The sequence below is a fragment of the Musca vetustissima genome, unplaced genomic scaffold, assembly GCF_032173495.1.
Source record: "Musca vetustissima isolate MV318-11 ecotype Yass unplaced genomic scaffold, APGP_CSIRO_Mvet_v1 utg41630, whole genome shotgun sequence".
Lineage (NCBI taxonomy): Eukaryota > Metazoa > Arthropoda > Insecta > Diptera > Muscidae > Musca > Musca vetustissima.
In genome coordinates, this window is record NW_026875431.1 from 64,813 (window position 1) to 180,191 (window position 115,379).

The window sequence follows — 115,379 nt, forward strand, 5'->3', positions numbered from 1 at the left end:
ATTTACTTTATACAAAATCATCAATTTGCTATAAAATTATTGTTTATAAAAGTTCCTCAAATTGTTATAAATATATTATTTATAAAAGTTCCTCAATTTGCTATAAAAATATTTTTTTATAAAAAATCCTCAATTTGCTATAAAAATATTTTTTATAAAAAATCCTCAATTTGCTATAAATTTTTTTTTTATAAAAAAATTTGTTATTTTTTTATAAAAATCATCAATTTGCTATAAAAATATTTTTTTAAAAAAATCCTCAATTTGCTATAAAAATATTGTTTATAAAAAATTCAAGCTTTGCTAAAAAAAATTTGTTATAAAAAATACTTTTATAAAAAATATACATTTATAAAATCTCCACGAATTGCATAAAAAATATTCTTTATAAAAAAACCCTCAATTTGCTATAAAAATATTCAATTATAAAAAATCCTTAATTTGCTATAAAAATATTCTTTATAGAAAATTCCACGCCTTCCTATAAAAAATACACTTTATAAAAAACTCATCGAATTGCTATAAAAATATTCATTTACAAAAAACCCACAATTTGCTATAAAAATATTCTTTATAAAAAATCCTCAGTTTGCCATAAAAATATTGCTTTTAAAAAATCCACGCCGTCCTATAAAAATATTTTTATAAAAAATCCTCAATTTGTAATAAAATTATTTGTTATAAAAATTCATCAGTTTATTATAAAATGATTTTTATAAAAAAAAAATCCTCAATTTTCTGTAAAAATATTGTTTATAAAAACTTCTAAATTAGCTATAAAAAGTCCTCAATTTGTCATAAATTTATTTTTTATAAAAGACCCTTCGTTTGCTATAAAAATATTAATTATAAAATATCCTTCGTTTGCTATAAAATTATAGATTATAAAATATCCTCCGTTTGCTATAAAAATGTTGATTATAAAATATCCTTCGTTTGCTATAAAAATGTTATTTATAAAAAATCCATGCCTTTCCATAAAATTATTCTTTAAAAAATATCCACGCCTTGCTATAAAAATGTTCCTTATAAAAAGTCCACGCCTTGCTATAAAAACAATGTTTAAAAAAATTATCAATTTGCAATAAAAATATTCTTTATAAAAAATCCACGACTTGCCATAAAAATATTATTTATAAAAAATGCTCAGTTGGATATACTTTTTTTTTATAAAAAATCCTCAATTTGCTATAAACAAATTTTTATAAACAAATCCATGACTTGCCATAAAAATATTCTTTATAAAAAATTCATCAATTTGCTAAAAAAAAAATTGTTTGAAAGTTTTTTTCAATTTGCTATAATTTTTTTAAAAATTCTCGATTTTTTTTTTTTTTTGTATAAAAACCTCGATTTGCTATAAAAATATTTTTTATAAAGAAGTTATCAATTTGCTACAAAAATATACTTTTATAAAAAATCCTCGATTTGCTATAAAAATATTCTTTATAAAAAATACTCCATTTGCTATAAAAATATACTTTTACAAAAACTATTGTTTATGAAAAGTCCTCTGTTTGCTATAAAAATATTTTTTTATAAAAAATCCACGACTTGCCATTAAAATATTCTTCATCAAAAATGCATAAATTTGCTATAAAAATATTGTTTAAAACATTTTTGTTTTCATTTTTTTCTCGATTTGCTATAATTTTTTTATCAAAAATTCTAGATTTGCTATAAAAATAATTTTTATAAAAAACTCGATTTGCTATAAAAATATTCTTTTACAAACAAGTTATCAATTTGCTATAAAAATATTCTTTTATAAAAAATCCTCGATTTGCTATAAAAATATTGTTTATAAAAAATGCTCGATTTGCTATAAAAATATACTTTTCAAAAATCCTCAATTTGCTATAAAAGTATTGTTTATGAAAAGTCCTCTGTTTGCTATAAAAATATTGATTATAAAAGATACATGTCTTAATAAAAATATGCATGCCTTATAAAAAATCTACGCCTTGCTATAAAAATATTTTATTTAAAAAAAATCCTCGACTTGCTATAAAAATATTTTTTTATAAAAAATATACAATTTGCTATAAAATATTTTTTTCTAACAAATCCACGATTTGCTATAAAAATATTATTTTATAAAAAAATCCTCAGTTAACTATAAAAATAATCTTTACAATTTTTTCATAAATTTGCTATAATATTTTGCTTTATAAAAAAATCAATTTTTATACTTTTTTTTTATAAAAAATCCAAGTCTTTGCTATAAAGAAAGGGGTATAAAAAAAAAAAAATTTCTATAAAGATATTTTCATGGCAATTCGTTTTTGCTATAATTTTATATATATTTAAATGTGAAAATTTTTTTCGTTTTTCTTTGTTTATATTTTGCTTTCACAATTTCTCTTATTTTTCACTACTTTTTTATTTTTGGCAATTGTCCAAAAAAAGAAAATCCCCAACCAAGGTGACTTAGGCCAAATCACCCTATGAACGGTGCCAGTCAACTTGTAAACAATGATTTTACACAAAATGCACAAAAATAAAGTAGTTACTTGTTGTTGTAAAAGATAACAAGAACAAACAGCAACAACAACGAAAAAAAGAAAAGACAACAAAGAACCTTTTTTGTCTGAAGAAGGCACCGCACACTCACACACACACACAGTCCAGTAGTAAAGGGCCAGGCCAGACAGCTCGTCAATCCGCCAGCTGATGGAAATGTAGGCAAGAACGTGACACTACTCGGTGAACAGCGGACAGATGTAAACGGAAGACCGAGGAGGAGTAGAATGAGACCGGTGGGTTCGGTATGTCTGCCGGTCGGGTTGGTCGAAGTCGGTTGTTTGGTCACGAAACCACCAATTTTTTTCTTCTTCTTGGATTTTGAACTTTTTTTTGTGGTGGTCAAAGTAATTTTTGTAATTCAAATTTAATTCTTTTACACACACGCACAACACTCATTGACTTTTTAATGCATGTAGGTATGTATGTATGTACATATGTGTGGCTAAATGGACTTTCTTATATTTTTAATTTTTATTATATACGGATTTCACTGAAATATATGCCACCAAAGAAATACGTTATTCGTATTAGTATGAATAATTCACAAAGGCCATAAAATTCTGAATATATTTTTTTTTATTTGAAAATCAAGAATATTGAATTTTATTTACAAAATTTTTTATGAAATTTATTTTTTTTTATAGAAAAAAAATATTTTTTTTTTAATTTTTTAAACACTTTATTAAATATTTGTTATATTTTTTAATAGACGCCCGCGTTTTTTATTTTATAAATAAACACACATTTTTTTTAAATTTAAATGATTTTTTTTAATATTTTTTTCACCTCAACGTTTCGTTGTCCGTTCTTCCGTACGATTTACGCGTTGTGTGTGTCGGCGAAAGACTGATTTGAAGACAATGACTGTGGGTTCTCTTATAAAAATTCGTTTGTTTTGTTTTATCGAATTCGCCGCAGTGTTTTGTTTTGCCGATTCGCTTGGTTTGTTTACAACACAGAAGTGCAGTGTATGGGGGCGAATTCAAAGAGAAGTATTCTCTCACATTAATGGTGGAGGAGGAGGGCGGTGTTTTGGCTAGGGGTTCCGTGTGGAGCATTGTTTAGCCGTACGATAATTATGTTGTGGTTTGTTCAAATTCATTTCATTGGTGTTCGTGATTTCCCAATAAGGGGCACAGTGTTACGATAATAAAACGTTATTAAAAAAATTATAAATAAAAAAAATATTTTTTTCTAAAAAAAACTAAAAATTATTTATTATAAAAAATATTTTTTTATATAAAAAATAAAAATATATTTTTATAAAAGAACAAAAATATATTTTTTTATAAAAGACATAATTACTATTTTTTATAAAGAATATTATATAGCATGGCGTGGATTTTTTATAAAGAATATTTTTATAGCGGAAGGCGTAGATTTTTTATAAAGAATATTTTTATAGCGGAAGGCGTAGATTTTTTATAAAGAATATTTTTATAGCGGAAGGTGTAGATTTTTTATAAAGAACATTTTTATAGCGGAAGGCGAAGATTTTTTATATAGAATATTTTTATAGCGGAAGGCGTAGATTTTTTATAAAGAATATTTTTATAGCGGAAGGCGTAGATTTTTTATAAAGAATATTTTTATAGCGGAAGGCGTCGATTTTTTATAAAGAATATTTTTATAGCGGAAGGCGTAGATTTTTTATAAAGAATATTTTTATAGCGGAAGGCGTAGATTTTTTACATAGAATATTTTTATAGCGGAAGGCGTAGATTTTTTATAAAGAATATTTTTATAGCGGAAGGCGTAGATTTTTTATAAAGAATATTTTTATAGCGGAAGGCGTAGATTTTTTATATAGAATATTTTTATAGCGGAAGGCGTAGATTTTTTATAAAGAATATTTTTATAGCGGAAGGTGTAGATTTTTTATAAAGAATATTTTTATAGCGGAAGGCGTAGATTTTTTATAAAGAATATTTTTATAGCGGAAGGCGTCGATTTTTTATAAAGAATATTTTTATAGCGGAAGGCGTCGATTTTTTATAAAGAATATTTTTATAGCGGAAGGCGTCGATTTTTTATAAAGAATATTTTTATAGCGGAAGGCGTAGATTTTTTATAAAGAATATTTTTATAGCGGAAGGCGTAGATTTTTTATATAGAATATTTTTATAGCGGAAGGCGTAGATTTTTTATATAGAATATTTTCATAGCAAGGTGTGGATTTTTTTATTAAAGAATATTTTTATAGCAAGGTGTGGTTTTTTTATTAAAGAATATTTTTATAGCAAGGTGTGGATTTTTTTTATTAAAGAACATTTTTATAGCAAGACATGAATTAGGGCGTGAATTTAATAAATAATAATTTTTTAAGGCGTGGATTTAAAAATAATAATTTTTTAAGGCGTGGATTTAAAAAATAATAATTTTTTTAAGGCGTAGATTTAAAAAATAATAATTTTTTTAAGTCGTGTATTTAAAAAATAATAATTTTTTTAAAGCGTGGATTAAAAAAATATATTTTTTTAAAACATAATTGTTTTAAGTCATAAATTAAAAGAAATAATTTTTTTAAGGCGTGGATTAAAAAAATATTTTTTTAAGGCATGAATTAAAAGAAATAATTTTTTTAAGGCGTGGATTTTTTAAAAACAATTTTTAAGGCGTGGATTAAAAAAATAATTTTTTAAGGCGTGTATTAAAAAAAATAATTTTTTAAGGCGTGTATTAAAAAAAATAATTTTTTAAGGCGTTGATTTTTTAAAGAATATTTTTAGAGACTATTACAAGGAGTGGATTTTTTAATGAATAATTTTTGGAGACTGTTACAAGGTGTGGGTTTTTTAAAGAATATTTTTTTCGAAACTATTACACGGCGTGGATTTTTTAAAACATATTTTTTGGGTCATATACAAGGCTCGTATTTTTTAAAACATATTTTAGGGGCATACACAAGGCGTGGATTTTTATACCCTTCACCACACTATGGTACAGGGTATTATGTATTTTGGCTTATGTTTGTAACAGGCAAAAATAATCGAGATAGACCCATGGTTCCTTTATAGAATATGCCTAGAATCACTTTCTGAGTCGATTTATGCATGTCCGTCCGTCCATCTGTCCATGTTAAATTGTAAACAAAGTACAGGTCGCATTTATGACCCGAATTGTATGAAATTTGGCACAGCTCATTTGTTTGGCCCAAGGACGTACCCTATTGAAATTGGGAAAATCGGTTCAAATTTAGATATAGCTCCCATACATATTTTCGTCCGATTTGAGGTAAATGGTGTACCAAAGTCCTTATATATGTTTCGATTTGCACGAAATTTGGCACAGCGTAATGAATAAGGTCTAGAATGATGTATATTAAGTTTCGTGAAAATCGGTTCAGATTTAGATATAGCTCCCATATATATTTTCGTCCGATTTGAGGTAAATGGTGTACCAAAGTCCTTATATATCTCGCGATTTGCATGAAATTTGGCATAGCGTACTGAATTAAGTCTAGAATGATGTGTGCAAAGTTTCGTGAAAATCGGTCCAGATTTAGATATAGCTCTCATATATATTTCGTCCGTGAAAATCGGTTCAATGAAATGAAATTTAGCATAGGTTCCAGAAAGGCATATGTGATGCATGTTCGTTCAATTTCATGCCAGTGTTCATTCGAAAAGGCGGAGTCTGTCGGGAGACATATGTAGAATATATCCAAAGTGGTGAAGGGTATTATATAGTCGGCACAGTTCGACTTTACTACTTTCCTTACTGGCTTGACTTGCCAAACCCCCTTTGCCTTTCTCATATCAAATAATAACGTTGGGCGCCAATTATGGTGTTACCACGGCGTTGAGTTTTTGAAAAAAAAAATTGTTGATGGGTCCAAGGATTTTTTAAAAAATATCCATAGCAGGATGGTGCTGCAACCGCCTCAATTTCTATTGGGCACGAATTGATAACTCGATAATTGGACATTACAGATGGTTTTGAAAATGTAGTGGGTGTATTTTCTAATTTAAAAATATAATATTTTTTTCAAATTCAAAGTTCAAAATCTATAATTTTGAAATACGCAAAAATTAGCAATACAAAAATTGAAATAAATTACACATTGTTTCGAGTAAAATAAAAACCGGCATCATTTACAAATAATAATAATAATTTTAAATACAACAATTCAACATAGTATTTAAATCAAGCTGTCAAATGGCCAATAAATATTTTCAAAATGTTGAATTTACTCCGGAAAGCTGGCAAAACAAGTCTCATTTATAGCCTATATATGGTGTATTCCAGGTAATTGCCTTGCCTGGGAAATAAAATTATGACTGGAATTGAAAAAAAAAACAAATGTAAACCTAGGTTAGAGGGTCAGCGAACTTGAGAGGGAGAACCTGGCTCTGGAGAATATCGTAAAGGTTAAAAAAAAATCTGAAATATTTGTTGAACTCTTTCAAGGACGGACACCTTATCGGGCGAAATGCAACGGTATCTCTATCGGAATATTGTAACATCTGAATCTGAGGAGTCCAATAAAGTTGAAAGGAGTCACGTTCCTTTCTATGGAAGGCTACACATTTAAGCAATCATATCAGACACTTGTCCTAAAAGATGTGATCCCGCTAATCACTGCCATGCTTTGTGGTTGCAACTTCAAATGAACCTGGGGAATCACTTAATCACTCCGAACCAGTTTCATTCAATTTTTTTGAAAGCTAATTTATTTAAAAAAAAAATATATATCTGTCAAGCGCAGTCATATAAAATTAATTAGTGGAATTATTGATTAATTTCAAAAGAATTGTTTTACCGCCACGGGCCGTTTAGTTGTACACGTGATTATTATCCATTGTTTTTGAATTGAAAATTAGTATTGGAAATCGAAACAGCATTGTGACAATACGAATCAATTTTAAGGCAATGGAAGTTATAACTTAATTGCTCTGACGAAGTAATCGGGTGAAATGAAATGGGTTATATGTTTTTGTTATATAAAGGAGTAATTAAAAAAATCGCATCGTTTGAAAAAATGTATTTTTAGTGTTTAAGAAAAAATTATAATTAAAAAATATATTTTTTATAAATTCTAAACATAATTCAGTACGCTATGCCAAAATTCGTGCAAATCGGTCGAAACTATATATGGAAGCTATGGCTAAATCTGAACCGATTTTCATGAAACTTTGCACACATCATTCTGGACTCAATTCAATACGTTATGCCAAATTTCATGCAAATCGCGAGATATATAAGGACTTTGGAATACCATTTTCCTTAAATCGGACGAAGATATATATGGGAGCTATATCTAAATCTGAACCGATTTTCACGAAACTTTGTACACATCATTCTAGACTTAATTCAGTACGCTATGCCAAATTTCGTGCAAATCGAAACATATATAAGGACTTTGGTACACCATTTACCTCAAATCGGACGAAAATATATATGGGAGCTATATCTAAATCTGAACCCATTTTCATGAAACTTTGCACACATCATTCTAGACTTAATTAAGTACGCTATGCCAAATTTCATGCAAATCGCGAGATATATAGGGACATTGGTGCACCATTTACCTAAAATCGGACGAAAATATATATATGGGAGCTATATATAAATCTGAACCGATTTTCCCCAATTTCAATAGGGTTCGTCCTTGGGCCAAACAAATGAACTGTACCAAATTTCATCCAAATCGGATTATAAATGCGACCTGTACTTTGTTTACAATTTAACACCAACAGACGGGCAGGCGGACGTACATGCATAAATCGACATAGAAAGTGATTCTATATATATTCTCAAAAGGAACCATGTGTCGATCTCGTTTCCTTTTGTCTGTTACAAGCATATGCACAAAGACATAATACCCTTTACCACAGCTTGGTGAAGGGTATAATATTCCACGCCCTGTGTGGATTGTTAAAAAATATTTTTTCTAAAAATCCAAGCCTAGGCTGGATCCTTCAAAAATATTTTTAGCAAGTCCATATAGAGTAAGAAAAAATTTACACATCAAAGCAATTAATAATTCCCGCAACGTCTGGCAAATTTCCTGCACTTTGATCCCGCTTCGTAACTGGCAACCGATAGCTAAAATAAATAATTTTCTAATTTTATTACTTATTAATAATTCAACTATTTAATACGCCAAGCATTTATCATTTTATTTCTGATTTTTTTAAGATTAAAAATGCAGATTTACGTTTAAAAGCCATGTCATCGATTAAACGAAACAAATTGCACCCGCATTGCATACGAGAGTATGAGTACTCGTCGTTGCTGTGCGTTTGTTTGGTTCGATCGATCGCTCGCTCCGTCGTTCTCTAAGGGGATTGAGGACAACATTTCGATGACTAATTCACTGTCAGCTTATAATTATCTCTTCAAAAGCAGCGGATCACTTTCAAAAGTACAATTTGTTGTCACATCACGCTTTCGAGGCTTATTTGTTAATTTTTTTTCTCACAATCCCATCGATAGATGTTTCATTATGTGGCTGACTTAAATGTTCGATCGAATATAAATTATCTAGAAATTGTACTGAAATTATTATTCAATACAGAGATTATTATAATGGGTTTAATGGGAAAGAATGACTTGGATTTTTCAGATTTCTTAAAAAAAATTTTAAGTCACCATAGAGGCGTGGATTAAAAAAAAATATTTTTGAAGGATCTACCTTCCTTCCTTAGCTGGCTTGTGACAAACTTTCGTTCCATAAGCCGAGCTTAAAAAAGATTTCTAGGTGCGTCGGTCTTTTGCGCAGTTTTTCCAATTTGAAAGATCACTTTCGGCTTTTATATGCCTTTTGGGCTGGGGCATCTTCATCCATTCTCACACCATGGCCTAGCCAACATAATCGCTGCATCTCAATACATCTAACAATGTCGATGTCCGAGAATAGCTGGTACAATTCATGGTTCATTCGACGCCGATATTCACCGTCGACGCAGATCGACCCGTAGATCTTTAGGAGAATTTTTCTCTCAAACACTCCGAGAGCTGCCTCATCAGCTTGCTCAAGTACCCATGCTTCAGATCCATATAACAGCACGGGTAGTATCAGCGTCTTGTAAAGTGTGAGTTTTGTCTGGCGGGAGGTGGCCTTATTTCTAAAATGCTTACTTAGACCATAATAGCACCATAATAGTGGCCATCACTATCCTTCTCCGAATTTCCGAATTTCTGGTATATAAAATCTTAAACTACCTCGAAGATGTAGTTCTCAAGTTCCACAGTTGGTCCGAGTCTATGGGACGTCTCGCAATGTTCGATCCATTATATCGATGTCATCGGCGAAGGCGAGTAACATGAGTTGTTTAGTGTACAGAGTGTCATTTCTGTTCACCTTTGCGCTTCGTATGACCTTTTCCAGCAGGATGTTAAAAAGATCACAAGACAAACTGTCACCTTGTCTGAATCCTCGTTCGGTATTGAAGGGCTCCGATAGGTTCTTTCCGACTTTAACTGCTGACCACTTAAAGTTATTCTGCATAGCCGGTTTTAAACACATCTGAACGGATAGGGCTGTCGAATCCGGCTTTATAGTCGACGAATTGGTGGTATGTGTCGATGTGTTTTTTGTGGGTCTTTTATAGGATTTGGCGCAGATTCACTGGATGGGAAGTAGATTTTTCCTCTATAGTTGGCACATATCGTCTTGTCTCCTTTTTTGTGCACAGGACACAGGATGCTGAGGTTCCAATCATTGGGTATGCATCCATCTAGGCAAATTGTACTAATCAGCTGGTAAATGCTCCTAACCAGCATCTGACCACCAGTCTTGAATAGTTCGGCTGGTAACCCATCGGCACCTGCTGATTTATTGTTCTTGAGCCGATTAATTGATATTCTGACCTCATCTTGACTAGGTGGTATACACTCTATACCATCATCTCTTATTGGTTCTGGGGTATCTTCTTCACCACCACTATTTGATACCAGAAGTTTTTCAAAATGCTCCTTCCAGATCCTCAACACGCTGTCTGTATCTGTCACCAGGTTTCCTTCTTCATCTCTATGGGAGGATGTGCCTGCACCAAAGCCTTCGGTTTGGTGTTTTACTTGTTGGTAAAATTTCCGGACTTCATTCTGACTCCTGTACATTTCGATTTGCTCCCGCTCAAGTTTTTCTTGTTATTTTTAAATTTTTCTGAAAACACGTTTCTCCTCTCTCCTTTTCTCCCGATAGTTCTCCATCGCATTACGTGTTGCTACTGTCCGCAGGATTGCCATATACGCTGCGTTTTTTCACATCAGTAGCATTACGACACTCCTGATCGTACCATGGGTTTCTTGCTGGTGGTTTTTGGTACCCAAGTGTTGCTTTTGCTGCAGTTTGTAGGGAGTGGCCAATTCTTTGGCATTGTGCTTCTATATTATTATCGAAACAAGAAGTGCTTTCGTCAAGCAGATGGGTAAGTTGAGCGGAGTTGGCCTTGGCTACCTGTTGTGTGTTGTAGCTTTTCGACGTCGAGTTTCCGTGTTGTGTTAGATCGCACCTTTGCTGCAACATTAAGACGAGTGCGAACCTTGGCTGCTACAAGGTAGTGGCCCAAATCGATATTCGCGCCTCGGGTCGATCAAACGTCTAATACACTGGACGAATGCCTTCCGTCTATCACAACATGATCAATTTGATTTCTCATTGCTTGATCAGGAGAAATCCAAGTGGCCTTGTGTATATCGAGATGCTTGAATCTGATGCTGTTAACTACCATGTTTTTTGCTGCGGCGAAGTCAGTCCCTTTCCATCGCATTTCCTGTAAGGCAATAATATCGGCTTTGTACTTCTCGAAAAGGCGAAAACTGTTCCTCTTCTGCATAACGTGCGCACATTCCAAGTGCAGATTCGCAGATCGTGGTCTTTTATACGTTTGCGGGGGTCGTCAACATTAGGTGGGTTTGGTTTTCTTTTCTTTGCTTTCCGCAGCCAAATTCATGTCTCATTTCATGGCAGCTATTATAAATGGCGCAATCATCTGATTTACTTACGACAGTCCCTTTCCATCGCATTTCCTGTAAGGCTATAATATCGGCTTTGTACTTCTTGAGTATATCCGCCAAAGCAGAACTGCGCCAGTTCTGTACAACGTGCGCACATTCCAAGTGCAGATTCGCAGATCGTGGTCCTTTACACGTTCGAGGGGTTCGTCAACCTTTGGGGGGGTTTGGTTTTCTTTTTCTTAGCTTTTTCACAGTAGGATGAGTTTTCCGAGTGTGGGCATCTAAACCAACGCCTCAATCCATTTTTTATAGTTCTTATGGGTGAACTCGCCGTACATATCAGCTCACTATTTCGACGGGTGATGAAAATAGCTACCCCAGGTGACACCGCGGAGGGGACAGTATCCACAATTGAGATGAAAGAGGGATCAAGATAAGCCTGGACTTCGCCATTTTAAAGCAAATCAAAGCCGCTGCTTGGTATCTATCATCCCCAACACCACTAAAATGAAAATGCATGCCTTGTTCAAAGTCGATTTTTTTTTAATTCCACGCCTTGTTAAAACTCGTAAAAATATTTTTTTTTAATTCCACGCCTTTTTAAAACTCGTAAAAATATTTTTTTTTAATTTCACGCCTTTTTAAAACTCGTAAAAATATTTTTTTTAATTCCACGCCTTGTTAAAACTCGTAAAAATATTTTTTAAAAAATCCACGCCTTGTTAAAATTTCAAAAATTATTTTTTAAAAAATCCACGCCTTGTTAAAATTTCAAAAATTATTTTTTAAAAAATCCACGCCTTGTTAAAATTTCAAAAATTATTTTTTAAAAAATCCACGCCTTGTTAAAATTTCAAAAATTATTTTTTAAAAAATCCACGCCTTGTTAAAATTTAAAAAATTATTTTTTAAAAAATCCACGCCTTGTTAAAATTTCAAAAATTATTTTTTAAAAAATCCACGCCTTGTTAAAATTTCAAAAATTATTTTTTAAAAAATCCACGCCTTGTTAAAATTTCAAAAATTATTTTTTAAAAAATCCACGCCTTGTTAAAATTTCAAAAATTATTTTTTAAAAAATCCACGCCTTCGGCTGTGGCTTCTTGAAAAAATTATTTTTTAAAAAATCCACGCCTTGTTAAAATTTCAAAAATTATTTTTTAAAAAATCCACGCCTTGTTAAAATTTCAAAAATTATTTTTTAAAAAATCCACGCCTTGTTAAAATTTCAAAAATTATTTTTTAAAAAATCCACGCCTTGTTAAAATTTCAAAAATTATTTTTTAAAAAATCCACGCCTTGTTAAAATTTCAAAAATTATTTTTTAAAAAATCCACGCCTTGTTAAAATTTCAAAAATTATTTTTTAAAAAATCCACGCCTTGTTAAAATTTCAAAAATTATTTTTTAAAAAATCCACGCCTTGTTAAAATTTCAAAAATTATTTTTTAAAAAATCCACGCCTTGTTAAAATTTCAAAAATTATTTTTTAAAAAATCCACGCCTTGTTAAAATTTCAAAAATTATTTTTTAAAAAATCCACGCCTTGTTAAAATTTCAAAAATTATTTTTTAAAAAATCCACGCCTTTTAAAATTTCAAAAATTATTTTTTAAAAAATCCACGCCTTGTTAAAATTTCAAAAATTATTTTTTAAAAAATCCACGCCTTGTTAAAATTTCAAAAATTATTTTTTAAAAAATCCACGCCTTGTTAAAATTTCAAAAATTATTTTTTAAAAAATTATTTTTTAAAAAATCCACGCCTTGTTAAAATTTCAAAAATTATTTTTTAAAAAATCCACGCCTTGTTAAAATTTCAAAAATTATTTTTTAAAAAATCCACGCCTTGTTAAAATTTCAAAAATTATTTTTTAAAAAATCCACGCCTTGTTAAAATTTCAAAAATTATTTTTTAAAAAATCCACGCCTTGTTAAAATTTCAAAAATTATTTTTTAAAAAATCCACGCCTTGTTAAAATTTCAAAAATTATTTTTTAAAAAATCCACGCCTTGTTAAAATTTCAAAAATTATTTTTTAAAAAATCCACGCCTTGTTAAAATTTCAAAAATTATTTTTTAAAAAAATCCACGCCTTGTTAAAATTTCAAAAATTATTTTTTAAAAAATCCACGCCTTGTTAAAATTTCAAAAATTATTTTTTAAAAAATCCACGCCTTGTTAAAATTTCAAAAATTATTTTTTAAAAAATCCACGCCTTGTTAAAATTTCAAAAATTATTTTTTAAAAAATCCACGCCTTGTTAAAATTTCAAAAATTATTTTTTAAAAAATCCACGCCTTGTTAAAATTTCAAAAATTATTTTTTAAAAAATCCACGCCTTGTTAAAATTTCAAAAATTATTTTTTAAAAAATCCACGCCTTGTTAAAATTTCAAAAATTATTTTTTAAAAAATCCACGCCTTGTTAAAATTTCAAAAATTATTTTTTAAAAAATCCACGCCTTGTTAAAATTTCAAAAATTATTTTTTAAAAAATCCACGCCTTGTTAAAATTTCAAAAATTATTTTTTAAAAAATCCACGCCTTGTTAAAATTTCAAAAATTATTTTTTAAAAAATCCACGCCTTGTTAAAATTTCAAAAATTATTTTTTAAAAAATCCACGCCTTGTTAAAATTTCAAAAATTATTTTTTAAAAAATCCACGCCTTGTTAAAATTTCAAAAATTATTTTTTAAAAAATCCACGCCTTGTTAAAATTTCAAAAATTATTTTTTAAAAAATCCACGCCTTGTTAAAATTTCAAAAATTATTTTTTAAAAAATCCACGCCTTGTTAAAATTTCAAAAATTATTTTTTAAAAAATCCACGCCTAGTGAGATGACCCAAAAATATGTTTTTTTTTTAAATCCACGCCTTGTTAAAATTCTTTTAGGGTCGTTAAAATTAAAAAAAATATTTTTCTTTTAATTGAATCCAAAGTTCAAAATCAAATTTTAATAAAAATACGCAAAAATGCATGTAATAAATTTTTAATTACATTCTTTAGAATATAATATTAAAAAATACCGATATAAAAAACCGGTAATTACCTCCACTTAAATGACCAAACATCACCTCATTAAATTGCCATTAATTTATAATGGGCTTAAAATTATTACATTATTTAAAAAAAAATATTCTCTATTTAAATTTGTTTTGTACTAAATTTTAAAAATATTTTTCGGCTTTAATGGAAATTCTAATTCTATATATATATATATATATACTAGCATATGCCCACAACTTCGTTTGCGAATGTAGGAAATATTTAAACATGTATTAACACATATCATTTTATTTTCACAGCAAACTGCATATGTCAAAAAAATAGACCACACATTAATATCGACCATAAATTAAATTTGAGTACCATTTAGTACCCAATTTCATGATTTCAACTCTAAAGGTTCACACAAATTCAAATTTTCCATTTAGCACACATCTTCCACCATTCAAAACAAAACTTCCTACATACCTCAATCCTACACCCCCACAATGATAACAAATTCAAAGCCAGTGGCACCAGTGGACCATCTTCATGAGGAGACGAAGATCCTTCCCTTACGTCAGCATAACAATATGCTTTCGTTGCAGTACCTGCTCGGGTGTTTCAGGGACAATCATCCTAACCATCATATGGTGGATAGGACTCCCCCACCCAGGCTAGAGAGAGGTCCAACGATACAAAAGGAAGCCTCTAGATCAAGTTGCCTATCGAGCAGGTCTGAATGGCATTCATACAGCGCTGAACGGATACAAAGTGAATGCCGTCCTCGGAGCTCACCCCCCACCCATAGCAGCTGAAGAACATCGGCTGCCCAGATAAACCAGAGTAGTTTTGGCCCAGTTACGTTCTGGATGGTGCAGTCGGCTCAATTCATATTGGGAACGGATTAATGACTGCACAGCATGTGGTACGGGCCCTCATACCACACTGCACTTATTCAATTGCCCAGCCAAATCTACTCACCTTACTCCGGAATATCTGTGGTTACAGCCAGTGGAAGTAGCTGCATTTCTAAATCTGGAGACAGAACTGGAGGAAATTTAAACAGAAAAATATACAATTCTTATAAACTGCTACAACAACAACCAAATTCAAATTTCAGGATTCAAACTCTATTGGTTCACCCACAATTTAAATTGTACCAAATTTAGTACACAGTAGTAATTTCCCAAAACCTCCTTCCTACCCCTAACCTACACTGCCACAGTGATCCTAAATCCAAGTTTCAGGATTCTAACTCTATCGGTTCACCCACAATTCAAAATTTACCAAATTTAATACACAGTAGTACGAATTTCAACAATTTTCTACATACCACAAACCAACACCCCGACAGTCATCCTAAATACAAGTTTAAGGATTCCAACTCTATTAGTGCACCCGCAATTCAAATTGTACCAATTTTAGTACATAGTTGTACCAATTTCAAAAACTTCCTACATTCCCCAATCCTACACTGCCACAGTGATCCTAAATCCAAGTTTCAAGGTTCCAACTTTATCGGTTGACCCACAATTCAAATTGTACCAAATTTAGTACACAGTAGTACGAATTTCCAAAATTTTCTACATACCCCAAACCAACACCCCGACAGTCATCCTAAATACAAGTTTCAGGATTCCAACTCTATTAGTGCACCCGCAATTCAAGTTGTACCAAATTTAGTACATAGTTCTACCAATTTCAAAAACTTCCTACATACCCCAAACCAACACCCCGCAGTGATCATAAATCCATGTTTCAGGATTCCAACTCTATCGTTTCAACCAAAATTCAAATTGTACCAAATTTAGTACACATAAGTAAAATGTTTTAAAACATCCTACATATGACTCTAAATTTCATCATTCTAGCTTTATTGGTTCCCCCAAAAATTCAAATTGTACCAAATTTAGTACCATTTAGTACCCATGAATATAAATTTCTTCAACTGAATCCTGACGCAAAGCCAGACAGTGATCATGACTCCAAAATTTCATTGTTTCCGCTCTATCGGTTCATTCAAATCCAAATCGTATCAATTATAGTACGATTTAGTACACATTTTCGTACACATCAGTAACAAATTTGCAAAACTACTTACATATTCCATACATATCCCTAAACTCCGACGGAAATGTTATTTTCAAATTTCAGTACTCCAGCTCGATTTGTATATCCAAAAAAAATGTTTGCACCAAATATAGTACCATATAGTACTTTTCGTACACACACGAGCACACGCTTTCAAAACCATCTCCTTAAAATGGGACCTACTTCTCAATCTTAATTCACACCCCAAATTTCAAGTTTTTATCGCTATCCGTTCACATGCTACGAATTTGTAACAAATTTAGTACATTTTCGTACTTTTCGGATAGTTATAGTGCGAAATTCCAAAAACCCTTTGGCACATCTATCCTACACTCCATCAACGACCACCAATCAAAATTTCGGAGTTCTAGCTTATCATCACATCTAGTACTTTATCACATTTAGTACTTTTCGTACGAATTTCCAAAACCCCAGCTTTATCTGTCACGTTTGGACCAAGAGAGACCTTACCCCAAATTTTCAAGATTCTGGGCGTTGATGAATCACTAAGTCAGTCAGTCAATCACTTTACTCTTTTATTAGTATAGACATCTTAAATTGCCTTTTAAATCTAAATTTTTTTGGTAACAGACTGGGAATTATTTTTTCCTCATGAGAATCCAAATTCTGCTTTGTTTAACCATTCTTGAATAAATTCATTCTCCCAGAAGACATGATTTCCGTCCCTCCCAATGCAGTCCAGATGCTATCACCAAAGTGTATGAGTGGACGTCAACCGTTATATTGTATAATACGATTAGTTAAATAATAAAAATAATGGCATTCATTGCGAATTCATTTATAAGTCATAAATTAGATTTTTTTGTTACGAGCAGTCAATCCTCTTCTAACACCATTAGGCACACATGCGCCGACTGCCTATATCTTTGATATTTGCTTCTGATCTAAAACAGATTGTGTCTACCTGACCAAAGTCGCGTACGCTTTCAAAATTCAAGGAATACAAATTCATTGATGAAAACAAAAATATTATTCCGTTTTTTTCTTTCTGCCAAATTAATTTTGCAATTTATATGCTAAGCGGCTATACTGTCGATCTGTAACGTCATGCCGATGCAACACGTGTAAACGCAGCGCATAAACTACAGACACTGATTTACAAAATACACAAAAAAATATATTTTTTCTAATTCACGCCTTGTGTGGATGCTTAAAAAATTCTATTTATTAAAAAAATCCATGCCTTGTGTGGCGCGTGTTCACCCATATGAACTATAAAAAATGGTTTGAGGCGTCCGGCCCACACTCTCCCACACTCGGAAAAAGCAACGAAAAAAAAAACCAAACACCCTAATGTTAACGACCCCACAAACGTATAAAGGACCACGATCTGCGAATCTGCACTTGGAATATCGCACGTTGTACAGAACAGGCGCAGTGTTCGCTTTAACGGATGTACTCAAGAAGTACAAAGCCGATATTATTGCCTTACAGGAAGTGCGATGAAAAGGGACTGGCGTCAGTAAATCAGAAGATTACGCCCTGTATTATAGCTGCCATAAAACGAGACATGAATTTGGCTGCGGATTTATGATTAACAGGAGAATAAATTACCTCGTCTCCAGATTCACTCCAGTAGATGTGCGAATTGCTATAATCCATATAAAAGCAAAGTTCTTCTACATCAGTCTCATTTGCACCCATGCTCCGACCGAACAGGCCAAAGACATATTTTACGAGCGCCTAGAAGCAGCATATGACCGTTGCCCTGGCCATGACATTAAAATTCAGCTAGGAGATTTTAATGCAAAAATCGGAAGAGAAAATATTTTTGGCCCCACCGTCAGAAAATTCAGCCTTCTTGAAGAAACATCCCAGAACGGCATGAGGTTGATTAACTTCGCGGCAGCAAAAAATATGATAGTTAGCAGCACCAGTTTCAAGCATCTCGATATACACAAGGTCACCTGGATTTCTCCTGATCAAGCAACGAGAAATCAAATCGATCATGTTGTGATAGACGGAAAGCATTCGTCCAATATTTTAAATGATCGATCAATACGAGGAGCGAATATCGATTCGGACCATTACCTTGTGACAGCCAAGGTGCTCACCCGTCTTAATGTAGCAGCAAAGTTGCGATCTAATGCAAAACGGAAATTTGACGTCGAACAGCTGCAAACTGCTTGACAAAATTATCCCTTGTCCCGATAATAATATAGAAGCACAGTGGCAGAGAATTGCCCACTCCCTACAAACTGCAGCAAAAGCAACACTTGGGTACCAAAAACCACCATCAAGAAACCCATGGTACGATCAGGAGTGTCGTAATGCTACTGATGTGAAAAACGCAGGGTATAGGGCAACCCTGCAGACAGTACCAACACGACAGTACCAACGAACATTGAGAACGGTAACAGTAAACTTTGAACAAATTGAGAGTCTGCCAGTAAACGGCGAGAAGACCAAGCTGATGGTATCAACGCGCAAGACGTCCAGTAGACTCGGACCAACTGTGGAACTTGAGAACTACATCTTCGAGGTAGTCAAAGATCATATATACCTTGGTGCCGTCATAAATAAAACGAATGACATCAGTTTTGAAATTTTGGGAAGGATAGTGTTGACCAACAGATGCTACTATGGTCTGAGTAAGCAACTCAAAAGCAATGCCACCTCCCGCCAGACCAAACTCACACTCTACAAGACTACCGTGCTATTATATGGATCTAAAGCATGGGTACTTACGCAAGCAGATGAGGCAGCTCTTGGAGTTTTTGAGAGAAAAATTCTCCGAAAGATCTATGGGCCGATGTGCGTTGACGGTGAATATCGCCGTCGAATGAGCCATGAGCTGCACCAGCTATTGCAGGACATCGGCATTGTTAGACGTATTGAGCTGCAGCGACTACGTTGGCTAGGTCATATAAAAGCGAAACGGCAGAAGAGAAAGGCCACGAATTAGATGGAAGAATTAAGTGGAAGACAATATTGCGGAATATGATCTTTCAAACTGGAAAAACTGCGCAAAAGACCGACGCTCCTGGAAATCTTTCTGAGCTCGGCTTATGGAACGAAAGTTCTGTCACAAGCCAGTTAAGTAAGTAAGTGATTTTCAACTTAATAATAATCCAAAATATAAAATTTCACCCAATTCGCTTTGGAAAACATGCTCAAACACCTCCATTATACCGAAATTGGGGGGTACCGTTATATGTGGGAACAACAAATACTGGACCGATATTGATAATTTTTCATCTGTTGATTTTCTACCTAATAATAAAACAATATATAAAGTTACAGCCAATTTCAATGAAAAACCGGACCACAATGCCTAAAATACTGAATAATTGGGGTACCAATATATGGGGCCTAGCCTCAAATTTCCGATAATATTCCTAACATTTAGTAGGATGATTTTCCACTTAATAATAAGCGAAAATATAAAATTACAGCCAATTCAGTAGAAAAACGTGTTATACCAAAACGTCGACCAATATTGATAATTTTTGGTGGAATGATTTTGTAAGCTACCGATAATATTACCGCCAATTCAATTGGAAAACTTGCCCACAGTCCTTAAAATACCGAATAAGGAGGAGTAGACCTACATGGGCCTATCCTAAAATTTTTCATTAAAATTCATAATTATGAGCAGTGTAATTTATATCTAATACGAATTCAAAATATATCAAATTACAACCAATACGGTTGACAAAAATGTCCAAACTCCCTCATTATACGGAAATTTGGAAGGTACCATTAAATGGGCCATCCTAATAAGTGCCCCAATATTGATTGAGTTTTGGTAGGCATATTTTGCACCCAATGAGAATCCAAAATACTAAATTTCAACCACTTCATTAGAAAAGCGTGTAAAAAATTCCGAAAATTGGGGCGTACGTTTATGTGGATGGTCCAGGCTTATAGCATGTATAGGCCTACAATATAAGAATTATTATTATTTATTTATTTTTTTATATTTTGCCTATTATGACGAATATATTTAATATCACACTCCTATAGTCCGATTATTATTTTCATTCAATAGAGCTCTTCACTTTCATCTGTAATAAAAAGCTATTTCTTCCTCCAATCATTTGATGGTTTCAAGTGTGTGTGTGTGTGTGTGCAATATCACTCACCTGTATTAAACAATTTTCAATTCCATTTCAGAATCATCTGGGAAATTTAATTGCAGCAAAATCTTCTTGTAAACAATTCACTTATTTCTTTTCAGGACACTCACAACAACAAACAATAACAAGGATATGTGCCGGCGTTCGATTAACAGCTGATTTTGGCATAATACCCAGTGTTAAATAGAAGCGGTTTTGCCGACAGAACATTTTTCAGTTTGTGATCTGAAAATTAAAGGACAAATAAATAGAAAATTTTAAATAATTCATACACCTCTTGCCCTGACTTACCTTTATTACTGAATAGTAGATCTGCTGCTCTAGGGGGAATATCCGTAAAAAAACGTTTTGGGGGTTTCCATAATTTTTTCCATGCTAATGCTTCTGCTAAAACAATAACAATGATATGTGCCGGCGTTCAGTTAACAGCTTAATTTGCTGTCAGGATACTTCTCAATATGTGATCTGAAAATTAAAGGACAATTAAATAGAAAATTAAAAAAATAGGTCAAAATAGGGCAAGAGCCTTTATCTTTCTTACTCAATAGTAGATGTGCTGCCCAGGGAGGAATATCATTTTAAAAAACGTTTTGTTGGGTTTCCATATTTTTTTGCATGCTAATGGTTCAGCTATGCCTTAAAAAATTTTGTTTTCTGAATGATTTGTTGGTGGTTGGTGCTCCATAATTTATTTTAATATCCTCCATGTTATAGATTTATATGTCAGCCCTTTTATTGGGTTCGCATAGTGTGTCAAATCTCTGTCCATGTTTCTACGTACCTGTCAGACAATACACGCGAGCCATTTTCGGTATATTCAGTCTCCTAGCCCAATGTACAACCAGTTTGGTATTACGTTTTCTTCTGGCAGGAGTTAACATTGATATTGCAACCTTATATTAATCCTGATCGGTTTTTGGTTACAAAATATATTATACATACCTTTAGATTTTAGGGATAGACCGACCAAAATTGTAATATAATTTAGCATTTCAATATAAATCCCTGCTTCTTCATAGGCCGCATACAAAAAGAACCACGCATCATTTTCAGTATGTTCAAGATCCTAGTCCAATTTTCAAAACTGTGTGTCTGTATTTTTGTTCCACCTGGTAGGAATTTATAGCACCATAAGAAATTCCTGATCGTTTCTAATGTGTTTTGAATGTGTGCTGAAGGTTACAAAAATCACAGCCTTTGTTTTAATTTTGGGTTATTCAACTGGCGGCTATAGCGGCGCGGGCATTTCTCACCTATATTAAACATAATAATAATAATAATTGAATAATAATAATTAATTGAATGTAAAATAATAAATAACCTGTAAATTGTCATCTTTAATTTTATTTTGTTTTACATTTCCATAGACATTGTGTTGCTCCAGTTTATTGTGAATGCTTCTTCTTTCTTTTATATTGAAGGTTACCATTTTCACTTCATTATTTAATTTTATTATCGATCATTTTCCTTCATTAAGATAATTATTAATTGAATATTTAATAATAATAAGTTTTATTTCAAAACTAAATCGGGTTATCTTGAATTTTTCAAACAAATAAACTGCTTTTTATTGCCAATGCAGTGTTATTGTGAATGATCAGCATTTCTATTTGTTTTGATTTGTAGAGGAAAACGCCAAATATTTATTAATAACAAATTATAGAAAATATTTAATCAATTAAAATGAAAATAACACGTAATAAAAAATCGCATAAAACGCTTATGTTCTATACCACACACTTTCAATATCATGAACCCTATCAGGTATTAATCGATGCCACATTTTGTCAGGCTGCCCTAAAGGTAAGGAACGAAACCATCACCACGATATGAAATTTCTCGAAATTTATAAATTAAATCTTATTTACTTCCAATAGAATAAAGTGATTATTGAAGAACAATTGAAAAAATATTTCCAATCCCAAGTGAAATTGCTGACGACACAGTGTATCATATTAGAGGCGGAATCATTGGGACCACCTCTCACGGGAGCCACACAAATTGTCAAACAATTCTTTGTACACAAATGTGGTCATGAGGGTAAGCCAGTGACGGCCGCGGAGTGCATTAAGCAGATGGTGAGTATGGAAAGAATTTTGAGGAGCAGTTCAAGGGGATATCTCGAATGGAAACAAGTTAATTTTAAGAAGTAGATTGTTTATCGATTTTATACTGCTTATCAAAGGATGGTGGCCTTTGGGTCCAGATTTCAATGATAAAGTGGTTGAGATTGGAGAAAGATTGTCATGTAATTCTGAATCGGGTTTAATATATACATGGCCAATATGATGGCATCATTATGGAACCTCAAGGCCCACATAATATTTAATTTTTCGTAGATGTTTTAAATTGATTTGCAATCAGTCCTTAAACACGACTTAAGCCAACGACTGTCTCATGCGACCCTTGAAACTATTCTCCTTTTTTAAACCCCATCTAATAAACTCTATCCTTTTCATTTGCAGACCAAAGATTCCCGCTACATTGTTGCCTCACAGGATCGCAATTTGCAAGCCTCGCTACGCAAAGTACCCGGTCGTTGTCTGCTCTATTTACACAAAGCCGCCCCCGTACTGGAAGCACCATCAGATGCTTCGAAAAAATGGGTAGACAAAAAGGCAAGAAATCTTCTGCCAGCCGAAGCGGAAAAGAAAATCGAATATCTGAAAAAGAAAGAAGGTCTAATAACCCACAAATCCGATGAGAAGGCACCGCGTAAACACAAAGGACCCAAAAATCCCAATCCCTTATCGTGTAAAAAGAGTAAAAAGGAGAAACAGCAACAACAACAAAGGCAACAATTTAATAATAAAAAACAACAACAGGACCAACAACCAAAGGAACATAAGATAGCGGAGACAAGTAAAACGCCAATGAAACCCAAGAGGAAAAGAGTTAAGTTGCCAGCTCATGTTAAGGAAGTTTTGAAAAATAAAAATTCAAGTTGATGATAATTGAAAGAACGTGAAATGATTTTTTTTAATTTGATAAGGGAAATGAGAGAAATTAAGAAATCAGTGGGATATTTAAGGAACATGATGCGTGGATTTAAAAAAAATATATTTTTTGAAGTTTAAACAAGAAGTGGATTTAAGAAAAAATAATATTTGCATTTTTAACAAGATGTGGATTTAAAAAAAATATATTTTTTGAAGATCCTACAAGGCCTGGATTTAAAAAAAATATTTGTTAAAGTTTTTACTAGGCGTGAATTAAAAAAAATGTTTTTTGTGAAGTTTTTACAAGGCATGGATTTAAAAAAATATTTTTTGAAGTTTTTACAAGGCGTGGATTTAAACAAATATTTTTTGAAACTCCAAAATTGTGAGGATTTAAAAAAATAATTTATCTTTTTTTAATTGTTTCTTATATTTTGAAGTGTATAAATTTTTTTTTTATTAATTAATTACATTAACTTTTTTCTTTTTTTATTATTTATTTATTTTTCTAAATCCCAATTTCTATTCCCTATGCTTCACCATCTCGTACCTTTTGCATACGCTGTGGTGTTATAAACCAATTCATAACCATTGTCAGCAGCGAATATCGTGTTACATAGCACATTAGATTAACGGGAAAGCGACCACACCATGATAGCTGCAGCTTATTGGCCAAGGCAGTGGCATAGAGGTAGGCACACCGTTCCGCAGTCATACGATATCTTTCATTTGTCTCACGACCAAATTTCTCATCCGGCAAGGCAGTAAAGGCTTCCTTGAGAAAATCCGTAGTAACTGGTCCGGGATTAAATATCGTAACATCGATGCTGCGATGTTCCATTGCCAATGTGTGATAATAGGCATTTAGGGCATGTTTGGCAGCACAATAGCTGGCCGAAAAGGGAACAATTGCCATACCGGCCACACTGGAGGTACACGCAATATGACCTCGATATTCGGTGGCCGTATCCAAAAAGTAACGCACCACTAAACGTGACAGATGCAGCGTGGCAAAGACATCCAATTCGAAGAGGTCACGATCCACTTGTATGGCAATATCTTCCCAATGGGCTCGTTGTGATCGGCCAGCATTATTCACCAGCAGATTTATTTTCTCAAAATGTTCCAAAATTTTATCCAATTGCTGTTTATGTTCCGTGACTTTCAAAATATCCATTGGTAATACCAAGATGTCATGGTCTTTTAACACTGCTTTGCCCACCTGGAGGCATTCTTCTTTAAGGCTTTCCAAACGATCAGCACGACGTGCCGACAACACCAGCTTAACACCATGTTTTGCCAAGACGATGGCCAAAGCGCGACCAATACCACTGGATGCTCCCGTTATCCATATCACTTGACCTTTTAGCTTAGATATTGATGTACCGAAATATAAACTCCACCAGAGACGCACATTACAATCCAATATTAGCCACAGAAGAATATAAATTAAATAATAACAAATAATGGCCAATAGAATAATTTCAGCGAATAACATGTCGTCTGTCGGGTAGGTGCGGTACGTATTGTTGTCCGACTTGTTACTTGGCCAAAATGCAACAAGTATCTGAATTGAAAGTCTGGATCGGTAATGATTGCAAATTTAAAACTTGTTTTAAATTTCTCTTCTTAACCCATTGTGGGGGATTTTTTAAATAATCAAAAAAAATTTAAAAATATATTTTTTTGAAATTCCAACAAGGCGTGGATTTTTTAAAAAATATTTTTTGAAGATCCTACAAGGCGTGGATTTTAAAAAATATCTATTTTTTTAAACAACACAATGGGTTAAAAGTGTAATGCAATAATGTAAAAAAAGTGTATCCACAAAAGAGAATTTCACGCTATGTTGAACTGGGGGATTCAATACTCTTTGGAGACATTGCTTTAGAGCAGCAAATCCATAGACAAGAAAGAGATGGAAAGATAAGATGTGAGTAATTAAAGGCTGGTTGTAAGAAATAACCCAAATAAACACCCATATGCCATACCCCAATACCTATACCTAGATTAATGGTATGTTGTGGTCACCAGGTCACAATTCCTCCACATTCCATTTCAAAAAAAAAAAAAAAACAAATGCTTTTCCATTTCTTCTCCTCCTCATATAAATAATATATTTCCAATATTTTCACAAATCTTCGAAATTTGTTCATTTGATGCATGCTCGGCCGCCAGAATGGCATTACCCACAGCTATTGTTTCTTTCACAGATTTCGCCTTAATCCATATGCGTCCATTTAAACCCACAGCAATTTCAAAGGGTATCTCTTTGGTGAGGGCAGCCAGCAGCGGACAATTTTCTCTTAAAATCATACGGGCCAAATTTAAACTACAATTGAATACAAAACCATCGGACAATACACCCAGCTTGCCTTTTTTACCCGATGAGTTGACACACACCAGCTCGGGTTCGAAGTCTTTACTGGCCACCACCAGACGGGCATATACCAAATCGCCTGTGTTCACATCGGGACGATTTTTCTTTGTGGCCTGTTCAAAGGCCAAATATGGGAGGGCAGCCTGTTCCGAAGAACCAATATCGACACGGAATATATCACCCGCCTTAGAGGTAACAACACCAATTACATATTCTCCCCGTACGGGAACATAACGACGTTGATAACTATCCACCCAAAAGGTATTGGGTTCCTTGTGTTGTAATATACCAACTTTACATGCGACAACATGCTCATCTTGCCGCCTTAAACCGGGTCCGAGGATAACTACAGAAAGAAAATGATGTAGTGAGAGAGGGACAGTTTTTTTGCATGACTTTACCTTTCTTGGATTTGCCCATTTCTTCGGCAGCTGGGATACGATCTCCGGGCATTACAATTTCAGTCATATTTATATATTTTTTATTAATTATTTGCCTCCAAAATAAAAACGAATACGAAAACCTCAACCCACCATGTGTGTCAAAAACAAAACAAACGATGAACGAATTGCCAACTGATATTATTAACAAAAGGCATATTAGTGTTGCCAAAGGCAATAGCGTAGTGAACACAAAGCAGGAGTTGGCGTTTATCTTCTTTACTTCTAAAGAAATATTTGTTTAAGGGTTTTTTGAGCTAACCACAAGCCGTGGATTTTTCAAAAAAATATTTTTTAAGTTTACTACATGCCGTGGGTTTAAAAAAAATTTAAGGTTACCACATGCCGCGGTTTTAAAGAAAAAAATTAAGGTTACCACATGCCGTGGATTTAAAAAAAAATTTAAGGTTACCACAAGTCGTGGATTAAAAAAATATATTTTTTGAGTTTACCACAAGGCGTCGATTTTTTAAAGAACTTTTTTAAGGTTACCACAAGGCGTGAATTTTTTTAAAGAACTTTTTTGAGGTTACCACAAAGCGTGGATTTAAAAAAAAATATTGTTAAGGTTACCACAATGAAATTTCTAAATTCAATCAAAATTACCAATAATTCGATTATCTGTTATTACTTTATATTTTCAGAATATAAATTATTTCCATTAAATATTTCAAATTCATATATAAAAATACAATATTTTTTTGTATACAAAACTATTTCATCTTAAAAAATATAATCTCTCATTTGTTCTTATTTTTTGATTAAATTTGCTGCACTCCGTTTGGTTCAGAGTTTACCATCTCTAATTTTGTGTAGAGTTTTTCCGGACATGGCATAGCGTACCAACAACCTCAATAGGCTATATTGTGACACATAGGCCAATAAGTTAACGGGGAATAGACCACACCAACACATTTCCACTTTATTGGCCAAGGCAGTGGCAAATAGGAATCCCGTACGTTCAGCTGTCAAACGTTTCTGATCCTTGGTGTCTTGACCAACTTTCTCGTTTTGCTGGGAGGTAAAGGCTTCCTTCAGGAAATCTGTTGCTACGGGACCTGGATTGAATAGTGTCACATCCAATGAGGGGTGTTCCAAAGCTAAACAACCAAAATAGGCATTGATGGAATGTTTGGCTGCACAATAACTGGCCGAAAAGGGTACCACCGTTAATCCGGCAACACTGGATGTACAAGCCAAATGACCATGACCACCTGCCTGTTCGACAAAGTAACGCACAACCAAACGTGACAAATGCAACACCGAAAAAACATCCAATTCGTACAGCTCACGATCCACTTCAATTTCGATATCCTCCCAATTGGCACGCTGTGAACGTCCGGCATTGTTTACCAGGATATTCAATTTTCCAAAATGATTGAGGACATCGTTAAGGCACTTTTTGTGATTTTCCAATTTTAACATGTCCATGGGCAACACCAAAACATCTTTGTCGGCCAACAGACCTTTGGCCTCGATCAGGCATTCTTCTTTCACTTTCTCTAGCAATTCAGTGCGGCGAGCTGATAACGCCAATCGTACACCGTGGCGAGCTAAATTGATAGCCAATGCTTTGCCAATACCACTGGAGGCGCCGGTTATCCACACAACCTGGCCACGCAGTGTCGAAATGGAAACACCAAAATGAATTTTCCACCACAGGCGAACATTACAGTCGAGCAGAATCCATAGGAAAACGTAAATTACGTAGTAAAGTATAACCGATAAACCGAACAGTTCAAGAAGACTCATATTGATTGATTGTTTGCGGTTTTCTTGCGATTATCGCCGTTCGTTCGCTCTGCTCAAGTTCGTTGTTACTATTGCCGGCCAATGAATGCTGCTGTTACACTACTGGTTGAATGCTTGCTTGTTCTTGGCCACCCATCAGCACTGTTTTCTTTTCTTGTTGTTTAAAATCTTATCTATTGTTGTTGCGTTAAATATTTGTATATGTACACAGACATATGTATGCAAATTAAAAGTAATGCAAAACAAAAACATGCATATTATATGATTTATCAGATTATTATTGTTATTGTGTCTCCCCTTCGTCTCTCACTCTCTTATCAGAAAAGTAAATATTGACAATTAGCAAACAAATCAGTGCATGCTGCGTTGCCAACTATCATGGAGGAAAAATCGCTAGAACCGTCAGAGCAAAAAGCGCTTAAAATAATAAAATCACAACACACACACACACAAATTAACTGAAATTAGTGAACAAAATTTATAAAACTATGTTTACATTAAAAAAAATCGAATCTTTTATGATAAATGACTTTAAACGGCATTTACATTATAACTATTTAACGGGTTAACCTACTTTATGAGGATTTAGTTGGTATATATTCAAAGGAATTGACAATTTAAATCCACTGTATTAACGAAATCCAGTAAAATGTAAACATACTATTAGCATAACAATCGATTCTTATTAAAAATTGCCAAAAGTTATTGAATGAATTTTTGCGAACATGGTATCAATCAGAAGGACGACGTTATGGTAAGAATGGAAGGTCAAAAGTGGAAGGACGATTTGGCAAGGTCATAATAAGGACTTTTTAGGGGTTGGAATGAAACCAATGGCAATGGTGGAGATAATTAATTTTAAGTGGGCCTGATATTGCAATGACCAGTAATGACTCCTGTTATTACTCTAATTTCAGATTTGCTCAGGTTCAACAGTGTGTTTGACAGAGTCGGCCAGATGGATCTTGACACATTGAACCTAGGTTCGTTGTGCCAGAGTCCATTGGCTCATTCGTCGAAAAGGTGACATATGGGTGGTTTGATTGAGCAATCGATTGCTATTTCTGTAGATTGAGATCCTCGTCTAGCTATTCGTCTGCTTTTTCGTTACCCATGATGTCACGGTGTTCTGGTACCCAACACAACCGAAAGCTATAAGTGAGTGTTTCCAAAACTGCTCTACACTCGAGGTCGTCCTAAGATTTGATGTTACAGGATTTGATGATTATTGATTTTTATCAGTTCCGCTGCCTTCTAAATAGCGAAGATTTCAACTTGGAATACCTACAAGTTGCTATCCATCTTGTAGGTAAGCTCAAGGTCTAACCCTTGACAGTAGACGACTGCCCCCGTATCTTTTTCCATCTTGGATCCGTCTGCATAAAAAGCCAGACCGTCCATTGCTTAGTTTGTCATACCTAGTTCGTTCAGGATACATCCATGTCCGTAGGTACAATTTCGTTCAGGATACATCCATGCCCGTAGATAAAATTTCGCCATAGATTTTGTTCATGCGGTTTTAGGGCACAGTTTTGGATGCCTGAAACTTAATGCTGAGACACAGAGGCCTCAAGTTCGTCATTGCGTTCAGAACTGCAAGGAGCCGCGAGAAGCGGCTCCAGTTATTAGAATCGAGTCGACTCCTTGTACCTTGTCTAGTTTTCTGGATGTCGACTAGTGGCATAAGCAGTGCCACCAAACAAGAGAACCATAGGAAATAATGGACCTTACCCCTGTGTTATACAACCAGCGTATAGTCGGTGGTTTAAGCCCTCAGCTTTTCGCGATGGAGTTCTTGCATGCATAGATGCATGGTATAGGAACGCCCGTTCCTCGTCATTCCTATTCCATCGATTACTTCCCAGAGTATGTTAGCGGACAGGATTCCTTATGCCAGCGGAGAAGGACGTCTGTAAGATTATTCACGGCTCCATTAAGCTCAGCAGTTTCTAAGTTTGTAGCAAGAGTCAGCTGGGAACTCGTTAGACTCGTGTATTTCTTGCAGTTTGTTCTTATCGGGTTTCCATAAGGCATATGGATAGTCCTCCCCAGATGGGTCAACAGCTACTCTGGCAACCATCCCTCCTTCCTCGTTAAAAGGAGTTAAACTGACAACAGTCCAACTCGAGGTAGTGAGGTTGGGATTCTACAGCGCCAACATTTTCAGCAAGAGCTCCTTGTCCACGGAAGAAACCCAGGCCGAGAGGATCGGTCTAGTTGGGATCCCAGATAAGAAGACTTCTGCAAGGTTGGAACTTTCCAGAGTGCGCCAAAGCCGTCAACAGTTCTTACGAGGAAATCTCTCGATTTTCTGTTCAAGCAGTTTATTACTATCGCAATATTGAATACAGAGCTATGAAAATTTCCACATAGTACATTACTATTACTCCAAGGATGTTTGGTATTAAAAATGGTATTTAAAACGGCCCACTTTTTTCCAAAGATATATATTTTTTAGCGATTTTTGTATATGATTGGAATTTGTTATATCAATTGACAATATAGATGTGAATTTTAAGCGCTTCGATTTAATTTTTAAATAATTTTTAGCCGATAAAAAACAAATGGAATTTATTATTTTTATTTATAGGCTTTAAATTTCTATCGTTCGTTTTTTTATTTAATAATTATTAAACTTGCAAAAATAAGTAATTAACCAACATAAAACACCACACACGATGACCACAAAGAATTGGCAATTCAATTAAATTGGCAATTGATGTATGAGTAATCGATAACCAGCAAATCGCCCCCATCAGTTTGACAACCATATACTTTCTCCCGCATGCTCTCTATCTCTCTGGTATTGGCTCTCATGTTTTTTTTTGTTTTCACAACTCTCTATGGAATTTCTCCATCATATTTTTGCCGGTTGAGTTTTGTTCCCTCTTGTCACCTTGTGACAAGGTCATTAACAAAAACAAACCCCCTTCAGAGAAACAGTGGATGCCAACAACAAAAACAACAGGAAGACAATTCCAATGGAAGCAGATGTTAGAAAACAAATAATATGTGTGTATGTATGTATATTAAAGGCACAGCAAAAAGTGCTCCACTAAACAAATGGATGGAGAGTGCACGTACTTTTTATGTACATACATACACACACATATATTTACTGATGATGGTAGGGAAAGACAACACAAATTGTGAATAGACAGGCTTAGTAGCTAGCTGGCTGTAATAAGGCAGGAGTATTTTAGCTATAATCAAAATATAAAAACTGTTTAAGGGGGTTGCGTTTGACATTTGTGAGAGCCGAAGGAGGGGGGTCCAACGATGATGATGAATTTTATGAGAACGAAAGTCAACGCAGCGCCAATGGCGACGCTGTCGCTGCTGCAAAATCTATTTTGTACGAGTGCACGTAAATTCTCAATATCAGTCGCTAAAGAGTCGTTGTTGGGTAAACGACAGCTACAGTTGGGATTTATTGTTAATTCAGTGCAGCAAACAAAAAGATACAAGTAAGTTAAAGAAAAAAAGAAATATTTTTTTTATAAAAAATCATAATTTTTTAAAACAAAAAAGTGCATAAAAGTGAAATGTGAAACAAATGTTATTATGAAAACAAAAATCATGTTTTGTTGTGTGCGGTGAAAAGGAAGGAAATTGTGCCAATGGTGGTTTATTTTTTTCCTGGGATTAGATAACCGTGTAAGGAACAGAAAAATCCCTACTTTTTTTAGAATAGAATTTAATTAAAAAAGTATGAATTCAGAGGGGTGCAGTGAAGAAGAGCTGAAGGGAAAGTTTTTGAAATGGAATGTGTGTTAAAAAGTTCCAATTTACTAGACCGCTTATCCATATGACCTTTAACTAAACGTTAGAGGTCATTCATTTGATACAACACTAATAGCGGCGGCTCCCAATCACACATACTTGTGTACTTTCACACATGTATATATGCTTTTTTTTGCAAAAGCAAACACAAACACACACCACCGTTCCCCTGCTTAGTAATTGGGAATAATTTAAAATTTTACTTTAATGTTTTAATTGATCATTTTTGTCGCAGCTTTTTGTATTCTAGAAACATACTCCAAATGGGATTCCGATAAGAATTTTCTTTAAATTCAATGGGAAATTATATTCCTTCTTCCCCACTCTCTCTCTTTCTCATTCTCATTCTCTCCCATGTTGATGTGTGGGGGATCATTTAATTTCGTGTTTTTTTTGTTCTGTAATTCTTGTCGCGTTGCATTCCGGCACTAAGAAGAAGAAGAAGAAATTGCATCACAATTGAAAGCAAATGTTGGCAAAAGTAACAATGTTGGAGTGTTGCCAGATTTGGTGTTGGGGTTATTGTTTTGGGATTCTTGTTGTTCTTTGTTTTTTTACACATGTTTTTTTTTTCTTCAGATAAATGTGCTTAGATTTGTTTGTTTTGTCTTGAGCTAGGTTATTAAGGGCGGATACATACTTACAAACAGATACAGGAAGGTATATATGCATGAACATTTATATTGTGTGGGGAGAGGGAGGGGAACATTTTGGGAAAAATTATTTTTAAAATTTTTTTTTTTGATTATAAAGGAAAGTTTGTTATCGTAATTTAGATTCCATATTACAAAGGAAATATTTTTATTGTTAGTAGATTTTTGCAGTATGGGAACATAACAAATGTAGTAATCGTTGATAGTTCAGGCATATAAATCCTTTGTATCCGGATTTTGGAATTTATACCTGCCGAAGTATGGTTTTTAAAGTAACGAAAATTCCCCAGATTTTTTTGGTTGAAAAAATGTTTTTTGCGGTGGCTTTTCATGCTACCCATATGTTCAGAATTTCAGATTATTTTCTGAGGTGGCAAAAAAAAGTCTCAGTTGTAAAAATTTAGGCATTTTAGTAAAAAATTAAGTAATTTTCGTAACATATTTTTATAATCACGAACTGGATGACCTAATTATAACACTTTATGGTAATTTGTTGGAGGAACATGTATACTTGTCTACTTGGTACCAATTCAAAATTTCGCAGATTATCCTGAGAGGTAGCCATAAAAGGCAAAATTATTAATAGTAAACAAGGAGGTATTTTTGTAAAAAAAATTAAGGAATTTTCGAGTCTTATGCCTTTTTAGGGCGAAGGATCATTCATGTAGATGTTTATTTATTAATTTCTCTTTCGAGATGAGCTACATGATCGGAATTGCAATGAAAAGGAAAGCCAGAGAGATACTACATTCCCACCATTATGCGACGCATTTCGCCGTTGGTTAAGCGGCTCATCAGACATATTGGACAATGTGGTTTACAAATGTCTTTACTTGATAAGTTGTATTTATGTCGACTATTGTTGAGAAATTGCATCTACGAATTAAATTCAAACCTGTCAAGTTTCGGACATTTAGCATCACATCAGAACAATCCTTTTCAGAGCAGATTTTTCTTGTAGTGACGGACTTTTTCCATACAGACTACAATATTTTTCTTCAATGGTATACAACTGCATATTGTGCAACCTTAGGAAGAAAGGGAGATGGCTTTTCGTTACATATGTTTGTAATCACGAACACGATGACCTGTTAATAGCACTTTATGGCCTCCTCTCAGAAAAAAAATCTTAAAAAAAACCTGCCAAGTTATGGGACTTCAAAATTTGGGCAAAAATCTGCACATGTAGATTTTCGTAATATTGGAGCCTTCCATAAAAATTTGCATTTTTTTCCATAGTACAGGAAATAAATAGATCCTTGGATTATCGGAAGAAATCTGAAGAAAAAAAAACAAATTTATGGAATGGGGGTAAAATTCCTTGATGAATTCTGGATACAGGTCTTTAACTTGACCATTTGGTTTTTGTCGCTGTTGGGGTTCTTGAAATCCAAATCATCGTAGACGCCATCCTTGAAGAATTCAGAGGCAGCAACGTCTATATCTTGTTGGCAAGGTAATGACATCGTAGATGAGATTCAAGGCTTCCTTGAAGGATTAAATGTTCGGGACGAAATAACCCTAATCATCATCGACAGCGGTTGCTGGTGTACGAGAGCAGTTCGAAAAGTTCTTAGCCTGGCATAAACTGAAAAATGTTAAGTGTTTTGGAATCGTCCATCTCTGTTATGAACACATGTTAAATTTTGTATCGATCTGGCAACACCTTCATATATAAACATAAAAAAAACGCATCCACAATTTTTTACAATGGAAATATTAGAAACGCGTGCTTTCATTATAAAAAAAATACGGATGCGTCTTTTAAGGGAACTCCTTGATACAACATTGGAAGAGGCCAATGTCATTGGGTCTTGTAACTGTTCTTGAAGTCCGAATCGTAAATGCCATTGTTGAAAAATGTATGAGGGAGCAACATCCCAACAGCCCGAAAGCAAAGGCATCCTTGCAGAGGCTCAAGGCTTCCTTGTTGAATTAAATGTTCGAGGTGCGAAATCACCCTCCGGCATTCGACAGCGGTGTCATTCAACCCCAATTTATCCTTGATGACCTTCTTACAGTGATAGTAGAATTGCTCATCGAATGGATCAAATCGTAGGCATCATTCTTGAAAAATTCATAGGCAGTAACGTCCATACCGATTTTAACCTTGCCGGTGTAATCGCCACAAGGCAATGACATCGTTGATGAGGTTTATGGCTTGCTTTTTGGATTGAATGTTGAAGGCGAAATCACCCTCCGTCACCCGACAGCGATGACATTCAAACCGAACTTATTTTGTAATAGCTTATTTAGACCAAACCTTTATTTATGTTTATAAAGGTCAAAACAAAAATAAATGACATATTTTTCAAAACCAAGAGCCGATTTTTATACAATTAGCTCCAGTTGGCTAGATAATAAATTCTTACATGGCCAATTTGTGGCCAACATGAAAGCTACTGCCGTTGATGACATTGAAGTCAGGAACAGTCAAAATGATGCCATTGTTTCCGGCCAATCTTGATAAAAATTTTACGATGTGTAAAGTTAGGATGTAATTGGATATTCCGTACTCTTTATAAGAGATTAAAAAAAATCAAAATGAGAACCTTTGTTGGCTACGTAGGAACAGATATACCTACTGACATAAAATTTTCAATTCCCATGGTATTTGGAATATGTCCATCTGAATGACAAATCCACATTCCAACAACGCCATCTATCGGCCAAGAAAAAAATGTTTTCATAAACTTTTGACATTACAAAGGACAAATTATGATGTGTATACAAGATGAGAGGCAGGCCAAAAGGCTTTTTCACCTACTTACCCAGTCACCCACAATAATGAAAACACGAGAAAGAAAAGTAGAGCAGAAAACCCGGCTATGCGCAGTTAAAAAAAAAAACAAGCCTAAAATACACACAACACCCCCACTCAATACATACATATACACATACACACACACAAGAGGAAAACAAAAGCCTTTGGACTCGATTTCCATTGACTTCATTCATAATTTTCACAGCAGACGTAATAGGTTGGTTGAGTTTATATAATCGTATAACAAGGTTTCTTTTTGGTGGACAAGCCCCCCAATAAAAAAAAAAACACGAAAAAGGTTTACTATTTTTCCTATATTTTAATAATAGACCAAAAGTCCACTTGCTTATCTCCAACAATAAAACATTTTCGATAGTAACGAAATACAGAACTAATTTCATTTTCAATTTGTTTTTGTTTTTTTTCCAGATACACCATGCCAATCAAGACCATTCATGCCCGTCAAATTTTCGATTCTCGCGGTAACCCAACCGTCGAAGTCGATTTGACCACCGAATTGGGTCTTTTCCGCGCCGCCGTGCCTTCCGGTGCCTCCACTGGTGTCCACGAAGCCTTGGAATTGCGTGACAATGACAAGAAGAACTATCACGGCAAGAGTGTGTTGCAAGCCGTTGGCCATGTCAATAACACCTTGGGTCCCGAACTCATCAAGGCCAATTTGGAAGTCACCGACCAAGAGGCCATCGATAACTTCATGTTGAAATTGGACGGTACTGAGAACAAGTCCAAGTTCGGTGCCAACGCTATTTTGGGTATCTCTTTGGCTGTCTGCAAGGCTGGTGCCGCCAAGAAGGGTGTCCCCCTCTACAAGCACATTGCCGATTTGGCCGGCAACAAGGACATCATCTTGCCCGTGCCCGCCTTCAATGTCATCAACGGCGGTAGCCATGCTGGCAACAAATTGGCCATGCAAGAATTCATGATCTTGCCAACTGGCGCTGCCAGCTTCACTGATGCCATGAAAATCGGCTCCGAAGTCTACCACCACTTGAAGAAGGTCATCAAGGACAAGTTCGGTTTGGATGCCACCGCTGTCGGTGATGAGGGTGGTTTCGCTCCCAACATTCAATCCAACAAGGAAGCCTTGAACCTCATCAACGATGCCATTGCCTTGGGCGGTTACACCGGCAAGGTTGAAATCGGCATGGACGTTGCTGCCTCCGAGTTCTTCAAGGATGGCGTCTACGATTTGGACTTCAAGAACCCCAACAGCGACAAGGCCCAATGGTTGGCCCCCGCCAAGTTGACCGACTTGTACCAAGAATTCATCAAGGAGTTCCCCATTGTCTCCATTGAGGATCCCTTCGATCAGGATCACTGGGATGCCTGGAGCAACATCACCGCCAACACCAGCATTCAAATCGTCGGTGATGACTTGACCGTGACCAACCCCAAGCGTATCCAAACTGCCGTCGAAAAGAAGGCCTGCAACTGCTTGTTGTTGAAGGTCAACCAGATCGGTACCGTCACCGAATCCATCAAGGCCCATTTGTTGGCCAAGCAAAACGGCTGGGGCACCATGGTCTCTCATCGTTCCGGTGAAACCGAGGATTCCTTCATTGCTGATTTGGTTGTTGGTTTGTCCACTGGTCAAATTAAGACTGGTGCTCCTTGCCGCTCGGAACGTTTGGCCAAGTACAATCAAATTCTCCGCATCGAAGAGGAATTGGGAGCTGCTGCCAAATTCGCTGGCAAATCTTTCAGAAAACCCCAATAAATTTGTGAGGAGTAGTTAGTACAACAACAACACATTTCATTGTAACTCACTCACGCAACAATTCCAACAACAACAAGAAGAACACATTTGCGCAACATTACATACATATATAGAGGACCTTAGTTGATCTTGGGTTTGAATATTTTGTTTTTTTTCTTTTGTTGGGTGCAAAAAAATGATGCGAACGATCAACACCCTCACCACTCAGCACAATGATATTAAATGGAAGTGGCTAGGCATCACACCCACCCAACCACTCACATATAATTTTAATTTTTTCAAAATTATATTTATTATTGTAATTATTGTAACACTCGTATATATAACTCGTATAACACTACCAAGTAACAAAAAAAGTTGATTCTATGTAGTTCGTTGTTGTCAAAAAATACAGAGTTTATTAAAAATTTGGAAAACTACATAACAAAAACAAAGAAGACATAAAATTTGTTAATTTTTAATTAGTAGTATATAAGTAAATTGTGTAATCACATCAAGGTGATTATATTTAATAAAACCATCTAAAAAAACTTAGAACAAAACGTGGATTTTTTAAAAAATATTTATATCACAGGGCGTGAATTTAAAAAAAAAAAAAAACTTGGGTCATAACAAAAGGCGTTGGGATGGTTGATACCAAGCAACGCCTCTGATTGGCTTTAACATGGCGGGTCTTGGTCACTCTTTTATCTCAATTGTGGACACTGACCTCCCCGTGGTGTCACCTGGGGTAGCTATTTTCATCACCCGTTGAAATAGTGAGCTAATATGTGCCGCGAGTTCACCCATAAAATCTATAAAAAAAAATGGGTAGAGGCGTCGGGTTAGTTGCCCATACTCGGAAAACCCCTCTTACTATGAAAAAGCAACGAAAAATAAAACCAAACCCCCCAATGTTGACGACCCCCGCAAACGTATAAAGAACCACGATCGGCGAATCTGTACTTGGAATGTGCGCACGTTGTACAGAACAGGCGCAGTTTTCGCCTTGGCGGATATACTCGAGAAGTACAAAGCCAATATTATTGCCTTACAGGAAATGCGATGGAAAGGGACTGGCGTAAGTAAATAAAATGATTACGCCCTGTATTATAGCTGCCATGAAATGAGACATGAATTTGGCTGCGGATTTATGGTTAACAGGAGAATAAAAGACCTCGTCTCCAGATTCACTCCTCCAGTAGATGAGCGAATTGCTATAATCCGTATAAAAGCGAAGTTCTCTACATCCGTCTTATTTGCGGCGATGCTCCGACGGAAGACAAATATGAACAGACCAAAGACATTTTTTACGAGCGCCTAGAAACTGCATATGATCGCTGACCTGGCCATGATATTAAAATTCTGCTAAGAGATTTTAAGGCCAAAATTGGAAGGGGAAATATTTTTTGGTCCCACTGTCGGAAAATTTAGCCTCCACGAAGAAGCACCCGACAACGGAACGTGGTTGATTAACTTCGCGACAGCAAAAAACATGGTATTTAGCAACACCAAATTCAAGCAACTCGATATACACAAGGCCACATGGATTTCTCCTGATCAAGCAACGAGAAATCAAATTGATCATGTTGTGATAGACGGAAGGCATTCAGCCAGTGTTTTAGACGTCCGATCGATCCGGGGAGCGAATATCGATTCGGACCATTACCTTGTGGCAGCCAAGGTACGCACCCGTCTTAAAGTAGCAGCAAAGGTGCGATCTAATGTAACACGGAAATTCGACGTCGAAAAGCTGCAAACACAACAGATAGCCGAGGTCTACTTCGCTCAACTTACCCAACTGCTTGACGAAACCACTTCTTGTCCCGATAATAATTTAGAAGCACAGTGGCAGAGAATTACCCACTCCCTAGAAACTGCAGCAAAAGCAACACTTGGGTACCAAAGACCACCATCAAGAAATCGGTGGTACGATCAGGAGTGTCGTAATGCTACTGATGTGAAAAACGCAGCGTATAGAGCAACCCTGCAGACAGTATCAATACGTTATGCGATGGAGAACTATCGGGAGAAAAGGAGAGATGAGAAACGTATTTTCAGAAAAAAGAACAAGAAAAACGTGAGCGTGAGCAAATCAATATGTACAGCAGTCAGAATGAAGTCTGGAAATTGTACCAACGAGTAAAGCACCAAACCGATGGTTTTGGTGCAGGCACATCCTCCTGTAGAGATGTAGAAGGAAACCTGGCGACAGATGCAGGCAGCGTGCTGAGGATCTGAGAGGAGCATTTTGAAAAAAATCTGGTATCAAATAGTAGCGGTGAAGAGGATACCCCAGAACCAATAATAGATGACGGTATAGAGTGTATACCACCTAGCCAAGACGAGGTCAGAATAGCAATCAATCGGCTGAAGAATAATAAAGCAGCAGGTGCCGATGGTTTACAAGCCGAACAAGCTGATTAGTACAATTTGGCATCCTGTGTCCCGTGCACAAAAAAGGAGACAAGACGATATGTGCCAACTACAGAGGAATAAGTCTCCTTCCCATCGCATATAAAGTGCTATCCAGCGTACTGTGTGAACGACTGAAGCCAATGGTCAATGACATTATTGGACCATACCAATGCGGCTTCAGACCTGGCAAGTCCACCATTGACCAGATTTTTACTCTGCCCCAAATCCTGGAAAAACCCACGTCGACTATAAAGCTGCATTCGACAGCCCGTTCAGAGGTGTATAAAGCCATGTCTGTGTTTGGCATTCCTGCAAAATTAATATGGATATGCAGGATAACTTTAACTGGCACAAGGTCAACAGTTAAAGTCGGAAAGGACCTATCGGAACCCTCCAATAACGAACGAGGATTCAGAAGAGGTGACCTTTTGTCGTGTGATCTTTTTAACATCCTCCTGGAAAAGGTCATACGAGAGGCAAAAGTGAACAGAAATAGTTAAAGATTTTATATACCTTGGTACCGCCATAAACAAAACGAAAGACATCAGGCCACCTCCCGCCAGACCAAACTCACACTCTACAAGACGCTGATACTATCCGTGCTGTTATATGGATCTGATGCATGGGTACGAGCGCAAGCAGATGAAGCAGCTCTTGGAGTGTTTGAGAGAAAAATTCTCCGAAAGATCTATGGGACGATCTGCGTTGACGGTGAATATTGCCGTCGGATGAACCATGAGTTGTACCAGCTATTCTCGGACATTGACATTGTTAGACGTATTGAGCTGCACCGACTACGTTGGCTAGGTCATGTTGTGAGAATGGATGAAGATGCCCCAGCCCAGAAGGCATATAAAAGCGAACCAGCTGATGGTTCACGCAGAAGGGGAAGTCCAAGAATACGATGAAAAGATAAAGTCGAAGGCAACATTGCGGAATATGGTCTCTCAAATTGGAAAAACTGTGCAAAAGACCGACGCGCCTGGAAATCTTTTTTAAGTTCGGCTTATGGAACGAAAGTTCTGTCACAAGCCAGCTAAGTAAGTAACACAAATATTTTTGGGTAGTCTTACAAGGCGTGGATTTAAAAAAATATATATTTTTTGAAGTAATAATAATTTATATCTGTCGAAATTCCCGATCTCATTTGAAATAAATATTTAGCTTATTCGACATCATCAGTTGGAGGAAATATTACACAAATGGTCATAGTAGATGTTAGTGATGTGTACAAACGGAAATTATCCGATTGTCGAAGAAGATAACTGACACTAATTATCTAGAATTTGTATACGCATTTTTAAAAAGCAATTTGGAATTTTAGATTATTGCCGACAACTGCAATGGATAGGGAAAGTGAAATTCATTTTAGTACAATCAAAGTTTTCAAAGGCATCTGTTCTAGAAGAGAATCGGAAAAAGTCGGCACAAGCAAACAAAAAATTCAAAATGTTTTTCGAATTATTACAAGGTTTATTTGATATGATTATGAGTCTATTTGGTGGTAAGTTATTGTAAAAAATATTGGATCAGTAGAAAATTAAAAAAATATATATATTTTTTATTTTTATTTTGCCAGGTGGTGGCGATGGCGGTGATGATTCCGAAGAGTCATAATACACATCGAAATTTCCCGATCTTAATACACATGACTGATTTCAATGGCAATCCACGTTCGCATTAGATTTCAGCTAATATTTGACAATATGGAACAAATCATTGAAATGTTATTTAATTTGTTACAAATATTTTCAAGAATTTTTATGGGTATTGCTGCTGGAGGAGGACCACCAAGTAAGTTGTAAAATAAATACATATGAATATCCTATACCACTTTGTGAGGAATGAAATTTTAAGGCGGAATTTTTTAAAAAAAATTTGGAGATTTATAAAGTATTGGATTTTTGAAAGAATAATTTTGAGGTTATTAAGGTCTATAAGAAGCGTCGATTTTTTAAAGAATATTTTTCGAGGTCTTGGATGTTTTAAAGAATATTTTTCTAGCTCTTCTAAGGGCGTGGATTTTTTTAAAGAATATTTTATGGAGGTCTATAAAAGGTGTGAATTTTTTAAAAGAATATTTTTTGGATGTCTATAAAAAGCGTGGATTTTTTAAGAGAATATTTTTTGGAGGTCTGTAGGAGGCGTGAATTTTATAAAGAATATTTTTTGAAGGTCTATAAAAGGCGTGAATTTTTTTAAAATAATATTTTTTGGAGGTCTATAGGAGGCGTGAATTTTATAAAGAATATTTTTGGAGGTATATAAACTTACCCACTGCTGCATTTCTCAATTCAATAATATGAATTGAAAATAAATTTCAGACGTTTCCACCAATACTCAGGAATTCCAGTTGATATGGACTCCACTTAATGCAGGGACCGAAGCACCAATTTCCATTTTTCGTTCAATTTTTAATTATTAATTTGTTAAAAAATAAAAACTAAAACAATTTCACTTTGTGGTATAATTAATTTTTTTCGATTTTTTTCATTGATTCTTCAAAAAATATAAACAATTCTATAAAAAAAAATATTTCCAAGAATACAGCAGCACCATTGTTTTTTTCACTCACTTCCAATGCCGAGTGAGAGAGACACATTTGTAATTACTTTGCGCTAACATAGGAAACGGGAAATAAAAACAAACTTGCAAACTTGTGCATGCAACAGAAGAAGACAAATAGATTTCATGCTTATTCACATACACACACAAATGACTGGCGAAAAATCTCATTGAAATGCATTTCACACAACAATTGTAATTGGAAAGAAACACATTTTTTTAATTTGACAAACACTTCTATTAAAACTTCAATTTAATTAATATCTATGGGCACACTTGGACGTTAATTGGTATTTTATTCATTTAACAGATTATTTGATTTCACATAAAATGATTTTTACACCAACCGTTTGCGAAATTTCCGTCCGTCCATTTTAAAACGCGTTCGATAATTAAACTCCAATTGTCTTTTTGTTCTCTATGATCTTTACCCCCCATCAAAACCAAGAGAATCTCTTGGAGAGATGCATACGGTGACATTTTGAAAAGGAGCTCCAATTGAAGAGAACCTGTCAAATGGTTGCCATTTTCAATGTGATGACAACCGCCATATTTTCTTCCACTCTCTCACTCTAATTGAAACACAAAGATTCCTCTTTCCCTGGCAATTGAATAGGATTTTGCGTATAACCAATAAGAAATGGAAGTAATGTGGAAGGCAAAGGTACTTCTTCTTAAGAGATTCACGCATTCGCACATTTCCTTATGAGAAAAAGGGTACATTTGCCTCCCAAATTATTCCTCCTTTTTTCTTATTGTTTATATCGTAAAATCCTATTCAAATGTTAGGGAAATTAAAGAAAGTTCCCTTTAATTCTTCGTTTTCAATTAGTATGAGAGAGACAAAGAAAATATGGCGGTTGTCATCACATTGAAAACGGCAACCATTTGACATGCTCTCTTAAAATGGAGTTCCTTTTCAAAATGTCGGCATTTGCATCTCTCAAAGGGATACTCTTTGTTTTGATAGCGAGAACGATCATAGAGAACAAAAAGACAATTGGTGATTAGTTATCGAACGCGTTTTAAAATGGACGGACGGAAATTTCGCGAACGGATGGTGAAATAATAAATTTATGAGACATCAAATAATCTATTAATTGAATAAAATATCGATTAAGGTGCGTGTGTGTCTATACATTATAATTAAATTGAAGTTTTAATAGATGTGTTTGTCAAATTAAAAAAAAATATATAAATAAAATACAAAAATGTTCTTCCTTCCAATTAGAATTGCTGTGTTTGCATTGATATGCATTTCAATGAGTTTTTTTTGCCAAAGTCATTTGTGTGTGTGAATATGCTTGTAGGTTGTTTGTCTTTTTCTGTTGCATGCACAAGTTTGCATGTTTGTTTTGGATTCCCGTTTCCTACGTTAGAGCAAAATAATGTGTTTTTCTCTCACTCTTTATTGAAAGTGAATAAAAAACAATGGTGGATATATTGCTCGTAAGGAATTTCGTTATATATATTTTTTTGAATCAAAGAAAAAACATCTTAAATTATCAATGAAATTGATTTAGTTTTTATTTTGGAACAAATTAATAATTAAAAATTGTGCGAAGAATGGAAATTGATATAACTGCCTCATATTTTGAAGTGACTTTGGTAAGTTTTGTTACAAAAAATACAATTGTGCATTTGCAAGATTTGATTTGGTTTGAAAATTAGATTTTATTTGAAGTTCTAAAAGAAGAGGGGAAATCATAAAATATTGTTTTGATATTTTAACCCATTTTTTTTAATTAAAGTGGAAACGTAAAAGCTTCAATAATTTTTTTGAGGCCAATATCATGGAAAGTTTGCAACTAATAAAAGAGATATGACTGGGTCTTTGGAAAAGTACTAAATGTGATACCATTTGTACTAAATGTGGTACCACTTGTACTAAATACGGTACCATTTGTACTAAATGTGATACCATTTGTACGAAATGTGTACGAAATGTGGTACCATTTGTATTTGGCGAACCGGTGCAGCTAGAACTCTTAAATTGAGGGTCATTGATGGAGCGTAGAAAAGATGTAGCAAAGGGTTTTGTTGGACATTCGAACTATAAGTATCCGAAAAGTACTAAAATGTACTAAATTTGGTACAATTTCGTAGCATGTGAATGGATAGAGCTAAAAAACTTGGAATGCGAATCAAGGTTGAGATGTAGGGTCAATATAACCATGTAGTTTCGAAAGCGTGTACTCATGTATATGAAAAGTACTAAACTGTACTAAATTTGGTATGATTTGAATTTATAGAAAAGAAATAAGAAAATCGTGAAATTTGAAGTTAATATTACTGTCGGAGTGTAGGATAGCGATATGTAGGTAGTTTTTGAAATATGTACTTATGTGTACGAAAAGAACCAAATGGTACTATATTTTGTACACATTGGATGAACCGATAGAGCTGGAATTCTGAAATCTGAAGTTAGTGTTGCTGTTAAGGTGTTGGATTGGAATATGTAGGAAGTTTTGGAAATTTGTACTAATGTGTACTAAATAGTACCAAATGTGTATTTGAGTGAACCGATAGAGCTAGAACACTGACATTTGGAAATAAGGTTGTTATTGGAGTTTCGGATTGATGTATGGATGTAGTTTGGGCATTTATATTTAAGGGTACTAAATCGTACTAACGTTGGTACATTTTGAATTTTAAGTGAACCGATAGTGCTGAGATCCTGAAATTTTGAGATGAAATCATTGTTGGATTTTAGGATTGGGATATGTAGTAAGTTTTGGAAATATGTACTAATGTGTACCAAATAGTACCAAATGTGTATTTGGGTGAACCAATAGAGCTAAATCACTGAAATTTGGAAAAAAAGGTTACTGTTGTAGTGTAGAATTGGTGTATGCATGTAGTTTTGGAATCCCGTACTTGTAGGTACTAAATGATACGAAATTTGGTACAATTTAAATTTTGAGTGAACCGTTAGTGCTGAGATTCTGAAATTTTGAGTTAGGATTATTGCTGGGGTGTAAGAATGGGATATGTAGTAAGTTAAAGAAGTTTGCACTAATGTGTACTAAATAGTACTAAATGTGAATTTGAGTGAACCGATAGAGCTAGAACACTGAAATTTGGAAATAAGATTACTGTTGGAATGTAGGATTGGTGTATGTATGTAGTTTTAGAAATTCCGTACTTATGGGTACTAAATAGTACTAACTTTGGTACAGTTTGAATTTTGGGTGAACCTATAATGCTGAGATCTTGAAATTTTGAGTTTGAGTCATTGTTGGGGTGTAGGATTGGGATATGTAGGAAGTTTTGGAAATTTGTATGAATGTAGTTTTGGAAATTCATAATAACTTTGGTACAATTTAAATTTTGTGTGAATGCTGAGATCTTGAAATTTTGAGTTAGGATCATGGTTAGGATGTTTAGGAGTAGAATTGGAATGTTTAGGAAGTTTCGGAAATTTGTACTAATGTGTACTAAATCGTACCAAAAGTGTATTTGGGTGAACCAATTGAGGCTGGAACACTGTAATTTGCAAAGCAGCTTACTGTTGTAGTGTACGATTGGTGTATTAGAACCGATTGGAGTACAAAATTGCACTAGCTTTGGTACAATTAAAATTTTGGATGAACCTATAGTGCTGGGATCCTGAAATCTTGAGTTAGGATCATTGTTGGGGTGTAGGATTGGGCTATGTAAGAATGTTTTTGAATTTAGGATCGCAATTAGAGGTGTAGGATTGGTATTGAGCTATGTAAAAATTTCGGAAAATAAAAATAGAATGTTCTTAATGGTATATTATTGAGGGATGGATCGGACTGAAATCATGAAATTACGAAATATGGTTTCTATTGGGCAAATTTTTAAGAGGCGAACCCTCGGCTTCAGCTTTGTTAAAAAATTACAATATTATTGTCTATATATTTTTTTACAAATTCCTAAGCATGTTTGTATTTTTGAAAAAAAAATTTTCAACCGAGGAGTTTTTTTTAATATTTTTACAAATTCTAACACGCGTAGATTATTAAAAAAAATTTACTTCCTAACCAATAGAGGATTTTATTTAAATACCTTCTAAACAAGATTGAATTTTTATATATTTTTCATAATCAAGTGAGGAAACACTTCGCATTTTGTGATTTTTTTAATTATTTTTTAGTAAAAAAATGTTTTTTACTTCCTTATAAGTGGCATAGGATTTTTTTTTTGAAAATGGTCATAAATTGTATATTTTTTTAATATTGCAGCATCTGGCGATGAACCCGATTCAGATGAAGTTGAAATTATAAATACATAATTTTATATCCCCTATACATACACATTTTCAATAAAATAAAATTCCACAATCATACGTAATTTTTAATTTAATTCATTACAAATAATTTTTTTTTTATTTTATTCAAAAATATAGTATATGTTTTTGTATATATATATAACATTGTAATAATATGTTTTTATGTTGTTGCTGTTTTATTATTTTTTAATATATAAATATTTAGCATTTTTTTCATCAAAATTTTTTTTCAATATAATAGTAATAAGAAAAAAAAGAAAACAAACAGATTTCTTGTTGTTGTTTTATATTACAGAAATATTAGAGCAATAATAATAATGGAAATATTTTTGCTGGAATTTGAATATATTTCTTTTTTATAGAGAGATAATTTTAAAGAAATATAATGGATATTAAAAATAAATATTTAATTCTATAAAATAAATTTCCAACACACAAAATAGAGATATGTGTTTTTTGTTTCAAAATAGTTTATGTTTCTTTTTCAATTCCTGTTGTTTCCATGCGGGTAATTCATCAAATTCATAGAAGGACATATTGAACAGGGATACGAAGTCATCGTGGGTTAAGTGGACCTGAAACGAAAAAAAATGGAAAATAAAATTGAAATTAAATGCATATAATTTTTTAAAGAATATTTTTGAAAAGGACTAGATGAAGTGTCGATTTTTTAAAGAATATTTTTGAAAAGGACTAAAAGAGGCGTGGATTTTTTAAAGATTATTTTTGAAAAGGACTAAAAGAGGCGAGGATTTTTTAAAAAATATTTTTGAAAAGGACGTGGATTTTTTAAAGAATATTTTTGAAAAGGACGTGGATTTTTTAAAGAATATTTTTGAAAAGGACGTGGATTTTTTAAAGAATATTTTTGAAAAGGACGTGGATTTTTTAAAGAATATTTTTGAAAAGGACGTGGATTTTTTAAAGAATATTTTTGAAAAGGACGTGGATTTTTTAAAGAATATTTTTGAAAAGGACGTGGATTTTTTAAAGAATATTTTTGAAAAGGACGTGGATTTTTTAAAGAATATTATTGAAAAGGACTAAAAGAGGCGTGGATTTTTTAAAGAATATTTTTGAAAAGGACTAAAAGAGGCGTGGATTTTTTAAAGAATATTTTTGAAAAGGACTAAAAGAGGCGTGGATTTTTTAAAGAATATTTTTGAAAAGGACGTGGATTTTTTAAAGAATATTTTTGAAAAGGACGTGGATTTTTTAAAGAATATTTTTGAAAAGGACTAAAAGAGGCGTGGATTTTTTAAAGAATATTTTTGAAAAGGACTAAAAGAGGCGTGGATTTTTTAAAGAATATTTTTGAAAAGGACTAAAAGAGGCGTGGATTTTTTAAAGATTATTTTTGAAAAGGACGTGGATTTTTAAAAGAATATTTTTGAAAATGTCGTGGATTTTTTAAAGAATACTTTTGAAAAGGACGTGGATTTTTTAAAGAATATATTTGAAAAGGACTTGGATTTTTTAAAGCATATTTTTGAAAAGGACGTGGATTTTTTAAATAATATTTACAATTTACCTCGTCTATAGAAGACACTCTTTAGTGTAGCCTATAAAGGCTCCCTTTGACTTTAAATACCTTCTTTATAGAAAAGACCCCCCTCCAACCCGTCAAACTCCTTTCAGTTCGCCTATAAATACTCCCTTCAGTCCGTCTATAGAGACTGCCTTCAGTTCGCCTATAGAGACTCATTTCAATTGTCCATAGAGACTGCTTTTAGTTCGTCTATAGAGTCTCACTTCATAGAGACTCCCTTCTGCAGCTGTTCGTCTATAATCACCTTTAGCTTGTCTTTAGAAGACCCCCAACAGGGTCGTCTATAGAAGACTCTTAAGCTCAATAGGTACTTACTTCAGCTCGTCTATAAACTAAGCTGAACCCACCTTCCCTACCTTCCAGGATATTTCATTTAGAAAAAATTGGTCAACTCACCTCTCTCTTCAGGGGATTGACCTCCTCGGGTAGTAAATCGATTTCCTGTTGCAGCATAACAATTGGATATTTTTGATGACGATCGAAATCTTTTTGGTTATTCAAAATCGAAGGTGGCAATTTGCCATTTTCACCATTCGCAGGCAAAGCGGCACTGCCATTTGTAAGGACCGAGGAACCTGACGACACCATTTGACGTTTCTGTTCATAGTTGATGTAATTCTGAAATAAAAATAAACGAATATGAAATATTTCAAATAAAAAATTAAATATAAATACTTACATTCCACATCCCGGTATTCCATGAATCAAAGAACCCCTTGAAAACATTCGGCTCATCGCATTGATGTATCACCCCAATGGCGGTGGTGGGTCGGCGGGCAATTGGCACCGTTTCCAAATAGTTTTGAGCCATGCTCATATATTTCGCCTTCTCGTGGCAGCTTAGATATTTTCCCAACCACACATAGGTTATAATACCAGCATCCAGGATATACATACACTCGGGCGATAGATCTCCCTGGTCATAACCCAAAATCTCTTCGGAAAAGAATTTATTGCGTAAATTCCAAACGGCAAACAGTTGAGCCTGGAAGCGAGGTTTTGTGTTGGGCGGTGAGCATGACCCGAGATATGTCGAACCACCACAGCTGCTACCATTCGAATTGATGGGTGATGCAGTACCAATACTGGAACTACCATTACTACTGCTGGAATTTGCCGAATGATTCATGCCGCTCATAATAAGACTTTGGTTCATTAGATTTGTCACCGAACGCCAAAATTCTTTGGGTTCTTTACCCTCCAATACCAAGGAACTTTCACCCAATAGAGCACCGATATTCTTTGCCAATTCACGGGCATCACCGGTCGACGATTGTCCGCACCACACCCAGACATGTTGGGATTTCACGACAAAACATTCTTTGGCGGACATTGAGGTTAGGGGGAAAACTTCAACAGCTTTGGCATTGTAGGTAGCATCTCCGAATACTTTGAGGACCAAAGATTCTGAATCGTGACCATTGGAAATTATGTGATTGTTGTTGTTGTTGTGTGGTAGACTCCTCTCACTGAGCAGTATAATTAATTTACCCTCGAACATCTGTAGAAAATGTGGGGTCTCATCGTATTCGCTCATTTGCACAAACATGGTTTTCTGACTGGCGGTATCGAACAGATTTTTGGCAAATTTCTCCGCTTTATTTGTAATGTCCGCTGAGGCCTCGGATCCATTCCATTGATAGATGATTTGTTTTATGCCAACACTTTCACTGTCATTCGGATTCATTGACCAGCTCTGAAAATTGAGGGGAAAACATTAAAGAGAAAATCGTCTACAGAGAATCCTTTCAGATCGTTTAGTGAGACTCTTCGTCAGAGACCACCGTTAGCCTATAGAGACGACCTGAAGCTAGTCTATTTCCATTAGCTTGCCTATAGAGTATCCTTTCAGGACGCCTATTGATACCACTTTCTGGTCGCCTATTGATACCACTTTCTGGTCGCCTATAGAGGGTTCTTATCTAAAAACAACGGACTTCCTATAGGTTCGACTTTCAGCTCCCCTATATAGACTACTTCAGAGAATGCCTTCCGTCTATAAAGATGACCTCCATTACCTGATCTTCAGTTCGCCTATAGATATTATCTTTAGCTCGCCTATAGATACGATCTTCAGCTCGCCCATAGATACGATCTTCAGTTCGCCTAAAGAAGCGATCTTCAGCTAACCTGTGGAGACGATCATCAGTTCTCTTATGGAGACGATCACCAGTTCGCTTATGGAGATGATCTTCAGCTCGCCTATGAAGACGATCTTCAGTTCGCCTATAGAGACGATCTTCAGCTCGCTTATAAAAACGATTATCAGTCCCCAACATAGCCGATCTTCAGATATTGTATAGAGATGATCTAAATCAAGACTATGGAGACGATCTTCAGTTCGCCTAAAGAAACGATCTTCATCTCTCATACGGAGAGGATTTTCAGCTCGCCTATGGATACGATTATCAGTTCCCTTACATAGCGGATCTTCACGTAGCCTATAGAGATGATCTACATCATGACTACGGAGACGATCTTCAGCTCGCCCATGGAGACGATCTTCTGTTCGCCTAAAGAAACGATCTTCAGCTCACAGGTGACCTATGGAGACGATCATCAGCTACCTTATGGAGACGATCTTGAGCTCGTCTATGTTGACCTTCAGTTCGCCTATGAAGACGATCTTCAGAATACCTACGGAGCCGATCTTCAAGTAGCATAGATCAAGTAGATCATCATGACTTCGGAGATCTTCAGCTCACCTAAAGAAACGATCGTCAGCTCACCTATAAAGACGATAGTCAGCTCGCCTATGAAGACGATCTTCAGCTTACCAATGGAGTCGATCGTCATCCCGCCCATGGAGACGATCTTTAGATCGCTTATAGAAATTATCATCTGCTCGCCTATGGAGTCGATAGTCAGCTCGCCCATGAAGACGATCTTCAGATCGCCTATAGAAATGATCGTCAGCTCGCCAATGGAGATCGTCTCCAAGCACGCCTATGGAGATGATCATGGAGACGATATTCAGCTCGCCTATAGAGAAGATCTTCAGTTCGTCTAAGAGAAGATCTTTAGTTCGTCTTTATTTCGTCTATGGGGACGATCATCAGTTTGCCTATGGAGACGATCATCAGCTCGCCTATGGAGACTATCTTCAAATCACCTATGGATACGATCTCCAGTTCACCTATAGAAACGAACTTCAGCTACCCTAGATCGTTATAGGTACTGCCTTCAGCTCGCCTATAGACACTGAATGACGTTCGTCTCTTTTGGTTCCCTCCCGTTTTTCAATAGAGATTCTCTTCCGCTCATATATAGAAATTCCATATCGCTCGACAATAAAGATACCCTTCAGGTCGTCTATAGAGTCTCCCACCCGCTCATTTATAAAGACTTCTTACCGCTCTTCTATAAAATCTCTCTTCCCTTCATCTCTTCTGTCTATGAAAATTCCCTCCCGCCTGTCTAAAATACTGCTGATCCTCACTTTAATATCATGGAACAGTAGGTCCCCATAGTTTCAATACTCACCACCACCGTGTACTGGACAACATAGGAATTCAGTGTGGTAAAATAGACCGCCTTCGTCGTTGGCATTTCAATGACCTGATCTTTGGTAATGCGAAAGATTTTACGTTCTCCGGAACCATCATCGATTAATTGGGTTTCGGCAGCCATTTTGGGTCTCTGACACAGAGTCATTGAATCGAATTTACCCAAAATTGTGGAAGTGGGTTTCAGTGGCATATCATTACAATCACCATGCCAAGAGGGAAAGAGGCGCATAAATTCCGCCGGTTCATGGCCCTCAATGACACGAATAACCGGTGTGCTGTATGGATATTTTTTCTGTAAATGAAAAGCCACAATGAATTACTCCATTCGAAATAAAAATGTTTGGTTGGATAGCGCCTTACCTTCTTAACAAATGCCCTGCCATTACCCATGGCATTGGTTTTATCCTGCTGCGAAGCCTGGCTGCCCACCCACAACCAAATACCCTGAGCAAAACCGTCCAAAACATAGGCCGTTGTGGAATCACTAAAATCTTCACGTGTCGGTATCACCACATCCAGCTGATCCAAGTGAAGGCGATTATTGCGATAGCAACATTTGTAGATTTTCAATTTATTGCAGACGGGTTTCTCGGGTATCGGAGAGTTCTGACACACCGATCTCTGTGAGAGAGGCAGAAAGGTGTTCCATTCATTTTTCCTCTTCTCCGGCATAGATTGTTCGTAACCATCATCGACAATGGTCAGTTGGGTGCTGTCCTTTTGCCATTTACTTGCCAAATCGATGGCATTACGACGTTCGACATTGGACGACGAGCGGCCGATCCAGACATATAAATGATTTGCCGTTGAGAGCAGCATAACATAGTCGGCCCCGAAATGTTCCCACGATATTGTTGGCATTTCAACACAACGCAGCCATTTACGGCCATAGACCTGATACAAACGATTTGGTTCGGCGGAATTTAAATGTTGACCGCATTTTATGCTGTTAAATTGGGGAAAAAAGACAGAATTTATTTTGTATCACTGAAACAAGTTTGTTCTGTCGTTTTTTTACTTACGTAATACCCTTTTTGAAATAGGACAAAAATCTGGCACTCTCATTGCCCTGCGTTTCGCGATATTCGACTGCAACATTATTGAAATAAGAGTCCAGCTCTTGTATTTTATGCGCCACATTGGAACGTTTTTGTTCGGAAACTTTTTCGCCCAGCCAAAAGTGTATAAAACGTTCTAAGCTAACAGAAGGTTTCACTTCGCGAGTCTGAAAAGAAAGGGTAAAAATATTTTAGAAATTTTTGCAGATCTCAAAAGGAACTGAGCTGTGGAACCTAACGAAGCAGAAACCCGTAAAACGAGCAGATAAAACATAGGAAATGGTCCTTAAGAACAAACTTCGATAGCATAACCAGAATGGAATAGAATCACCATTTACAGACGACCTTCAGTTCGCCTTATAGACGATCTACAGTCCGCCTACAGATACGATCTTCAGCTCGCCCATACAGATTTGTAGCTCGCCAATAGAGACGATCTTCAGCTCTCCTGTAGAGACGATCAACAGCTCGAATATAGAGACGCACATGGAGAAGATCTTCACCTCGCCTATAGAGACAATCTACAATAGAGACGATCTTCAGTTCGCCTATAGAGACGAACCTCAGCTAGACTATAGAGACGACCTTCAACTCTCCCATAGAGACGATCTACAGCTTGTCCATAGTGATTATGTTCATATCGCTTATAGAGATGACCTTTAGTTCGAGACGATCTACAGCTCGTCCATAGAGGCAACCTTCAGTTCACCTATTAAGAGGATCTTCAGCTCGTCTATAGTGAAGATCAGCATCATGTCTATAGACAAGAGCTACAGCTCGCCTATAGAGAAGATCTTCAGCTCGCCTATGGAGAGTAGGTGAAGGGAGGATGCCATCTATCGTTGATTAGAAACAATTCCTCCCTGACTTTTGTAGAGTTACGAAGTCACGTCGCAAATAAATTAGGTAATTTACACGCCTATAGAGACGATCTACAGCTCGCCTATAGAGACAACCTTCAGCGCGCCTATAGCTCTTCAGCTTACTTGTAAGAACAATCTTCAGCTCGCTTATAGAGAAGATCTTCAGCTCGCCTATAGATACAACCTTCAAAAATAGAGACTAAGTGAAGGTGAGGCTGCCATCTATCGTTGACTAGAAACAAACCCTCCATGGCTTGTGTAAAGTTAGACAATCTGGTTCCTAAGGCGGTTCGCATCGCCAATAAATTTGGTTATTTACTTAGTTCCGTAGTTCATTTTAGTTCAATTGTTCATTGGAATACACCAATAAATTCGAACAAGGAAAGGAACAATCTCGATAATCTACTGTATCTAAAATGGAACTAGGAGGGACTACAGCAAAAGAAACTGATTAACGACAGTTTTGGACTTGGTACCGATCATTCTTTTTGCAGAATAGGTCCTAGTTCGTTTCAGAGTTATCCAATGCTACATTTTTGTGCATTGGTTGGAGTCTTTTGACTTGTCATTTTCCTCTAGGTGGCGCCAATTCTTGCCATTCCGATAGTGCATTACCCTCATGTGTTCATGCCGAGATTCCAATAGATTCGAACCCGGGATAAAAGGTGAATGACGAGAACGACGGAGAAAATGGAACCAGATAAACGAAAATACCATATCTAGTACCGATCGTTCCTTTGGTGGAATAGTTCATTTGAACAAGTTCTTTCCGGAACGACCCAACGATGATTTTGTGCATTCGCTAGAGTCCCTGCTCATTTCTGTGTTGCCATTTTCCTCTAGGCGGCGACATATCCTGCCATTTCGACAGGGTGTCAAGCTCATGTGTTGATGCCGATGTTGATGTGCTGATAATGTGTAACGCTCTTGTGTTCGCTGTAACGCTGTGTGTAACGCTCTTGTGTTCATTCGGAGTTTCTTTATTAGAATTTCAAGAGGTTTCGGATACATTTAATACGGAGTGGGGTGTACGACTCTTTCATAAAATCGAAAACCACTTTGAAAGTATTTTTCTTCTCCGCTGGGCTTCGAACGCGGGATCAAACGGATCTAGTTGAACGAGAGGAAAAGCTAAAAGGAACGACTGGAGCAAAACTAACAAGATAAACGAAAAAACCGAATCTAGTACCGATCGTTCCTTTTGAGGAATAGTTTCTTTGAACAAGTTTTTTTCTGGAACGACCAAACGCTCGATGTTTGTGCAATGATTGGTGTCTTGTTTAGCCTTGCCATTTTTCTCTAGATGGCGTTATTTCCTGCCATTCGGACAGGGTGTCACGCTCATGTGTTGATGGCGATGTTGGATATACGAATTTCAGGTTGTTTCGGATATATTTCATATATAGCGGGATGTAAACTCTTAAACAATTCGAAAACCATTTGGAAGTATTTTTCTTCTCCGCTGGGCTTCGAACCCGGGATCAAAGGGAACTAGTTAAACAAGAGCAAAAGCCGAATGGAACGACTGGAGCAAAACTAACTAAACCGAATCTAGCGCCAATCGTTCCTTTTGATGAATAGTTTCATTGAACCAGTTCTTTCTGAAACGACCCAGCACTACATTTTTGATCAGTGGTTGGTATCTTTGTTTGATTAGTCTTGTCATTTTCCTTTGGGTGGCACTATCTCCAGACATTCCATTTTTGTGTTACTATCAAAGGTTCATGCCGATGTTGGTTATTGGAGTTTTCAGATACATTGGAACTGGAGCGGGATGCAAGTCTCTTTTGAACTAGATAGTTCCTGTGAACCAGTTCGTTCCCGAACGAACGAGCGCTAGATTTTTTTGCAGTGGTTGGTATCCTTGCTTATTTCTGTGTCATCGTTTTCCTCTAGGTGGCGCCATCGCCTGCCATTCAGATAGTGTGTCATGCGCATATGTTGATGCCGATGTTCAGGTGGTTTTGGATATATTTCATCTGGAGCGAAATGTAAGCCTCTTTAAAAAATGTTCAGATACTTTGGAAGCAGTTTCCGTCTCCGCTGGGATTTGAACCCAGAATCAATGGCACAAAAGATGAGCAAGGACAACATTTGAAAGGAACTACTGGAAGAAAATGAACTAGACTAACGAAAGAACTGTATCTAAACCGTATATAGGAAGGAAGGCATCGACCTTCCTTTTGCGGAATTTTTTCTTTAAACTAATTCTTTCCGGAACAAACCTAGATTTTTGTGCATTGGTTGGGTTCTTTGCTTATTTAGTTCTGCCATGTTCCTAGAGGTTGCCATGTTCTCATAGGTGGCGCCATCTCTTGCAATTCCGATAGTATGTTACGCTGATGCGTTGATACCGATTTTGGTTGGTATTTTGGGGGATTTTTGGGCTGGAGTTTTAACCTAATCCGCTACAATTAGGTATTTTGGGTTCTAAAGGTGTAGAAAATATTTTTACTAAAAATGAACAATATTCACCCACTTTATAGGGTAGCCTCCATCTAACGGTAACCCTCAGTTTTCAGTATTTTGGGCACGTTTTTAAACCGAATTGGCTGTAATTTAGAATTTTGGATTCGAATTGGGTAGAAAATCTTCCTACGAAAAATTATCAATATTGGTCCCTTTTTTACGATGGTCCCTATATAAGTGTACCCCTCAAATGTTCGATATTTTGGGGAGTTTTGGCCCATTTTTCAATCGAATTGACTGTAATTTGGTATTTTCGAATCTCATTGGGTAGAAAATCTCCTTACCAATAATTATTAATTTCGGTTCACTTTTTGTTATAGCCGCCATAGAACGGTACACCCCGACGTTCGGCATTTCGGGTGTCTGGGCAGGTTTTTAATTAGGTAAGAAACTCTTCTATCAAAAATTAGGAATATTCGGGTATCTCCCATATAACGGCACCTCCCACAATTTGGTATTTCGGGAAATTTGGGTACGTTCGGAACTTAACCTTTTTTCTCTAAATTCTTAATACTTACAATTGTATCCTGATTGACAAATGATCCGACCGGTGCTGCAGCATAAATAATATAAGCACAATCATCGACAAATGTTCCATACTGAGCTTTCGGTTCCGCTTCCAAACGATCTTCATCAATTTTCCAGACATGAAAGCAGATTGCATTCTTTGGTATTCGACGAAAAGATGCATCTACTTTGACATCGGCAATGGTATTGGGACGGACCTCCTGCAAGAAAACAAAAATTAATTTTTACAAAATAATAACAAATATTTGTAGTTGTTGCTGTTGTTGTCTTTAATTATTTGATTGAGGTTATGGTACATTTCCATTAATAGCTGTCACTTCATTACCAATCTTTTTTTTTTCTGAACCAGAGGATGGATGTAAAGAGGCGTAACCATATGATGAACGTTAGCGGTGAAACGAACGTTACAAACTGTTATGCTTCAAAAATAATTGCGGACAATTAATTGTTGTTGTAATTGTGTTCTTGGGAGTAATTTAACGGAATATTCTTAGAGTTGGTTGCGAAGTGGAAAAAAATGGAAAAACAAAGAGGGTTCGTAATGATAAAAAAATAGTTAAAAAATCTGAGCCTCTTGATAGGACCTTAAAAATATTTTTAAAAAATCTACGCCTCTTGGTAGTGTTGAAATTATTGAATGTCCGTGTCATGGACTTCCAACACACAACATACATGCGTAGACTAATTGCGATGTGTTCGCCTAGTGTGACCTACATACAAGCGATGTAAATAGTCGTAGCATTAAGATTTCATGTTTAGTGTAAGTTGTAAATAGTTTCACTCTTAATAAAGCCGCCAGCCAGAGCACATCCACTAGGAGCAGAGCAAAATAATAATATAACAGGTAGGACCTTAAAAAATCTACGCCTCTTGGTAGGACCTAAAAAGTATTTTAAAAAGTCTTCGCCTCTTGCTAGGAACTTGAAAATATTTTTAAAAAAAATCTGCGCTTCTTGGTAGGACTTTTTGGTGGGACCTTGAACAATATTTGTAAAAAATCTACACCTCTTTTCAAATCATTTAATTTTTCTGCGGATTTTTCACTTTACAACCAATTCCAATTAGCCAAAGATGAACGCCGACAGGCCATCATAATTATATATTTATAATTTGACGTTTTTTATTATTTCAAAATAAAGAAATTATGATTGAGTTGAAAGTGGTGGTATCAGATGAAACAGCTTGTCATCTAAACAGGATCACATGGATGTCTGAACCACTTCATCATTGTCAAATGGGCGTTTTAAATATTCTTTAACAAATCCACGCCTCAGTTGGCCCTTGAAAAATATTCTTTAATAAATCCACGCCTCAGTTGGCCCTTGAAAAATATTCTTTAATAAATCCACGCCTCAGTTGGCCCTTGAAAAATATTCTTTAATAAATCCACGCCTCAGTTGGCCCTTGAAAAATATTCTTTAATAAATCCACGCCTCAGTTGGCCCTTGAAAAATATTCTTTAATAAATCCACGCCTCAGTTGGCCCTTGAAAAATATTCTTTAATAAATCCACGCCTCAGTTGGCCCTTGAAAAATATTCTTTAATAAATCCACGCCTCAGTTGGCCCTTGAAAAATATTCTTTAATAAATCCACGCCTCAGTTGGCCCTTGAAAAATATTCTTTAATAAATCCACGCCTCAGTTGGCCCTTGAAAAATATTCTTTAATAAATCCACGCCTCAGTTGGCCCTTGAAAAATATTCTTTAATAAATCCACGCCTCAGTTGGCCCTTGAAAAATATTCTTTAATAAATCCACGCCTCAGTTGGCCCTTGAAAAATATTCTTTAATAAATCCACGCCTCAGTTGGCCCTTGAAAAATATTCTTTAATAAATCCACGCCTCAGTTGGCCCTTGAAAAATATTCTTTAATAAATCCACGCCTCAGTTGGCCCTTGAAAAATATTCTTTAATAAATCCACGCCTCAGTTGGCCCTTGAAAAATATTCTTTAATAAATCCACGCCTCAGTTGGCCCTTGCCTCAGTTGGCCCTTGAAAAATATTCTTTAATAAATCCACGCCTCAGTTGGCCCTTGAAAAATATTCTTTAATAAATCCACGCCTCAGTTGGCCCTTGAAAAATATTCTTTAATAAATCCACGCCTCAGTTGGCCCTTGAAAAATATTCTTTAATAAATCCACGCCTCAGTTGGCCCTTGAAAAATATTCTTTAATAAATCCACGCCTCAGTTGGCCCTTGAAAAATATTCTTTAATAAATCCACGCCTCAGTTGGCCCTTGAAAAATATTCTTTAATAAATCCACGCCTCAGTTGGCCCTTGAAAAATATTCTTTAATAAATCCACGCCTCAGTTGGCCCTTGAAAAATATTCTTTAATAAATCCACGCCTCAGTTGGCCCTTGAAAAATATTCTTTAATAAATCCACGCCTCAGTTGGCCCTTGAAAAATATTCTTTAATAAATCCACGCCTCAGTTGGCCCTTGAAAAATATTCTTTAATAAATCCACGCCTCAGTTGGCCCTTGAAAAATATTCTTTAATAAATCCACGCCTCAGTTGGCCCTTGAAAAATATTCTTTAATAAATCCACGCCTCAGTTGGCCCTTGAAAAATATTCTTTAATAAATCCACGCCTCAGTTGGCCCTTGAAAAATATTCTTTAATAAATCCACGCCTCAGTTGGCCCTTGAAAAATATTCTTTAATAAATCCACGCCTCAGTTGGCCCTTGAAAAATATTCTTTAATAAATCCACGCCTCAGTTGGCCCTTGAAAAATATTCTTTAATAAATCCACGCCTCAGTTGGCCCTTGAAAAATATTCTTTAATAAATCCACGCCTCAGTTGGCCCTTGAAAAATATTCTTTAATAAATCCACGCCTCAGTTGGCCCTTGAAAAATATTCTTTAATAAATCCACGCCTCAGTTGGCCCTTGAAAAATATTCTTTAATAAATCCACGCCTCAGTTGGCCCTTGAAAAATATTCTTTAATAAATCCACGCCTCAGTTGGCCCTTGAAAAATATTCTTTAATAAATCCACGCCTCAGTTGGCCCTTGAAAAATATTCTTTAATAAATCCACGCCTCAGTTGGCCCTTGAAAAATATTCTTTAATAAATCCACGCCTCAGTTGGCCCTTGAAAAATATTCTTTAATAAATCCACGCCTCAGTTGGCCCTTGAAAAATATTCTTTAATAAATCCACGCCTCAGTTGGCCCTTGAAAAATATTCTTTAATAAATCCACGCCTCAGTTGGCCCTTGAAAAATATTCTTTAATAAATCCACGCCTCAGTTGGCCCTTGAAAAATATTCTTTAATAAATCCACGCCTCAGTTGGCCCTTGAAAAATATTCTTTAATAAATCCACGCCTCAGTTGGCCCTTGAAAAATATTCTTTAATAAATCCACGCCTCAGTTGGCCCTTGAAAAATATTCTTTAATAAATCCACGCCTCAGTTGGCCCTTGAAAAATATTCTTTAATAAATCCACGCCTCAGTTGGCCCTTGAAAAATATTCTTTAATAAATCCACGCCTCAGTTGGCCCTTGAAAAATATTCTTTAATAAATCCACGCCTCAGTTGGCCCTTGAAAAATATTCTTTAATAAATCCACGCCTCAGTTGGCCCTTGAAAAATATTCTTTAATAAATCCACGCCTCAGTTGGCCCTTGAAAAATATTCTTTAATAAATCCACGCCTCAGTTGGCCCTTGAAAAATATTCTTTAATAAATCCACGCCTCAGTTGGCCCTTGAAAAATATTCTTTAATAAATCCACGCCTCAGTTGGCCCTTGAAAAATATTCTTTAATAAATCCACGCCTCAGTTGGCCCTTGAAAAATATTCTTTAATAAATCCACGCCTCAGTTGGCCCTTGAAAAATATTCTTTAATAAATCCACGCCTCAGTTGGCCCTTGAAAAATATTCTTTAATAAATCCACGCCTCAGTTGGCCCTTGAAAAATATTCTTTAATAAATCCACGCCTCAGTTGGCCCTTGAAAAATATTCTTTAATAAATCCACGCCTCAGTTGGCCCTTGAAAAATATTCTTTAATAAATCCACGCCTCAGTTGGCCCTTGAAAAATATTCTTTAATAAATCCACGCCTCAGTTGGCCCTTGAAAAATATTCTTTAATAAATCCACGCCTCAGTTGGCCCTTGAAAAATATTCTTTAATAAATCCACGCCTCAGTTGGCCCTTGAAAAATATTCTTTAATAAATCCACGCCTCAGTTGGCCCTTGAAAAATATTCTTTAATAAATCCACGCCTCAGTTGGCCCTTGAAAAATATTCTTTAATAAATCCACGCCTCAGTTGGCCCTTGAAAAATATTCTTTAATAAATCCACGCCTCAGTTGGCCCTTGAAAAATATTCTTTAATAACGCCCCGCCTCAGTTGGCCCTTGAAAAATATTCTTTAATAAATCCACGCCTCAGTTGGCCCTTGAAAAATATTCTTTAATAAATCCACGCCTCAGTTGGCCCTTGAAAAATATTCTTTAACAAATCCACGCCTCATTTTTGAAACACACGCTAATAAACATGTTAACCAAGAGGCAAATGACTCTCTCATAATGGATAAGAAGACGAAGAAGTAGAAGAAGACGAACGCCAACAAAACAATGCCTAAACACCATTAGCGGAATCCCCCGTTACAATGGACCACTTATATATTGGCCACACCGGCCTAGGTGGGATAAGCGGAACACAGGCTGATTTAATGTTCGTATGGTGACATTCACTTCGTCTGCAGTGGCCGATTTTCAAAACAAAAAAAAAATCCTCTCTCCAAAGAAAAAGGAAAACTGAAACCAGTCACAAGGCAGACTCAATGACTGACAGACAAGACAGTCTCTTGACTTTGATCGGGATCATCTGGCCAACTGCTGTTTGCTGGTATAAATCGGCCATAAAGACATTATGAGAACTGGTGGCGGTGCAGCTGCTGCCTGTTTGCCTCAATGTTGGTATGTGGATCAAAACATTGTCGTCGATAATGGCCAACAACTACAACGAACAACTAATTTGAGCCCATTGGAGCGACAATGACGACGACATTGAAAACTAAACAGAAAACTTGGCCACTCATCGAACGGTATTGGTTGAGTAAATAATTGATTGAAGCGATGCTACCGAAGACCGACTAGTTGGCAGCGGGAGAAAAAATTGTCACCATTCGGAAAAAATATAGAAACTTAAATTGGTGCACTTGTTGAACGAGTGCAATTACTGGCAAATTAAATAAATAAATACATGTTGTATACATATGTATGTGTGTGAAACTTGCAGGATAGCTAGCAATAATTGTCCTCCAGTTGGGGCATTTTGAAAAAATATGTAGAAATACTTTCTTCTTTAATGATTGAATTTTTAATAACGAGGAAAAAATTTGATTTTTTTTCTTTAAAAAATTCACGCCTTTTATGAACCTCGAAAAAATATTCTTTAAAAAATCCACGCCGCTTATAGCCCTTGAATAAATTTTGTTTAAAAATGCACGCCTGTTCTGTGCCTTGAAAAAATATTCCTTATATCCTTGAAAAAATATTCCTTATATCCTTGAAAAAATATTCTTTAAAAAATCCGCGCCTCTTATAGCCCTTGAAAAAATATTCTTTAAAGAATCCACGCCTCTTATAGCCCTTGAAAAAATATTCTTTAAAAAATCCACGCCTCTTATAGCCCTTGAAAAAATATTCTTTAAAAAATCCACGCCTCTTATAGCGCTTGAAAAAATATTCTTTAAAAAATCCACGCCTCTTATAGCGCTTGAAAAAATATTCTTTAAAAAATCCACGCCTCTTATAGCCCTTGAAAAAATATTCTTTAAAAAATCCACGCCTCTTATAGCCCTTGAAAAAATATTCTTTAAAAAATCCACGCCTCTTATAGCCCTTGAAAAAATATTCTTTAAAAAATCCACGCCTCTTATAGCCCTTGAAAAAATATTCTTTAAAAAATCCACGCCTCTTATAGCCCTTGAAAAAATATTCTTTAAAAAATCCACGCCTCTTATAGCCCTTGAAAAAATATTCTTTAAAAAATCCACGCCTCTTATAGCCCTTGAAAAAATATTCTTTAAAAAATCCACGCCTCTTATAGCCCTTGAAAAAATATTCTTTAAAAAATCCACGCCTCTTATAGCCCTTGAAAAAATATTCTTTAAAAAATCCACGCCTCTTATAGCCCTTGGAATTTTTTTTAATCCACGCCTCTTACAGCTTTGGAAAAATATTTTTTTTTAAATTCACGTCTGTTCTGCACCTTGAAAAATATTTTTTTTCTAATCCACCCTCTTACAGCTCTGGAATTTTTTTTTTAATCTACGTCTGTTCTGCACCTTGAAAATTTTTTTTAAATCCACGTCTGTTCTGCACCTTGAAAAATATTATTTAAAAAATCCACGACTGTTCTGAATCTTGAAAAATATTATTTAAAAAATCCACGCCTTTTGTGGATATTCTTCAGAAAAATCACGCGTGTGTAGGTCCCCACATAAAGGTCCTCCAATGTTCGATATTAAACCGATGTTTCACATCGAAGTGATTCGGATTTTGATACCCAGATTATTCAATATTATTTGGTATAGATATTTGCGAATATTTACCATTTCCTTTGATGAAATCTCCATGCTGCTAATTTTTCCAATTGAGTGGTCGAATGCAGTTGGTGAGAGGTCGTGTTTATATTAAGGTAGCGGATAGTTTTTTATAACACTTATTCATATATTTTCTCAAATATTTTTTTTAATTTTTGGTTTAATTTCACTAAATGTCGCAATAAAATTTTGTAAATTTGTTTTTTTTTCAGCTAATGAAATTTTGAATAAAATAAAGAGGATTGCCATATTTATTACAAATAAATGGGAACACTTTTTATTATTTTTCTTTGCGATAATAAAGTAGTCCTGATTTACATTATGCAATTACAATTGTGGCAATTCTCGATATTTAGGAAAGAGACAACAGGATTGAGACAATTAAAATTGCATAATGTAAACCAGGACATTTTTTCACGAATATACAGGGTGTCCTTTGTAAATAACATTTATGATCCTGCCTCGAAATAAGATGGTTTGGTATAATACCTATTGATCCTATGTCGATCGACGTATCCACCACACAAGCAGAATCAATTTAGATATAAGTATGGTTTCGTCCTTTAGGTCCCTGAAATTGTATTCAAGCTACAGATCGAAGTGATGGATACAAACCAGCAGGTCCTGAACTTTAACTCCAGCGGAAGAGGATAATTATTTCAAAAATTTATTTTCGTATATTGGTTAAAAGAGGCTTACATACCCCTGAAGATGAGATGCACACAAAGCCCCTAATATAACTATCCTCTGCACCAACTACAGCACATGAAGACAACTAAAACATAGAAATTACAAGAGCTTGCGCCACCCAGAGGAAAATGACAACACAAACTAAGCAAGGATACAAACCACTGTGCAATAATTTAGGGAAGTATTTATTTCTATGCAACGATAGATGTCCTGTCATACCATGATTAGATGTCAGCTCCATCACATAGAATAGGCTATAGCTTACACACTCTATTAGATAAAATGCATCTAAAGCCAATTGACATTCTAATACCTAAACTCGGTTTCAACACATGAAAATTAAAAGACGTAGATATTGCAGGACATTGCGCCACCCAGTGGAAAATGGCAACACTGACATAATCAAGGACCCCAACCAATGTACAATAAATTAAGAAAGCATTTATTTCTAAGCAACGATAGATGGCACCCCTATGGCACCTAGGACAGGCTACAGCAAACCAAGCGTTCGCTCCACAAACGGAACTGGGTCATTCATTTAGTTCCATTACATTTAGTTCAATCGTTCATTGCGACACATCAATTAATTCAGCATATCGAGCCATATTCGATATGTTCGGGAAGATCTAGATGAACGATTGGATCAAAAAACAAAAACCACTAGATGAAAGATAGCAAATATAAACTAGATGAACCGAAAGAACCGTTAGTTTCATTGACGAAATACTTTTATCTGTACTAGTTCGTTCGTGAACTCATCACCTAAGATGATGAACTTCGTTAACACCGAAATGAGATCGTTGTCGTCGAAAATATTTTTAAAAAGTATAAACTGATTTTGAGTGACGTTAAGTTATTAAGACATCAAGATTGTGCCAGAGGAGACTCTGTGAAGCTCACAACTATTTGATTATACGAATCAGTAATCAGCACAATGAAAAAAATTTGTGAATGAGGTACCAGCGGATAGGAATCCACTTAGTTGATATTTCCACTAAATTCGTATTTGGAATACAGTTAAGGATTCTTTTTCCTGAAGAGGTTCGATCTTCGTTTTACTCCGCAAAATGTACTAATAACCTTAGTATTTAGTTCATTAGTCCTTTTAAGTTCAATCGTCAACTGATATACATCACATACAACGGCCCATGTTCGGGAAAATGTAGAACGATCCAAAAAAAGAACTAGGTGAACGAGGGCAAAAAATGAACGATTGGAGCAAAAGGAACTAGATGAACTAACGAAATAACCGTATCTAGTGCAGAATAGTTCCTTTGAACCACGCTGTTTCGGTAACGACCCAACTCTAGATGTGATGAAGTGATCATTTAAGATGGGAATTTCGTGAACTCAAAAAACATTGAAATCTTTAAAAATGGGACGAACGAAATTTGAATAACCATAAATTGTTAATATATCAAGTGAAGAAATATTTTGGGCTTGCGAAATTGTGACTTCTCTTTTGACTAACACAGCGACTAGTTGATCATACTCATAAGTGAACATGTGCAATGAACCGGATTGTTGTTAGGGATATGTTACAATAGATGCAATTTGGATCAATTATTTCACTTCCAGACTAATCGGCTTCTGAAGATGGAAATTATATTTTACCACAGTTTTTGAATCTGAGTCCTTGTACCGGGATCTAGCGTATTGCAACATTGTGAGCTTTTGTCGAGGAGGACCAAACAGGAGTCGAGAGCTATTGATTTGCTACACCACACTGTCGTACCGTGTATTTTGTCTTTGTACAATTTGGTACAGTTCATTTATTAGGCCCAAGGACGAATCCTTTTCCAACATCCGAATCAAAGTCCAATATTTGTCCGATTGAGACGAAATTTTGCACATCGTTCTAAATTGATTATACAATGTCGTGTATAAACATTTGTTGAAATCCATTGATATTTAGATATAGCTCCCATATATACATTTTCATCCGATTTCAGTTAAATGGTCCGTTTGTCTGATTGACATGAAATTTTGCATACCCAACGAATTGAGACAATAATGAAATGTGCGACAAAATTTGGCATAGCCTACCATATTGAGGCTAGAATGATGTGCGCTAAATTTTATTGGAATCGATTTAGATTTATATATAGCTCCCGTATTTTTTCTATTGATTCCAGATAATTGTCTGAGTAAGACGAAATTTTTTACTGGTTACCGGATTGAGGTTAGAATGAAGTGTGCTGAGTTTTGTTGAAATCAGTTGAGATTTATATATAGTTCCCATATATATTTTCGTCCGATTTCAAGTAAATGGTGCCCCCAATTCAAAAAGTTTGTCTGGTTAACACGAAAATCGGCATATCCTACTGAATTGAGGCTTTAATTACTTGTGTTAAATTTTATAGGAATCGGTTCAGATTTATATGTAGCCGCCATATATATTTTAATCCGATTTCATCTAAATGGTGCACCAAACTCCCGAATTTTCTCTGATTGTCACGAAATTCGATATAGCTCTCATTCTCATCCGATTTGAGGAAAATGATGAACCAAGTACCCACCGTTTATCCGACTGTCACGAAATTTGGTATAGCTAACCAAATTGAGGCTATAATGACGTGTGCTGAATTTTATTGGAATCGCTCCAGGTTGATATATAGCTCCCATATATATTTTCATCCGATTTTACCTAAATGATGCACCAAATACCCACTGCTTATCCGATTGTCACGAAATTTGTGATATCGTATCTAATTGATGCTAGAATGACATGTATTAAGTTTGGTTGAAATCGATCCATATTTAGATATAGCTCCCATATATATTTTCGCCCGATTTCAGGAAAATTGTGCACTAAATAAGCATCGCTTGCCCGATTGACACAAAATGTTGCATAGCCCATCGAATTGAGCCAATAATGAAGTATGTTTAGTTTTGTTGAAATTGGTCCATATTTAGATATTGCTCCCATACATATTTTCACCCGATTTCAAGTAAATGGTGCACCAAACTCCCAATTTTTGTCCAATTGGGACGAAATTTGGCAAAGCGTATCGAATTGAGGCTAGAATGATGTGTGTTAAGTTTCATTAAAATCGGTCTATATTTCGATATAGCTCCAATATATATTTTTATCCGATTTCAGGTAAATGGTGCACCAAACTCCCAAATATTGTCTGATTGCGACGAAATTTGTTACAGCCGAGCAAATTGGGTCCAGAATGACGTGTGTTAAGTTTTTTTTTTAAATCGGTTCAAATGTCGATATAGCTCCCATATATATTTTCGGCCGGTCGAAATGTACACAGAATACTCAATATTTGTCCGATTGAAAGGATTGCCGAATGGTATGTATATGGATCAATTTTTAATAACTTCCATTCCCTTTTTGAGGACACCCTGTAAATTTGGAATTTAAATTTAATTTTTTTTCAAAATTTTAATTTGTTTTTTTTAATTATTATTTTTTTTGCAAGATCCTACAACTACCACAATTCTCTGTGACATATATTTTCTCAAAAATTTTCTTTGCTAATTAAAGAAACACACACACACTCATCGACAACGAACTAACAGACTTTCCACAAAACGTTTAATTTTGTTTCACTTCTAATCTCGTTTGTTATTTATGTATTTTTTTTTTTTCAAAATAGACTTTTCACTGCAACACGTTAGTTTTTCCCGTCTACTTCTTCGTCTTCTTTAACTATTTTTCATTACAAATTTCCCGACGACGAACGTCATTCATGTCGGAAAGCAAAACTTCAACTGTCTCTCCGATGAAAATTTTGAAAAAATTAACTTTATTTTCAATTGTGGTATTGTTGTTGTTGTCTGATATGTTGATTAAAACGCGTTTTATTGTTGTTACCACCACTATGAACAACAACAACAGCAGCAGCAGCTCTAGAAGAGCAGCAATCAAATAAAACAGTCAACCAGCCAAGTTAGTAGCCAACTATTAGCTGATGTTGTTGTTGTTGCTACTCTGTTGCCACCACTCTTTGGCTATGAATAAAGTTTTAGTGTTTGTTTGTTGGCTGATTGCGTTTGTTGTTGTTGGGAGTTTTGCTATTATCATGAATGGTGTTGTTGTTATTATTTTTATTGTTGTTGTTGGTTGTTGTCTCTTTCACATTTAAAACTCTTCTTCCCAGCAGCAGCAGCAGCCGCCGCATGAACGGTTTTTTTTTATCAGTTTTGTTGCGGAGTTTGTCGGGTCTATTGTCTAGTGGCAACAGTGTTGCCTGTTGCAGAGGATTTTTAATGGCTTTGGCGTTTTTTTATAGGGGATCTCTATAAATTAGCTCATATATGTAAAATCTATACATGGGAAGCCTAGAGACGCCCTTCATCAGTCCTTAAAAAGGCTTGTAGATGGCCTACTAAATATACAGGGCCAAAAAACGGTCATTTATCTATTAAAAATCCATATCTACAGCGGGCTCCTCTATTTATAGCAAGCCATCTATATATTGAAGATCCACAAAAGGTCTTAAATACAATCTTCTATAAGTATGAGACCTTTTATATATAAAAGGCTTTTATTCGAGAGGGGCCTTCCACATACAGAAGGTCAATATACGACACTTTTGCAGATGGAATATAGACGACATTCTATCTATAGGGGGTATATGTGCAGCATTCTATCTATTGATGGTCTATAAAGGGTCCTCAATAGCACAATCTCTATCATTAGAAGATCTACTGAAGGTCTACCATTGACATCTATACTACATAGAGATGTCGCACATACGTCCTTCTATTTAGAGAAATTCTATAGGCCTACAGGGCCCTCCACCATAAGGTGCAGAGTATATTAAATGTGTCATTGCGTTTCTCAGGAGACCAAACGTAAATTATATACTATGTCGACTTAGCCACGATCATTTGCTTGTCCATCCGACTGTTTTTTGAAATCCCGATAGAGATATTAATATATTTAACATGGTAAAGCCCAGGCATATCTTGGTCCCTCTTTCATTCTATTGTTGGCACTGACCTCCCCGAGGTGTCACCTGGGGTAGCGACTTTCATCACCCGTTGAAATAGTGAGTTGATATGTGCCCATGCTCCGACGGAAGACCAAGATGAACCGACCAAAGAAATGTTTTACGAGCGACTAGAAATAGCACATGGCCGCTACCCTGGCCATGATAATAAAATTATATTGTCATGCTGAATTTCCCGATGGCCTCACCATCGGGAAATTCAGCCTCCATGAAGAATCATCAGACAACGACATGAGGTTGATTGACTTCGCGGCAGCAAAAAAACACGGTAGTTAGCAGCACCAGATTCAAACATCTCGAATTTCACCCAATCAAACAACGAGAAATCAAATTGATCATGTTGTGATAGACGGAAGGCATTCATCCAGTGTTACAGACGTTGGATCGATACGAGGAGTGAATATCGATTCGGAATGCGAACTCTGGATGCTACAAGGCCAAGGTTCGCACTCGTCTTAATGTAACAGCAAAGGTGCGATCAAACACAACAGGTTGCAGAAGCCTACTCCGCTCAACTTACCCACCTGCTTGACGAAAGCGAGATTGAAGTCCGTAAATTCTACCAACGGATAAAACACCAAACCGAAGGCTTTGGTGCAGGAACATCCTCCTGTAGAGATGAAGAAGGAAACTTGGTGACAGATACAGACAGCGTGCTGAGGATCTGGAAGGAGCGGTGAAGAGGATACCCCAGAACCAATAAGAGATGACGGTATAGATTGAATAACACCTAGGCAAGATATGGTCAGAATAGCAATTAATTAAGAATAGTAAAGTAGCAGGTGCCGAACTATTCAAGACCGGTGGTCATATGCTGGCCAGAAGCATGCAGCAGCTGATTTGTACAATTTTAAGGAATGTATTTCCAATGATTGGAACCTTATCATCTTGTGAGTCGTGTACAAAAAAGGAGACAATACGATATGTGCCAGCTTGACATCGCATATAAAGTGCTATCCAGGATGCTGTGTGAACGACTGAAGCCAATGGCATAATTGGGCAATACCAATGCGGCTTCAGGCCTGGCAAATCCATCATTGACCTGGAAAAGACGTACGAAAAACAAATCATCACATTATACCCATTCGTCGACTATAAAACCGCATTCGATAGCCCTATCCGTTCAAAGGTGTTTTTAACCATGTCTACTTTTGGAATTCCTGCAAAATTATTACGGCTATGCAGGATAACTTTAACTGTCACAAGGTCAGCAGTTAAAGTCGGAAAGGACCTCTCGGACCTGTTATATGGAAGCAAGGGTACCTACGCAAGCAGATGAGGCAGAGAAAAATTCTCCGATCTATGGACCGATGTGCGTTGACGGTGAATGTCGCCGCCGAATGAACCATGGGTTGTACCAGCTATTCTCGGACATCGACATAGTCAGATGTATGGAGCTGCAGGGACTGCGTTGGCTAGACAATGTTGTAAGAATGCATGAAGATGCCCCAGCTCAAAAGGCATATAAAAGCAAACTAGCTGATGGTTCACGCAGAAGGGGAAGGCCACGAATTAGATGGAAAGATCAAGTAGAAGATAACATTGCTGAACATGGTCTTTCAAATTGGAAAAACTGCGCAAAAGGCCGACGTGCCTGGAAATCTTTTTTATGTTCGGTATATGGAACAAATGTTCTGTCACAATCCAGCTAAGCAAGTAAGTAGGTTGTAATTTTGTAGTTTGGGTTATCATTGGGCTACAAATATTCGTACCAAAAATTATAAAAAAAATTGGTCCATGTTTCATGAAGAAGCTCATTTTGGCTTTCCGGGTTCCTGAAGGGCGATCAATTTTAAATTTGTCAATATGACCTCCAATGAATATGACCTATGGTGATTCCGTCATTTGTTTGTTTGGTTTTTGGAGTGTTTTATCCGGCATATCGGATTTCTGGCGAAATCGATGAAGTTCCATCCGATTTTCTGCAAATAATGCACCAAAATCGGCCCAGATTTCCATATAGCTCTTATACATAATCTGTTGGTATAAATCGGTGTGTATATTTGCTAGCAAACACAAACTGCTACATCGTATCATATAGTAGGCCCCGTCCGACTATGGCCATTTCTTTACAGATTATATTTTATGTTTTTTTCTCTCATACAACCATTTGACAACACTGTCTCTAACGGATAAACCAAACCAAACACCTCGGTTTAACTCTCTCAGCAACACGACAACCAACCAACATTTGCTTAATAATATTTTTTGTGGTTTTTTTGTTGCTGTTGTTGTTTTTGTTTTTTAGTTGCAACATGAATGTTCAAAAGACAAACTTCAAAACAGACACAAAAAAATTTATCAAATGCTTATTTGTTTAAATGCGAACAGTGGGAGACGTCGGACTTTTTATTTGGCCCTAATGTAGGTAAAGTAATTAAATTCGGGGGTTTTTTGCTTTCGTCTCATGTTGAGCGAACGATGATGTTCATCGCTATTAAAATGAAAGGCGCGCAATTAACTCAAACCTACTTCTAATTTATAATTTTATGATTTTAACATGCGAAGGCCTGTCTTTAAAGTAATGAAAGAAAAATGTTTTAAAGCTACTAAAAAAAATTCGTATCAAAGTTGAAGTAAAATTTAAAATAATAAAAATACATTTTATTATAAGGCGTGGATTTTTTAAAAACATATTTTTTAGGAACTATTATAAGGAGTGGATTTTTTAAAAAATAACAAGTGAAAAAGCGGTAAGTTCGGCCGGGCCGAACTTTGTATGCCCTCCACCATAGGTGTACTGAAATTTGGGAAACATACCAAATAGTGGACTTATACCGACAATTCTACAAACCGATTTATGTAAACCATTATGTGCACCAAATACAAATTTCAGTAATTTTTAATCAGAAAGCTCCAAAAGTGGACCGATATTAATAAGGAATGGTACAGTGGAAGATGTGTAAAAAATCCTCAAACTACTGCCATTTAAGGTGCAACGCTTAAAACGTTACATAGCTAGGAATTAGCCAATATTTCGGATTATCATTATATGAGGGGATATGCCTAAATAATGACCGATATAGCTCAATTTGGAACCGAATATTTTAGTTATGTATCTTCAATTCTATAATTATATCAGGAAACTTGACACACATCATTCTAGACCTAATTCATTATGGTATGCCAAATTTCGTGCAAATCGAACTTTAGTACACCATTTACATTAAATCGGACGAAAATACATATGGGAGCTATATCTAAATCTGGACCGATTTTAACGAAACTTGGCAGACATCATTCTAAGCTCAATTCAGTATGTTATGCCAAATTTCGTACATATCGAAAGATATATGTGGACTTTAGCGAACAGTTACATTAAATCGGACGAAAATATATATGGGAGCTATATCTAAATCTGAACCGATTATTACGAAACTTAGCACAAATCATTCTAGGCTGAATACAGTACGCTGTGTCAAATTTCGTGCAAATCGAAAGATATTTAGGAACTTTGGTGCACCATTTACCTTAAATCGGACGAAAATATATATTTAGATATACCTCTAAATCTGAACCGATTTTTCCTAATCTCAATAGGGTTCGTCCTTGGGCCAAATAAGTGACCTGTGCCAACTTTCATCCAAATCGGATCATAAATGCGATCTGTACTTTGTTTACAATTAAAATGGGCAGACAGACAGACGGACGGATATGCATAAATCGACTCAGAAAGGGGCGAATATTAATAATTTTTGGGAGGGAGGTTTACTACCACATACGACTACAAAATATCAAATTGCAGCAAATATAGTTGAAATAGGAGTTCAAGAACCCCAAAATACCGAATATTGGGGGGGGTACCCTTATTGGGGGCTAAGCGAAAAAATTGACCTATATTTATAATTTAAGGTATGGAGATTTGCTAACCAATAAGAACTCGAAATACTCAATTAATGCCAATTCGGTCGAAAAATACGTTCAGAACCCCCAAAATACCGAAAATTTGGGGGTACTGTTATATGGGGACTACCAGAAAAAGTGGACCTATATTTATAATTTTTAGTGGGGTGATTTGGTACCCAATAATAACCCAATGTACAATATTTCAGCGAATTCAGTTTTAAAACGCGCCCAAGAACCCCAAAATACCAAAACTTGGGGGTAATATTATATGGGGTCTATGCGAAAAAATGGACCTATATTTATAATTTTTAGTGGAGTAATTTGGTACCCAATAAGAACTCATAGTACCAAATTTCAGCGAATTCGGTCGAAAAATGCGATAAAAAAACCCCAAAATACAGAAAATTGGGGGGTACCCTTATATGGGGGCTAACCGAAAAAACTGACCCATATTTATAATTTTTAGTGGGGAGATTTGCTAACCAATAAGAACTCATAGTACCAAATTTCAGCGAATTCGGTCGAAAAATGCGATAAAAACTTCCAAAATATCGAGAATTTGGGGGTACCGTTATATGGGGTCTATGTTAAAAAAAGGACCTATATTTATAATTTTTAGTGGGAAGATTTGCAAACCAATAAGAACTAGAAGTACTAAATTTCAACGAATTCGGTAGAAAAATGCGATAAAACCCCCCAAAATTGGAGATACCCTTATATGGGGGCTAAACGAAAAAATTGGCCCATATTTACGATTTTTAGTGGGGAGATTTGCTACCCAATAAGAACTAATAGTAACAAATTTCAGCGAATTCAGTTGATAAACGCGCTCAAGAATCTCTGGGGGATACCCTTATATGGGAGCTATGCCTAAACGTGGACCGATATATCTTCGAACTTGACCTGCCTGCAGACAAAAGACTACTATATGCAAAATTTTGGCGATCTATCTCAATTCGTTTAGACCTAGAGTGATTACAACAGGCAGATGTCAAAGCATATATATATATATATATACTTTATAGGGTCGGAAATAATCATTTCGATGCGTTACAAACGGAAAACAAAACTAATATAAAAAAACAAAACTAGTATAAAAATATTTTGGTTTATCATTGCCCACTGTCAATTTTCATCAAATGTATTATTATTGATGCACAGCAACAATGACTTCGCGGGATGAACTTAGCTTTTGCCCCAGTAATATTGGCGGTGGAGTTAACCCACCATTCATCATTTCATGGCTTTTGTTTTGTGAATCAAAACTTATTGAAGAAGAAACGATGAAACGGTGTTGTAATTAAACTCCATACAAACGAATAGAAAAAGAAGAAGAAGAAAAACCTTCCACTTGCTGATCACGTTTTTCCATGTAATATTTCTTAAAAAAAAAAAAAACAAATACAAATACGATCACGTTAAATCAACAAAGAAGCATGGATTTTGTTTCATTCAAAGCTGCTCCTCTTCTTTTTTTTCATGATTCAAAAATTTTGAAATTTGTTACCATTTCAAATCATGTTTCATTCCAAGTGATGCGCCATGCCATGCAATGGCGATGATGATTGCAATTTGACATTTGATTGACGTTTAGTGATTTTAATTAAATGATTTATGGATTGATCACACTCACACTTGCCGCAATTAAGTGCGTGTGTGTGTGAGTCGGTGTGTGTGCGTTCCTTTGGTAAGGATTTTAAATTGGAAGTTAATTGTCGATCATTTGTGTTGACCATAAAAAGCTAAAATACAAATTTCTTTTAACCAATCGCGTTCGTATTAATGTTATGGACATGCGCTGGGGGAATTTAAGAGATTATCTTCACTAAAATACCTCCATGGAGATAAGCTGTGGCCATATGGGCAATTGGGTAAAGTGAGTTGTGGAGAATGATACGGGGGACTTTTTTGTTGATTTTGTGGTGAAGTGTGGTCTGGTCATTATCTACACTATAGTGGTTGGTCTTGGACCTCATTTACTCCATGGTAAACAATTTCTATATTAAACGATCGCACCAAGTGACCTGTAGCATTAGCAGATTACACAGCTACTGTTCATAAATACGTTTTGAACAGACAATCCGATCTGTGTAACAGCCTTTGGTCGGAAAAGGCCAAAGGCCTTTTCGTTTATGTTTTTCGATGCATAGCTCATAAAAACCATGAATTATTGTTGGTATATAAAATATATTTTTTAAAACATTTCAATGTTTGTAAGGCATGCAATCTTGATTATTGTTAACTTGGTTGTTTGGAGTTGTTGCATTTTTATACCCTACACCAGGGAGATGGATGTTATTCATATTCATTAAAAATCCTCACCTCTTACAGGCCTAAACAATATTCTTCAAAAAATCCTCACCATTTATAGGCCTTGAAAAAATATTCTTTAAAAATCTCCACCTTTTACAGCCCTTGAAAATATATTCTTAAAAAGACTCGCCTCTTATAGCCCTTGAAAAAATATTCTTTAAAAAATCCACACCTATTCTAGTCCCTAAAAAGATATTCTTTAAAAAATCCACGACTCTTATAGCCCTTGAAAAATATTCTTTAAAAAATCCACGCCTCTTATACCTTTGAAAAATATACTTTAAAAATGCCACGCCTCCTATAGCCCTTGGAAAAACAATCTTTAAAAAATCCACGCCTCTTAGAGGCCTTGAAAAAATATTCTTTAAAAAATCCACTGCCTCTTAGAGGCCTTGAAAAAAATATTCTTTAAAAAATCGACTGCCTCTTACAGGCCTTCAAAAAATATTCTTTAAAAAATTCCCTTCCTCTTAGAGGCCTTGAAAAAATATTCTTTAAAAAATCCACGCCTCTTTCATAACTTTCGCTCCATAACCCGAGCTTAAAAACGATTTCCAGGCGCGTCGGTCCTTTGCGCAGTTTTTCCAATTTGAAAGACGATGTTCGGCAATGTTATCTTCCACTTGATCTTTCCATCTTATTCGTGACCTTTCCCTTCTGCGTAAACCATCAACTGGTTCGCTCTTATATGCCTTTTGGGCTGCGGCATATTCATCCATTCTCACAACATGACCTAGCCAACGTATTCGCTGCAGCTCAATACGTCTGACAATGCCGATGTCCGAGAATAGCTGGTGCAGCTCATAGTTCATTCGACGGTGATATTCACCGTCAACGCACATCGGCCTATAGATCTTTCTGAGAATTTTTCTCTCAAACACTCCAAGAGCTGCCTCATCTGCTTGCGTAGGTACCCATGCTTCAGATCCATATAACAACACGGGTAGTATCAGCGTCTTGTTATACCCCTCACCACATTGTGGTACATGTTGTTATGTCTTTGTGCATATGTTTGTAACAGGCAAAAGGAAACGAGATAGACACATGGTTCCTTTTGAGAATATGCATAGAATCACTTTCTGAGTCGATTTACGCATGTCCGTCTGTCCGTCCGTCCATGTATTTTTGTGAACAAAGTACAGGTCGCATTTAGGATCCGATTTGGATGAAATTTGGCATAGGTCACTTATTTGGTCCAAGGACGAACCCTATTGAAATTGGGAAAATCGGTTCAGATTTAGATATAGCTCCCATATATATATTTTCATCCGATTTAATGTAAATGGTGCACCAAAGTCCCTATATATCTCTCGATTTGCACGAAATTTGGCACAGCGTAATAAATTAGGTCTAGAATGATGTGTTTTAAGTTTCCTGAAATCGGTTCAGATTTAGATATAACTTCTAAATCTGATCAAATTAAAAATTAAGTATCGGTTGCAGAATGACATGTTTATGGATCCATTTTTACTGGTCCTTTAAAAATGCGACGTCTGTTAGGATTCATCTGTTGAATATACCCAAAGTGGTGAAGGGTATCATACAGTCGGCCCCGTCCGATTTTCCTTACTGGTTTTATTTATTTTTATACCATAGTATGAAGGGTATATTAGTTTTGTTTTTTCGTTTGTAACGCATCGAAATAGTCATTTCCGACCCTATATAGTATATATATATTCTTGATCAGCGTAAAATTCTATGACGATTTGAGAATGTCCGTCTGTCCGCCTGTCTGTTGTAAACACTCTAGCTTCTAGAGATAGATCACCATAAATTTGCATAGAGTTGTCTTTTGTCTGCAGGCAGGTCAAGTTCGAAGATGAGCTACATCGATCCACGTTTAGGCATAACTTCCATATAAGGGTACCCCCCAATTTTCGGTATTTTAAGGTTCTTGAGCACGTTTTTCAACCGAATTCGTAGAAATTTGGTACTTTGATTTCTTATTGCGTAGCAAATCTTCCTACTGAAAATTATAAATATTGGTCAATTTTTTCGGATAGCCCCCCTATAAGGGTACCCCCAAATTTTCGGTATTTTAAAGTTCTTGGGCGCGTTTTATAACTGAATTCGCTGAAATTTTGTACATTGGTTTCTTATTGGGTACCAAATTACTCCACTAAAAATTATAAATATAGGTCCACTTTTTCTGGTAGTCCCCATATAACGGTACCCACAAATTTTCGGTATTTTGGGAGTTCTGATCTTATTTGACGGCCGAATTCATTGAAATTAGGTACAATGAGTTCTTATTGGGTAGCAAATCTCCCTACTAAAAAATATAAATATGGGTCCATTTTTTCGGATAGTCCCCATATAAAGGTACCCCCAATTTTCGGTATTTTGAGGTCCTTGAACTCGTTTTTCAACCAAATTCATTGTAATTTGGTTTTCTGTAGTCGTATATGGTATAGGGATACGTAGTCTAGAGCAAAAGTCGACTTTTAGACTTTTCGATTTTTGCCTCTGACCAAAAAGTCGATTTTAAGACTTTTCGATTTTTGCCTTTGACTAAAAAGTCGAATTTTCGATCTTCGATTTTGTCAAAACTATTTAAAATCAACTATTAAATCAATCAAATCAACTATTTATGAAGAAAATCGAAAGTCGATCTTAAAAAGTTGACTTTACGATTTCCTCATAGATCAAAAGTCGACTTCAAATTTTAGACTTTTCAATACAAAAAGTCGATTAATCGATTAGTCGAAAGTGGATTTACTTATCCCTAATATGGTAACATGCCTCACTCCCAAAAATTATTAATATTCCTCCCCTTTTTAGGGGTAGTCCCCATATAACCCCCTTTTTATATTGAAATTGTTATCAGATTTGTTCCATGTGTTGGGGTTGTCCAAATATACCTGTATCCCACGATACTATGTGTAATATTCTTTACTCGAAATTCTCAGTTTTTATTCTACAACGTATGGAGTTCTAAGACGATTTAGCCACATTTTGTAATCATTCCGCCATCTAAGGATATCGTGATAAAAAACAACTCGAAACTGAGGTTATGAAATATATCAGACAGCATTTAGGCATCTCTCCCATACAATGATACCTCCTGAAGGAAAGAATTGAGATAGGAAACTAAAATATTGGATTCGAAATTGAGCTATTTCGGTCATTAATTAGGCATAGTCCCTCATATAATGATAACCCCAAATATTCGCTAATTCCTAGCTATGTAATCAATTTTGGTCCACCTTTAAGTCATAGCCTCATATAGCTCAGTAGCTTGAGGATTTTATGCACATGATTCACTCTACCATGCGTAATCAATATCGGTCCACGTTTTGGAGTTTTCAAATTTTATGAAGAATACCGACTGAAATCCTTGAAATTTGTATTTGGTGTACATAATTGCTTACATTAATCGGTTTGTAGAACTGTCGGTATAAGTCCACTTTTTGGCACGTTCCCTATTTTTTAATTTAAATACCTTTCAATATACCTATGGTGGAGGGTATCCAAAGTTCGGACCGGCCGAACTTAAAGCTTTTTCACTTGTTACTTTTGGTATTTTGATTATGAGTTTTGCATAATTTTTTTGTTTGCATACCTTCAGTTGGTGGAGATATGAATATTGTTGCGAATTTATTATGGTCCATTATGATATACCATGCAGCCGTCCGTCATCTATCCCCATAAAGTGAGTAAAGGTGAGTGGTCTAGGAGCTTTTGGCTTACAAATTTACAGTGCATTTCATTGGTGTTACTGCATTTTTCTCGGTTAATTATAATTTTTTTTCAAAAAAAAAAACTCATGTTATGGTAATCAGTTAGAAATATTTTTAAAAAATAAATATCTTCACCACACATACATACACACGTGTGTATGTTTTGCCATTAGTTTCACTGATTTCCATTGATGAGTTTTTATGGTAAAAATATTTGAAGTTTTTTATTTCTTGTGCGCGATACCAATCTAACTACACTGCGGGATTAAGACCCAGGTTCAGCTTAGTTGATGTCTTCATCATCTAAAAGTTGATATTTCAGTAATGAAAGGAAAAAATATTATCATCAACCAAATTTACTACGATAATTAGTAAAGAAAAAACTCCGGAACAAAATATAGTTGACGTGGTATGCGTGTCTTAACAATTTCCTCCATTAGCCAACACAGATGTCGAATATGACGGAATTTCAGGTGAAAACAAATTTTTATATAATTTGTTGTACAGGGGAAGCGTTAATAATTTGAGCAATTTATTTTGATTTAAAGAAAAATTGAAATATTATGAAATTTTACAGACGTCTTTAAGAAAGAAATTTAAATGAAGACTTGCCGTGAAAAAATATTCTTTAAAAAATCCACGTCTTGAAAAAAAAAATTCTCTAAAAAATCCACGTCTTGAAAAAATATTCTTTAAAAAATCCACGTCTTGAAAAAATATTCTTTAAAAAATCCACGTCTTGAAAAAATATTCTTTAAAAAATCCACGTCTTGAAAAAATATTCTTTAAAAAATCCACGTCTCTTGAAAAAATATTCTTTAAAAAATCCACGTCTGTTGAAAAAATATTCTTTAAAAAATCCACGTCTTGAAAAAATATTCTTTAAAAAATCCACGTCTTGAAAAAATATTCTTTAAAAAATCCACGTCTTAAAAAAATATTCTTTAAAAAATCCACGTCTTGAAAAAATATTCTTTAAAAAATCCACGTCTTGAAAAAATATTCTTTAAAAAATCCACGCCTCTCATAGGTCTTGAAAAAATATTATTTAAAAAATCCACGCCTCTCATAGGTCTTGAAAAAATATTCCTTACAAAATCCACTTCTTGAAAAAATATTCTTTAATAAATCCACGTCTCTTATATTCTTTAAAACATCCACGTAGACACTTGAAAAAATATTCTTTAAAAAATCCACGCCTCTCATAGGTCTTGAAAAAATATTCTTTAAAAAATCCACGCCTCTCATAGGTCTTGAAAAAATATTCCTTACAAAATCCACTTCTTGAAAAAATATTCTTTAAAAAATCCACGTCTTGAAAAAATATTCTTTAAAAAATCCACGTCTTGAAAAAATATTCTTTAAAAAATCCACGCCTCTCATAGGTCTTGAAAAAATATTCTTTAAAAAATCCACGCCTCTCATAGGTCTTGAAAAAATATTCTTTAAAAAATCCACGCCTCTCATAGGTCTTGAAAAAATATTCTTTAAAAAATCCACGCCTCTCATAGGTCTTGAAAAAATATTCTTTAAAAAATCCACGCCTCTCATAGGTCTTGAAAAAATATTCTTTAAAAAATCCACGCCTCTCATAGGTCTTGAAAAAATATTCTTTAAAAAATCCACGCCTCTCATAGGTCTTGAAAAAATATTCTTTAAAAAATCCACGCCTCTCATAGGTCTTGAAAAAATATTCTTTAAAAAATCCACGCCTCTCATAGGTCTTGAAAAAATATTCTTTAAAAAATCCACGCCTCTCATAGGTCTTGAAAAAATATTCTTTAAAAAATCCACGCCTCTCATAGGTCTTGAAAAAATATTCTTTAAAAAATCCACGCCTCTCATAGGTCTTGAAAAAATATTCTTTAAAAAATCCACGCCTCTCATAGGTCTTGAAAAAATATTCTTTAAAAAATCCACGCCTCTCATAGGTCTTGAAAAAATATTCTTTAAAAAATCCACGCCTCTCATAGGTCTTGAAAAAATATTCTTTAAAAAATCCACGCCTCTCATAGGTCTTGAAAAAATATTCTTTAAAAAATCCACGCCTCTCATAGGTCTTGAAAAAATATTCTTTAAAAAATCCACGCCTCTCATAGGTCTTGAAAAAATATTCTTTAAAAAATCCACGCCTCTCATAGGTCTTGAAAAAATATTCTTTAAAAAATCCACGCCTCTCATAGGCCTTGAAAAAATATTCTTTAAAAAGTCCACGCCTCTTATAGGCCTTGAAAAAATATTCTTTAAAAAGTCCACGCCTCTTATAGGCCTTGAAAAAATATTCTTTAAAAAGTCCACGCCTCTTATAGGCCTTGAAAAAATATTCTTTAAAAAGTCCACGCCTCTTATAGGCCTTGAAAAAATATTCATTAAAAAGTCCACGCCTCTTATAGGCCTTGAAAAAATATTCTTTAAAAAGTCCACGCCTCTTATAGGCCTTGAAAAAATATTCTTTAAAAAGTCCACGCCTCTTATAGGCCTTGAAAAAATATTCTTTAAAAAGTCCACGCCTCTTATAGGCCTTGAAAAAATATTATTTAAAAAGCCCACGCCTCTTATAGGCCTTGAAAAAATATTCTTTAAAAAGTCCACGCCTCTTATAGGCCTTGAAAAAATATTCTTTAAAAAGCCCACGCCTCTTATAGGCCTTGAAAAAATATTCTTTAAAAAGTCCACGCCTCTTATAGGCCTTGAAAAAATATTCTTTAAAAAGTCCACGCCTCTTATAGGCCTTGAAAAAATATTCTTTAAAAAGTCCACGCCTCTTATAGGCCTTGAAAAAATATTCTTTAAAAAGTCCACGCCTCTTAAAGGCCTTGAAAAAATATTCTTTAAAAAGTCCACGCCTCTTATAGGCCTTAAAAAAATATTCTTTAAAAAGTCCACGCCTCTTATAGGCCTTGAAAAAATATTCTTTAAAAAATCCACACCTCTTATAAGTCTCGAAAAAATATTCTTTAAAAAATCCACACCTCTTATAAGCCTCGAAAAAATGTTTTTTAAAAAATCCACACCTCTTATAAACCTTATATAATATTCTTTAAAAAATCCTCACCTCTTATAGGCCTTGAAAAAATATTCTTTTAAAAATCCCCACCTCTTATATGCCTTAAAAATATTTTTAAAAACAATCCACGACTTGATAACCTCTTTTGTTTAAAAATTCTTTAAAAATTCGTACAGCCCTTGAAAAAAATAGTTTTTTTTAAATCCACGCCTGTTATAACCCTGAAAACAATATTCTTTAAAAAATCCACTTTTGTAGAGCCCCTTGAAAAAATCGGCTGTGTTTTTCCATAATTTCTAAAACTAAGCCAAACCACATTACCACAATAATTGTGATTAAATAGATCTTGAGTGACTTATCTCAAGACCAGAAGCACAACAATCACAGAAATAGCACAGAATATAACCCAATGCCTCATTTAAACACTTTCAAGTCTACAAACAGATCTAACCACAAACTGATTGAAAGTCTGTCAGACAATAGATTGGAATATTCCTTTCATTAAAGACTAGCTAAATAAACCAACCATCAATTGTCTGTCTGTAGTCTTAAGTGATCACCTTTGTCTTCATTAATTTTCATCTTGGCCTTGATTTAAAAGATTTCAAACTTCGTTTTCAAACTTCAGAAAAAAAGACAGACTCCATGTTAACAGCAAAATTACACATTTTCACTATTTTGTGGTTTGCAAAGAAAGAAAACCCCCATATAGACAAACTGACACCTCGGCAGACAGATAGACATAAAGACCTCACATGTGGTCGAACACATGTACTCACATATGTACATGTGTTTATTTTTATAACTCACATACCTCTCCATGAAAGAAAATCATTCATTTCCATGCTTTCATCGACGGTTTTGGTTAATTTTCACATTTTTCTATACCAACACCAAAGACCATCAATGATGGTGCTGAGATGCTCCTGAGATGCTGTGCTCTGTTGCTATGATTTTTTGTGAGGTGTCATCGATGTTATTATGGTGGCCTATTCAGATTACCTGGAGAGACCCCTCGATAATGAAATGGAGGCAGACACATTCATAAAATCAAATGCAGCAATCAATTACCACCATCACCTTTGTATGCAACACTAAAGTAAATGCCACAAATGCTTGCCACATGTTTTTCGATATGTTTGTTGGTTGAGAGCGAGCGTGTGGTTTATTGGGTCCACAGATTCATAGAAATTATGAAAAAGAAAATTAAATGCTATTGGGTTTCAGTTTCAGGGAAAAAAATTAAAAATTGATATAAAAAGCACGATGATAAAATAATCAATACATGTATTAATATATGTCTCCCTCCATATCTCATAAACACTTCGTCCCCTTTAAAAATAATTCCATTTTTTGGATTTTTTAAACCTTAATTTTTTTATTTAAATTCCCATATGTAACCAATCGCACCACCCTTTAGTTGTTAAATCATACCATAATCATTAATGAATCCTGTAACCTCTTGTTAATATATGTCTCCCACCTTGCCGCACAATCACTCCCTCATTTAAGCATCGTTCACATCCATCCCACCCATTGCTGTGAGATCGTTTTTTTTCCATTCATTGTTTAATATTTTTTTGGGAAAATATTGCCATGTTTTTTATGAATGGCCAACAACAACAACAAATTGTCTAATTTAAATGTCAAACATTTTTGTTGGCGGTTTTACATAAAATGTTGAACATAAATAAATTTTTTTCAATTACAATGAATGAATGGATTTAAATTCAAATACTTTGCTGGCTGTTGTTTTTGTTGTTGTTTGCTTATCACTGGGGTCATTCACTCAATATGATATTTAAATATTTGATTTTTTTTAAAATATTTTCTCAAAGACCAACACAAGGAGTGGATTTTAAAAAAATATTTTTTTCAAGGGCAATAAGAGGTGGGGATTTTTTAACGAATATTTTTTGAAGACCTATAAGGGGCGTGGGTTTTTTAAAGAATATTTTTCAAGAGGACTATAAGAGGCGTGGATTTTTTAAAGAATATTTTGAAGAGGCTTATAAGAGGCTTGGTTTTTCTAATGAATAGTTTGAAGAGGCGTATAAGAGGCGTGAATTGTTTAAAGAATATTTTTCAAGAGGACTATAAGAGGCGTGGATTTTTTAAAGAATATTTTTCAATAGCCAACTGAGGCGTGGATTTATTAAAGAATATTTTTCAATAGCCAACTGAGGCGTGGATTTATTAAAGAATATTTTTCAATAGCCAACTGAGGCGTGGATTTATTAAAGAATATTTTTCAAGAGGACTATAAGAGGCGTGGATTTTATGCATGTCCGTCCGTCTGTCTATGTTAAATCTTAAACAAAGTACAGGCCGCATTTTTGATTCGAATTGGATGAAATTTGGTACTGCTCATTTATTTAGCCACAGGACGAACCCTATTGAAATTGGGAAAAATCGGTTCAGATTTATATATAGCTCCCATATATATTTTCGTCCGATTTTATGTAAATGGTGCACCATAGTCCCTATATATCCTTCGATTTACACGAAATTTGGCACAGCGTACGGAATTAAGTCTAGAAAGATGTGTGTAAAATTTTGTGAAAATCGGTTCAGATTTATATATAGCTCCCATATATATTTTCGTCCGATTTTATGTAAATGGTGCACCAAAGTCCCTATATATATTACATAATTTTGTCCTATTTTAAGAAGCAACTCTATATCTGACCAAAATGTAGTATAGGTTGCAGAATGACATTTTTCATTTCATGTTAATGGTCCTTCAAAAATGCGACGTCTGTTAGGATTCCATCTGTTTAATATACCCAGGGTGGTGAAGGGTATCATATAATCGGCCCCGTCCGACTTTACTATTTTCTACACCTTTCATGTGTAGATCCTTCACCGATTTTTTATAAATATTTTTTTTTTTGAAAAATCTACACAGCTGTGGTGTCTAATTGAGAAGGGATACTTGGGCTCTCACATAGCGTGGATTTTTTTAAAGAATATTTTTAAAAGTTCTTAAAGAGTTTGAATTTTCAGATATTTTGGAATTTTCAACAGATTCTTAACGAGTGTATATTAAATTTGCATATTCGTTCAATAGACATCGAAATATTCACCGGAGACGCCATGCGGTAGACATATTCTTAGTCGGATTAAAATTCCATTTGATTTAGCCCTGTCCGCCTGATCAATACTGCTTCGCAGTAGGCCTCTATATAACGCATCCCCCCATTATTCATTATTAGTTGGACTTTGGTAACTTTTTTGAACTGAATCAGACTCCAAATTGATACTTTGGGTTCTAGTTTAAGGGGACCCCCCCATTCTCGGTGTCAAAATTTTTTTTTGATTTCAAGTTTTTTTTTGATTTCAATTTCAAGTGAAAATCTCAAGAACTCTTGAAGATATAGCCGATTTATTGTGTCAGCATCAAGTCACGGCTAAAGGTCTTCTCAAACTTTGAACGCGTTTTTCTCAAAACGAATGGCGGGCACGATAACTCAAAAACTAATAATCCAATCGGTTTCAAATTTTGACACGTTTCTCTGGGAGTGTGTAGCTCTCGTATGAACTAGGATAAAGCCAATCGGTGAAGATCTTCCTTATTTTTTAACTTAGTTTGTGGTAAAAAATATGCGATTTTCCAAAAAAAAAAATCAAAGTTCCGCCATTTTGTTAATTGTTGTGCGAAGTCAATAATCCTAGTTCATACGAGAGCCAGACATGCCCCCTTTCTAACACAGTTGGAATTTTCGGATTCCGATGTTCCAGTGAGGAGTTATCATGCCCGCCATCGAAAATATGGACTTTTCTTTGAACCCAAAAAAACAACAACAAATTTTGGTAAATTATTTTTCTTTCTTTTTAAATCTTCAAATATATATGTGCCAAGTTACAAACCTTAACAAGCATTGGTATTCATTTACCAGCACATTTAAAATCTTAAAAATAAAAAATCGAGAATGGGGGGGTTCCCTTAACGGAAAACTTTATTTTTGTTCGATCTATAGTCGCTCTATAGGCCATTATTACATGTACTTTTTTGAACTGAATCAGACTCCAAATTGATACTTTGGGTTCTAGTTTAAGGGGACCCCCCATTCTCGGTGTCAAAATTTTTTTTTGATTTCAAGTTTTTTTTTGATTTCAATTTCAAGTGAAAATCTCAAGAATTCTTGAAGATATAGCCGATTTATTGTGTCAGCATCAAGTCACGGCTAAAGGTCTTCTCAAACTTTGAACGCGTTTTTCTCAAAACGAATGGCGGGCACGATAACTCAAAAACTAATAATCCAATCGGTTTCAAATTTTGACACGTTTCTCTGGGAGTGTGTAGCTCTCGTATGAACTAGGATAAAGCCAATCGGTAAAGATCTTCCTTATTTTTTAACTTAGTTTGTGGTAAAAAATATGCGATTTTCCAAAAAAAATTCAAAGTTCCGCCATTTTGTTAATTGTTGTGCGAAGTCAATAATCCTAGTTCATACGAGAGCCAGACATGTCCCCTTTCTAACACAGTTGGAATTTTCGGATTCCGATGTTCCAGTGAGGAGTTATCATGCCCGCCATCGAAAATATGGACTTTTCTTTGAACCCAAAAAAACAACAACAAATTTTGGTAAATTATTTTTCTTTCTTTTTAAATCTTCAAATATATATGTGCCAAGTTACAAACCTTAACAAGCATTGGTATTCATTTACCAGCACATTTAAAATCTTAAAAATAAAAAATCTAGAATGGGGGGGTTCCCTTAACGGAAAACTTTATTTTTGTTCGATCTATAGTCGCTCTATAGGCCATTATTACATGTACGGTGAAGGGGATCTGACCAAATACTTAGAACGGCTGTTTGGATCAGTATTCCGAGGTTCAAATCAACCAAAACCTAAAGTGACCATATTTTTATTTTATGGCGTAAATATGCACCACGGGAAACAAGATTTGCAAAATATACCAGGTTTAGAAAGTGGAGATGTTGATCTCCAATCGATCAAGAGGGCGAAATATTGCCTGGACTTGGAATATAAATTCGCAGAAACTTTGACTTCAGTGGCAGTTGTGTGGGGTATCATATGGTCGGCCCCATTTTTAGGATCCAAAAGAAAATGAAGCTGTGTATTTTTTTTCAAGGAATACAACAATCATATATTCCGACATCACCTATGCTGTTGTTGTCAAAAAAATTACATTTCAATATTAAGTTAATATTTGTTTTCAAATAAAAATTAATTTTTGCAACACTTCCTCTTTATTGAAATTTACCCAACTCACAATTTCCCTGTAATTTAACACCCATATCGGCAATATCATCATCCTCTTTATCTTCTACTCCTCCTCAATTTACCAAAACAAATACCAATTTCACATTCAATCAATTCGAACATGTTTTCGTTTCGTAGAAATTTATCAATTTGTTTATGAAGGTGTTTTGAATTTTATGATCCGAACGAGATAGTAGTACCCTGCCGCTGAAATGTTGCCACTGGCATTACGAAGTCAGGCAAGCAATCAACTGAAACCAAACAGAAATTAATTAGAATGAAGGTTGATATGGGGGGGGATTCTTTGCCAATAGTCGATGTCAGGTATAAGTGGGTGGGTTGGTAGATGACTAGTTGCTTGGTTTGACTGATTGGCTGTGTTTAAACTTCGTCTTTCATGTTTAGCCTCTGATGGTGGCATCCAAAAAACGCTTCAAGTCAAATTTATTTATCTGCATATCTTCCGAACATAACTCAATTTTTTTTTCGATATGCGTAGCATATGAAATATGTTTGTAAGTCGTTAATGAGTTTTAGTAATTTTATGATAATGATGATGACGATGTACATCATCATCGTCATTATCTTGGAAATGTTCCCAAAAAAAGAAATTTATATCGGAATACACTATGCAAGTTCTAGTGTCTTTTCACAGTAGTTACACGATGTAATTATGGTTGACGTTTTGATTGCAGCTCACTCTCGTATCTCCCACGGCTATTGCTACCTGAAGTCAAGCGACAAACCCAAAAAAAAAACGCTTCCATGCAGCAGCATGAAGTAGCTTCAAATTTAAAATAGATTAATTGTTCAATGTCAGACGTGATTAAGTTTTCATTTCTTTTGTTTTCTTTCTTTGTGCTTTTTTCGTTCACTCTAATTTTCTTTTCCATACCGGAAGAAGTCTCATTTCTTATTCTTTGTTTTTTTTTTCTTGAAATACTATAATTTTCGATGGTCATTATGAAATGAATAAATATTCGGTATTTTGTTTTTCATGTGAAGAATAGAAAGTAGCAGCAGAATCTCAAGATAAATGGTGGTGGGTTTTAAAAACGGAAGAGAATACCAGGGCAATTTAAAAGCAGTAAGGAAAGTTCAAAAGTCGGACGGGCCGACTATGCTCTTCACCACTTTGGGTAGATACAAAAGATGCTAAATTTGACATGTTTGTGCTAATCGGGCTAAATTTGACTCTTTGGTGCTCAATTTACATAAAATCGGACGAAACTATATCTAAATCTGAATCGATTCCAACAAAACTCGGCATATATCAAATCTGTCAGAAACAGTGACGTAAATGACATACATTTCCGACGTATAATACATACGTCAGAAACGTCGGAAACCTACCCAAATCCATTAGGTTTTTGACAAAATAGCAATTTCCATTAATCAATCTGGATATTACGCATGCTTAACTCAAATTAATATAAAATTTCAAAATTTTCTTCTCAAAAAAATTTAGTCATTTTTACCAGTTCTAGCAAGGTATAGTGAGATATATGTAAAATAATATGTATTCTTGAAAATAACTGTATATGCTGATAATATTGAAATAAATGACGTTTACTACATTTATTACATTTTATACAGGTATATGACGTTTTCGACGTTTACACCTTTTTGACAGTCGAAAACCAAAAAATTCGTCACACGGACCATCCCTGATCAATCTAGATCTAATTCAGTACTCTGTGCAAAATTGTGTCTCAATCCGACCAATATTGGCAGTATGGTGCTCCATTTACATAAAATCGGACGAAACTATATATGGGAGCTATATCGAAATCTGAACCGATTTCAACCAAACTTGGCATATATCAATCTAGACCTAATTCAGTACTCTGTGCATAATTTTGTCTCAATCCAACAAATATTGGGAGTATGGTGCTCCATTTACATAAAATCGGACGAAACTATATATGGAAGCTATATCGAAATCTGAACCGATGTCAACCAAACTTGGCATATATCAATCTTGAACCAATACAGTACTCTGTGCAAAATTTTGTCTCAATCCGACCAATATTGGGAGTTTGGTGCACCATTTACATAAAATCGGACGAAACTATATATAGGAGCTATATATAAATCTGAACCGACTTACACAAAACTTGGCATATATCAATCTAGACCTAATTCAGTACTCTGTGCAAAATTTTATTTCAATCTTAGCAGTTTTGGAAGTTTGGTGCACCATTTACATAAAATCGGACGAAACTATATCTGGGAGCTATATCTAAATCTGAACCGATTTTCTCCAATTTCAATAGGGTTCGTCATTGCGTCAAATAAGTGACCTATGCCAAATTTCATCCAAATCGGATCATAAATGCGACCTGTACTTTGTTCACAATAATACATGGACGGACGGACAGACGGACATGCATAAATCGACTCAGAATGTGATTCTATGCATATTCTCAAGATGAACCATGGGTCTATCTCGATTCCTTTTGCCTGTTACAAACATATGCACAAAAACATAATACCTCGTACAACAGGGTGGTGAAGGGTATAAAAATCTACAAACTTTTTATATATTTATATCGAAATTGTTCTGCATATTTTTGTCTCACCTTCCGCGAACCTGTAAATTTCAATTACCACCACTTCGGTGGGGGAATGGAAATAACTACCCCAAAAAACAAATTTGGGAGGTACCCTTATGTGGGGGGCTACGCTAAAAAGTGTATTAATATTATCAAAGCTTGTGCAAAATTTCAAAGCTATATCTTAAATATTACGACCTCATGATTTCAACAAACACATATGTATATGGCTAGAAATTCATCGAGTTTTTTTTTTCGAATATAGAATTATATTCTGATGATGAATACACACACATAATGGGTTTCCAATGAATATTTCGAACTTTTGCAAATGCAATGACAAATTTAATATTCAGCCCTTCTTATGGTGCAGGGTATACAAATCCAAGTTTCAAAAAAAAAATATTTTTGTTCCATAAAAAAAATATTTCAAAATATAGGTTTAGTTTTTAAGTTCTGCTCCTTTTGAAATGAACCTAATTTAATTGTTACCCAAATATTAATGAATTCGAAAAAGAACGCCCATTCCATGAAAGGAAATACCAACCACCACCAACAGCTACCGGTTGGGAGTATCTAACTAACGATCATCAACATCCATCCAGACAAGCTACTGTTGCGTGTTTTTCTTTAATTTTTGTTGTTGGTGGCATTGCGAGGCAACCCAATGACCCCAATTAACTTTCAAATCTTTCTCAAGTGAGCGCACAAAGAATATTTGAATGAAGTGACTACCTGACCGCATCATCATTATCATCGTCTACTGTGGCTTCTTCCCATGTCTATTTTGTAACCACTTCCTCTTATGGGTGTTTCTTCTATCATGATTTTCTTTACTTCGTTCTTTGGCATGTAAATTCTAACAAAAATATTTTATTTATTTTTTCAAGTAGCCAAAGACGTGGATTTTTTAAAGAATATTTTTTCAGAGGGCCTATAAAAGGCGTGGATTTTTTAAAGAATATTTTTTCAAGGGTTTATAAAAGGCGTGGATTTTTTAAAGAATATTTTTTCAAGGGTCTATAAAAGGCGTGGATTTTTTAAAGAATATTTTTTCAAGGGTCTATAAAAGGCGTGGATTTTTTAAAGAATATTTTTTCAAGGGTCTATAAAAGGCGTGGATTTTTTAAAGAATATTTTTTAAGGGTCTATAAAAGGCGTGGATTTTTTAAAGAATATTTTTTAAGGGTCTATAAAAGGCGTGGATTTTTTAAAGAATATTTTTTAAGGGTCTATAAAAGGCGTGGATTTTTTAAAGAATATTTTTTCAAGGGTTTATAAAAGGCTTGGATTTTTTAAAGAATATTTTTTTCAAGGGTTTATAAAAGGCGTGGATTTTTAAAATAATATTTATTCAGAGGGTCTATAAAAGGCGTGGATTTTTTAAAGAATATTTTTTAAGGGTCTATAAAAGGCGTGGATTTTTTAAAGAATATTTTTTCAAGGGCCTATAAAAGGCGTGAATTTTTTAAAGAATATTTTTTCAAGGGTCTATAAAAGGCGTGGATTTTTTAAAGAATATTTTTTCAAGGGTCTATAAAAGGCGTGGATTTTTTAAAGAATATTTTTTCAAGGGTCTATAAAAGGCGTGGATTTTTTAAAGAATATTTTTTCAAGGGTCTATAAAAGGCGTGGATTTTTTAAAGAATATTTTTTCAAGGGTCTATAAAAGGCGTGGATTTTTTAAAGAATATTTTTTCAATGGTCTATAAAAGGCGTGGATTTTTTAAAGAATATTTTTTCAAGGGTCTATAAAAGGCGTGGATTTTTTAAAGAATATTTTTTCAGAGGGCCTATAAAAGGCGTGGATTTTTTAAAGAATATTTTTTCAGAGGGCCTATAAAAGGCGTGGATTTTTTAAAGAATATTTTTTCAAGGGTCTATAAAAGGCGTGGATTTTTTAAATAATATTTTTTCAGAGGGTCTATAAAAGGCGTGGATTTTTTAAATAATATTTTTTCAGAGGGTCTATAAAAGGCGTGGATTTTTTAAAGAATACTTTTTCAAGGGTCTATAAAAGGCGTGGATTTTTTAAAGAATACTTTTTCAAGGGTCTATAAAAGGCGTGGATTTTTTAAAGAATACTTTTTCAAAGGTCTATAAAAGGCGTGGATTTTTTAAAGAATACTTTTTCAAGGGTCTATAAAAGGCGTGGATTTTTTAAAGAATATTTTTTCAAGGGTCTATAAAAGGCGTGGATTTTTTAAAGAATATTTTTTCAGAGGGCCTATAAAAGGCGTGGATTTTTTAAAGAATATTTTTTCAGAGGGCCTATAAAAGGCGTGGATTTTTTAAAGAATATTTTTTCAAGGGTCTATAAAAGGCGTGGATTTTTTAAATAATATTTTTTCAGAGGGTCTATAAAAGGCGTGGATTTTTTAAATAATATTTTTTCAGAGGGTCTATATAAGGCGTGGATTTTTTAAAGAATACTTTTTCAAGGGCTGCATAAGGCGTGGATTTTTTAAAGAATACTTTTTCAAGGGCTGCATAAGGCGTGGATTTTTTAAAGAATACTTTTTCAAGGGCTGCATAAGGCGTGGATTTTTTAAAGAATACTTTTTCAAGGGTCTATAAAAGGCGTGGATTTTTTAAAGAATATTTTTTCAAGGGTCTATAAAAGGCGTGGATTTTTTTGAAAATTTTGTTTTTACAATTTCTAAATATTTGTTAGAACTAAGAAAGAAATAAAAAATAAATATTCCATTTTAAACTGTAAGTGATCGGAATCTCCTCCATTCCTTTATCCCATTCCCATATTTAAATTTCAGAGCTTAAGCATAGAGAGAAAGTAAATGGTAAATAGGAAATAAAATTTCCCAAACATTTTAATATTCAGATTTTTCTACATTTTGTTATTAAAATTTCCCACAAATTTTCTCAACAGGTAGTAGAGTTAGCATAATTTCCATTTTTTAATGGAAATTAAATGTTTAAGTTTTCTTAATAGTTCATGGTCCACTAACAGCTACCCTTGTTCCAAAAAACACCAAAAATTAAATATTAACTAAGTAAAAGCAGAGCATCCCATCAACACGTGATTACGATAAAACCCACCACCACCGACAGCAACCACTGAGTTGATGGTAATTATGGGCAATTTCAACACCTTCAAGTTCATTTACTCGTAACGCTTGCCGCTTATTTTCGAAATTTTATTTATATGGAAATAATTGGCCAACGATTAAAAAAAATGATGCCCACTTCTAGCTCACTGACAAACTTCCACCAACAACAACTGTTGTAAAAATTAACGAAAAATAATAATTTAGGTTTACGATTCATTGTTTTCAAAATGAACGACCTGAAGTTAATGATGATGGTGGTGGTGGGGTTGATGCTCATGACGATGATCTACATAAAACTATTCAGTCTTTTTTGTGTGTGTTTAAATTTAAAATGAAAACAATTTTTTTCTCATATTATGCAAATTATTATTCATAATTACACAGGGGAACAGAAGAAAAAACATATTTTGATACCTTGTTAATTATTAAATTAAAAAAAAATCGTTTAATTCGGCTTGGTAGATATTTGTATACCCTCTATTTTGAGGTACAATTTCAAAATACGTAAAATCGATTCGTAAAATGCATGGTTATGCCATTGTAAATTATTGCTAGCAGAACATGAAATACCAAACTACAGAATCTCAGGTTAGAAAATTCGGCTAGAGCCTTCATAATATCGAAATTCTTAAAAGTTCAAGAAATTGAGGTTATATTGAGGCTATTCGATATATATTGATAATTTTTGGTGGGGAGATTTGCTACACAATGACAACTCAAAATATGAGATTTGAGCCAGTTTGGATGAAAAACGTGCTCAAGCTCCCTAAAATATCGAAATTTTAGAGGTATCGCTATATGGGGGCTACCTTAAAAAAGAGACCAATTTTGATAATTTTTGGTGGGAATATTTGTTAGCCAATGAGAACCCAAAATATGAAATTTGAGCCAGTTTGGCTAAATAACTTGCTCAAGATCCCCAAAATACTGAAATTCGGGAGGTACCCTTATATGGGGGTTACCCTAAAATGTAGAGCGATTTTCATAATTTTAAGTGGAAGATTTGTTAGCAAATTCGAACCTAAAATATCAAATTTGAGCCAGTTTGGTTGAATAACGAGCTCAAGATCCCCAAAATACCAAAATTCTGGAGGTATTCTTATATAGGTGATACCCTAAAAAGGATAACAATTTTCATAATTTTTGATGAGAAGATTTGCTAGCCAAAGAGAATCCAAAATATCAATTTAAATTCAATTCGGTTTAAAAACATGTCTAAACTTTCCAAAATATCGAAATTTGGGTGATATCGCTTAATGGGGGCTACCATAAAAAGTAGTCCGAAATTGGTAATTTTTGGTGGGAATATTTCATTGACTAGGAGAACGCAAAATATGAAATTTGAGGCACTTTGATTGTAAGACATGCCCAAACACCCATAATATCGAAATTTGGGATGTATCGCTATATGGGGGCACCAATGTTGACAATTTTTGGTGGGTAGATGTTCTAGACTACCCAAACCTAAAATATCAAATATGAACCAATTTGGTCGAAAAACGTGTCCAAGCTCCCAAAATATCGAAATTTGGGAGGTATCTCTATGTGGAAGCTACCCTAAACGAAGACCAATATTGATATTTTTTGGTGGGAACATCTGCTAGTCATCGAGAATCCAAAATATCAAATTTGAGTCAGTTTGGTTGAAAAACGTGGACAAAACTTCGCAAAAAATCGAAATTCTAGAGGTACCCTTACGTGGGAGCTACCCTAAAAAGTGGACCAATATTGATAAATTTTATTGGGATGATTTATCAGCCAATGAGAACCTAAAATACCAAATACCAGACAATTTGATTGAAACACGCGCCCAAATTCCCCAAAATACCAAAATTCAGGAGAGCTAACCTAAAAAGTATACCAATATTGATGACTTTTGGTGGAAAGGTTTACTAGCATATGAGAACCCAAAATACCAAATTACAGATAATTTAATTGAAAAACATACTCAAGCTCCCCAAAATACAAAAATTCAGAAGATACCTTTACATAGCATCTATCCTAAAATGAAGGCCAATTTCGATCATTTTTGGTAGGAAAAATTGCCACCCAATAAGAACCCTAAATAAATTGATTGAAACACGTGCCCAAGCTCCCCAAAATTCTGAAATTCTGCAGGTTCTATTATATGGCAGCTACCCTAAAAAGTAGATAAATGTTTATTATTTTTGGTAGGGAGGTTCACTACCCAATGATAACTCAATGTACTAGGATACAGATAAATAATTTGGCTGAAAAACGTTCCCAAGCCCCCGAAAATATTGAAATTTGGAAGGTACACTTACATGGGATCTACCCTAAAAATTAGGCCAATATTGACAATTTTTGGTGGGAAGATTTACCCAAAATACCAAATTACAGGCAATTAGGTTGAAACACGTTCTCAAGCTCCACAGAATTCTGAAATTCTGGACGTTCTGTGATATGGGGGCGTGGACCAATATTGATCATTTTTGGTAGGGAGGTTTACTACCCAATGAGAATCCAAATTACTGAATTACGTTCTCCTTGATTTAAAAAGGTACACAAAATCCGTGAAATAACGAATAGTGTAGTGTACCGTTACATGGGAGCTACCCTAAAAAGTGGACAAATACTGATAATTGTTTGTAGTAAGTTTTACTACCCAATGAGAATCAAAAATACGAAATTATATCCAATTTTGTTGAAAAACGTTCCCAAGCCCCCCAAAAGACCAAATATTAGGAAGTACCCTTATATGGGAGCTACCATAAAAAGTAGACCAATATTAAAATTTTTTGGTATGGAATTTTACTACCCAAGGAGAACCCAAATTACAGTCAATTCGTCCGAAAAACGTGCCCAAGCTCCCTAAAACACTGAAATATAGCAGATACATTTATATTGGGGCTACCCCAAAAAAGTGTATAATTTTTTGTGTGACAATTTGTTAGCCCATGCGAAACGAAAATACCAAATTACAACCAATTCGGTTGAAAAAATAAACCGAAATTTAGGAGGTATCGTTATATGGGGCTTATCCCGAAACTTGAGTCTTTATTGAAAAATTTCGATGAGAGGATTTGTTAGCCAATGAAGATTTGTTAGCCGCCCATATAAAAGTCCCAATCGATTGTATGTATTTTGAGTGTCCGCCTCATGGTGGAGAATTTAAAAACTTCGGTCAGGCCGAATCTACTAAGGTTTTTACTTGTTTTAAATAATTTTCCCCCCGACTTTACAACCTTGGATGTGTTGGTATTCTCGAATTGTTTAGATTTATATTTTTTTATTTTTCAACATTTTTTATTTCCAATTTGAGTTCAATATCACATTCATAACACCCATAGGTTAATAAGTGAAAGCACGTGTTGCATTTTACACTTCACTTTTTAAACTCAAAACCCTTCATTCACTAACTAACGTTCGAACTAATGAATGGGGAGTAAACCTAACATACAAATGAATGGGGTTTTTTCAAATCATTTCATTTCAAATGCAAATCTATTTGGATTGTTATTTTAAAATATATACATTTTTTATTTATTTTAAACTAATTAGCAAAAATAGTTTATTGAACTCCAATTTAAATGGTCCAGTTTATGTAAACATTGCGTAAACAAAATTGAAATAATACATTGTTTAAACTTTCTATGGACGGCCAACAAACGACAGACATCTGTCTGTCGATTGGTCGAATGGTTGGTAAATTTCGAAAATTGGAAAATTTGTGTTTTCCTATTTTCGTGTTATGTTTTCCTCTGCGTTAAAGTCATGCAATGGTAATTTGCGATTAACACTGCACTTTTGGGCATGAAGGGGGTGTGGGTCATTACGAGTTAAAGCTTGGTATATAAAAAGTGACTGGTTAAAGTAAGACAGGCCTAAGATGTGAATTTTATTTAAAAAATCCATTGTTTTGCATTTCTGTGCGTGTTTCAATGTAATGAAGACTGCATTTGGCTTATTTAGTTCGAATTCAGATAAAAATCTCCAAAAAATTGCATTGAAAAATCGGAATCCTTAGCTGCCGAAATATACATTGAATCTGAGGTTTTTATACTTTCCACCATAAAGAGATGGAGCGTCGAAATTCTGCACATACAATGTTGACACCGCTAGATTGTTTTTTTACCCGCCACCATAGTATGGAGGGTATATTAATTTTGTCATTCCGTTTGTAACTCACCGAAATATTCATTTCCGACCTTATATATTCTTGATCAGGGGAAAATTCTAAGAAAATTCGATCTAGCCATGTCCGTCTGTTGTAATCACGCTATCTTCCGAAGGAATTGAGAAAGGCTGCTGAAATATTGCATAGGGTTGTCTTTTGTCTGCAGGTAGGTCAAGTTCGATGATGGGATATATGGTCCACGTTTAGGGATAGCTCCCATATAAGGGTACCCCCAATTTTCGGTATTTTGGGGTTCTTTAGCGCGTTTTTCAACCGAATTCGCTGAAATTTGGTACATTGGGTTCTTATTGGGTACTAAATGTCTCCACAAAAAATTATAAATATAGGTCCACTTTTTCTGGTAGCCCCCATATAACGGTACCTCCTATTTTTCAGTATTTTGGGGGTTTTGGTCGTATTTTTCCACCGAATTGGCTGTAATTAAGTACTTTGAGTTCTTAATAGGTTTCAAATGACTCCACAAAAAATTATGAATATAGGTCCATTTTTTCTGGTAGCCCCCCATATAAGGGTACCCCCAATTTTCGGTATTTTGGGGTTCTTGAGCGCGTTTTTCAACCGAATTCGCTGAAATTTGGTACATTGGGTACCAAATATCTCCACTAAAAATTATAAATATGAGTCCATTTTTTCTGGTAGCTCCCATATAAGGGAAGAATTATTAATAGTCAACCCCTTTTAAGCGTAGTCCCCATATAACCCCATTTTTTATATTAATATAATTATCTGATTTTTCCGCGTTTTGGGTTTGGTTCTAACACTCTGTTGTAATCATTTCACCTGCGAAGCATATCGAGATTAAAAAAACATATCGAGAAAACGGTTCGATAATGAACTATATGTGAACTATAGCCCGCATTTAGGCTTAGCCGTGGCCACTGTGTGGGAGGTACCAGAAGGCATGGACCGATATTCCCCAAATTCGGACTTGAACTAAGTTTGGAAGACATAATAAGATGGGATGAAATAAAATTTTTCTGAAACGTATTTGGTCCAATGTGTGTCGATCACAATTGTAAGCCGAACATCACAACACAACCTACGGTGAAGGCAATCTGGAAAAGTAATTAAAAGGGCTGTACTGAATATTAGTAATATTCGGAAAATATGTCAGGGTAAGGAAGAGATGCTGTTTACCTCCAATCGGATAAGAGGGTGCAAATAGTGTGAAATATTGCCCAGGCTCGGAAAAACATCCGCTGGCAGTTAGAGTTCCGTGGTAGTTGTGTAGGGCGGCCTCTTCTGACTATACTGCTCCGCCCACTGGTTATGTTTGTCATGTGTGTACGAATACGGAGTTTGCATACTGTATGTATGTTTTCTATTAGAAAATTGTCAAGAAATCCTGCAAGTCTTCTACCAAAATATTATGTCAAGGTAACCATGATCATGTCCTCTTCAGTATGTTGGAACATATATTTTAATTATAAGCAAACACACACACATACACTTCTTCTGACCTGATAATAAGCACTAGGCAAACTTATAACTATGCCGAATGTAGATTCAAATAATGTTGACACCCTTAGGTTTTGTTGTTTTTTACACTTCCAGTTCTTTTTCTGTGACACCAAATTTTGAAAATAAAAGTTATTACCAATAACTAAAATTTATGTAGCAACTTTTCACAAAAATATGGGATAAAATATTTCACCAACATTTAGGAGAAATTGTTGTAATAACTTCTTACCTGTTTTATAAAGTTGAATTGTAAGGCTTTGGTTGCCATTTTGCTTTGATTTTGGAAGAAGACAGCTGGGTCAAATACTTCGGCTTCGACAATATTTTATTTTGAGTTTTTTTTTAACTATTTTATTAACAACCAGTGTTAATTAAAATAAATTGTTAATATTTTTTTAATTTTGTTTAAATTTCTTTTGAAATTTTTAAATATTGTTTTTCAATTTTTTTCACCAAATTTTTCTTTTACTTTTAAACGAAATAAAATAAATCCAAAATTTAATTGAAATCCACTTAAAAATATTTTCACATTACAATACCCGAAAATTTCGTATTTCACTTCAGATAAATGTCACCTTTTTATTTAAAAATATCCCGGTGTATTTTTATTTAAATTTGTATTATTTACATTTAATTATTTTTTTCTTCTCGCTTTTTAAAGTTCTCTGTAAATCGCCACCTGTTGATCTTTCTCTAGTTCTAATTTCTCCTCTTCTTTCTCTATTTGTTCTATTTCTAATTTTTGTAATTTACAACGAAGTTTGTTTTAATTTTCTTTTCTGTTATTTTAAAGTTTGGCGTATGACCGCTTTGCCTCGATCGGTATTCAAAACTGAAATGTCCAAAACAAAGTCGGAACAGAGTTTGTGTTTTGGTCAAAGTGTGGTCGATCGGTGGTGGTGGTAGTTGGAGTGCTTTTCTTTGTCGCTTTGTTTATGCTTTTTTGTTGGCTGTTTGTCTGATGGTTTGTTAGTTTTGTGTATCGCACAATGGGTTGGTAGTTTTGTGAAGGTATAGCAATGGTCAAGTAAAAAATTTTTTTCGAGGCTTATAAAAGGCGCGGATTTTTTAAAGAATATTTTTTCAAGGGCCAATACAAGGCGTGGATTTTTTAAAGCATATTTTTTCAAGGACCAATACAAGGGGTGGATTTTTTAAAGAATATTTTTTCAAGACCCAGCAAAGGCGTGGATTTTTTAAAGAATATTTTTTCAAGACCCAGCAAAGGCGTGGATTTTTTAAAGAATATTTTTTCAAGACCCAGCAAAGGCGTGGATTTTTTAAAGAATATTTTTTCAAGACCCAGCAAAGGCGTGGATTTTTTAAAGAATATTTTTTCAAGACCCAGCAAAGGCGTGGATTTTTTAAAGAATATTTTTTCAAGACCCAGCAAAGGCGTGGATTTTTTAAAGAATATTTTTTCAAGACCCAGCAAAGGCGTGGATTTTTTAAAGAATATTTTTTCAAGACCCAGCAAAGGCGTGGATTTTTTAAAGAATATTTTTTCAAGACCCAGCAAAGGCGTGGATTTTTTAAAGAATATTTTTTCAAGACCCAGCAAAGGCGTGGATTTTTTAAAGAATATTTTTTCAAGACCCAGCAAAGGCGTAGATTTTTTAAAGAATATTTTTTCAAGACCCAGCAAAGGCGTAGATTTTTTAAAGAATATTTTTTCAAGACCCAGCAAAGGCGTAGATTTTTTAAAGAATATTTTTTCAAGACCCAGCAAAGGCGTAGATTTTTTAAAGAATATTTTTTCAAGACCCAGCAAAGGCGTAGATTTTTTAAAGAATATTTTTTCAAGACCCAGCAAAGGCGTAGATTTTTTAAAGAATATTTTTTCAAGACCCAGCAAAGGCGTAGATTTTTTAAAGAATATTTTTTCAAGACCCAGCAAAGGCGTAGATTTTTTAAAGAATATTTTTTCAAGACCCAGCAAAGGCGTAGATTTTTTAAAGAATATTTTTTCAAGACCCAGCAAAGGCGTAGATTTTTTAAAGAATATTTTTTCAAGACCCAGCAAAGGCGTAGATTTTTTAAAGAATATTTTTTCAAGACCCAGCAAAGGCGTAGATTTTTTAAAGAATACTAACCCATTGTGCATTTCACGCTATTGTTTCCCCATTTCCCAGTTCATGTTGAATAATCGCCCTTTATTTTGGCTATGTAGAGTCTATTGTTGTTACTACTTGTTTCTTTCTCCCTATGTTGCAAATTTATTTCCTTTTGTTTCAAACTATTTTTGCAAAAGTACCCTACATTTGGTCATTGAAAAAATATTCTCCAAAAAATCCACGCCTCTATTCTTTAAAATATCCACGCCTCTGTTGGTTGTTGAAAAAATATTATTTAAAAAATCCACGTCTCTTATAGATCCACGCCGCTTATAGGCCTTTAAAAAATCCACGCCTCTTATAGGTCTTTAAAAAATCCACGCCTCTTATAGGTCTTGATAAAATATTGTTTAAAAAATCCGCGACTCTTATAGGCCCACGCCTCATATAGGTTCACGCCTCTTATAGGTCCACGTCTCTTATAGGTCTTGAAAAATCGAAAAATCTTATAGGTCTTGAAAAAATATTGTTTAAAAAATCCACGGCTTTTATAGGTCCACGCCTCTTATAGGTCTTGAAAAAATATTCTTTAAAAAATCCACTCCTCTTATAGGTCTTAAACAAATCCACGCCTCTTATAGGTCTTAAAAAATCCACGCCTCTTATAGGTCTTAAAAAAATCCACGCCTCTTATAGGTCTTAAAAAAATCCACGCCTCTCATAGGTCTTCAAAAAATATTCTTTATAAAATCCACACCTTTGCTGGGTGTCGAAAATATCTTGTTTAATAAATCCATGCCACTTTTGGACCAAATATACTTTAAAAAATCTCCTCTTATTTTTTTAAATAATAATTTTGTAGAGTACCCTCCAATTCGATCATGCCACCACCAGCGGATACAATGCCCTTATTATTACTCTTTGAATCGGTTTTTGCACTAGGAAATGATCAAATAAAACCAAAACAGTTTTATTTGTTGTTTTTGTTTTCACCAATTGTGTCTTTCGATCTACGTCTTTGGCCATTAGAATTTTGATTTGCAAAAACTTTTGATGGACATTTCTCTCCGGAAGAAATGGGCAATTATTTTGCCATTATAACCATTTCTGGCCCTGTGATGACGATGATGATGGCGATGGTTGGCAAATAAACAAAGTCACGTACAAAAAATTGCTGATAGACAATGCTGGTGATCACATCGCCTCGTTGTTGTTTTTTAAATAGATTGTCCATTAGAATGTCACACACATGAAATTTGCAATAGGCCAACCAGTGGGCCACCGACGACCAACCGACTGACCATCAAATGCTAACCACGCACCTCAAATGTCTCTGCTGTCTGCTGTGTTTCTAATTTTTTATTCTGTTATGACATTACCTTCTATCTAGATTGCGTGTGTACTCATTGTCTCATTTCTTTTTTAATTTTTCTTTTCAGAACTCAATGGGGTGAGGCGGAGTACTTCTTCCGCTCGAAGTTCAGCTAATGGGAGCAGCAATGTAAGTCAATTGTAATGTAAACACATTGCCAGTCTTTGAAATATTTCGCCACAAAATAGATGACCTTCATTAATTTGACAAATTTCCTCGGGGAAGACAATATTGGACCAGAGGAGGTTCCCTCAGTGAAGTGTGCTGGGATCTGTAAGCATGTTTCGTTGTAAAAAAAATTTGTGGGTACATTTGCCCACCGAATTTTCTGTAATTTGATTTTTGGGATTCTCATTGGGTGTCAAATTCTCCTACCAAAAAGTATCAATATCGGTCCAAGTTTTGGTATGGCCGCCATATTAGGGTCCCGCCTATTTTTCGGGATTTTGGAGGGTTTGGACACGTTTATCGACCGAATTGGCTGAAATTTAGTATTTTGGGTTATCTTTGAGTAACAAATTTTCTTACCAAAAATTAGCAATATCGATCCACGTTTTCGTATAACTGTACCCTTAATTTTGCGGATTTCGGACACATATTTCAGCCGGATTGACTGTAATCATTTATTATTGGTTCACATTGTGTGGCAAATAATCCTATCAAAAATTATAAATAACGGTCTATGTTTTGGTGTGGTCACCATATAAAGGTACCGCCTATTATTCAGATTTTTGGGGGTTTTAACACGTTTGTCGACCAAATGGGCCGAAATGTAGTATTTTAGTTTCTCATTGAGTAACAAATCTCCTTACCTTATATATCGGTCCCGATTTTGGTATGGCAGGTTTTGGTATGGCATAATAGTGCCGCCTATTTTTCGGAATTATGGGGACTTGGACACATTTTTCAACCGAATTGGCTGAAATTCAGTATTTTTTTTTTCAGTTGTCTTTGAGTAACAAATCCTCTTACGAAAAATTATCAATAGTGGTCCACGTTTTGGTATGGCCGCCATTTAACGGTACCCTAAAATTTCAGTATTTTGGGGAGCTTGGGCAAATTTCTCAACCGAATTGAGTGAAATTTAGTACATTGGTTTCTCATTGGATAAAAAATCTCCCCACTAAAAATGATCAACATTGGCCCATGTATCGTGGTAGGTCCCATATAACGGTACTCCTCATTATTCGGTATTTTAGGGATTTTAGGCCCGTTTTTCAGCCGAATTGACTGTAATTTGGAAGTTTGGTTTCTCATTGTGTGGTAAATCTTCCTACCAAACATTATCCATATCGGTCCAAATTGTGGTATGGCCGTCATATAACGGTCTCCCCAATTTTATGTAAGAAGTTTGGGCCCGTTTATCAACCGGATTGGCTGAAAATTTGTATTTTGGTTTCCCATTGAATAGAAAATCTCTCTTTCAAAAATTATCAAAATTGGCCCATATTTCGTTGTAGGTCTCATATAACGGTACCCCTCATTATTCCATATTTTAGACCAGTTTTTCAACCGAATTGATTCTTATTTGATATTATGAGTTCTAATTGGGTGACACATCGTCCTAATAATAACAATATCGATTGAACTTTAGGTATAGACCCCATTTCAAGATATCCCTATTTTTCGTTACTTTGAGGATTTCAGACACGTTTTCCAAAAGAGTTGGTTCTAATTTGATATTTTAGGTTCTCAAATTATATTATCAATATCGATCGACCTTTGTTCATAACCCCCATTTCCGTCATATTCCTTATCATTAGTCTGAATTCTAGGTTCTCTTATTTTTTCAATTTATAATACCCAACACTACGATGGCTGACCCGATACCGCAAACACGATTTGGCTTTATGCCCATCAGTGCACATTATTATCACCATTTCTCCTACAAACTCAAGTTCGACTTGGCACTTTTATTGCCACTTTTTTATTGCAATTTCAACCCCAAAAACTAAAAGTCGAACAAAAGAAATTCTTAACTAAGCTTTTGGCCGACAGATCACCAACATGCCGCCGGAATAGAGAACAGGTCTTATTTAACTTCACCACTTTTTATTGTCATGTTTTGTTTTTGTTTACTTTTTTCTTTTTCATATCAAAATTGTTATGCATGCACCTGCTGCTGCCGGACGGTTATCACTCATGCGTAGATCCCTCATTCACTGATGTGCTGCTGTAGATGAGTCGTCAGGTATCAGCAATTTGTGGAGGAAGAACAACAATAACTGACAGACAAACAAAAAAATTGGTATTATGATCGGCATGATGGTGGTGACCTTTTAACATAATGAATGAAATTTAAAGTTCTAAATTCGGAGAGATGGTAAATGAGGGGAGGTAGGTGAATTGTTGATGGACGAGTTCAATGAAACCATATCCCCACAATATGGCAATTATTTTTGTATATTTTTTGTTAAATGCTTGTAACCTTCAGTGAAATAAGTAAATCCGAAAAAAGAGGTAAAGAATGAGTCATAACCTGGTCTTTATTGGAGGCAGGTTCAACTATAAGCATATTTTTTTTAGGGTGACCCTCAAATAATATTTTTTAAAAATCCACACGTCTTATAAGGCTTGAAAAAATTTTCTTTAAAAAATCGCCACGCCTCTTATAAGCCTCGAAAAAATATTCTTTAAAAAATCCACGCGTCTTATAAGGCTTGAAAATATATTCTTTAAAAAAATCCACTCGTCTTAAAAGGCTTGAAAATATATTCTTTAAAAAATCCACGCGTCTTATAAGGCTTGAAAATATATACTTTAAAAAATCCAGGCCTCTTTTATAAGCCCATGAAAAAATATTCTTTAAAAAATCCACTCGTCTTATAAGGCTTGAAAATATATTCCTTAAAAAAATCCACGCCTCTTATAAGCCTCGAAAAAATATTCTTTAAAAAATCCACGCCTCTTTAAAAAGCCTCGAAAAAATATTCTTTAAAAAATCCACGCCTCTTTTATAAGCCTCGAAAAAATATTCTTTAAAAAATCCACGCCTCTTTTTTAAAAAGTTCTTCTAAGGGTCATCTGATAATTTTTTAAACCATTTTCAAGGTTCTTATGCAAAACTCATAACTTAAAACATACATATAAATCTCAAATAGTTTATGTTAACATTGTATTTTTATTAACTACAATATAATCAAAAATATTTATTTATATTTTATTTTTAACAATAACATTGAATGGAAAAAAAGCGCACATAATTTTTTTAAGGAAATTATCTAGCATTTTTTCTTTTTTTTTAAAGATATACTCGAATCACATAGTATTCCGATAATAAAAAAACTAATCATTAATTATTCTCCTCTGCACCATTGTTATGATGATGATGACCCTTCATAACTTTTCCTTGGCGCATTTGTCAATTACTCATTTTGGCCTGTTCCAAATCATCATTGGTTGCCACTTCACCACATTCAAAACGTTGATAATCAATAATGGCAACATTATTCTCCTTCAACACCTCACCAACGGTTTTATCATCATCGATGAGATATTCTTGATGAATTAAACAGGTCTCTTCATCCTTATTGGCATTGGGTTCATCTTTGCCCTCTTCGCCCACTTTCTTGGGATTCAAACCGACAATGTGTTGACAGAGATTTTTCTGCAATTCCTCATCGATTTTATTACCACGGAATGCAACAATGGCACCATATTTACCCAGCTGAGTCACATTTTGTGGGCAAATGGCAGCCGACGATTGGGGATGGGCATAACCGGACAACTGTAAATCGTTGCTAACTTTGAAGCAAATGGCTCGCTTAATGGAGGCATTTTCACCTACTGTACCAATGAGCAGGGCCAAATGATCGGCCAGAGACTTGCCATCGGGTGTTTTGAGATTTTTCAAGGCTTCAGCTTCAAAACCGGACTAAAAGAAAATATTTTTATTTATTTTTCATTAAAATATATATTTTTTAAAAACTTACCTTCCACAAATCCCCATCGAATTGTGTCAATTCGGTATATTGGGCACATACCCGCGACACATGATCCACGAAATTCTTAAAGTTATCATTGCGTGCCACAAAATCTGTTTCACAGTTCACCTCAACCATGGCTCCAATATTGCCACGCACCAATACACCTACCAAACCCTGGGCTGTGGCACGTTCAGCCAATTTGGTGGCCTTGGACCAGCCAAGACTTTGAGCCTGTTCTTTCAACCATTTTTCGGCCTGAAAAATAAGAAAATACATTGTTTTGTTTTCAAAAGATAAACAGGATAATTAAGGCTATATGGGTTTATATTATAGGAATATTTTTCCATCTTTTCAAGGGATATCTGAGCCATTAGCATAAAATCATAGTACATCTGAGCCATAAACGGATAAATAGAAAAAAATTAAAAAAATATATTTTTCAAGGATTATCAAAGTAACAGGCGTGGATTTTTTAAGAGGATATTTTTTCAAGAACAATCAGAGCAATAGGGGTGTATTTTTTTAAAAATATTTTTCAAGGACTATCAGAGCAATATGCCTGGATTTTTCAAAGAATATTTTTCAAGGACTATCAGAGCAACATGCCCGGATTTTTTAAAGAATATTTTTCAAGGACTATCAGAGCAACAGGCGTGGATTTTTGAAAGAATATTTTTCATGGACTATCAGAGCAACAGGTGGGATTTTTAATTTATTCTTTCAAAGGACATCTGGACCACAATCCTGGATTTTTTCAAGGGCGAAGCGTGCATTTTTATGCAGGGGCGACCTATGCCATAGACGAAGATCTTCATTGAATTTATTTCACAGGTCATGTTTTTACATAAAGAATATTTTTATGGGTCATCTGAACCAGAAGATAACTATCTGAGCGTGGATTTTTAACGAATTTTTTCCCAAGGAACATCTGAGCCATACAAATGGATTTAAAGGGGCCATCTGAGCCTAAAACAGATCATCGGAGCCATAAGAGGGTTATCTAAGCGTGGATTTATAGCCTAAATTTTTAAAGAAAATATTATCGAGGGTCGTCGGAGCCATAAAGAGGACTATTACAGGGTTGATTTTTGGGTCACCTAAGCCATATAGAGTAATATCAGAGAGTGAACTTATAAAAATATTTGTTGAAAGGTCTACTGAGCCATAGGGAGCATTTAAAGTTTTTTTCCTAAGGAGGACTATCACAGGTATTTGAAAACATGAGCCGAAGAACGGCTATCTGAACGTAGATTTATAGCCTAAATTTTTAAAGAAAATATTATCGAGAGTCACTTAAGCCATGTAGAGGAATATCAGAGAGTGATTTATAAACATTTTAAAGTTTTTTTCTATGTTTCATCTGAGCCCTAAGGAGGGCTATCAAAGGGTGGATCTGAGCTATTGGAGTGGATTTTAAAGGGTCATTTAAGCCATGAGGAGAAATAATAGAACGTGGATTTATGAAGAATAGTTGTTCCAAAATCAAAAATCCAAATTTTAAACAAATATGTTTTCAAGGTTTATCCGAAACATAAGGAGGATTATAATGAGTGGATTTTTAAAAAAATATATATTTTTCCAATATTTGTTCAAGGGTTATCTGAGCCAAAGGAGGAGCGTGGATTTTTAAATAATACTTTTGCCATAAGAAAATTATTTCCGGAGACTTGGAGGATATTTTGGGAGATTTTTTAAGGAATTTTAATGAGTGGATATTTGTAAAGATTAATTTTATAGGAATCCAGAAGGGTTTTTTAAAGAAGATCAGAATGTCGTTGGGAGGTTAACTTATAGAAAATCAGAATCTAAAGTTTCATAGAAGGCTTCTTAATATGATATTACAATTCATAACAATATATTCTGTCCAGGCTTATCTTGATCCCTCTTTCATCTCAATTGTGGACACTGACCCGACGCCTCGGGTTAGTTGCCCACACTCGGAAAACCCCTCTTACTATGAAAAAGCAACGTAAACGAAAGGCACATCCTCCTGGAGAGATGAAGAAGGACGACTGGTGACAGATACAAACAGTGTGCAGAGGATCTGGAAGGAGCATTTTGAAAAAAATTCTGGTATCAAATAGTGGCGGTGAAGAAGATACCCCATAACCAATAATATATGACGGTATAGAGTGTATACCACCTATCCAAAATGAAGTCAGAATATCAATCAATCTCCTGAAGAATAATAATGCAGCAGGTGTCGATGGTTTACAAGCCGAACTATTCAAGACTGGTGGTCAGATGCCGGTAAGTAGCATGCACCAGCTGATTACTACAATTTGGCTAGAAGAGTGCATGCCCAATGATTGGAACCTCAGCATCCTGTGTCCCGCGCACAAAAAGGAGACAAGACGATATGTGCCAACTATAGAAGAATAAGTCTCCTTCCCATCGCATTTAAAGTGTTATCCAGCGTACTGTGTGGACGACTGAAGCCAATGGTCAATGACATTATTGGACCAAACCAATGCGGCATCAGACCTGGCAAATCCACCATTGACCAGAGTTTTACTCTGCGCCAAATCCTGGAAAAGACCCATGAAAAACACATACTCTACAAGACGCTAATACTACCCGTACTGTTGTATGGATCAGAAGCATGGATACTTGCACAAGCAGATGAGGCAGCTCTTGGAGTGCTTGGAGAGAAAAAGTCTCCGAAAGATCTATGGGCCGATCTGTGTTGACGGTGAATATCTTCGTCGAATGAACCATGAGTTGTTCCAGCTATTCTCGAACATCGGCATAGTCAGACGTATCGAGCTGCAACGTCTACCTTGCTAGGTCATGTTGTTAGAATGGATAAAGATGCCCCAGCTGAAAAGGCATATAATAGCGAGCCAACTGATGGATCAAAAAACAACAAAAGGTCAGAAGGAATTCGTTTAGAAGCCTAGGGGTACTGCACATTGAAAAATATCTTCCAATATAGGACGTCGTTGTCTTATAGGAGTGTAGAAGGTTTAATTTCGACCAAAAAGTTATTGTATAAAATACCAAAATCCGAAGGCCCCCCTAAAAGTTATAAATTGTATTCATAAATAATTCAAAGAGGTCTTTTCAGGGAAAACGTTTTGTTTTTCTCGTAGTTTCTGTTTACCCCCTCCAACTGTGGATCATTATAATGAAATTAAATATAGCCCCCAACTTACCAAATTAATATCATTATTGTGCAGCTCCAATGCTTTCTTACAATTGGCGAAGGTGTAACCGGTCTTTTTTCTCAAAGCGGCCAAGGCGCTTTTCTCAGCACCGGCATAGACAGCACGTGTGGTGTGAAGGAATCTGGCGAACTGTTGGAAAACAACCATTGTTATGCTATGACGAAGGTGGTGGCGGCGACGGCTAGTAACTCAGGGCGATGAAACTTGTTGATTTCCAAATCGGTTGGGTTTTCCTTAGTGCTGAAATTAGTTTTCGACACCGGCTGGTAACCAAGGTGAAAAAACCTGGGGAAAAACAAACAAAAATCAATACAAGGAAAAACTAATCAAATAGCAAATAACATTGGGAAGGAAAAGTTTTCAATTGGAAAAAAATAATATATTTTTGATAATTAATTAAAAATAAAAAGAGAACTATTAAATATTTGAACAATCTGTGAAGAAAAGCGCGTAATAAGCCGATAAACTGGTGAAAAAACAATTTTCCATTCGAAACAATCCAAAGAATTGTTCATCAAGTGACCACAGTTTTCCCAGAGAAATAACACTTCATAATTCGATTATCTTCAATGATTTTACAACAATGAAACGTCGCTCCGATTCTGGTAAGTGTTTTCATTCAATATTTATTTATTTTAATTGAGATTTTATTTAAATACTTAAAAAAAATTATATTAATGAAAATTCGTACTTCTTTGTGATTCTGTGTTGCACAATAAGAAATTTTTGACAGCACACGTTTTGAGAGAGTGGGAGCACTCGTTGATAACGGGAGAGTTGTCAATCAGCCGGTTATTGTTGAGTTGAGAGCGAGAGAGTGTGCAAACGAAACATATGTTTGGTTTTTGACATTTAACATGAAATAAGTGATGCCTATTTAGCGGTTTTGCTTAGGTTTAAACGATTGGAGTATTGTCAACTATTGGCACATTCGTTGTATATGGTGGAAAATGAAAAAATATGATTTTTACGATAAGTAATCCCAGCGGGTCATATTTCCATAGATATGGACTTCCAAAGTTTAAAATTCTCTTACAAGGCGTTTGTACTAATAAAACAACTCCATTTCAAATGTCAATTCCATAGCGGATACGTCAAAATGTAATTGACTGAATTTGTGAACATGATTAAGGTGACGTATACACTATGGAATTGACTTTTTAGATCGTGTGGATTTCGTAAATCTAAACGCACTTCAAGACATTTTGGTTCCGTTCCACAACCTAATAGAATCTACTCATTTTACATGTTTTCCAACTTTTTACTCGAAAACCTTTCCTCAGCCCACAAAACTGGTAAAACATTGACTCAAATTTAAGAGAGCACAAAACAAAATGGCGTTCTCTTTGAAAACTTTTTACTCGAGAAATTTAGTCGAGTAAAAATGGTAAACAGGAATGCCTACTTCTGATTGGCTGTTATGTTGGTTTTGAAGTATTGCCATCTAATTTTGGCATATTTACTAGATTTGCGTTCCCGAACTTTTCAAATTATTTTGTACTCTGAGAGCAATTATGAAATGTTTCCCTTTTACTAGATTTACTATTAAAAAAGTACTAGAACAGCCATATGTCTACCAATTAAAAACGACTGAACTCATGATTACAAAAATCATACTTGCTGAGATACAAAATTCCGCTGGTACACTTGTATTTTTCTCCAACATTTTAAAATTCTCAAAAGCTATATTTAAAGCAGTTGAAGTCCTGATCTGCCTTATCGAAGAAGTTTAAACATTCAAAGTTCGTTTTTAATTGTCAATTCCCTTCCCGGGTTTTAATTGTGAATTCCCTTATCCACAGGCAGATTTTTATTTGGCAATTTTTTTGTTTTCTCTTTTGAAATTTTCGCTTGCTTTTCCATTAGCAAATTTTTCTTTGCCAAATTTGCGAATCAAAATACAAAAGAAAGAAAATAAAAGTCAAAAGTGTTTGCATTTTAAAGATTTTTTTAATATTTTATTTATTTTTTATATATTTTATTATATAAATTGCTAAAATTAAAAATTAAATTTCACTTGCACAAATTAAAGCAACAGGTTTGTATACAAAAGCCGGCTGTGTGTCATTTAAGCGAATAGGTTCAGAAGGAAATGTCAACAAAATTGTTTTCAACGAACAGAGCAAAGCAGAATTTGCGTGTACGGCAAATTCTGAACAGGCAAATTTTTGTTTTTCTTCCTCGCAATCCTCATAAAGAAGGTTAAAGGTCGTTTACATTTAACCGGATTTGGTTAACCCAGTGGGTTTAAATTTTCAATTCCTTTGAATATATGCCAAATAAATCCTCATAAAGTAGGTTAACCCGGTAAAAAGTTCTAATGTAAATGCCGTATTAACGTCATTAAAAAGGTCTAAAACGGCATTTACATTAGAACCTTTTACCGGTTTAACCTACTTCATGAGGATGAGCAAATGTACTTTTATGCAGATGTTGTTGGCCATTTTAAGTTCAAAGAGGATAAAATTTCGATACAAAGATTATTCACAGATTTCTTTCCATAAATTGTCCTTTGGATAAAGTCAAATCCGCGGCCAAACGCCGACCACTCACAAAAACTATTATTTTTATTTATTTTCTTTGCAAAGTATAAACTTTGATTGAAAAACGTATCCCAAAAGTACCGAAATTTGGGAGGTTCCGGTATACTTTTGCTAGAACAAAATATATTTGGCAGAAACATCGGCATCTACTGATACCCAAAATATCAAATTAGAGTCCATTGGGGGTAAAAAAGTCTAAAAAATCCCAATTAAAATTAAGGGGTTCCGTTATATAAGACCTACCGCCAAACTTCTACCAAATGAGAGTAAAAAGAACATAATTTTGAAAAAACATACACAAAATACAAAATATCGTGGGGGACTATACCAAAACGTAGGTTGATATCCTGGAAAGGGTATTAATATACAGTATGCAAAATTCGAAGTATTTAATGCACAAAGAGAGTTTTCATATTATGGATGACCAAACCCGTATTCCTATAGGAGAACAATTCAGTTTTTTGCAGGTCTTTCACGTTTCTGATGCTATAATGTTTCAACCATTTCTTCAAAATTGACCAACAATAGATAATAGGGCTTATAGTACGTTTACATTTAAACGGATTTCGTTAACCCAGTGCGTTTCAATTGTCAATTCCTTTGCATATATGTGAAATAAATCCTCATAAAAAGGTTAACCCGGTAAAAAGTTCTAATGTATATGCCGTTTTAGGTATGGGCTTTAAGGAGTTGTTTGAGGTATTTAGCGCAGTGTGCTAGGAATCATTATTCTCTTGAAAGATAAAGTCCCGCGATATCCCCACTATGACGGCCCTTTGGTTCAAGTTTTGCTTGTTTATATAGTCCTTTGCTGCCATGACGCCATCAACAAAGATGCGTTTATCAACTCCAGCTACATACTACACACCCGTACCACCACTGAGCCGCCAACATGCTTTAATGTGGGAATGAGATTATAACGATATAAGCTTGGATTGTTCTCTGGCCAAATTTGTACGCGTCCATCCGATGACATTTTTATATTCAGTTTGGACTCATCCGTAAAAAGCAACTCTTTCCTGAAGTTATAGTCGTTATGTTGACGCTAATAAATGGTTTTCCAATAGCATTCCGACTTTTACAGCCTGTTTTTGTAATTTGTTCTGGCAATTACAAGCATGATATAATTATTACAAGGTAATAGGGCATTTGCTTTTCGTTTGTTTTTGACATTTTTGTACGAAAATTCCGCACTGTTTTGTATTAATAAAAAAAAACGAATATTAAAAACCGTACCCTTGTGGAAATGGCCAGATCCATGATGGTGTATGCTGTGAAACCAGCTTTATGGGCAGAGGCAGTAAACATCGCGGTTTATATTAGAAATAGGTGTCCCACAAAGCAAAACGCCGTATGAAGAATGGTGTGGAAGAAAGACTAGCGTCCAACATTTCAGGATTTTTGGAGCATGTGCTGTGGCCTTAGATAAGTCTGGGAATTAATCCAAATTCGATGCCAAAGGCAGGCGATATATAATAGTTGGATATTCATCGACAGCTAAGACATACCGTCTGTATGATGCGAATAAAAATAAAGTCATCAAATGCCGGGATGTGCTATTTGATGAAAATCGTTTTGGTAAATGCAGTGAGACATCTGATGATGAAGGATCTTCCACGAGTGATACACTTTTTGATTATATTCTGCAAGACAAAATTGAATCCGATGGTAATTAAACAGACAATAATTTACATCGGATGGTGGAAATGCAGTGTATTCCGAGGATGATATGAGTGACTTCGAAGGGTTCGAAACAGCTGAAAATGAAAGTAAATCCAGAGATGAGGAAATTGGTGCTGCACAGGATTTGCCGAAGAAGGTTGGTTTTTCCGAACTTTTAATGTATATAATCGCCTCCATATAAAGGAATTTTTGTCATTCATTTTGTATTCTCATTGGGTAGGAAATCTTCCTACCAAAAATTATCAACATACGCCCAATTTTAATAATAGCTTCCGCTGATTCCGTTTCCAAAATGTCGGTATTTTGCTTAAGTTTTCTTTCCAAATTTGCTGCAATTTATTCAACGGAATTAGATATTTTTCATATTTTATGCTTTCATTGGGTGTGAAATTTCCACAGATCGATTTAAAGTATTTTTAATAAAAGGTCGGACTATTTATAGGTTGTGAATTTTGGCTTTGTAAACGTAGTGTTATAAATTTTATTATAATAATATCCACCATCCACAGTGTGGTGTGTATAAACCACATATGTAGGAAATTCCAATCTCACCACCGGACAATGTATATTGAATCGTTCTCGAATACAGATGGCGCTTGTCAGCAGAATGTACCTAAGACATGCACCACGAACTCTTATTACAAGCATAATTCGTATCATACAAGTCGTACAACTAAAATGGAGGTTGTATTAATTCGAACACCCCGCAACACAAAATGTTGGTTATATTATTTAAAAACCCCTATTCTTGATTCTAATAAAATGTTATATTCATGACATTGATGCAATTCTGTTTCATGTTGAAAATTGCATATGGCGGCCCAGTATTTACGGTAGCCCCCCAATATTCGGATTTTTTAAGCTTTGGGGCACGTTTTTCAATATGCATTTAGTATTTTGGGTTGTCACCGTGTAAAAAAATATCAGTTTAAAAAATTATCAATATTGGCCCATGTTTTGGGGATAGTTCTCAAATAACGGTACCTTCCGAATTTCAGAATTTTGTAGAATTTAAGCACGTTTTGCAACCGAATTCACTCTTCTTTAATATTTTAGATTCTCATTGGGCAGAAAAAAACCTGCTTACCAAATATCAATCAATATTGGTCCATGTTTCGGGATATGTCTCTTAGAGCGGATATCCCTCAATATTCGGCAATTTAAAGCATTTTGGGATTGGTTTTTACAGAATTGGTTCTAATTGTATATAAGGGATTCTCCGTGAGGAGAAAATCCCCCTAACAAAAATTATCAATATTGGCCGAAGCTTTCGGGTAGGCTCAATACAATATCGTAAGATGTTGATGGTCACTTTTGCTGTTATCCCCAAATCTGCGGGTCTATTTAGTGCTGGTACTTCGGGGAACATCGTGCTGGAGGTGGTTTATATCCAAATCGAGAGTAGAGTTTTTGCTCGGTTGTATTACAACCGGATGATTGACCCATAGAAAGACAGGTGTTTTAGACGGACTCCGCTCTTCATCACGACCAAATACATATGATCGACTAGTATCTCATTTAAAGGTCCCTCCCCCATTTGTGGTGTTATTAAGTTTTCAGCCGAATTTTCTCACCGATCGATTGGCTATAAATTGGTACATCGGATTCTTGGCGAATAAAAATCGTATTTCCAGAAATTATTCAATATCCCGTTTAATTTTCGGTATGTTGAAGTTCCACCCTGAGTGGTTGTAATTTGGAACGTGATTGTTCAGAGTATGAAAGGTTTCGACTGATTTGAGGACTTTTTGAATACAAAAATTTTGATCCGGTCGTTCTTAACAAGGTTTTTATTTGTCAAATCTTTCGTGGGTCAAAAAAGCAGAATTTTGCAAACAAAGAAGTTCAAAAATGGCATTATGGGATTCGATGGAGAACAATTCCACCTCACATCAAATTTTCAAAGTAGGTCCATATTGTAATGTAGGTACCAGCCATATAAGGGTCTTTGGTTTTTCTAGGCGCATTTCAGATTATCAGAGGATAGGTTAGGTTTGGGGATAGGCAGTCACCTGATCCATTGTGATCATTCATGAAAGATATGGAGAGATCTGTAGGGGAGAAGAAAGAGGGGGGATTTTGGGATAGAAGAGGCAGACATATTACGTGCTAAGGTCAGTTAGATCATGACACATTGCACCTAGGTTCGTTGTGCCAGAGTTTATTGGCTCGTTCGTAGAAGAACGCATCAATGTTCCGAAAAAAGGTGACAGATGGGTGGTTTGATTAAGTAATCGATTGCTAGATCTGTAGATTGAGATCCGCGTCTAGCTAATTCGTCCGTTTTTTCATTACCCGTGATGTCACAGTGTCCTGGTACCCAACACAACCGATAGCCGTAAGTAAGTGTTTCCAAAACTGCTCTACACTCGAGGACGACCTCAGATTTTATGTTGCTTTAAGAGACGCCTATCCACACTTTCCACAAAGATAGTTACCGATTCAACGATCTCTGCATCCAAACTTTTAATCAATTCCACTGCCTTCTAGATCGCGAAGTTTTCAGCTTAGAAAACACTTGCTACCCAGCTTGTAGGTAAGCACAAGGCCAAGCCTTTCACAATATACGCATGTCCCCGTACCTTCTTTCATCTTGGATCCGTCTGTATAGAAAGCCAGACCATCCACAGAAGAATTGTTACTAGTAGGGATAATTGTTACTACTAGGGATAACGACTTCTACATCGTCAAATCTCAGGACTGATATAAAGTCGCTATCAGAGGATGAATGTTCTCTGCAGGAACATTTTCAAATCAAGTGGATGTTTCGACCCACCATTGCGGAATTCGATTATTAATTTTATTAATGCTTCAATACAATGTATCCGAATTTT

At 35.1% G+C, this 115,379-nt stretch overlaps 7 protein-coding genes across 8 annotated transcripts; 2 read left to right on the plus strand and 5 right to left on the minus strand.

The window, feature by feature from the left end:
- Positions 1 to 22,287: 22,287 nt before the first annotated feature.
- LOC133337920 (rRNA-processing protein UTP23 homolog) lies at positions 22,288 to 23,558 on the plus strand. Its single transcript, XM_061546122.1, has 3 exons — positions 22,288 to 22,413; positions 22,488 to 22,688; positions 23,076 to 23,558. Exons 1-3 carry the CDS (start codon positions 22,294 to 22,296, stop codon positions 23,556 to 23,558), a joined length of 804 nt encoding a protein of 267 aa, XP_061402106.1. The 5' UTR covers positions 22,288 to 22,293.
- A 520-nt stretch (positions 23,559 to 24,078) lies between these two features.
- LOC133337921 (dehydrogenase/reductase SDR family member 7-like) lies at positions 24,079 to 25,047 on the minus strand. Its single transcript, XM_061546123.1, has one exon. It carries the CDS (start codon positions 25,045 to 25,047, stop codon positions 24,079 to 24,081), a length of 969 nt encoding a protein of 322 aa, XP_061402107.1.
- Positions 25,048 to 25,648: 601 nt separating this feature from the next.
- Positions 25,649 to 26,427, minus strand: LOC133337923 (exosome complex component RRP40). Its single transcript, XM_061546125.1, has 2 exons — positions 26,331 to 26,427; positions 25,649 to 26,275 (listed from the first exon to the last, which is right to left on the minus strand). The coding sequence occupies exons 1-2, from the start codon at positions 26,395 to 26,397 to the stop codon at positions 25,653 to 25,655; spliced, it is 690 nt and encodes a 229-aa protein (XP_061402109.1). The 5' UTR covers positions 26,398 to 26,427; the 3' UTR covers positions 25,649 to 25,652.
- A 728-nt stretch (positions 26,428 to 27,155) lies between these two features.
- On the minus strand, positions 27,156 to 28,121 carry LOC133337924 (dehydrogenase/reductase SDR family member 7-like). The gene has a single exon (XM_061546126.1). The coding sequence runs from the start codon at positions 28,119 to 28,121 to the stop codon at positions 27,156 to 27,158; it is 966 nt and encodes a 321-aa protein (XP_061402110.1).
- Positions 28,122 to 35,727: 7,606 nt separating this feature from the next.
- LOC133337926 (enolase) lies at positions 35,728 to 37,079 on the plus strand. Its single transcript, XM_061546127.1, has one exon. It carries the CDS (start codon positions 35,758 to 35,760, stop codon positions 37,057 to 37,059), a length of 1,302 nt encoding a protein of 433 aa, XP_061402111.1. The 5' UTR covers positions 35,728 to 35,757; the 3' UTR covers positions 37,060 to 37,079.
- A 9,652-nt stretch (positions 37,080 to 46,731) lies between these two features.
- LOC133337927 (villin-like protein quail) lies at positions 46,732 to 98,074 on the minus strand. 2 transcript variants are annotated; one of them, XM_061546128.1, is made up of 8 exons: positions 98,030 to 98,074; positions 56,243 to 56,452; positions 52,357 to 52,559; positions 51,695 to 52,280; positions 51,309 to 51,626; positions 48,505 to 49,521; positions 48,222 to 48,443; positions 46,732 to 46,851 (listed from the first exon to the last, which is right to left on the minus strand). In XM_061546128.1, the coding sequence occupies exons 1-8, from the start codon at positions 98,066 to 98,068 to the stop codon at positions 46,738 to 46,740; spliced, it is 2,709 nt and encodes a 902-aa protein (XP_061402112.1). In that variant the 5' UTR covers positions 98,069 to 98,074; the 3' UTR covers positions 46,732 to 46,737. The 2 variants fall into 2 exon arrangements, with proteins under 2 accessions (XP_061402112.1, XP_061402113.1); XM_061546129.1 differs by lacking the exon at positions 98,030 to 98,074 and adding an exon at positions 62,829 to 62,858.
- Positions 98,075 to 104,562: 6,488 nt separating this feature from the next.
- On the minus strand, positions 104,563 to 108,480 carry LOC133337922 (elongation factor Ts, mitochondrial-like). The gene is made up of 3 exons (XM_061546124.1): positions 108,308 to 108,480; positions 105,159 to 105,407; positions 104,563 to 105,100 (listed from the first exon to the last, which is right to left on the minus strand). The coding sequence occupies exons 1-3, from the start codon at positions 108,464 to 108,466 to the stop codon at positions 104,588 to 104,590; spliced, it is 921 nt and encodes a 306-aa protein (XP_061402108.1). The 5' UTR covers positions 108,467 to 108,480; the 3' UTR covers positions 104,563 to 104,587.
- Positions 108,481 to 115,379: the final 6,899 nt, after the last annotated feature.

Bases quoted from the DNA above. Each gene is read 5' to 3' on its own strand.
- LOC133337927 (XM_061546128.1), bottom strand. From the start codon at position 98,068: ATGGCAACCAAAGCCTTACAATTCAACTTTATAAAACAG. The intron at 52,560-56,242 runs GTAAGTATTAAG...CTTTCTTTTCAG, and splicing joins TTGTCAATCAGGATACAATT to ACTCGCGAAGTGAAACCTTC. The intron at 46,852-48,221 runs GTGAGTTGACCA...TTTTCGTTTCAG, and splicing joins TCAATCCCCTGAAGAGAGAG to GTCCACTTAACCCACGATGA.
- LOC133337922 (XM_061546124.1), bottom strand. From the start codon at position 108,466: ATGGTTGTTTTCCAACAGTTCGCCAGATTCCTTCACACCACACGTGCT. The intron at 105,408-108,307 runs GTAAGTTGGGGG...CTTATTTTTCAG, and splicing joins ACAATAATGATATTAATTTG to GCCGAAAAATGGTTGAAAGA. The intron at 105,101-105,158 runs GTAAGTTTTTAA...ATTTTCTTTTAG, and splicing joins TCGATGGGGATTTGTGGAAG to TCCGGTTTTGAAGCTGAAGC.
- LOC133337920 (XM_061546122.1), top strand. From the start codon at position 22,294: ATGAAAATAACACGTAATAAAAAATCGCATAAAACGCTTATGTTCTAT. The intron at 22,414-22,487 runs GTAAGGAACGAA...TACTTCCAATAG, and splicing joins TTTGTCAGGCTGCCCTAAAG to AATAAAGTGATTATTGAAGA. The intron at 22,689-23,075 runs GTGAGTATGGAA...TTTCATTTGCAG, and splicing joins CGGAGTGCATTAAGCAGATG to ACCAAAGATTCCCGCTACAT.
- LOC133337924 (XM_061546126.1), bottom strand. From the start codon at position 28,121: ATGAGTCTTCTTGAACTGTTCGGTTTATCGGTTATACTTTACTACGTA.
- LOC133337921 (XM_061546123.1), bottom strand. From the start codon at position 25,047: ATGTTATTCGCTGAAATTATTCTATTGGCCATTATTTGTTATTATTTA.
- LOC133337926 (XM_061546127.1), top strand. From the start codon at position 35,758: ATGCCAATCAAGACCATTCATGCCCGTCAAATTTTCGATTCTCGCGGT.
- LOC133337923 (XM_061546125.1), bottom strand. From the start codon at position 26,397: ATGACTGAAATTGTAATGCCCGGAGATCGTATCCCAGCTGCCGAAGAA. The intron at 26,276-26,330 runs GTAAAGTCATGC...TTCTTTCTGTAG, and splicing joins AATGGGCAAATCCAAGAAAG to TTATCCTCGGACCCGGTTTA.